The 129,853-nt window shown below is 45.5% G+C and overlaps 1 protein-coding gene across 1 annotated transcript; it reads right to left on the bottom strand.

Moving 5' to 3' along the window:
* Positions 1 to 5,615: 5,615 nt before the first annotated feature.
* On the bottom strand, positions 5,616 to 104,314 carry LOC146185042 (uncharacterized). Its single transcript, XM_084605465.1, has 5 exons — positions 104,206 to 104,314; positions 27,637 to 27,987; positions 22,141 to 22,455; positions 8,954 to 9,205; positions 5,616 to 7,193 (listed from the first exon to the last, which is right to left on the bottom strand). The coding sequence occupies exons 1-5, from the start codon at positions 104,312 to 104,314 to the stop codon at positions 7,090 to 7,092; spliced, it is 1,131 nt and encodes a 376-aa protein (XP_084461591.1). The 3' UTR covers positions 5,616 to 7,089.
* Between the last annotated feature and the right edge of the window lie 25,539 nt (positions 104,315 to 129,853).

A 129,853-nucleotide genomic window follows, 5' to 3' on the forward strand; every position in this document is an offset into this window, starting at 1 on the left:
GCTTCATTTCACAGTGCTCATAATGCTTTAGAATATTTTAAACATATAACGACAATGTAATTACACAGCGGACTTGACTGCAGATGCCGTTCCTACTACACGATGTTGTCGCTCACGTGGGAAACGCATTTCGCTGGACGCCAAAGATCAATTACAAGCGTGGACTGAGGAGGTATTAGGAGAAGTAGCAGGCCATGGGTGGTACAAAAAGAGTTGCGGTTAGAAGGGGCAGGGACGTCCTTTATCGCCACTTCTATTCATGATCTATATCAAAGAGATTGAACGAAAGTTAGAATTGAACGGATTGGGTTTTAAGATGTCATAGCGGAAGAGGGGTGAATTGGAAACTAGCTGTATAGCGGGATTGATATATGCAGATGATATTATTCTTCTAGCAGATAGCCGGAAAAGCCTCCGAGACTTGGCGGACCGTTGTGAAAATGAGGCAGATGTTCTAAGATTAAGATTCGGCGCAGTAAAATCAGGAGTCATGATTTTGAATGATGAGCCCGTCACAATCACGTTACAAAACTTAGAGTTACCTAGAGTTAAAGCGTACAAGTACCTTGGTATTTGGATAGGCGATGGCACAGACTACTTGCGGGATCACAGAGAGGAAATAAGAAAGAAAAAATAAACGCTGCTCTCATGAAAAATCGCGGGCTCTGGGGATATAAGAAATATGAAGTTATATTCGAGGAATCTGGAAAGGCGCAATGGTACCAGGCTTGACATTTGCAAACGTTATGCTGTGCTTGGGATCTGCCACAACTTCGGCGCTTGAAATAAAGCAGAGGACAGTCGGCAAACTTGCTTTGGGGGCACATGGAGCCACTATTAAGACAGTTCAAGGTGGTATCGGATGGTCGGCGTTCGAATCACAGGAGGCGAAAAGTAAGGTGTACTATGAAAAACGCTTGGGGCAAATGAATGAGAGAAGCTGGGCGGCAAATAATTTTAGGTACCTGTACCGGTGCAGTATTGATACGACATGGATGAGGAGAACTAGGTGGCTTGCAAATAAATACAGATGTCATGGCCGGTGAAGAAAACGATAGAAAAGCCACCTTAAAAAAATAAAAAAAAAATCCCCAGAAAGTTCCCATTGGAAAAAGAGAATGCTGCACAAACCGACGATGGAGCTTTATAGGGCGCTAAGACTTAAATTCAAAATGAAAATTTTTTTTTGACAATTCCAAAGGTAGCGGTTTACTTGGTGCTCGAGTAGAGTACGAAATGCTACCGACAAAAATTTGATAGCACAGATGACATTTGCTGCTGCATGCAAAGCAGGTAAACGATTGAACATATTATTATGGATTGTAAGCACTTCAACCACCAGCGCACGACGCCGACGCAGGGATTCGGGACATCCATTGCAGTCTAAGTTATGAAACAGTGGAAGCAATAGGTCAAGGCAGTAGTGTTGGACTGTGTAGGGGAAATAATCAATTAACTTAAAAAATATCGAGCACTCAACGTATTACGAGCTAAATGGCACTTCTCACCATTCCGTTAAAAAGGGGATGCAAATAATTATCTACCTATGCGAGGGCGCGTCGATGGCCAGCTGCAGTGCCATTCAGCCGATGGCAGTGTTGCTAAATTAGCGGTTTTTGTGCTACAGTTGGCGGGTTTTTACGCTGTTTAGCGGACAAAAATGTTGTATTGCGGGTAGCCGAAGCTTTATCGGTTTTTAGGTCCTGATGGATTTTTCTTTACCGGTTTTTGGTGGTTCTACAACTTTTCCTTAAAATAGCCTATACCCTTTAACATTATACTCCTTTCTAGGAGAGAACTTTGCCTTGAAAGCAAGTCGTCACTGAAGTCTCAGGGTGGCGAATATTGTAACACACTCAGTACGCCTTGAAAAAGCATATTTAATGCCTTGAATTAATTTGTGTGGCATTTTTTTGACGCGATTGTCGAGTCTTCCTATGTCGGGCATGCATTATTTAGACTGGAGCTTGTCTAGTATGTGCAGAGGAAAGAGCGACTGGGGTACCTTAACTTCCGAGACTTCAAGCTTCGATGCAAATAAACTCTGTTTGTGCAGTTAAAGAAAGAGCGCCTGTTATGTAATAAGAGCCACGAGAAGAATTGTTTGCATGCCCTTCAACCGCAATGAAAACACTCTTCAGCTAAAACAACATTGGGAGCACATTCCGGGACGAAGCGCACAAAGCACAGGAGTTCGTCTGACAAAAATCCCTTCTTAGAGATCGCCAAGTGTGCTCTAACAACACTGCTGCTACTCTGGTCGAAAGCAGGAGTTGGGACGCATGTTGAATCAGCTGAACATTATTATATATAAACAGGGAACCTAATGTGAACAGAGATGGCGAAGCCCATCAAAATATTCGAGCCGGACTCCTAAAGCAGAGTAAATGTAGCTCAAGGTACGAGCTGCTCGCAAATGCGATCCGAAAATATCGGCACGATATGAAAGTACTACATTGGCAGCAGTGCTGGGATCCAACTAGAACCGGGAAAAGGAGCAGATAATCATCCGCAGAGTGCTCGGTAAACCAAGATGAAGCGGAGGACGTCTTTATGTGAGAAGTGCATGTACTCAGTAGTTTAAGGTCCGCTTAAAAAAGAAGCGCTTCGGCAACTTCCATATTCCTAAGAATAAAATTATTCGTACTCCGAAGTTCGGCGTAAAAAGCGAAAGATGTACTTTCTATTTTCTATTATAATTATAGTACTATTGAGATTGTTCATAAAATGAGTAGCATAATAAGTTGAGTAAAAACTATCTTTTTTTCGATTCAATTTTTCAATGTCAATTTTGATTTTAGCGTTTTTTTTTTTTTTAGCGGGTTTTCAGGCTTCTTGTTGCGGGTTCTCTATTTTTGAGTTGGCACTACTAGTGGGTGGATCTGTGCTTGCGAAATTTTGAGAGAGACGAGATCTTTCTTCCAGGTAAATATACTCGGTCATACCCGGTCGGCTAAGTATACTGGGACATTTAGGCTTCGCATTTAAGGCTATGTCGCGATATCATAGACTACCAGTTCACATTTAAAGACCCGCTTTGGTCAAGCCGTATACGAACGTGCCTGCGTGGCATAGGGGTTAAGTGAATGCGAGGGTCCTGATTGACTCTGTTATAACCCTCCCATGTGAAAGAAGAGGCCCGAGTTGGCAGCTCCTGCCAAACGTAACGTCAGACAGCTTTACGTCCATTCAGTGTGCGGCCATGTCAGCTGCCAGCGCCATGCTCGCGATTTTTCGCTCATAGCGCCAACGCCGACGCCGGAGTTTCGCCGAGGTTTTTTGCTTTAACGCGCTAGCAAAAAAAAAAAAAAAAGTAAGAAGGCGAGGCACGCAGGGTTGACTCGCTAGAAATAAGTACACTTGTACACTAAACCCGACCGGTAAATTGCGCTTCCCCGGCCTTACGCCTAGAAGTTCGACTGCAGGCAGATGAAAGCAAGAAGCCCACCTTTTTGGGCGCGCCCCGACCTGGCGCCATCTCAAGTTCATGCCGAAGTGTGCGCTCTGGAGCAGGCTTGTCTCGAATCACTTGAACGGCCCATTGCAGAGCAAACAAAGCAACATTTTACTGGATGTATTGGGCTTCATGGTTAGGAATCTTGCTGAATTTAAGCAACGTATAAATAAACGAAAGGAAAGAGCGTACTTGCCTTAACACAGCCGTTTCGTGCTATGATTGGTTCCGCAGCGCACAGATCCAGTGGTCTAAAGAAGTCTGCATGCTTACGAATGCGCAGAAATGATATTTTTTCCTCGACTGAAGGGATGGCACACGTAAATTGTGCTACCAGTATAGCAAACAACTTTCGAAAAGAAACCATCAAGAATGAACCATTTTAGCTTTTAGCTTGATGAAAATTTGTTGCTATAAGGAGATGTGCTCATATTTTTGTGACTTTCCTGGCGAGCAGAAAGACCCGGCGCTCGGCTCGGGACATGACAGTGCTGAAAACGCCTTGGAGGCTGGCTGCGATCATGTGTGGTTAGCTTGCATGGCGCATATATTTATAGATGCATGCAGGCCGACGATCTTTTGCTTTTCGTCGGTTCCTTGTTTTTATGCCACTGATACAAATGGTTTATCTAAAACTAGTTGCTTCTTTAATGAAACAACACCATGAGGTCATCCAATAATAATAAAAAAGAATTGTCTCACCCTGGTTGGTCATAGACGAAGTTCTTGCAGTCGCCATGTTGACTCGACTACGCTGCCGTCTTTAGTTATTAAGGTCGCCAACATATATAATTTCAGCTATTTTTTTGTGTTCGTACCTCCTCTCTCTCAATGGCCTGCTGACAAGTGATGAGTTGCGATATTAAAATGAACTGACACAGAGTGCGGGAATTACAATGCAATATAAATTTATCACAAGATTGATAGAAGGCGAAGCGACACGTACGTCTGACTCCTGTCTTATCAGAAACACCTCAACTAACTCTGAATATCCGATCTGGGTGACTGAACAAGATATTTGTCCTGCCCAAATGGGGGAAACAATCTTTACATTTTTTGCAATGCGCAGCAAGGTTGGACGAAACTGCACATATTATTGACCTATATATGGTGTTAAAACAACTGCGCGTTTATATAGCGGTCTGTCTGGCCGATGTACAGTCGCCAGCAAAAGTGGGTATACAACACGAGGCCGGCGGCAGAGCTCGGGAAAACTGCGTTTCAGCGCCATTTAGCAAAGGCTATCTGGGATCGAGACAATCGCAGTGGTGCTCCAGTGTATCGACATCCATGTGTCACTCTCTCTGCCCCTGCCACTGTCGATGGATGGCGTTTAGATGCAGTTTTCTTGAGCTCTACCTCCGGTTGCGTGTTGTATACCACTTTTGCTCACAGCTGTATGTTTTATCACAGGAAAGCAGGATGGAATAAACAACTCTGGTGTCGAAGTTCTTCCACTTCGTCTTATGTGTCACGCTGCTTTAAGATGAATCCTTTTCAATTCGCCTAGTTTTTTGTTATCGTTAACCGCATTTCTAATATCAATTTATCAGTTAAAATAATCAAGTGATATTAAGTAGGAAACCAATGTACCTCTGGAAGCTTTTCGGAATGGCTGGCTGTAAAGAATCAAAAGAAAGTTTGGTAGCGTAACTCAAGGAAAAAAAAAAAAAAAAGATCCTTCGTTGCGATTGCTTTTACATGGTCTGAAGGAAGCACAAAACCCCTGGGAACATGGCGAAGACCACTTGGGCTCGCTGACAGAGACTGCAGCTTCACGAACTGGGCGCGTCATGCCAACGGCACAGGCGCTGGCTCTGTGCAGTCTTCTCGGTAACGTACCAGATATATCGAGCACATTTTTAAATTTTTTTCGAAGCAAGAAATACGAAATTCCCCGAAAATGTTATAATGCTACAAGCAACAAAAATTAAACCATACACTTTTTGTTGTTTTCTGGATGATCTAGAAATTCTTAAATGAGTTCGGACACGAATTTTAACAAATTATTTCAGTAAATTATTTAATGTTATATTCAACTTGTGACAATTTATATTACTGTTAAATTAATTTCTGCGACCTCTTTATCTGCTGGTTCACTTCACCTGGGGAGCTCTATATATATACTGTGAAAGCAGCCATTAGCTGGAAATACGTCGTACGAAGTGGAAGGAGCAGAGACCGTGAATGCAATGGAATAGGAAGCATACTATATTTTCGGTACCACTGACGTCCGGAAGAAGAGAACTGCACAGAAAGGGCTAAAAAAGGACGGGGAAGGAAATGCAGAGGAATAATAAAAAGAAGAAAAATAACGAAAAGAAAGTTATGGAGAGGTTCCTCGGCTGCCTTGGCCCTGTCCAGGGCGAGCGTGTTCACAACATTTCCACGGATTCGTCGTATCCTGGTCCCGAGGTCTCTGGAGGGTCACGAGTGGCAGATATCTTGACTTGAAACAATCACTATATGTATAAGAAGTTTGCGAGTAGTCTTTGTCGTGCTTTTTCACTTTTTGTCCTTGGTTCACATTCTTTTCTCACACAACTAGGCCCCTACAGAGCTCTCACGACGGCACATTTTTGTGCGAGCACGTGGTTAAACTTGGCGATACTATGACTGCACAAGCTTCTGCCAGGGCATCAGTGCAGCTGTATGCTTGAGCTCCTGTATGCGAGAAACAAAACGAACCTTGCGGTCTTGCTACACGAGAATAATTTGCTCCAACTGCAACATTCACTATATCTAAATGAGAAATTTTGTGAACGATGCCCCAGTATAATATAAACGTCTCACACGGGCTGCCAGATGGCGTACAGGCCGTGGTTTAGACGAGCAAAGCACCCTAATTGTCTTTGTTTTCAGGCTTGATTTGTTTACGGGGTTTAAGGCTATGAGAGGCCTCCGGGTGATTTCGGCCAGTTTAGATTTCTTAACATGAAGCGACAACGTACAGGACACGGGCGTCTAGGTTTTTAGTCCTCGTTTTATATCCACGACATGGGTCTCGAAAAGAAAGCAGAGCTGCTCGTTCAGCTAGTTCTTCAACCGAGCGCCGTACGAATCATAGAAGCGTACTCACTATTTACTACCGCTTAGAAAGTCCGAATGATAAAGTTTTAGCACTGCCATCTACTACAAAATACAGACAACTATAAACTTCATGAAAAAAAAAAAAAAGTTCAGTTAAAGGAGAGTATGCGAGCCTCCCGAACGTTTCTTGATTTTTCTCCTCCTCATTATCTATGCATGCATAGCTTTTGCCTGGTTTCTGACTGTGCGGCTGCACTTTGTATGACTCCACAAGAGTGATGGACAGCGTATTGTAAACGGACAACTCATCTCTCTTTCATCTACTCGCATACAGGAGCCCCACGCTGATGCGGAGACAGCTGGCAGAAGTTCGCAGACGAGGACGATATCTTTTTTCAGCTACATTCCACTACGGCAGACTGTACCACCTGGGCGCACAATCTCGCACACGCCGTGGACTCGTCGAACGGCGGCGATATTGATTGGGAGACTTTCTTCGAACCCAGTGAGAGACAGAAGAAAACTGCTGAGCTCAAATGCCGTGCCTTCTTGCAGGTGCACTGGGGTTGGTGTCTTCGGACTGACGCCACAAAGAGCCGCAGCAGCTACGTCGAGGACGACGCCAGGTAAATGGACAGCAACGCAGGCAGTGTTGTCATGGTGGCAGTGAGAAAACTGTTCCATTCCACTTCAGCTTGGCCGTTTATTTCTAGAAGAGAGAATGCAGACCTTGTCTCAGAACGCTTGTCAACGCTTTTGAGAAAATTTTGCAATATGAGTGAAGTCATAGTAATGAAGTTGGCACATGTGAGAAAAAAAAAAAAGCGAAAAAAAAAAAAAAACTAGCTGGCCAGCTCTCCTGTAGGTGTATGTCCCGGCTGAGGGTTTAATGTTTTGCTTGTAATAGATAATCTCGATGTTGAAGCTGCGACGACGTGAACTGCAAATAGATCCGTGCGGTACAAAGCATGTATGAATGGGCGAAAGAGAAAGCAGCTATTTTCTAACATAAATCAAATTTAACAAAAAAAGAAAAAGAAAAAAGAGCTGGCGCTCTTGAAGCCTTGAAGTATTCGACCCCGTTCAACATTAGGTCTAACACCTCTTTTAACATAAGCTGATAGATAGATAGCTGGATTTGTTGAAAGCAAAGGAAAGGTTGGCCGAAACAATTCAAATCTGGCCTGCTACTCTGCACTGGGGAAGGGGAAGGGGAGAAGAAAGAAGATCATGATGGGTGACAATCTGGCTGAAATCAACATAGCATTGATTTACCTTTTTTTTTTTTTTTTTTTTTTTGCACAAAGAAGCAGGCTGTCTCGACATTTTGGCACTGTACCGGGCTGGTGACGCGAAAATCTGCCTTTGCGCCTTTTTGAATCTCCAAGGCTGACAGATTTAAACCACAAATGGATGATCAAGGAATAAGGTGGGTCATATAGCTAGATAACGCTGTTTGAAGGATGAGCTTACAGGCGGCCATAACTGGAAGAAGTTATCTTGATTGGCTAGCTGAGCTAAATGGCCTGTTCTCGTCATACGGTGCGGTTTATTACAAGAACATACTTGAACTGCTCATTGGAACGGCGAACTCACCACCAACATGACCACAGAAATCGCCCCACCAAAAAAGGACTTGGTAGATAAATAACGTACGCTGTCTCTTTGCTGTCGATGAGTGTCGATCATATGGTTTCAGGAAGTTCCCTCTGCAGTTTATATGCATAACGCCATTCGTGGCAAATGCAAGAGAGAAGCGTCGATACACGCAGGAACTTGAACGATAATTTTCACAGCACACGCATCCGCTGAACACGATGCCTTCTCATATGAATTATTTCATCGGAGCTATGCGTAGAATACCATTTTCACATGCACACAAAGAACGCCGTAAATCAGTCGCGGCAATGCGATGTCGATGTGGGCTGTCTCCTGTCTTTCATAGAACTGCATGTCAGAAGTGAAACAGGAAATTCAGAAGCATTCGCAATGAATGCAGTCGGTGCTCGGGAAAACGAGGTTCGAACGCGTCCTGATATGTTTGAGTTCTACTTCGCATCGATTCAGTTATGTGGGTGTTTAGTGGTGCAGGAATAAGTGGTGCTACACTCTAGAGCGTCGTTCAATTTCGTTTTATACGATCTCTTTGCTTTGCACATATTTCTAGACTGTTCGCGAGAGGGAATTCTAATGGTTTGCTCATTATTTTCACCGCGCGCCTTCACGTGTATGCTCCTCGCTTGATTTCACCGGATTTTCAAACCCTGCATACCAGATGTACTTTGCACAACATTCAATCAGGCTGAATGACGTCCGGAAAATATTATTTACGTGATTGTAATAATAAAATGAATATGCTAAAATGCGACTGCAGTGACCTGAGAGTAATTTAGGTGTGTAAGCAAGCCTTTGTTTTTTCCTTTCACCAATGTCATCGTCGTCGTTACCCAAGCGGAAAGAGGGACGTACCGCAAATGATGCTCTTGAAGGGTCTCGCTGTCGCGGGCGTCTGTGGCAGTCCGGCAGTGGTCATCAGCTGGTTCGGCGTCACCCAGGAGCCGTTGCGGCACACCAGCTCCCGGGGGCCCCTCATCTCGTACCCTTCGAGGCAGTAGTATCGCGTCACAGACCCCTCGGCCGGCGTGCGCCAGCAGGTCTCCTCGCCGCTGACGTTGTAGTAGCCGTTCACAATCTCCGGAGGCACAGGAGAGCAGCCAGCATCTACGTTCACAAGGAAAGCTTTTTTGTTGTTGTTCAGTGTGCTGAGAACTACACTCATAGAATCATCCAAGACGATCATCGGACTATCACAAGCATTATTGCGTTTTCATTGCGCTCACAGGCGAACTTAATGAGCTCCGTACACATGTATTCATTACTGCAATTCACGCAGAAACCCCCAATGCTCCCACTGGTATTGGAAGCATGGCCATATTGAAAAACTGTAAATTTTCATCCCTGCAGGGCACTTCCCATAAGTATCTGAGCATCCAACGATGCAGTAAGTCACGCGAAACATCACGAAACCCATACGACTACTAGCGCGCTGCTCTATGCCGCCATCTGATAGCATGTCACAAGCCTCCGGTAGGTATCACAACGCAGCGCCGCTGTCTTGCTGCATGCTTCTTATGCTTGCGCCGTGGTCCTGATGCTTTGAAACCATGACAACAGTTGTATTGGTTGTGCTTTCTTTTTTTGTGGAAGTTAGGGTTTATTCTACCATAAGCCAGCTATGGTCAATGTGTCCCTTTGCGTACATACCGCCTTCCAAGTAGTACGTAAAAGAAAAAAGAAAATTCGTTATGAATTAAAGGGGTGCCTTCAGTAAAACAAGGTGGTGTACAGGAAAATTACTGTGTCCAATATATACTGGTTGTGCAATGTAATGCAGATGAATAATAAATGAATAGCGGGCCGTGTGAGATGAAGAATGGTCAAGGTTGCAGTGCAGGATATGTTTATAAGTTTATGAACCGTTGCTAGCGTGCTGGTAATGTTAGCCCGCCTGATTAACTCGCTGATTCATGTCCTTAGCGAAGTTTTGCACGTCAGCGTTCTGACGGAACTTACGAAGGTGATGCCATGGTTAATTATCGCTGTAAGTCGCATGCATTCCAATGCCGTATAATAAGCAGCACACTATATAACGGATCTTGAAATAGTCTAGATCAAAACGTCGCTCTTGAAACGCGCTATTTGCTCCACTCAGGCGTGAGATTCCAATCACGGCCACAGAACCAGCGCACGTATGCCCATCAGCATTTCAAGTGCACGAGTGCGGATGAGCTCCACAAAACATGGGGCCGGATATGCACCCAAAAAGGCGACGCCGAACGACGCATACCTAAGGAGCACGAGGCGCGGCGTCATGACTACGACTGATTTATTCCGGCCTGCATGCGAAAGAAAATTACGTTGGGCCATATTCGCAAGGCGCTACCAGAAATATAAAACTTTCTTGTTATTTGAGTCAGCTTCGTGTTGAAAAGACGCCTACGTTTCAACAATGAGACATAAGAAGTTTGCTGCTCACCGAGCGCTGTAATTTTACGTTTTAAATTATTTCAAGGGCGGCGCAGAAGGACGGTGACAAAAGGAAATAAATGCGAATAGAAAAATAAAAGCCCTCAGTGCGGAGCTTTCATTAGCGACAATCAATGTGATCTTCACTCACATCACGATTATCAATTCAGCCCATCTTGACGAGAGTTAGCTCGGACTGCTGCTAACAAACTGGATGGCAGTCAGTGCTAGTGTCTTCCACGTTTAGTTGAGCCAACTCCCCCGAAGATCATGTTTTTAGCGATGAGCTTGCTGGCTACTGCAGCCTACCTGCTCTTCAGTGACGAGGCTGACGTTTAGTCGTCCTTTTCTTTTATATATATATATATTAAGTAAGTTGTCTGCCCACGTTGCGTCTGCATGAGGGTTCATAAAATATATTTTAAGAGACTCCCGGGAGACCACATGATTCTTTACTGGTCCCTGAAACCACGGGTCCAGTCTCCTCGCTGGAAGGATTTATTGCTATTTTTATTTTGAGAACGACCTGGTATACCAACCCACCAAGGCAAGGGGAGAAAACGATGCAATATGAGCACTGGTACACGCCGCCTGCGTGACGACGAAGCGGATGAGAGGGTTCAATGATCGCCGCTCGGCGACCAGCGCTGCTGGCCTTGACGTTTTGCGAACTGCCTAACCGCGTCTTGGCAATATCCAGCGTCGTGGAGGTCACGTTCATTGGATGGTCGGCGTTCCGATCGGCACAGAATAGGGGACGTACTTTGTAACGCACTCTTTTTTTAAGGCGAAAGCTTTTATTGGCTCATGCTGTTGTGGACAAAGTGTGTCCCGCTTTTGCGGCGTTTTGATTGGCCGAGGCGGGATGCGTCCCTGCCATCTGCAATGCCACACTTGAACGCGCGCCAAGGAACGCCAAGCGACAGGAGCTATGGTGTACCGTCCAAACTCACACTTGCCGGAGAATGTATGATAGATACTGCGCCTTTCCTTTCGTGTAAAACAATTATAATTATATGTTGCACTGCAACGAATGCCGACAAGAGGCTAACGATGGGAGCAAATTATAGGATAGGAAGGGTAAGCTTTCGCCATTTTTTTCTTAAGAGACATTTAAGAGACCCTCTAATTTTTTTTATTGTGAAAGCAATACTTTTTAGCCCTTCGCGTAGCGAGGCGGTAGCTACCATTGACCTTTAGCGTGACCTTTGGCGCGCCACCAAGCACAGCTGCGCAAAAACAGGGGCCCCAACTCGCGCCGTCAATTCGCGAGGCAGTAGCTACCAGCCGCGGCCTAACTCCCGCTCCCTCCATGAGGGAGCGCTACAGCTTCCTCCATGTACTCCATGGTAGCTACTGGCCGCGGCCTAACTCCCTCTCCTTCCACGAGGGGTGCTACAGCCGGAGTGACGTCATCCCATCTGCGGCAAAAACAGGGGCCCCAACTCGCGCTGTCGGCTCGCGAAGCGGCAGCTACCAACCGCGGAGCTGCAATTGTGCCACATGCTCCTAAAGCTACGAAGAATTATGGGGCTGCAGCCGCAGCTACCGCCGGGGGTGCAACGTTGGATACTATAGGAGGTGGCCTAGCGGCAGGTGGAACCAACGCAGTCTCCAGGGATGCTTTCATTTCTGCTGGCGTAAAGAATGCCGTTGCAGCCGGTGCCGGAGCGGCAGTTGTACATTCTGCCTTAACCTCACCCACAACCAAGTATATCGTTGCAGCCACAGCACTCCTTGCCTTGATACTACTTATACATAGAATAACCAGGTAGCACCCCGCAATAAACAATAGTTGAACCATATGCCGTGGCCAGAGTGAATCACTGCATAACCGTAAGCATAACCACAAGCACCACAATCAGCTGAACCTAGGCGTAGCCATTGCTATTGCTTTCGCAATCATCAGGCTTAACCAAGATAAGCCACTGCCAATTTTTTATTTATCGTTTAGCACTTTTACCATTGCCCGGCCGTGCATTTGATGATGAAACTAGAAAACGGTATATGTAGTTTCTGTCAGCACTGACGCCCCAAGTGACGTCACGTATAAAGCGGGACTGGTGACAGAGCCGAAAAGAACGCAAGAAAGAAAAATCGCTACAAAATGGCGCTGAATCCCGGTCGTGACTTGATTAATGGCGGTTAGAGTAAGCAAACCAAGGTGTTACGAATCCGCTCTTAGGAGGAGGACGTTGAATTCTTGCGTGGAGGCAATATCTCTAACGAGCCAAAATAAATGCACCAAGCGAGAGCCGCCTAATGCCTCCTTCGTGCCAAGTTGCGTGACCCACTCCGTCACGTATATTCTTGCGTGCTCATACGCAAGCACCGAAATGTTGACCTGCTCGCACGACATGCCGACGTAATGCGTCCATTCTTTACCGCCCCTAGCTTGACTTGAATGCGGAGATAAAAGCAGAGGCCTGTGTACTCAAAACGAAGAGAAATAACACACACGTCGTGACTGCATGCGGGAGGAGACACCCAGTGTTCAGGCTTCTTCGCTTATCAGTACACTTGTGCGGGTGGCGTCTGATAGTATTTCGCGCGCTTCATCTGTGTACAGAGGGCTCGACGCAGTGTGCGGGTCACGACAAAGCGGACACCTGATAACAGTTGAAAATGCTGCTCAAGCAGGGCTTTCTGGAAAGGATAAAAGCCGTGACCGCAGCACGCCACTGTCCTGATACGTACAAACCATGCAGACCAACACGCGATATATCAGAGAGGTGCTCCTTATCGGTTTCTTCCACGACCCATGACCTTTCTATAAGGACACTTCATGGTCCTGTTAGTAGGGAAGTTTAAGTGCGAATCGTGAAGCCGCTGACGAATTGGTGAATTGATTACTAAATTGATGCTGACAATAGTGATGAAAAAAATTATGGCGGGGAGGGGGGGGGCACTTAAGATCCGGAGCCTTTAAGGGTACGATGCGATAGCATAGGATATACGACCTGTCACATAAAGCCTCGCTTTAATAACTAAGCTGTATGAACGTGCCTGCGGAGCCCAGGGGTAACGTGAATGCAAGGGTCATGGCAGACTGATTCTGACATTACAGTCCCACATGAAAGGAGAGGCCCGAGTTGGCAGCTCCTGTTAAACCTTACGTCCATTCAGTACGCGGTCACGTCAGCTGCCAGCTACCACCTGTCCGTGCCATGCTCGTGATTGTTCGCTCACAACGCCGTCAACGCCGACTCCTAATTTTCTGATGAACGGGGCCTCTAAGGCTATCGCGTTAAAAAGCCGACATCCTGATTAGCGCAGCGGGAGTGGGTAGTCAGCGGTAACGAATTTATTTTTTATTTGAACGTCTTTTTTACCCGATTAACTATAGGCTTATCAAAGTTCATCTGGTAACCTGCTCTCGAGCATTGAAATCAGGAGAATTCATGGGACCCAGAATTTCTAAGTCTCTGAAGAGGGATGAGGAGTCTTATTTTTGCCCTTACGGACCCTTTCAGTTGGGCAGGTATCGCTAATGCCCGACTGTGCTGCTGAAAAGCTAAAGTAAGCCATGTAGCTTAGAGGCTTTTGACGAGGTTTATACACCGTTCTCGTAGGAGTCCGTTTTTCGGGCCTGAGTTTCCAAGACGATCTGCGTACATATGAAATGGCAGTGCCGAGCTTGAAGCGATATGTCTGATAAATACGGTACGTCGAGAAACGAAGGCACGTACGCCAAATTATGTTCGTAAGCTTACTGAACGGAAATTGATAAAGCTTATAGACGCATTTCGTACTTGGGCTTAAAAAGAGAGCATTTTATGAAGTTAAAATCACTGGAACTGTTAAGGTTAAGGTGCATCGAAACACCCTAGTATATAGGTACCACTGAAAGCTCTCTAGCGGCTCTTGCTGGCGACATGTTCCGGTCGCGATTTCAGGCTCAACTAACGTCACGCATGCGATTACCGATCGTGCAGGTGCTCACTGGCTATTTCTGCGGTGGCAGCGGTCGAAATGGAATTAAGATGCGTATGGAGACCATAGATATGCGCCTGAAGTCGCAGCTATGTGGGCCTGTCTATTCTGCGTGCGTGCGGTATTATTGCCGCGGGATAATGTTATAAAGCCTGGCTAAGATATGAAGGCGATCGCGATTACATACACTTTTCTTGTCTGAAATCAGTGCCTTCGCCCACGCGCAGTGTTCTAAAATAAATCCGACTGGTTCGATTGTTTTATCGGAGTGCTTACGACAATTGGATCGCATGACCGACCAAGCGGACGACGTGAAAAGCTCATCCAAAAAGCCTTTCGACGAAGGCATTCTTTGGAGAATTATCGATCTTTCGTAGCATGGTGATTGCTTCTCCGCCGTTCTGGGTCCAATTTCGTTTCGGCTACTCACTTTGTGGTCACAGCATAATTTGAAGCGAACATTTTACAGAATAAAAGGTAGCAAGGCATAACGACCCATCATATATAAATTAAATCTGAAGTCATTGAGACGGACTTGCCTGTCGCAAATGTCTTGGCCTTTCAGGATATTTCCCAGCGCTCGCGTTAACGTCAAAAGCGGCCTGCTCACCTTGCTTTAGCGCGGAGTATCAATGCATGTAGAAAGTAGTTCGAGCCAAACTTGGCTCAAGAATTAAAGAAACGCTTAATTCCATTCAGTTAGCACTGCATACCTCTTGAATCTGCATAAAAACGCGTTTGTTTTGTTCAGTATAAACTCAAGGTTGCGTGTCAGATTGAACGTGTATGGGTCTAATTAAAATTTACTGGCACGTGTCTGAGGCCACCCGATGGGATGCAATGCCGATGAGGGAGGCCGCAGCTAAAATATACCAGCTTCTGTTGCAGTACGTAAATTGCGCATAAAAAGATCCTTGCACAAGTGACCCACATAGTTGCGAACGTCTTGGTATTTACAAGGAAGTCTGCTTGAATACATTCCTTCGACAATCAGCGGAGCGAATTGTTTCGTTACGGTCAGCTGCTCTACGAGCTCAGGCAGTGGCAGTTACTCTACTGTTTCCTTTCGTAGGGACATCCGGGAAATCTGTATAAATGCTTTCCTAGGCGTCTTCATGTCTGTTTGAATAGTATATACACCACAAATCAGTATTTTTTTTTTTTAATTGTTCAGAGTTCAGACATTACGTGATCTTCACTATTGCTGCCCACACATCAACTGCGCATACACGTGCGGAGAGTGGGCGTCGGCAGCTGCGACACCGCATCGCGTCGCGGACTACAGGAGGCGCAGCTTCGGCTCTGAAAAGACCTATTTGCGCGTTTCCAAAACTGTTTACAGATACCACCATTTGATGGCCAACGTATCCTAGCGGCGCCCGGCTACCCGAATGGGTATCATATTGTTAACTACCGAGTGTTGCGCATGGATCACTAAAAGCCTTGTGCAAGAATCGAATCTACGACCTGTCGTTCACGTACATTTCCATTGCGATGAGTAGAAAAAAATTCTGAAGTGAAGCAAACACTCAAATGGAGCGCAGCGAACGAAGCGCACACCGGCTCGAATTCGAAGCGGAAGGGTGGGAGACGCTATCCGACAGGAGGAAACGAATGAGTGATGACGGTCGTTCGCAGATGGACGGCGGCGCCACCTTGCGGTCGCAATGAGCGTGCCTCTGTCGATGCCCGCCACCTTCCTTCCTTCGCGCTCCGCAACGAAGGTCCCGCTTGCTACTACGGAGATTGCATATTTGCTGAGTTTGCTTGCGCGGTTGCCGTCGCGTTCGCCAACGTTTCTCGAAACCCCTTTCCCTGCTCTCTTTCTCTCGCTATTTCTCACCGTTCGATATGGGCTGTCATTTCACAAACCACACCCTGTCGAACAACTTCACTCGCCGTGATCTTCTTTTTTTTTTTAATTTTTTTTTCTAACTTGCGACAATCACCTCCAGTTTGGCCACGGCGACAGGTCGTTCTTTGCATTCGGCGACTGGCAGCCGTACAATACTCAGACAAACTGAAAACGAAGGAAGAGTGTGAGAGGTATATAAAAAGAGAGCACAAGTTGTAGTCGATGTCTGAAATTTTATTTTTCATTTTGCCGTACTTCTGCCTGCCAGCAGACTATATAGAGAAAAACTGCATCGCGAACGGAACGTGCGCTGTGCTCGCCTGTTCGGGAGGTTCGAAGTCTACGTTTCGGTGCTTTTTTCATTTTTGCATCAGCTGAGCTTGCCAATTATCACAGGTGTTTGTGCCTTCATGGTTAGTTCAGCATCGCCGTGAAGCGAACTAAATAAGAACAGCATGTTTAGTACATGAACGGTGCTCTGGTTTTGAAAGAGGTCGACGAACGGTCCATTGACTTCTGTCGTTGAAGTAAAAATGGTGTACATTCCTTGGCAGAAACTTCATTTTTCTACGGAGAAAACATTTTTCTTCACTGCTGCCTGTGAGAGATGAAAAGAGGTTATTCTTAGTTTAAAAAATCCTAACCCCGTACTATCAATCTCATAAAACGTCCATATGCTTTCTTGTTAGGAAGAAAAAAAAATATTACTGGAAGGAACATATAGGACAGCTCGTACCGATTCTTTTGTGCGCAGTTCTCCGCGTATTTTGTGAAGCATACATTGACGGGTTATTATTGTGTACTTTGTTATGAGCACTAGTGAGCAAAATAATAGGACAAACAAACAAACAAACAAACAAACAAACAAACAAACAAACAAACAAACAAACAAACAAACAAACAAACAAACAAACAAACAAACAAACAAACAAACAAACAAACAAACAAACAAACAAAAAACAAACAAACAAGCAATTATTATAGTATTAAATAAATAACGTATTCGTGTTCTAGTAACAAACAGACCGCACCCACACCAATGACTGGTCCTATATAAGCTAGGAAAGATTAAAAAAAACAAAAAAACAAGATACATGCAAAAGTCGGCATCACCGTCCGATTTCACAAGAGAACGGGTGTGTCGACAAATAAATCTGTAAATCTCAGAGGCGATTCTCAATCGCCATTCGGATCGAAACGGTGGTCACAGAGTCCTTTCTGATGAACGGTCGCAGTTTTAGTTTTATTTCGAGGCGGGAATATTCTCATATTCAATGTTTTCGGCAACGAATTCGCCATTTACTGCCGGAATAACGTAAATATATATATATATATATATATATATATATATATATATATATATATAAATAACCTAAAACTGGTTGTTATTAAAACCAAAAACATGCGTGAAATTCTCTTCCAGTGCCCCTTTTGCGAAGCGTCTAAGTGACCAACAAGCAAATGCAAATCTCTGCCGCTTGCTTTCTGCTGTCCATGAATCTAATTGAGAAGAGCTTATCCCCACGCCAAACCATCCCGGTTTCCTCTCTGTGCCTTTGCTCCTACAGCATTTTGTTTTCCAAGCTTGGCTACCCGGCTGCTTCGAGAGCTTCCTTCCTTCATTTCCTCCGGTTGATTTCAGTTGAGGCCACAACGTCGCGGTAGAGCGGCGCAGTTCCACTTTGCGGTCGGCTTCATTGCTCGCATCGATCCACCCTTAGTTCGCATCGACCACATCGCCCTCAATCGATGTGGGAAAGCGGCCCCGTCACTGTTTCGCGCTTCGCCCAGCGTTATTGGCAGCCGCGAGAGGGGGAGACATGGGGCTTTCTTCCGCTACACAACCGTTTTGCAGCGGAAGCAACTTCTCCCACGAACTTGTCCACGGTGGCTGACTTAGCTGATCAAATCGTTACGGGTTTGGAACGGAAGAGAGGGTCTAAGAAGAACAGGAATTTGATCATGTTGCTTATACGGGTAAGCTATATATGTATAGCAGCAGCTTGCTGCAACTAAGCCGACATGATAGCATGGCACTTTGACGTAAGCAGTATTTTGTGAGAGCGAGGACTGATGTGTACGTTCAGCGGAATCATCGACACCCCTGTTTCACGTGAGGCGCTGGTCACAGGGGACAATGTAACTCCTTTGCAATCAACAAACGAAGAAAATAAAGACCTTCCAAGTTACAACTCCTTTTCGGTATCGGGAGAGCGCACAGACAATTCTGCTGTCTGCCGAAAGATGTGTTTATGTCAATTGGTAATTTGGCCGGATTAAACAGCTGCAGGAGTGAGCGCTTTAGCAGATGCAGTGTTACAGTGTACAAGTTATTAGAGTGTATATAAGTTTTTGTTAGCGCGGTTCGTTTGACTTCGTGACTTCGTGACTGCCTGTTAGCTTTTCTTGATAGAGTGTCGGCGGAGTAAGACTGTACTTAACAGTACTGGCTCTAGTCCTGTACACGTTAGGGAAAACGAACAACCGATTGCAATTAGAATGTAAACAATATCAGTTGTACAACTGAAAAGTAACCGAGAAATCACAGAGAAGCAAACAGTTACTATTTTACGTTATTTGTCAACCCTCTTTCATTAGCATATAGCGGCAGGCATATACGCAGCTGCAAACAAGCTGGGGCGACTTGCTTGATCTTTAGTATGCTATAGTAAACACGGTGAAAGTTTTTCCCTGCAATTGTTTTCCGAAGTTTGCTTCGGCACTTCAGCACGTTTCGTCGTGAGCCCACCAGCAGGGGCACTGAAGTGTATCTCGATGTACACGCCGGATGGAAGCTTGTTGTCTTGACAGACGAATCAATCTTCCAGCCCGCATTGCGATCCCCTTCAGGGTGCCCAGATACGCGCGTGCATTACTGCATTTGCCACATTATTATTTACAATATAAGATTTGAAATGGAGCGGCCTTACACACGACATTATCTCATTCATTTACCCACCCCCATTTTCGAATTACATAGCCTCCATTTTTAGAACACATATGCATTTTAGATACTTTACTCGTGTACATAATTTATTCTAAAATATGTTACCCACCCCTTATGTAATACTTCCAATCCTAGTGACTTTTAAGGTAACGCAGGTAACGTTTATATGTGGTCTACACTTTGTCGGGACAAAGTCCAAGCTCATCAAACACGATATTGCGCTGTGCCGTCGGGGTGAAATGAAAAATGCTAAGCGCGGTACACGGGGATAGTCGAATGTAGGCCGCTCAGGCTTCCATGGGCGGATATTGTCGCGCGCGCATTGCAAAGCGAGGGACCAGTTCGGGTTCTCGGCAATATAAAAACTGGCTTCAGCTTGCTTTCTGAAAGAAAAATAAAGCCTCACTGGTATCAATTACTGCAAAATAACTGAATTACCAAAACATTATACCTTACGATAAGGAATTGCTGGATTACAAAATCTGAAGAAAACCGATTATTAGAAGTAATGGATTTCTTCTAACGCGCTGCGTACAATGCTGGATGCAAGTGTTGTGTATTCTGCTCACAGTTACATTCAAGTGCTTTCATTACACGCAGCCTGAACAATATGCATAAGTGATTTTTTTCACGGAAGGGCACTGTCCGAAATAAAACTTCGCCGCTGGGGAAACAGTCTTCTGTTGTGCCTCTTCGCGCATGGAATCTTGGGAGGCTCAGCCTTATTTGTTCACTCTCCCGTTTAAACGTCTCTGCGCCTTCTCTATTTGCCCAATGGGAATTCAGCTAAAACAATTTGCTCAAACATAAACAGCTACTTTTCATACCATTTACAGGTGCTCGTATTAAAAGCACAAGGAGCTGGTTTTGCTGTTATTGCTGGACGACACATGCGCGATAACGCATGCACTAGGTTCCTTTACGTTTTGAATTTTGTAATGAATGATTTACTGTAACTTCTTCGTTCGTTCCAACGTTTCTTATTTCCAACCTTTCGCGCTCTTTTTACCGTGATCCCATTCATGATTGTCTTTCCTTCAGAGGGGAGGAGAGCTAATTCTCCCTTGGAGCCAGGGTCACAAGAGAAGGGGATCCATATTTGGGATGAAATGTAGTAACACACACAGATTTTTTTATTTCTGTCGTCAGCTGCACTTAAAGAGTGATCACTGTTAAACCCATGTGTCTTCGTTAAAGCGTTCGCAACAAAACAACCCTCAAATAAGGGCATCAAAGATCGGCCTAGATATTACACAGAGCAGAAATACCCCCCCCCCCCCCCCCCTCAAATGATAGTTACTTAAGCAGCTTTTTTAAATCACCCAAATCACCGAAGTAGGACGAGTCACATAGCAGTGGAGGAGGTGCGGCGAAGGAGAAGTTGACGATGCGGGAAATGATGCCGTTTAATAGAAAATAATCTAGCGTGCAAATTTATCACCAAGGCGCTACTACGTTGTACGTAATGCGAGTGAATAAATTGCAGCGTAAATAGGAAGAGAAAATAAAGCAGACAAAATAAAGCATTACGACATAGATATTCAATTTATTATCATATAGTTGTTTGCGCTTTGTTTTAGTGAGAAGCCGAAACAAACAGTACCTACTTACTTTTTTTTTTTTTTGCTGATTGCGCGCTCAGTACCTCCGGCATTTCTCTGAAAAAGCCGTACTTAGGCCACGCTCAGTACGTTTATAAAACCCCTCTCCTGCCTCTGTTTTCCTTGCTTGCAGCTGAAAAGCTGTAAACTGACGTAAGCAAAAAAATAAAATAAAAGAAGAGAGGACAAAAAATACAGAATGCACAAGTGCGGATAGCCGGACTCTATATGTGGCACACTTTCCGTGCTAACGACGTGAGCAAAAAAAGAAAAAAGATAAATTGCTTCGTCGCTTTTCTCTCCATGAATCGTCAGCCAGCGCGCAGAGTTTTCAATGGAACCTATCCGCAATCGGGCGTTGTTTCTGGTATTTCTTTATGAACACGAAATAAGGCGCTGGAATTGAGTTTGCACGCTTGGATGTTTCAGACCTCGGTCGTGTAGGCGCCTATAAGGCCCGAAATTCACTTCGAGCCGCGGCAGTTTAATGCCTCCAAGCGTTGCTCACGCATAAGGCTTCCGTGGGTAAAAAAAAAAAAAAAAAAAAAAAAAAAAAATGAAGTAACGAAAAAAGATAAATATGCGAAATATTTGAATTATAATTTTTTTTTACACAATCTTTAAACATGAGAAATGGGACAAAGGAAACAAGCTAAGCGCAATGGAGGGGCTCTAAGTAATAATTTTTGTTGCCGTTAAAGAAAAAAAGGAAGCATTACTCTACGCCGTTCTAGCTGTCTAAAAACTTTCTTGCAAAAACAGGTTTATTTATTAGCCACTTTTTATCACACTTATTTCGTGTCAGTTTTCAATCTCACACTGTAACGAAGGGCTACAATGCTTTGCTAATGGACAGTTTTAACACTTTCGCTTGCTACGGACCTATGTCTTGTTTAAAATCTTGATGTTTACTTCCGTATTTCTCATAAATTTTGTTATTTCGTTCAGTTCGCTTCTACTATGAAATTTATTGATTCTCTAGGCGCTTTAAAAAAGCCCTGGTGACTAACGACTTACAGAAAAAAAATATTTCGATTTTGAAATCTGAAACATCCTAATTGGTTTCGAATAAGCGTAGGCCAGTAAGAGGTTGGCCGCAAGTAAAGTGAAAGGCGCTGATGGTTATCAGTAATATGTCGCTGAATTGTTAACTATTGTGATCATACAGTACGCATGGAGGCCAGTGAGTTGCAATTCAAAAAGTAGAATGTCAGAAAGCATTTATAGGTAACTATACTGGATACAGAGCGTCTTTGTATTGCTCAGCACCATGAGGAACAGAGTATTGGCTCACCTCCGAACAGCTTGTGGGAGATGCCGGAGCGCCAGTCGGTGCCCAGGACGATGATGTGGCAGCGGAAGGTTAGATTGCGAAAGCTGAGCCAATCGCGCACCTGGAACACGCGGTGGAGCCGCACCTCGTAGGTGGAGTTAGCCGCAGGCTCGACCCGGTCGAACGGCACCGTGTTCAGGTACACGCCCGTCTGGTCGTTGTACACGCCGCAGGCGGGTGATGGCTTGGGGAACATTCCTCCGCAGTCCAGCTCCACGGTCTCGGTGCATGACACGCGGTCGGAAAAGGTCGTCCAGCTGTCCTCCTTGCACGAGTCTGCGGCATTCAATGAAAAACGAATGTGGCAAAGTCTCTTATTCGATGCCGTATACAACGACAATCGCTGTTTCCGAATTATTGTTTTCCTTTCTGAGCGCAAGTTATGCTACTCCAGGGGCACTCAGGAATCGACTGCTTATCCTGTTTTGATCGTTAACCCCCGTAGAGGTCAAGTTGACATTGTGCATTTCATTTCCCTAAAACCAACTTGTATATTGTTAAATTGGTTTATATGAAAAGAAAAGCGTAGTATCTGTCACATTCTGGGTGGGCACCTGCATCGCGCTGTAAGGGAAGGGAGTAAGGCGGGAATAAAAGAAATGCGAAAGAGGTGCCGTAGTGGAGGGCTGCGGAATAATTTCGAGCACCCGGGGATCTTTAACGTGAATTAACATCGCACAGCATACTAACGCTATTGTGTGTCTCCTCCATCGAAACGCGATCTCCGCGTTCGGGTTCGGAACTGGGTACTCCGTTAAGCAGCCAAGCAGATAAAGATATTTAGTGTAGTTTAATGAATAGCTGCTGGCGAGAGCAAGTGCAATCTGATAGTTTGGTTGTTTAATTTGCAATATAATTATTACAAATAATTTACATTCAAACATGGTACATTGTGAAGTATGTCGTTGGATAGCTACTGATGAGCACGCTGTAGCTCCACCATTACTTAGTCATTGCCAAACTATGCAAAACTGAGCTTTCGCTTGGTAAACTAGGCTTGACGCGTTGAAACTCACCAGTTTGTTTACCATCGGCCAAGTCTTGTGTTTAGACCAGAGCCAACGAACCGAATTGCATTTTTGCTGTCAACCATTAAGTCATAAATGGCAGCTGTCAATGCTTCAGGCTGCTTGCTATTCAGTTTTTCACTTGTATCCTTTAATGGTTACACCAACTGACATGTTGCGTTGTGATTTGTATGATGCACTGAGCACATTGCTAGTGCTGTGCTTTGTCATTTTCTGTAAGCTCTGGCGTAAAGTTTTCCTCCTGAAAACTGTAGAAACCGGCACCAATGTCAGGAGTTTCCTTCCTATATGTTAATTTATGTCAAATAAAGAAAATGAAAAAGAGTGGAGCCATGAAATGAATTATTATGAAATATGAGCGCTGTCACCAGGAAGAATCATGGAGCATTTTCATTCGTTGTACGGTCGCTAAACTCTGGAACCCATCACCCGATGACGTACGAGCATCATGTTATATCTTTGTTTTCATTATGCCCCCTACAAAAACATGTTTCGTAACAACGGCAGGAAACGTTAATGTTTAGATTTTTTATTCAAACCTCTGAATAAGCTTTTATTCGGCGCTAAACTTTGTTTTCATAATATTATGTTATTGTATTAATATTTTGCTTGTAGAATGTGCATATCGCGTATCGAAGATTTTAATGTACAGTTTCATAACACCAAGCCGTTTTGTCTAAATTTCTTGAAGCTGTTTATTGTCTGTTCTCCTTTTATGTCTTTTTATCGCTTTGCTGTTGTATTCATTATATGAACTCAGTACGCAACAGTTGGATTAGTTTTGAGCTATTAATGTATGAATAAATCTTGCTACACACCCACGGCAGCTAACTTTGCTTGATTATATGTGTGAGTAGGGTACTTTTTTTGTTGTTCAGATTTAAGGCTTCGTCAAAAGCACAAGCATTATGCGTGAAACGGTTCCGATAAACTGTGATCCCAGAGAACTACTTCGGGACCCGTTCTCAAATGACACCTTATGTGACTACAGGCTTTTGTAGTAAACGCAACACTCCGTTAGGTTTTCAAGCCGTCGGCGTGGCATCGTGTGCCGTATGCCCTGCTGCCTAGCAACTGTCACATGTTATAGACCGAGAGCTGGACCCGGAATTGGAGGAGGAAAGCAGAAGCAGAAGCAGAAGCAGAAGCAGAAGAAGAAGAAGAAGAAGAAGAAGAAGAAGAAGAAGAAGAAGAAGAAGAAGAAGAAGAAGAAGAAGAAGAAGAAGAAGAAGAAGAAGAAGAAGAAGAAGGAAAAAAAGAAGACGAAGACGAAGGAAAAGAAAAAGAAGAAGAAGAAAAATAAAAAGAAGAAGAAGAAGAAGAAGAAGAAGAAACAGAAGAAGAAAAATAAAAAGAAGAAGAAGAAGAAGAAGAAGAAGAAGAAGAAGAAGAAGAAGAAGAAGACAGATAACTAGGTAGTTGGTAGAGGCGAACGACAGCAGCGATTTGCTAGGAAAGTAGGTTTGTTCGAACGTTGTGGCGGCGGCACATGAAATGCATGTGTCCGCAAAAAAATTCACTGCAACACTCACAGCTTTCGCTCTCTCACTAGCTTCAAGCTATGCTTAAACCCCCCTAATTTTTTGTCTTCACATGTTTGGTCCCATAGCCAGGCAGGCTATGGAACCAAACAAGTTCTGTTAAGTCTTTTGTAATGTTTACATTGAAGTGCTAATAAAAAGAAAAGGTGTACATCCACTCGAGACCCCATGTACGTAGGCGCAGACATACAAATCAAAGTTCTCTGAAAAAAAAAAAAAAAACCACCTTATTACTTCAATTACAAAAGAAAATAAAAACTACATAATTTTCTTCACGATGCATCCTAGTTCACCAAATAAACGCTATTGTGTTGTTTCCCAAATGTAATGGTAGAAGGAGCGACGGCAAACAGCTATGTTTCATTTGTATAGAAGTACAGTGTACTCATGTTTAGGATAACATTTATTTTTGTGCAGAATATGAAGGTTACTTAAGGACTTTACTGATGATTCGCAGCATGCACGTCATGAAATGTTAAGTCAATGTTGACGAGAATTCACATTTCTCGAAAGTATATAATGGCCGACGACGTGGCACAACCTCTGCAGGTTCTTACTGCGGTACGCTGCTGCTGTTAACACCCCTGAAAAGTAGAAAGGAGGGTTCACTACTCATCTCATAAGTCCTGGCGCTCTTTAAAGGTCTCAAATAGGCCTGTTTCGTGTTCGTTGAGTTTGTACGATTGTTGGCGCTCAGGCCGCACAAAATTAGCAATGTTATTCGAGTAAATAAAAGCTGTTTTTACGTCGTATTATGGATCTCTTTGTACCCAGGTCTCATGCATTATGTTCTTGTGCCCATAATCACTATGAGCACAATCGCCGCATCGCTATGCCCACTCATATGGCAAGTTTACGACGACTCTCGCTTCTACTCGAATTGTAACTACTTATATATTGGGAATTTGCTGGGAGGAATGCTTTCTGTTAATCACTTTAAAAATCGTTTTAGACATACTTTCTCGTAGGCTAGCCGCTGCGTATTTTAACATTGAAGTACTGCTGGAAGAATACAGGTGTTGCACTAAATGGTATATTTTTGTGTGCAGTGGAGCAGAATCTATAGAGTGGAAACGCGCCTTTCTTCGTAAGCAGAATAATATAGTCCTTGCCTGCAATTTTCAGGTCTCTCTTAAGCTGTAAGACATTATCAATATTCGCTATTCAAAACATGTTTCTCTGCCGCCAACTTTAAACACCGAAAGTCCAGGAAAAACAGCTTTCTTGATGATAGAAACTTGCTAGCCACGTCTAGTGGCAACGAGCTTCAACAGATGGCGCCAGCTGCTCCATTGAGACAGAGCCGATTCATATCGGCTCTGGCGCCAGACAGCCTGGATCACCGTCCTGCGGCCGAACAACTAGTTGGTGGAATGACACAGTTAGGAATACTCCGACCCTGTAGCCACCTTTTCACTGCAAAAAAAGAAAAAAGAAAACTGTCGCCAGCTAATACCGGAGAAATAATATTTATTTCTTGCAGTCGTTCCTCATCTAATAGCATAGCATATTACATACAATACTTGAAGACTTATAATTTATGATTATCAGTGGTAATGAGATATCAGCATTATATCATAGGTGCTGTATGTTTGGCTGCAATAAAATACTAGGAAGAAAATATTGACTGGTCGATTATTACTGCAATTTGCATGCGCCAAGTGTCGATGCCAGTCGAAGGGCTTAAAACGCAGGGTGCTGCACCCATAGGGTTACATGCACTCGTTTATATCCACCATTACGTGCGGAGCGCAATGAAGTTATCAGGAAGTTTAGTCTGGACCAATCATTAATTGATATTCTGGGTAATGAGCATGGTGCGCTGTCATGATGACGTCATGTATGATATAATTTCGGAATGACCAGTCAGCGTTACCAGCTTCAATTGGAACGTTACGCCGATACCGACGCCTCAAAAACGAGAGATGTTACTTTAACAGCTACCGCTGCACAAATAATTAAATTAAACACAGAAGTCTACATTAAACTCCTCATAACATGCAATAATGCTTATTTGGTTCCTGCAGCAACCACATCTTTGAATGTAAGCTTCTAACAAGAATTCATATTCGGCGTCCGCTAAAGACACTGAATGATGACTTCATTTCCTACCGGTATCTTCTGCGGAAGCAGGGACGAGGGGAAATTCGCAGCCAGGTAAACCTATTACTGCACTTTACTACAACAGGGGACTGCCGGGATCGAAATACGTACACTGTGAGGCTCCACCTTTTCTTTGAACATTTACACGGTGTGCAGTGCTGAAATAACACTACAGGTTTCGAACACATGAAATGAAAACTTACCGGTCTTTTCATTTAAGCTGACGAGTAAGCCAACTCAGTGCACAGAAATAGATGGACGGAGAGTTATTTCCAGAGATGACTTTGGTACACAAGACGCAAGCATGCAGTTAGCAGGATGGAAATGTGGTGGTTAACGGGACGACATTTAAGATAATTAGCTGGAGGGTAAGTGTTTACTGGAGGGCAATGCTGTCAGCAGGAGAGTAAGATGGCTGATATGGTGGTCGAAATCAAGACGAAGAAATAGGTATAGACCGAGTACGTGCGGCAACTGAAAGATTACTGGTGGTTCGTTATGGTAACGGAATGGATCCCAAAAGAAGAGAAGCGGGACCAGGGCGGGGTAAGGTCGGTGGATAAAATTAAGCACTTCAAGGTGGTAAGATGGCCGCATATGACAGAAAACAGGCTAAAGTGGAGGGCATGCTAACGGGCCTTTTGTTCGGCAGTGAAGCTAGTTAGGCTGGTTATGATGGCGCTGAACAAGGTTGGCTGGAAATAAATATGATTACTTGACTGCGGAAAAGTCAGCTGAGTCGAAACTGGTGTTTAAGCGGCAATGTGCGGATGTTTGAGACTTACCGACTATGACGGTGAGGAAGAAGTCGTTCTGAGATGTGCCCGAGTCCGTCTCCACCTTGCAGGTGTAGTTTCCCTGCATGGACATGTGGGCGCTGAGGATGGTGATGAAGGATGGAGACCGGTTGCTCAGGTCCACGCGCTTGTCGAACAGGTTTCGCGCCAGCGGCCGGCGCCCCTTGCGCCACACGTACACTTCGGCGCCGTCCTTGAACCATAGCACGCGGCGCAGTTCTTCTCTGGGCGACAGCACGAAGAAACAGAGCAGCGTGGCCCCTTCCCCCTGCAGCACGTACTGCGTCTTGTTGCTGTCCGATAGCAGGCGGACTTCGGTGACCACAACACCCAGCACGCCTGCAGAGATGGGAGCGTGGGAGCAGTATGAGCGGATGGCTTGGGCTTGAGTGATTACAAAGCACGGTGTCACTCGTAAGCCCATCGTAATTTGTGCGATGACAGGCTGAGACGGGGACAAAGTCTATGTTAGACTACGCTTGATTTCGCGCCCATGCCCCAGTGCACCGGTGCCTTCGCATTGGTCGTTTCTAGGCGCTGGTGAAGTTAGAACCATGCACTGAACTTTTAGGCACCAGCTGAACTATATTGATGAAGTATATTAAGCTCACAGGCCAGGCATTAGTTCCACATATTGAGATTTCAGGAATGCCACGACTGCCTGATTTACACCTGAACAACAGGAGAAAGGCAAGTATCCTAACCAGACGCACCAGAACTTGGTTCATAATGACCGCAACGTCTTTTTTTTTTTTTTTTGCTTAGCGTGATAACGTCAAAGGTAGACCAGAAAATCGAGCGTGGCGCTGGGAGTGAAAACTCACGACAATGTTTGTGGCAGGCGCTAGCTGGCAGCTGACTTGGCGGGCACTGTCCGTCGTAGGGTTTTGCGACGGTAGGCGACCATATAGCATGGTCGATTTGGCAGGAGCTACGAACTCAGGCTTCACCTTTCAGATGGAAGAGTAATATAGAAATGCAGCCTTTTAGAACCTTTTCATTCCGAGTAAGACATGCTGTCCCCTATAGGACACGCTTTAGTTAATGCGGGGATTCATATTTGTATCGGGTGGTATTTCATGTAATGCGGTAGCTTACGAATGCACGGTAAAGAATATGTGTGAGATAATAGAGGGAAAATAATTAAGATATTATCGACTAAGCTAGTTGCAAAAAGGATGTGCACTAAAGAGGAACCGCAAGTGGACCCCCAGGAGGGCGCCATTAACACTTTCGCGTCGCAAACTTAAAGGCAAAGCTTGAGTGTCTGTCCCCAAATCTTCACCCAAGTTTGTCACAACGAACGTTTGGACATGAGTGAATGAATGAATGAATGAATGAATGAATGAATGAATGAATGAATGAATGAATGCCCAGTAACATAATGATCAGACCACGCACGGAGCAAATCCCATGACGTGGTAAGCACGAATAGGAAATAAGGAATGACGTGCCATGAGCAGGGTGGTTAAAGCGCTCTAGAGGTCCTCCGTGGAGCGAACGAATGAAAAAATATAAAGCAGACAGTGGATTTAAGGGACAGTACTTGCGCTCAAATGCAGCGGTGTGTATACATAAACACGAGAAAGGGGTGCCTATAGCGTGCCCGCACCGCCACAGCTTGGCTCAAATTCCAGGTTATTTGAGCCGGACTGCACTGCTTTGCGATCTGGACCAGTTCTACCGCGTATGTTCATAAGAAACTAAATCGCTAAATCGTACACCCTGGTATACTCCACGGACAGCTTCACAAGACTTTTTCTGTTGAAGTGACTACGGCTAAGCACAAAGATAGAGTGACAACGGCTTCATAGTGTTGGCTGCATGAAGGATAGCGTTGAGGAGCACTATTATATAATCGCAAAGGCAAGGATGGTGTAAACAAGTCGTGATTTGGTTTCTGAACGTCGATATCGTTGGGAAACATGAATTTCACGGAACTGTCAACGCTGATTGCCAAACGTTCTGCTAAATGTTTCAACGTCCTTTTGAATTTAGTGAAGCATTAAAAACAGCAATAACAGTAAAAACGCACTCACACATCGGCTTTTTAATTTTTCTCGTAAAATCGCAGCCCGCATTACACCTTTATTTAGCAGCGGGAAATGCTTCTCGGACGGCATCCTCCATGCTCTTTAAATAATCCGCAGCTTTAAAAAACCGAGCAGTACACTGTGAGACAATACACTGTGAAGTTTTTATTCACCATATCATGTTTTATTCATTAAGGTTGCGAGGAAGTTCAAGAACAATCTTCTTGTGCCGAGATCTGATAGAATATTTTATATCTCTAAACTTTTGATTTCTAAGTGTTTGATTTGAAACTTGAAATTGATGCAATATTTAATAAAAAAAAAAGTCCTGAAGCAGCCGTTCTAAAACTAATATTCGCATCTGATGAGACAGACAAGGATGCGCTTTAGTTTTCGCAAAGAAGGTTAACTTCCAAGCAGGCACCGAAAAAAAAAAAAAGAGAAATGCTTTCATCATATATCTTCTTTCATCCCGCCAGAGTTATTGGCGGCTGCTTTTAAGACCTGGAGCTTCTTCAGGTAATAAGATGCAGCCGGTGCCGAAGCAAGTGCCAACAAAGCTCTTCGGCATTTTTTTCAACGTGGACCGACAGTGAGAGTAGGGGGGGGGGGGGGGGGGTCTTTGTTCGGCTGAAGAAAATTGTTTAAAGGGCGACGATCGATGCTTACATGGCTGGGGAGCTTGAATAGCTACATTTTCGCATTTTTTAAAACACTTTACCCAAGAGATATGGTTGCACCGTGCGAAGAAAGCGTCTTCTCCAGGACAAAGAGTTGTCTATGCGAGGCTTTGACACAAAAGCACCAGGTTCGGCACTTTCGGGCGTTAATTCTACATGTTGTTTGCGTTGTTTCTATATGTTTACTCACAATAGTTTCAGCACTCTGTTGGAAGCATACAACGGGAAAAGAAGACAGGGGGATAGTTCAACGCACGGAATACGAAGATGCTCTATAATATAAACAACCTAACCAGCCGTACGAGACGCAAAAGAAAGACAGCCAAAAGAGGCGAATCATATACAAGGAAGCACCAGATTTATAAAATAAATAAATGTGGACGAAGTAATAAACATGCAATAACATTAAAAAATTGCATGTGCAAAACAAGAATGGCGAAAAAGAACGGCTAAATATATAATGACCAATAGGGTGAACATAGAAAACAGTACTGAAGCGTGGCCCTAATGCAGTTAGTCAAAAACAAATATAGAAAAAAAAATCGGCAAAAGTGACATTGTACAAGACGGACCAATAGAAGCGTCTCTGGGAATTTATCTATTTGGGTAGAAGTGCTTGATGTCGTTAGCGGCGGAATGAACGACTTCGAGTAACAGGATACGTGACACGAGGTTTTTGACTATGAAGCAGTGGTCGCGCTGTGGGAAGATGGTTGGGGCGGGTTGCAAAAATACACATTGAAGTGACAGCTAGGTGGGTATAAAAAACAAACAGGGGTTGGTCCGTTTCATTCTTTACTTTATGAAAATTCGGTTGATTTTTTAGGGGCATTTATTTCAAAACGCAGTTATTCGTTAGTTTTGCGGCGAATGTTATTTCCTACATATGCATTGCCATTTTTTTTTGCTGTTACAATGTGATATCCCAGTGTGAGAAAAAGTGACGTAGGGTTTATCTTTGTCTTTTTGTCGACATGAGTGGCCAATTTAACAGCAATTAAAGTACATATAGTCGTACATAGAGCTGTACTCGCCGAATGAAGCTGTGTCATTAATGCGAAGAAAAGTTACTTAAAATAATCGTCAGATGATCAATAATGTTGATATTTACTTATGAGAACTGCTATGTTATCGCTGTGTTATTGCTCTGGGTTGGGTGAGAGGCTGCATTATCATCTCATAAGCGAGCTGACAGCAGCGACAAATCCGTCACTTAATTACATGTTTTCTAGTACTGCACATTTTATTACGAAAGCCATACGTTGTTACCTTTCACCCCAACTTCCTTCTAAAGACAGCGATTGGGTCGGCGCACATCTGCGCGCGCTGCCTGGCTAGGAATTCAGTCGGAGCGGAGGAGTACCCTCTGTATTGTGAAGTGGGAAAGACGGATTGTTTCAGCTTTCCCTGCAGTGTCCTAGCTAAGCAGACAGGCTGATTTTTAACGGCCGTTTGCGAAGCTCACAGGTTGATTCATGAGCCCAGTTTCTTTCTCTTTTCTGCTCTTTTGTAAGGGTCCGTCATGCAGCCACTACCCAATGTCGTTCTTATATGCGTTTTGTTTGGAACAGACGTAGTGTTTTTAAAAAAAAGAAATAACGATATTTAGCCGACTGCACAGGGGCAAGATCGTGGAAGGTCGCGTTCTTAAGGCGGAATAGAGCCAACAAAGGAGCCTTTGGGGTCAGGAGGAGAGTGTAAAATGTGACATCTCTTCGGCGTACCACCTAGAGCCAGATGTCGAAAAGATGAACGATGAAGGAAAGAGCGCGATAGGCTTGGCGTTCCTGTTGTGCATTCGTCTTCATTTTTTCCTCATTGCACTTTTATGTGCGTTTACTTCAGATGTGTGCCTGAATGCCTTTTATGAATGCACATGAAGCTCGGAAGTGAGCAACTTGCGCGGGCTCAGGCGTGTCCTGTGCTGTTAAATAAAAGTTTTCTGTTGGCTCTGAAATGATGGTGTGTTGGGGGCTACAAAGTCTGTGACAGGCAAAGTGGCACAAGTGCCAATCATTTACATTTTATCGCGGCAGCGTTAAGGTCCCACTCTCCAGCAAATCTGTCGTTGTCGGCGCTGTGAGCGAAAAGTAGCGGGCATGCCTCTGACAGTTCGTACTTGGCAGGCGACGTCACGAGACCACATGACTGGCCGAGTTCGCAGCTAGCTCCTTTGGGATGAAAGGATGACAAGGAATCAAACTCTCCGAGACCCTGGGATCCTGATTCAGAAACACTATCCTTAAGCCAACCAAGCACATTCGTACGACCCTAGTTAAACAGTGTTTCTATATCTTTGTCGGGCGGTCTCTCACAAAAAGCGGTTACCTACCACTGTATGCTAATTAGTATGGGTGCAATAATGAACGTACAAATTAAGGAAGGACTAGTCGTTAAGCGAATAGCACCCTTCAAGTACGGAAACGAGGACCCACAAGGGGAGCTGCAGATAGGAGCCATTAATGCCCTAGCGTCTTGATCCTCTAATTGTGGAGCTTAAGTGTCCCTCCAAAGGTTTTTTGACTCATGAAGAGTGAACAGAGTCTGCGTGATGTACGAAGGCGTAGTTTGTAGCAGGATAAAACTAAAGAAAAAACAACTACAGTTGGTTGTAAGGGACTATTGTCAGCAGCCGTAGTATTTTGTATTACTGTACTGACCCGTTACACAGCACACGAGGTTTGTTTTTCTATATTTTACTATTTTGAACAAATCAGATTCATCGAAATTGCTCAGCATATTTTCACGTAGTGGTGACAAGGTCGTAGGCACCAAAAGAGGAGACAGGCGTAATAGCACTGGAATCAACTCTTTATTGGGCTGACTTGCACCCGCAAACGAATTAAGCAATAGGCGGCGGGGATAGCAACAATCGAACTGAGAATGCCAGTTTCACTTGTCAGCACTGAATTTAAAGTCGGAGAGAAAAGATCTAGATAAAGCCGCAAACGGTGACTAGCATGACCTGGAACATCGTAGAAACACACGCGAGCTACTGAAATTTTCACGATACGTCTCGACGCATCTCGTGGGGCAAACAAATGTATGAAGCTTCGTCTCGCTGTACCGAGCATAAAATTACTCCGTAGCCCTCCACTACGGCTCCTCTTTCACCCTTTCTGTTTTCATTTCCACCTTTATCTCTTTCCTTACGGCGTAGTTGAGGTATCCACAAAAGTACGCGTGACAAATACTGCACATTTCCCTTCCTGTGAACCAATTATTATTATTATAAAACACAGAGTACAGAATCGATCCGCGCGCTAGAATCACAATGATAACACCGCATGCCAGCGGCTGTCGAAAAAGAACAAATAACGATTTAAATAGTTCGCGACAATATATTTGATCCTATATTTAGCCCCTTTTTTAGGTAACGAGAAATGCTTAACCAAGGAATTAATTCTTCTTCAGGGAGAAATTTCGTACGGATATTCTGAATAAATGCGGAGCACCCGTGAAGACTGAAGTTATATCCAAATATTTTCTTCTTAATCACAGAACTACCTGGACAGTGGCGTAACCACCATGATGGACACCAATAATCGACGTTCCATTATTGGCAAAGATTTCTCGAAAGGTAGATTAATATTTTTGTTTGTAGCTAAATGTAAACCATGAAAATGAATCTTCATCAGTTTCTTCAAATTCCGCGCGAAAAAGAACGTCACGCAAGCCAGAACGCAACTCTTCCTTGTGAAGGTTATGGATGGATTCGCACCAGGACCTTCCCACGTAGTGGAGAGACTGAAATGCACTAAGCCGGGGTTGAGAGCGATAAAAAAAAAAAAAAAAAAAAACCGCTACGCTAGCAGATGGCATTTGGCGGGTATGTGGAACATCCCATACTGCAGAGGCGTTTAAGATAGAAAATTACCTCACAATGCGCAGTCGTGTTACTGAATATAACAGTACCATAGACTCACTACAGCCCTGTCCTATAGACTTTCTTGTTTTCTTCTATGATACTGTGATTCCTACTCACTAGCTATCTACCTGTGGTGTGCACGTCAAGGATATTAATATCGTTTGGTTAAAACTACATCTTGCGTGATTTTATTATTTTTGGTTATTCAGATCGAAACACCCAGGTAATGCTCGACGCAACAAGTTTAACGCGTTTTTAAAGTGATTCACCACCTGTGAAACGTGGATTTTCTGAGTCGATAAAAAGAACGGTACGGCTCTGCAAAGATTCACTGCTGCTGAAATAAGAGTGGTCAATTCCAGATGAAATACTGGAGATGCTATTAACCGTTACGAGAAGTAATGACTGAAACTCGGAACAATGCTTGTAATAAATAAAAATATTAGTTATGCCGCGATCCCTGGACGACTTTGAATACAACAGAAACTTTCCGAAGCGTGACTTAACGTCTTCAAACTATTGGCGAGTGGTTTGAAGAACGAAACGACCAGGCGAAGTAGCGTCCTTAAGTCACCTGTAACCGAAACCAACTCTCGCCTCGAATCCCCCTTTCGTCACTAGCAACAAATCTTCGGCCGCTGTTGCGAAATCTGCGCTTCTTTTCTGTTCACTGTTTCTTTTACTCAGGCAAGAAAATGCACCGCCAAGCAAAGTTTACTGAAGGGCTAATTTTCGTTCTTTTCGCTGACCCTTGCCGAACGTCAGAGTGGTGCACTTTCCTCCTTCTAGAAAACACGAATTACGGCCGGGCTCGACCGAGTGCCTGCATGGATCTTCATTTGCAGCTGGAATAAAACGGCGCAGACTCGAAGGTGGAGCCGGGAAGCCTGGATACGACGGCGGAGTACGATGCGTTCACTTTTACGTTGGCTGAACCAACTTCCTTCCTTTCTTTACACATGCCTTTTTTACTTCTATGCATACGGGCTTCTCCATTGGACGACCCCGCTCTTTGTTCTTCTTGTTCTTCGTTCATGCGTCTAGTTGTTCGCTTGCGTTTGCTTCCCAGAATTTGTGAATATAAATGGCGAATTACGACGAGGACCCACCAGAGCGTAAAAACGCGGGTCTTCTGGCAAACAGCGTTATGATTTTGGGCGGCACGTTTTCTCTTTTGTCGCGTAGCTTTGCTCATTTTTTGTGGCCTTTTAGGCCGGGCGAACGTACTGAACTCGAGGCTGCACTGCACCCGGCCACCTTGCCTTGCAAGTGTAATGAGGTAGTTACTTTGCGGATAATAATTCTTGCAGATAGACGCCCTTTCTTTGCTCGTGAACAGGCCTTCCCATATTTCTCGTTTCTTTTGTAAATGTTTACAAGCGCGATGCGGCTGTAACACGAGATGAGTTGTAAGGCTCCAGGGTGCCTTTTATAAGCGAATGAATGCGAAGAGAAAACATAACACTCTCGCACTAAACGGTATGAAAAAAATAAATGAGTGGGGCCCGGAAAGAAGGTAAAAAGAAGGAAGCAGAGCCATGCACAGCATTTATTTAAGCACTGGCTCGTATACCGAAGGTTTCGATTTCGTTTATATGCACTGTGAGCAAACTTGCAAGCAGAAATATATATTTTTTTCTGATGCTCGAGAATATTGTTTTACTAATTACAAAACTAATACGTCTCGAGCAGCAAATAATTCTTACGAAAACTTCAGCACAGATCTCAGAGCATGCCTCTACCTTAATCTCCAAATTTGAGCTCTTCAGCACTGCTGCAGGAGTCTCCAAGAGCCAGGAAAGAGAAGACGCGGCACACACCGAGGCATGTGCAGCGGTCTTGTACGACACTGCGTACTACATCCGGGAGGCTCTATGCTAGTGATTGAAGAACTTCGGCAGCAGGGTGGTGGCGAACAATTGGGGGATCTCCCCTTCTTGTCCTGCCGTTTCTTTGAGCTTCCCCATTTCTGTGAACTGTAGGGAACGTCGGCTGCCAGCGACGCGAGCTTCTCGTTATATCTCTTCAGGGTTCCTTCTATTCCCGCCAACCGCGCCGGCTTTCCTTCCGGAGTCTACGATTCGGCGCGGGGTCGGCATTGCACGAGAGCTCCCCTCTTTCCACGCATCGCTGAAGAAGATGCCTCCCCTCCGGGGCGAAGAAACGTGGTCGCGGCCGGAACTTGACGAGTCGAGAGGGTGCCTGAATGAAGTGCGCGCACGAAAGCTAGCTCACAAACGGACGACACGAATTGTCTGGTTGCTGCACTTGTCAGCTGCCTGCCGAATGTAGATGACTCGCCAAAATGTTTCGCGAGCACGTGACCCAGCCCGGTGACTCAGCCGATTGGTAGCTTAGGCGCGATACAACTCAGTAATCAAAGAGCGATTTCTCTTGGCTTTCTGCCATAAAGGACAGATTTCGGCGCCAGAAGGATAACTACTTCAGGCAGAACATGAATTAGCCGTCGCGGAGCATTAGCTAGAAAGAAGGCATAACTGCATTTGCCTCTCGTGACAGCGCGAAAAGCTATTTACCAGTCCTTCTATAACATAGTGGTCACCGTAGAAGTTACCCTCTCCAGAAATGAGAATATGTGCTGTGTACGCAATTTTATGATTGCAAAAATAACGTTAAAAAATTAAAGTTCTCCTGTGCACAAGCAACTACTCAAGAAAAATAATGCAGATGACAAAACTAAACACATAATAAAAGCTTTTGTGCAATTTCACACGTAGCACGAGGTGCTCTGGATATAGGGGAAGCTTGAAAAACAGAAATAACAAATTACATATTGAGGACTGACAAGGACCTCTAATTTTCCAGTCGTTATAAGTAAGACACGAGATGGACAAGAAATAAAATTAATAATACCTAAAAACTTGTTTTTTAAAAGCTGTCGGTGTTTGTTGATCTCATTCGTGGTACGAAAACCTCGCCGTCGTGAAGCCAGCGGGCGAAAAGGGAGAGATGCGGCCCATCGAAGCATGCGTGTGAAGGAAGTAGTCCTAAGGTAAATTGAAGCGCAAACGAAAGACGATCCACAAGGATCGTCTTTCGTTTGCGCTTCAATTTACCTTAGGAATAATGCACTAACTACCCCCACCGGAATTTTATTGAAGGAAGTAGTGGCACGCGCCAAGGGAAACCTCTACGTGCGTGATTCTGAATTTTTACTCGCATTCACGCGTGATTACACACGTGTAAACCGGACAGTCTACATTGACTGAATCTGTGAGCGTGCGTTCCCGCTAGTACGCACACAAAGACGAGGCGCGCCGTGCAAAAAGAGCTTCGCATGTTGTGGTGAAAAATGCCTAAGTTTCACCGTCCAAGAGCGAGGTTTATCATGCGAGTCTTCACTGTGGCCGTCGACACGCTGGCGAAGAGCTTCGTATGCGAGGTACCAAGGCGATGCGATAAAAAAAAATTGCAGAACCTCCACTGGAGAAGCCCAAAAGCATGAACACTGTTGCTGCGATTGTTACGCCACTATACGCATCGTCATTTTTATCTGAGTTTTCTATTTTTAGTTTTTAAACTTTTTATAATTTATTCTTGAATTTATATTTCATCACTTATTATTTTTATTTCCAATGTTTTATTATTTCCCTCAACGCCTTCCAGCATCCTTGCACTAGACAAGCAAAACGTTCTCAGGAACAGGGAGTAGGGTAGTGGTTACCGTGCTCGGATGGGAAATGGAAGCATGGTGGTTTTATTCCTGGGGTGGAAACAGTTTTGTTAAGTGCCAATTCATGATGACATGCTCTGGTGACACACCGTGATAACGCCACTCGTGAGCCAAGAAATGCCTTCGCATTAAAATCACCAGCAAGGTGCAGACATGCGGCATCGAGGGGCCTATACTGCCTGTTCAAAGGCGGGCACGTTCGAAGACAAACCTCGGCTGCGGTGCCGTAATTTATTCACATTGCAACACCTAAGCAGCTTTAACTGTCTCTATCGTTTTTTTTTTTCTTTGACTTCTCCGGACGTTTTGACTCTTCTGGCCAGAAGTTAAAGACGAAGCGATGAATGCACGCTTCAGCGTCTTAGATATATATGCCCATGAACGTCTTGTGAATCCACGTTATTGTATGCTGCACCTAACATACCACACATTCTGCTAATATTTCCTGCCCTGAAAAGAGTCAATTATGAAAACATGAAGCCACTGTAATTTGCAGAGAAAGTAACCTATAAATAAATCACCTTTAATAAACGCGCAATTGTTGAAGTCCTTTTGTAAAGCAAGCTTCACTGCCTAGGGACTCTGATAGTGGTGAAGCGAAACAGCTGTCGGCAATGCTGCAGTGCGCGGAGCTGAAACTTTTTGGAAACTTGTTTCATTTTTGTCCAGAATGACTAACTGTGCGTGGCTACCGGTAAAAAAAAAAAATCCCAAAAATAACTCAGCCCAAGGAAGAAGAGTAGTGTTCGTTTCCTTCCTTCTTGTTCCTGTGTCACATCATGGGCTGCAGTCTTCAAAAGTCCACGCCGTTCGCCTGAGACGTCACTACAATATTGTCGTCAGCATGTGTTACTGAGTCACTGGACCCAATTTGGCACTCTTGAAATTAATCTCAAGCCCTCCGTGGTAGTGGCGTACCTCGTAGCTCATGCGCATCATTGGATTGCTCACCTACTCATATAGTACACTTACACTGCCCATGACGAGCATCGGAGGTTCTTTTACGGCTTGGAAAGGCGTCATTTTCTAACACGTGCTTTTATTGGCGTCTTTGCTGGCATGCTATTGTATTACGCTACGTCTTGCGTAGACAGGACATTCTCCATTTTGGTTACGGATGCGAACTGTCTTCAAAACCTTATGTACGCGTGAGCAAGACTAATATTTCAAGGAACCCGTTACATCCTTTCAAGTGAAATATAACTTTTATAAGCAAGATATATGTGAGGACGTCGTGGCGTCTTTCTTGAAGTTTGACTCTTGAATGTAAACTTTGGCTCACATGGCTTTTTGTGCCCTTACAGTAGCTTCCACACCTGTTGCGTGTCTAGCTGTGCTTCCTTTCAGTTATGTGTTTCTGAATACGTGCGTCAGGTGTAGTGTCGTGGCCGTCTCTCATGCGGTAGTCATAAGTCCATAATTTACTTGGAATGCTGTTCAATATGCTTTTTGCGGCATAGCGTTCAGTGCTTGTGTCTTTGCTCAATAACTTTCTTCTCGTCCTAGATTCCCGATTGCTTGCTATTCGTTATGCTTTCTAAAATAATGTATTAGTGATTGTCATATTTATTTTGTAAGAACAATCTTTTATTCAAGCCGTATATAATGCGCGTTTAAATGCGTGCCGTGACATAAAGAACATTTTTCTATTTCTTAATTCAGCACTTCTTGTTTACATAAATTGAGGAAGCTAGTTTTGGCTTGCTATGCTCTGTTCTCATCATCATCATCATCATCATCATCATCGTCATCATCATCATCATCATCATCATCATCATCATCATCAGCCTGATTATACCCACTGCAGGGCGAAGGCCTCTCCCATATTTCTCCACTTAACCCGGTTCTGTGCTAGCTGCATCCACTTGACCCCTGCGAACTTCTTAATCTCATCCGCCCACCTAACTTTCTGCCGCCCCCTGCTACGCTTTCCTTCCCTTGGAATCCAGTTTGTTACCCTCAGCGACCATCGGTTATCTTCTCTTTGCACTACATGTCCTGCCCATGTCCATTTCTTCTTCTTAATTTCTACTAAAATGTCGGTAACTTGAGTTATTTCTCTGACCCACTCTGCACGCTTTCTATCTCTTAATGTTACCCCTACCATTTTTTGTTCCATAGCCCTCTGGGTTGTCCTCAACTTAAGTAGAACTCTCTTGGTTAGCCTCCACGTTTCAGCCCCATAGGTGAGTACAGGCAAGATGCAACTGTTGTATACTTTCCTCTTGAGCGATACCGGTAAGCTGCTAGTCATAATCTGCGAGTGCTTGCCAAATGCGCTCCATCCCAATCGTAACATTCTATTGCGTAATAAACGAATGGTGGCTACTAGTCTGCACAAGCAGTCGTTTGCCAGTAAAATCATTACGCGATTACTTGAATATGCTTTGTGTGAAATAAAATGTTTCCAGTACAGTCACCGCATAGACATAAATTTCGTTAGGATTACCAAATGGCGAAAATGAATCGTGGGAATTTCACTGACACTTTTTTTCCACACGAACCAAACGTTTCTGCCTTTCGGCCGGCTAATAACGCACTACAAAACTTGGCACAAAGTCTGTACATTTGTAGGCACATTGCGTACCTCCAATATTTTCGCCACATCTCGCATGCTTCAACCGCTCGCAGAGAGCGGAGCTGTTTGTTTACCTTCATGAAAGAGGCTGTCCTCACTAAAAGTGGAGGCAACTGCTGACGACAGAGTTGTAGGATTTCATGACAGGAACAAAATCACAATGAAAAAGAAAAGCGAGGTTCACATGGACAGATAAGAATGAAGAAATTTTGAAGCATGCCCCTCTATATGGCTTTTTTTTTTTTCGAAAGATGCTGGAACCACGCGCATACCCGAATGCCGCATTCCACTGCGCCGGAAGGCATGCTAGGGAGTGAGCCGTGCCCGTGAAAGCGTATTAGCCGTCTTTTCTCTCTGCTTGCGTGAGCGTGGTAGAGTGGGGAATGTTTTCAGTTTTCTTTTTTATCTCGTGTCGTGGTGCCTTTCTCAGAAAGACATCCCTGCTTCGTGCGCGCGAAGCTCGTTTTGCTTAATGGCGCCACAGACCAGAAGCTAAACAGAACTCCATAAACAAATATCATGCGGCTGGCATGAGCAGCCCTAATTTCTGCGTTAATTTTAAATTGAAAGAATATAAAACGAAAGGGGAGGGGGTGCTGTTAAGAAAGATGGGCATCAATAGCAAACCTATATACTAGAATAGGTAATGATAACATAAGGCGGTTTTGAGAACTATTTGAAAAATTGAGGTTTCACAGGTGCCTTGAAAACAGTGCACAAACACAAGTAGACCCTCGAAAGGTATGATGCTGTGGACCCGCTCGGCGATAAAAGGAAAACGCCATAGTAAACTAGTCTAACTGCACGAAGCCGACGACGAGATACTATACAGGCAAATCACTACTCATAAGGACATTGAGGCGTCAAAGAACATAAAGCCTCAAGACACGTGAATAAGCACCAGTTTCTTTTGTTTACAGTGGGGGATTAATGATGCGGAAGAATACTTAGTGCTGTTGGTTTTTTGAAGATTCATAGACGTTCTTGTCAAGTCTGTAGATGCATGGTCTGAAAAATCTAATTATTGAACTTAAACCGAGATTTATAAATAACATTTGCACCTCTTGATAAATCTCAGAAAAAGTCACAAGCATAAACGATATGTCTGAAATATACGAATAAGCCAACCATCAAGAAGACTGCAAGGAAAGTTTTGTGCAAAAAGTTATGCGAAACTTATTATACACCTAAGTGTTTCTAGAAAATCAGTGTAACTTTATGTTTCCATATGAAATATGCGATACACGCCGACCGAAACTTTATTAAGTGAAGCAGGGTTTTGTAGTCATGAGTATGTCCCCATGATTTTCAGAGTGAAACAGATCTTTGTCCTACCCAGTTATTCTTCTCCTGGCTAGTATTTCAGACTGCATCTGAAGCACTACTGTATAAACAAATGCGTTTCAACAGGGACAGGTCAGCTCTACTTAATGGCGGTAATGAAGTTCTGTTGCTAATCGTCTAGCTATCGTTATTACCAATGTGTTCGCTTCATGTCACTAGTGAATGCTGTTCTTTATTCCTTCGTTCTTGCGAAGTGGCCGGTGGGTTTAAACTTTCCGAAGCGAGGCATGAACTGGCTATGAAGGATGCAATAGTGGAGGGCTCTGGGTTAATTTCAACCCGCTTAGAGGTCCTTGAGTGCGCTGGCACCTCACAGAGCAGAGATGAATTTGCATGTCGCCCCCGCCTAAATGATTCTACTGCGGCAGGGATTCCATCCCACAGCTAGGGAATCAGCATTCTCACGCAAAACGGAACGGCACTGGGTTAAAGCAACAGATGCTTTCACATACGTGTGACATAATTAAGGTCAGTATATCTCAGCCCTCCCCTTCATGGATCACTGCCTTGTCGTGGCGGAGGGGCTTGCGAAACTCGATGAAGTCGTGAGCTCTGCTGTGTAGGGCCACCCAAGATAGACAGGTCACGGCAGAGAGTTCTGACAAAATGTGATTCACTGGAGAAGGTAATGGCAACCCACTCCAGTATTTCCTGCCAAGAAAACCCTATGGCCAGTCACAATACCATTATCGATATGGCGCCGGAAGATGAGCCCCCCAGGTTGGAAGGCGTCCCACATGTTACTGGGGATGAACAAAGGGCGATTCCTAGTAGCTCCAGGACGAATGAAGCGGCTGGGCTAAAGCCAAAAGGACACTCAGTTGTGGATGTGTCGGGAAGCGACCGGAAAGTCCGATGTTGCAAGGAGATATATCACATAGCAACATGGAATGTAAGATCTATGACGCAAGGTAAACTGGATATCGTCAAGCGAGAAATGGACAGATTGAACATTGATATCTTGGGTATCAGCGAGCTCAAGTGGACCGGAATGGGAGAATTTAACTCCGGCGACCATTATGTCTTTTATTGTGGGCACGAATCCAAGAGAAGGAATGGGGTCGCTCTCATAGTAAACAGAAGAATGGGCAAAGCAGTGCTAGGGTACAACCCCAAAAACGACCGAATGATTTCACTTCGGATCCAAGGTCACCCTTTCAACATAACAGTTATCCAAGTCTATGCACCGACTACTGCTGCTGAAGAAGCTGACGTTGAGAGATTTTATGCGGACCTACAATGCCTTTTAGACCGCACCCCATCATCAGACGTCGTTTTTCTCATAGGAGACTGGAATGCTAAGGTCGGGAGTGAAGAAATATCCGGAATTACAGGCAAGTTCGGTCTTGGTGAGCCAAATGAAGCTGGGCAGAGGCTAGTAGAGTTCTGTCAAGAAAACAACCTGACCATAGCGAATACTCATTTTCAACAGCACAAGAGGCGCTTGTACACATGGATTTCACCGGACGGTCTGTACAGGAATCAGATCGATTATATTATTTGCCGGCAGAGATGGAGAAGCGCTATACAAGCAGTAAAAACAAGGCCTGGGGCCGATTGTGGCACCGATCATCAGCTTCTTGTTGCCAAAATTAAGCTTCGATTGAGGAAAACGCAGAAAACTAGAAGGCCTTTCAGGTATGATTTGGATCAGATTCCATTAGAATATGCTGTGGAAGTGAGGAATCGATTTCAAGAATTAGATCTAGAAGACAAAGAGCCCGAAGAGACGTGGACTGATGTTCGTGATATAATACAAGAAGTTGCTACTAAGGTAGTTCCACAGCAAAAGAAATGCAAAAAAGCAAACTGGTTATCTGAAGAGGCTTTGCAAATAGCTGAGGAAAGGAGGATGGCAAAAGGTATGGGGGAAAGAGAAAGATACAAGGTTCTCAATGCGGATTTTCAGAAAATAGCAAGGAGAGATAAGAATGCCTTCCTGAACATACAGTGTCAAGCAGTTGAGGACAACAGCCAATTAAGGAACACAAGGGCTCTGTATAAGACAATCAAAGATATCAAAGGAAGATTCTGTGCTAAGCTGGGCGTGATAAAGGACAAACGAGGCAAGGACCTCACTGAAGCCTCAGAGATAAAGAAGAGGTGGCAGGAATACACAGAAGAACTGTACAAGAAGGACCCGGATGTGCAAACCCAACATAGGACGGTTGTGATTACTGATCTCGAGCCGGGCATCCTGAAGAGTGAAGTAGAATGGGCCTTAGCCAGCCTTGCTAAGAACAAAGCTAGCGGAATTGATGGTATTCCAGCTGAGTTGCTTCAAAACCTCAACCACGACGCTGTTAACACACTGCATACATTATGTCAAAAGATTTGGACAACCCTGCAGTGGCCACAGGATTGGAGGAGGTTAGTTTACATCCCCATTCCAAAGAAAGGCAGTGCCAAAGATTGTTCCAACTACCGCACGATCGCGCTTATTTCGCATGCTAGCAAGGTGATGTTAAAAATCCTGCAAGGTAGGCTGCAGCAGTATGTGGATCGGGAGCTTCCGGACGTGCAAGCTGGGTTTCGCAAGGGCAGAGGAACTAGAGACCAAATTGCCAACCTTCGCTGGATCATGGAAAAAGCAAGAGAGTTCCAGAAACCCATTTACTTCTGCTTTATTGATTATGCGAAAGCGTTTGACTGCGTAGATCACAGCAGATTGTGGCAAGCTCTCCAAGAGATGGGAGTTCCAATTCACCTCATCTGTCTCCTCAGGAACCTTTATGAAGGGCAAGAGGCCACAGTCGGAACTGGGCATGGTCTTACTGATTGGTTTCCGATTGAGAAAGGGGTGAGGCAAGGCTGCATACTGTCGCCCTGCCTATTTAACCTATATGCAGAGTGCATCATGAGGAAGGCCGGTCTGGACGAGTCTTCAGCTGGAGTGAAGATTGCTGGAAAACGTATCAACAACCTTAGATATGCGGATGATACCACTTTAATGGCAGAAAGTGAAGTGGAACTCAAGAGACTTCTGATGCGCGTACAAGAAGAGAGTGAGAAGTTTGGGCTTAAACTGAACATTAAAAAGACGAAGATCATGGCGTCTTGCCCTATCAAGTCCTGGAGCATCAATGGACAAGAAGTGGAAGCTGTGACAGATTTTCTGTTCTTGGGCGCCAAGATTACCTCGGAAGGAGACTGCAGCCATGAAATTAGGAGACGCCTGCTTCTGGGAAAGAGAGCAATGGTTAGCCTTGACCGCCTAGTAAAGAGCAGAGACATTAGTCTGCCAACCAAGATCCGTATAACCCGTGCTATGGTCTTTCCAGTTGTGATGTATGGATGCGAGAGTTGGACTGTGAAAAAGGCTGACCGCCGAAGAATTGACGCGTTTGAATTGTGGTGCTGGCGAAGACTCTTAAAAGTTCCTTGGACTGCCAGAAGATCAAATCAGTCGATATTGTCGACCATAAACCCTGACTGCTCATTGGAGGGTCAAATTCTAAAGTTAAAGCTCAGCTACTTTGGTCATCTGATGAGAAGAGAGGAGTCGCTGGAGAAAGATTTGATGTTGGGAAAGGTTGAGGGTCGCCGGAGAAGGGGTAGGCAGCGAACGCGATGGTTAGATGGCATTCTCGAGGCATTGCAGGTGAAGCTATGTGATGTTAAGAAGATAGTGAGAGACCGGAAAGCGTGGCGTGACATGGTCCATAGGGTCACGAAGAGTCGGACACGACTGAACGCCTGAACTGAACTGAATATCTCAGCCCTATATTGCCACCTAGCGTTGCCAGGTGGCGCATGACTGAGTGAAGAACGACGAAGTGTCGCTTGCGGGTTTTGCGTCTGTGCTGCTCACCGCTGTTGTATCGGAGCTAACCCCTTTGCTATTCTTTATATCCTCAATCACCTTGTACGTGACATTCTGGTGGAGGTGCTGGGTGAGATCACCTATGCAAGAGTCTCCATCTGAAAGACGTCGCGCCAGCCCTGTGCCATTGGACACCCCCGTGCATCGCTGCAGTCGACGGCTCCAGGGACTGTCTCCGGAGTTTCAGCCATCACCCTCCGCCATGACATCTAGTGCTTCTGCTCAGCAGGTAACGGGCGTCGCACCGGCCTGTAACTACATCTTGCAGGCCCCTCGAGTACCGAAGCCTTTTCATGGTGACCTCTTTGAGGATGTGGAGGACTGGTTCCTTCAGTTTGAGCGTGTCGCTGCTTTGAACCAGTGGGACGATACTGCCAAACTAAGGAACGTCTACTTCAGCCTTGAGGATGGCGCCCGGATCTGGTTCGAGAACCGAGAGCAAATGCTAACATCGTGGCAGGAATTCCATCGTCAACTGCTCGAGGCCTACACTAGCGCGGATCGTCGCGAACATGCAGAACGTGCCATTCACTCCCGCATCCAGATGCCGAATGAGAGTGTCCAAGCATACGTCGAGGACATGACGCGCCTCTTCAGGCGAGCCGATCCCGCCATGTCCGAGGACAAAAAGGTCAGGCACTTAATGCATGGTTTGAAAGAGCAACTGTTCGCAGGACTTGTGCGCAACCCACCGTCGACTGTAAATGAATTTCTTGCGGAGGCCGCCACAATGGAAAGGGTGCTCCAACAACGTGCCGCGGCTTATAACCGACCTCTCCATACTGGCACAACTGCGGAGTCATTTGCATCTTCCGAGCGGCATCCTGATGCTCTGCGCGAACTAATTCGCAGTGTCGTGCGCGAAGAACTGAGAAAATTCTGGAACCCCCTGCAGCAATCGCCAGCTTCCGTTTCTGCTATAGTGCAAGAGGAGGTACGACAGGCGCTCAAGAGCCCTCTTTCGCCTCTAGTTACGAGCCCGCCATTGCTGTCGGGGACCGAAAACCGTCCCACATATGCGGAAGTTCTGCAGAGTCAGGCTCCTCCTTCACCGCCACCCATTCCCGCGCCGCCTACAAATCCGCTGCCCTCGGTGCAACCAGTGCAGTACTTCAACGAACGTCCCCTGCCCCGACGCAAAGCCGACATTTGGCGCACGCCTGACCGCCGTCCACTCTGCTTCCACTGCGGTGAACCAGGCCATCTCTACCGGGATTGTCCTTATCGACGCCTCGGTCTTCAAGGCTTCCGCATCGACTCGCCTCCTCCCCGGTTTGGTCAACGACCCCGCGTTATTGAAGAGTACCTGGCGGAACAGCATTCATCTCGTTCGCAGCGTCAGTCCCGCTCCCCTTCACCAAGGCGCTCATCGACGTCCACCCAAGGCTCCTCGCGAGAGGGGCAAGGCCGCTCGTCTAGCCTTGGTCGGGAAAACTGAAAACAGCGACCTTCGGGGGCGAGGCCGCTGGTAGTCGCTGCGTTGAAGACCTCCCGTCGTCGCCGCTTCGATCCGACCGCGAGCTGCTGGTACCGTCCCCTAGGGAAGCCAAAAGCGTTTCTCTGGACATTCCTGTTATTTTAGACGGTCGCACTCCAGTCAATGCATTAGTGGACACCGGTGCGGATTATTCGATTTTGAGTGGTCGCATGGCGACTGTTTTGAGGAAGGTGCTCACTGCTTGGCCAGGTGTGTGCCTTCGAACCGCCGGCGGTCATATAGTTACCCCAAAGGGGATGTGCACGGCTCGTATTCAGATTAACAGATATACGTTCATCGTTAGTTGCGTCGTTTTGAGTGACTGTTCCCGTGACCTTATCCTCGGCATTGACTTTCTGCGAGAATACGGAGCAGTTATCGACCTGCGAAATAGACGTGTCACATTTTCGATGGGACAATCTGCCGAACGAGATAGTAACAGTCCTTGCAGTGCCGCACTTCGCGTTTCCGCCGAGAGCGTATCGCTGCCGCCGCGAAGCAGTGTTCTTGTGGAAGTCACCTGTGACGATTTCCGTGCCGGCGATGCTGTAGCGGAAGCGAACCATTCACTCCTGCTTGCTCAAGGCATCTGCGCTGCTCGAAGTTTATTGTCGCTTCACAATGGCCGGGCTGCACTCCTTGTCACAAATTTTTCTAATGAGCACCGGCACTTGTTTCCGGGAACTGCTATCGCTTTCGCTGACCCTGTTACGCACGATCCGGTCTGTTTTACATCCACGGCAGTCGAAACTAATGAGCCATCTCTTGACAACCTCGACATTAACTGCCTTTTGTCGAAGGAGAAACGGCGGGCCTTAGAGCTACTGTTGCTGGACTTCAAGCACTGTTTTGCTTCTTCCTCGAAGGTTCGTCAAACGCCCATCACGCAACATCGCATCATTACTTACGAAGACGCTCGCCCTATACGACAGCAGCCTTATCGTGTGTCTGCCAAAGAACGAGAAGTGATCCAGACGCAGGTTCAGGAGATGCTGGATGATGGTGTTGTGCAGCCTTCACAAAGCCCGTGGTCCTCACCAGTAGTCCTGGTCAAGAAGAAAGACGGCACTCTTCGATTTTGCGTCGACTATCGGAAATTGAATAATGTGACAAAGAAAGATGTATACCCGTTGCCGCGCATCGATGACTCACTCGACAGATTGCGACGTGCGAAGTATTTTTCATCTATTGATTTGAAAAGCGGCTATTGGCAAATCGAAGTAGACGAAAGAGACCGAGAAAAAACCGCATTTGTAACTCCAGATGGCCTATATGAATTCAAAGTACTCCCATTTGGATTGTGCTCTGCCCCCGCTACATTCCAAAGGATGATGGACACCGTCCTCACTGGCCTCAAGTGGCAGATCTGTCTTGTGTACTTGGACGACGTAGTTGTTTTTTCCGAAACATTTGACCAACACCTCGAACGCCTTCGAGCTGTACTGGAAGCGCTCCGTTCTGCTGATCTCACGCTGAAGCCCGAGAAATGCCACTTCGGGTATACACAACTCAAGTTCCTTGGCCATGTTGTGAGCGCCGATGGGGTGCGCCCGGATCCCGAAAAGACTGCTGCCGTCGCACGGTTTCCCGTTCCAGCTAACAAGAGGGCTGTTCAGCGCTTTCTCGGCCTGTGCGCATATTATCGGCGGTTCATTGCGGACTTCTCTCAAATAGCGGAACCTCTAACGCGCCTCACAAGGAAGGACACCGCCTTTGTGTGGAACTCTGAGCAGCAGACGGCCTTTTCTTTGCTTCGCGAGCGCCTTCAAACATCCCCTGTTCTGGCGCACTTCGATGAAGCGGCTGACACAGAGGTGCACACTGACGCCAGTAGTATCGGTCTTGGCGCGGTCCTTGTTCAGCATCAAGACGGGATTGAGCGAGTAATAGCCTATGCTAGCCGCACACTCTCTCGCGCCGAAACCAACTACTCCACCTCGGAAAAGGAATGCCTGGCGGTCGTGTGGGCCACTATGAAGTTTCGCCCCTATCTTTACGGCCGACCATTTAAAGTCGTCACGGATCATCATTGTTTATGCTGGTTGGCAAATCTGCGAGATCCATCGGGACGACTTGCACGCTGGAGTTTACGACTTCAGGAATTTGACATAACTATTGTTTATAAGTCAGGCCGCAAACACGAAGACGCTGACGCGCTGTCACGAGCCCCCGTTGACACTGACGATGCTGCAACCGATGGCGACAACGGCTTTCTAGGAGCTCTCAGTGCATCTGAGCTCAGGGATCGACAAAGAGCTGATCCAGACATCCTTCCATTCATCGATTATCTGGAAGGGCGTGATACGACGCTCCCTCGACGCCTATCTCGGCACATTGGTTCATTCTGTATGCAGCAAGGCGTCTTGTATAAAAGAAACTCCCAAGGCCAAGAAAGAGCTTTCCTCCTGGTAGTACCATGCGAGCTCCGTGCGGATATTCTACTTGCTTGCCACGACGAACCGACGTCTGGTCATTTGGGTTACTCACGGACGCTTGCTCGAGTCCGCAACATGTATTACTGGCCAGGACTCTCCGCAACTGTGAAACGCTATGTAAGAAGCTGTCGCGAATGCCAGCGCCGTAAAACACCGCCCCTGAAGCCTGCCGGATTTCTCAAGCCCGTTAGAGCACCACGTATTCCGTTCGACCAAATCGGCATGGACCTCCTTGGTCCTTTCCCTTTGTCGCAGGCGGGAAACAAATGGATAGTAGTCGCTACTGACTACCTGACCCGATACGCTGAGACAAAGGCAATCCCTCATGCCACAGCTTCCGAAGTAGCCGAGTTTTTCATGCATAACATAGTCTTGCGGCATGGCGCCCCTTCGTATGTCATTACCGACAGAGGGACAGCTTTCACTTCGCAGCTCATCGACCACATATTTGAGTTGAGTTACACGACGCGTCGCAAGACCACAGCGTACCATCCGCAGAGCAATGGTCTTACCGAAAGGTTAAATAAGACGATTGCGGACATGTTATCAATGTACGTCGATGTGCAGCACAAGACCTGGGACGAGGTGCTGCCGTACGTCACATTTGCGTATAATACAGCCCAACAGGAAACAACGCGCTTCACACCATTTCGACTTGTGTACGGGCGTGAAGTTCAGAGCATGCTCGATTCCATGCTCCCATGCCCAGATGATGACCAGCTTCCGCCAGATGCCCAGCAGTACGCCATCCGCGCTGAGGAAGCCCGCCAGCTTGCCCGTATGCACATCGGGCGGCAGCAGACCTCTGACGCGGACCGCTACAACCTCCGGCACCGCCAGGTTCACTACAAACCTGGGGATCAAGTCTGGGTGTGGACACCAGTTCGCCGTCCAGGCTTGTCAGAGAAACTCCTTTCCCGCTACTTCGGGCCGTACAAAGTATTGCGTCGTGTGAGTGATGTCAGTTATGAAGTTATTCCAGACGGCGCCGCACTTTCAAAACATCGAAAGCCCAGCTCGGACATTGTGCACATTGTGCGGCTGAAGCCGTACTACCAACGATAACGCACGGCGACCTCCTGTGACGACTCTCTTACTTTGCACACCGTTCTCACCGCCCGTGTTCACTTTTTTTTTTTTTCGGAAGGGGGAGTAATGCCACCTAGCGTTGCCAGGTGGCGCATGACTGAGTGAAGAACGACGAAGTGTCGCTTGCGGGTTTTGCGTCTGTGCTGCTCACCGCTGTTGTATCGGAGCTAACCCCTTTGCTATTCTTTATATCCTCAATCACCTTGTACGTGACAATATATATATATTTTCTCCACAGTACGAATTCACAACGGTTCTGCGAAGAAGGCGCAGTGCAAGCCCCGGGATAGGTTCGGTGAATCAAACCAGAGTTGATTTCCGTGCAAAACTTAACTCCGATTTATCGCTAAAATTAACTTTCGTGTAGTTCAGCACGCTGTATTGTAGAAGAAGGTATCGCTTCATTGAACAACTATTTGTCTAAAACACGCCGAATGCATAACAACTCGAAGAAAATTAAAAATAAACTATGTGTAGACGATTTCGAGCATTGCTCAGATGAACAAAGAATACTGCGAATATCACGAAGTCTGGCATTAAATATTTAATTTATTTCTTCATGTCGCGAGAGCTTTGGCTTTTTTATCTTCCAGTGCAGCAAAAAGAGAAACATCTCGGTTGCGTTGTCTATAGAGTCGAAAGCAGACGCCATTTCCATAGACCAATAAGCGAAAGAAGAAGCGAAATGACAAAGAAAGTGGACAAACACGCCGAATGATGCAGCATGGTACAACATCTGAGCGTGATGTCCACTATTCTAACATTATTTCTTTTCATCTGCTGCTTCCTTTAAGAATATTAAGTTCAAGAGCTCCACTATCTTATTTTTGCCGTGAATATGTTCTAGAGGAGGGGAAAATTGTTTCCACTTTTCAGAAAAAAAATACTTGGCTTCCTGTTTATACGAATTACTGGCTTTTTTCTCCAACAAAAGAACTCGTAAATTACTTCACAGGGTCAATAAAAAGGCGGACATGGAAAGCTTCTTCATATCCCGCCAACCATTTCCAGTGAAAGAAAGAAAGAAAAGAAAGAAAAAAGGAATATTGGAAAAAGGAAATAATCAAAATATACACGGCAGTCGTTGACGGAGCTCATCCCACCCGGGAAAAACGGATGTGTTTGCCATACTTCTATACTGTCGCTTTCCACGTATGTTTATCAGCTTTTATTCTCGCTTGTCCGTCAACCATGTCGTGGTCGCACTAGGAACGTTTTTTAACGGCCTTGTATTTACTTTTTTTTGGTGGGGGGGAGATGGACATGACCACGCGGCATTTTAGCTGGCGGCTTCGGCTCAGCAACGATCGCGTGAGAATTGAATTAGGAAAAGCACGCAACGTGGAAGGCTCTGTAGGCGACGAGTCCTTGCTCTGGCTTCCCATCGAGCTGAGTTTGCCTTGAGGGGGAGTTTTTCGGGAGGGAAATTCTCGCTCTCGAAAGAGGGATACGTAGGAAGCCGGGAAGAAGGGAGCCAATGGAGAGCGGTTCCCAATTGTGGAAAGACAGAAGGAAGAGAGCCGCTCGCCACCATCGAACATGCGCTCTCATGCAGTGTCGTAGGAAAGTCTGGAGGGGTGAATCGGCGTTGAGTCACGCGGGGCCGCGGGCCGCTCCCTTTTAGGGAAAATGGATAGACCGTCCTTCTCTCAACAATTCTGCGCGCGGCTGGCTGCGCTTTTCTGGGTGCTCTTCGCTCGCTGGCTTTCACAATGGCACGCTCGGTGTATTTACCGGACGTTATTTCTTTTTAGACTGTATATAGACATAGCGTTTAAGTGCGATTTATGCTTTGAGTGCGTGAAGCTGGTGCGCATACGCCGTCGTGGTCAATGCTTCTCTTTGCCGCTTTAGTAAGCCTTAGGCTTGAATTAACGTAGCGTGACAGAATTAGGCCGCTTCTAACGCAAAGGCGGTAAAAGACTCCCATTCTACCGCAAATCCAGCGTGTTGGTTTGGTCTGGTTTGCGGGGTTTAACATCCCAAAGCAACTCAGGCTATGAGAGACGCCGTAGTGGAGGACTCCCGAAATTTCGACCACCTGGGGTTCTTTAACGTGCGCTAGTATCGCACAGCACATGGGCGCCTTGCTTCCTCCTCCACCGAAAGGCTGCCGCCGAGGCCGGGATTCGATCCCGCGTCCTTGGGAACAGTAGTCGAGCGCCGTAACCACTGCGCCACCCCGGCGGGGTTGCTGGCTTTGTGAGAGAAAAATCATTGGCCTGGCATGACCGCTTACTGATTGGTCGGCGGATTGTGCAATGCCAAGGAGTAAGTATACGACATACCAGAGGGGTCAACTCGGGCTTCATATTTCAGATGGGCGGGTTAGCTGAAAATTGAACCTTCGAGGACCTTTGGGCGATGGGTAAGACCCCACTCCTCAGCTACGCAGACATGACCTCACGTATTGGTTAGAGAGGAGCTTCATAGACATCTATCTCGGGTGACCGTTTACATGACTGGGTAACATACGACTTTACGCTGATTAATATATGCGATGTAATAAATTAAAGAATTAGATATCAAGCCAGCTGCAAAGTGGATACAAGCGAAGCAGAATCCGCAAGAGGAGCCGCAAGTGAAAGCCATTAACGACATCACGTCATGCTCTTAAAAGCGCAGCTTAAGGCCACCCCCCTTGCAGTTTTGATTTGAAGACACTGTTCAGTGTGATCAGACACCCTTTACAAAACTACAGTATATGGATGTCTAATTAAGGTAGCAGCTACACAAGCAGCGCAAGAATGCATTATTAATTAATTATTAATTAATTGGGGCTAGGTGAACTAAAGCCGCTCTGTCTGACGTGCTATTGCAGTGCGGGTGAATATTGAAAATGACTAATAAAAATAAATAAACATTTATTTATCTGAGAAAGAGCAGCACCATCGCAGCGAGCCAAAAGTCAGTCTTCAAATGTGATCCAAATCCTAACACTTATTGTAAGCGACGTGAACAAACTGTACAACGCAGTAAACACGGTGCTAGTGTATTTAGGCTCACTAATAAAATAAACCTTCCAAATATTCACCAGGAAAATGGGTAAAACGTACAGTCGTAAAAAAATTTGTTAGGATGCAGATTTACGTAAAACAGTTTCCTCCCACGCAGCTAGGCAGGTAAGCTTGCTGAAAAAGCTAGAAGCATGATGCGAAACTCATGCTCGATAAAACTGAACCAGCTAGCTGAGTAGAGGATCAAAAGATGTTGAGTTGTGTGTTGTGTTTTATGGCACATGCACAAAACTCGGCAATCAAGTCGAAAGAGAAATAAATGTTTTGTCTTGATGTCGTAAACTTTTGTCCAAGACTATAGGAAAATGTTCCTTAGCAACCATAGGCACTGATTTGTTTCCTCTGAAAAAATATAAGCGAAATTTTCAAACAATACGTATATATTAAGATGACGTGTGCGTAAAATACAGTTTGTATTGGGCTCTATGAAACGTAGAAAAAAAAAATGCTGTATATTTAAAAGGTTCCCGCAAGCTAGCCAAACGGTGAGCGTGCTGCTAATTTCGCGGCCTGGTTGCTGAGTCCCATCGTCGTATGAATAAGTCAGTACGAACCGTCTTGCTTTACTTCAAAGGGAGCCAAGGTCGCGTACCCTCTTGGAAAACTTTGTAAAGAGAGAGCGGTTTACACACATTTACAGCCGTCTGGAAGAGATGATTACCTAGGGCCTCATTCCACTCATATTCTGACGACTCCGCGTTCCTTTTAATTTCATGCACGCCATTGCTTGTGCAAGAATAGCGCCTTCAATTTCCTCAAGGCGCTCGCTCTCAGCCCATTCTATAATTGACGCGGAGTTCTCACATTCTGTTCCGCGTGAATTTTAGAGAACAGAAAAACAGGCATTCTGTAGAAACACACACATAAGAGTGTCGTAAAATTTCTGTCTCTTTGTTAGTGGTCTACTATACCCAATTTGTTTTATGCGCTTGTTGTAACTACAATAACTTCGCCATACACCAGTCTGTTTTCGTCATCTTTGTAGTAATTTAGCCCATGTACGTGGCATGCCGTTAGTGGACACTAAGTTATTAGCAAAAGCTTAAGTATACGCGAAAAATTGTTGGAACATGCTGATGACAAATCTATTAAAGACAAAAAAGCAAAGGAACTAGAACTAATGATTAAAAGTAAATCATAAAATAGCTGACATCTTCACGCAACCACAACAGAAGGCTTTAGCATACTCATTTAGCATCACACAACACAGCCTTCTCCATCCGCGCATCTGTGAGCAACAATGACCACTTCTGTCGCTTAGGCAGAAAGACTGGCTTTTCTACATAAGGATACGAGAAATTCAAGTAAAATCAAGTAATTCCGAAAAGCGACGCAGGTGAACACTGGTTTTAATTCTAACCTGAAGCGAGAACAGACAGTTGCTCGCTACTAGCCCTGTGACTGTCATCAGTCCTTGATACACTGAACGAAAAGAGTTTTGGTGAAGTGCATACTTAGCGTATACATTACGATTAAGTGTTCAGTCGCCTAGGAAAGCAAGCAAAAGCTGTCACTGCCTCGCGCTGCTCTGTAGGTATAATTATTTGCATTCGCTGGAGAATTTCAGGCCTTGACTTTTTTTATAGAACTTTTGTAGAACCACTTGATCGGTATGTGGCGTCTCTTAAGAATGTTTATGAATTATTTTGAGAAAGCAGAAGTGCACATCCGCGTTTTTAATAAAATTCGTAACATTCGCCTAGACATTTCTTTAGCTTAACGTTTTCTATTTCCTGATATAAAATGGCAAAAACAAAAAGCTTCGAGTTGTACGGAACAAGTTCATAACTCCAGTAACGGCTCCCAATCTCGCAGTTATTCTTTTTTTGAGAAAATGGACGTTATGTTTCATGAAAGGACTTCATCAGTTTCGCAACCGTGATCAGCCGCATTTTTGCAAGAAAATGTCAAAACAATTCTATATTTCTATTATTTGCTCCAAGACCGACTTATTCTTCAGCATTCTTGGCTCCTATTGCGAGGATTTCAAGCGACTCGCGATTGATTTTCAAGCATGCTAATCGTACCAACGCTGATCGGTTGCTACAAAGGCCACCAGAACAATACGACGCAAACTACCCCACGTACGTGCAACGTTAACTGTGCTAGAACTGGCTTCGACGAAGCGTGCGTCCAGATAACGATCCGTTTTGCGACGGCCTTCTTTTTCTGAAGGCTGGCATTGTGGTGTGCCCTTCCGTGGCCATTAGGTGCCCGGCGAACAAAGGAAGGCCCCAGAAACAGAGCGTTCTTTTTTCGTCTTGCAGAACCAGTGAAGCGAGTATTTGGGCAGCGGAGAAAAAATGCATGTCCTGCAGTCACATGGCTGCGAAGGAGAAAGAAAAAATAGGAATAAATAAAAATGAATTCTTGTACATCAGGATGCAACGCCTTTCATGCGTGGTAACTAAAGAAATAAAATGGTCCCGTAACGTAGTGACTTCAGCAAAGACACGCCCAGGGTCGGCAAACAGATAAGAAGCCGCCATTAGCAGTACAAAGAGGAGGGCGCCTTTTGGCTTTCTGCGATCAAAGCAATGTCCATTGTAAGTGAAAAAATGTCCCCCCCCCTTTTTTTTTTTTTTTCGCGGAATATAATAACCAAACAATGTCTTGTGGCTGCTGTGATCTGCCGGAGGCCAGAATTTATATTTGCTCCTTTCAAACTCATGTCCAGTTTTCAGCGAGTATTGAATACTCGCACAGATCGGACGAAGAAATTCCGACACTAGACAACGCTGGAAAGGCATATGAGTGAACATGCTACGGAGCCAATAATATTCGCCAAGAATCGAGTGGTGGTACTTGTTCGATCTTGTTCTTTGGATGATTCGCTTTTGCGGTTCTACCATTTGATATTTTTCAGTTTTACTGTATGCGAATTTCTTAAGGATCTTTTAAGCCTACGCTGCTAAGGGTGGAAAAATGCACTGTGATTGGTTAGAGCAAGGGCGCCAAGTTAAAAAAAAAAAAAAAAAAAAGACGGTAGAAGACTGGTAACCTCTTTCCTTCTCAAAACGTGTTTTTTCTCTCGAAAAATGAATTGACCCGCATTTTGTAAAGTTCAAGCATATAGAGCGCGTATGCTGCATGCTTTGGCTCTGTGGCTTCAATTTCAGCTCAATTTTTATTCGACATTTTCTATGTACTCTCAATTTCTGTTCTACAGTGTAGGGTAACAAGCAGCTTTCTTCTTTCGTCTAATCTGTCCGCCTTTGCTTGTCGTCGTTGTACCATAACCTGCATCTTTACAACACGAATACCTCGGCGTGTTCGAATACGAATACACTCGAATACACTCGAATAGAGATGCTTTTTTTTTTTTTTTTTTTTTGCGCGCTGTGATAGCCACCGTCATAAAGTTTGGGAAGCCACTGAATGAACACAAGTCTGTCAGCAGTTTACAAAGACTTTCCACAACAGCAAGTTGTGCGGCTTTCTTTTAACGCTTCGTGCTTGCTGGACGCGCAAGCGCTGCCCAGTAGTGTGACGCGGCCAGTGGGAGCCGCAGACTGAAAGACGGCTTGTCGCTATCTCACACATGGCCGAGTGCTGGCGAAAATATCAGTCATTCTCAACTCTGCCGAATGCAATCAAGATCATCATGTCATATGGGGATCATCTGGATCATCACACAGTCGATGCCATTGACTGGCGCCTCATCCAAACTAATATGTATCATAACTTACATTTGAGGAGTAAGCTATACGCCACCCGCTACATCTCTATTTGCATCTGGTGTGATGCCTGCCCCGCTCTATTTCACATACCCTGGGGCTGTACAGCAGAACTAAAGAATTGTCTCATACAGAACACATATATCAGCAGTGGGAAGCGGCGCTGTTCATATAGGCCTAGGACCAATGATCATCCGCCTGGTCCGTGGAGCAGCAAAATTCAGCAGAGCCCTTGATTAAGGGAGCCGAGATACTTGCTAGTTACTTCGTCATTTCCCATTTCCTATCTCCCTTTTCCCTCATAAAGTTTTACCTCACCTCACCTCATGTCACCCGTTAATAATTAGGGGGATATTATTAACGATGCGCCCTCAACGGTGCGCACACTCCCAGACACCCTTAGAGTGAATGGGGATAGCTGTTCCGGTCGCTAAGGAGATGCCCTCGACCTGCGTGGCAAGCTCAGCCGGAATTCAGCTACCTAGTAGTGACAGAAGGGGGTGGCCGTTTGGTGCCCAGCTGTCGCCGGTTCAAACCAGAGTAAGGATCGGAGTCAGAAGTAACAAACAAAACACAATTTATGCACAGCAAGAGACGATACAAAGGAATACACAAGATCACTTGAAATGCACAGACGAGAGGTTCACAGAATACAAACGCTAAGCATGCAACTACAGTATGATTCAATAACTCAGAGGCTTTACAATAGATCAAACACGAGAGAGTTACATAAACCAACACCAAATTGTTCACCGGGCACTGTTGCAGTCCGACGCCTCAAGAGTCACGATGTGGCCGCCATACGAGACGAGCGCCGCTCCCTTGAAAGTCCGTGGGCTTGCCAGCAGCGGGTGATCCCCGGGAGTCCAGCCGAAGCACAGGCGAGCACGTCGCAAAACACTGACGAACTGACTGACTGACTGACTGACTGACTGACTGACTGACTGACTGACTGACTCACAGGCGGCGCGGTCTCTTTAAATAGGGCGCGCCGCGTCTGTTTGTTAGCACGCACCAAAACTAGCGCGCACACACACTTAGCTTCGCTGGTTATAGCTCTCTCTTCTCCTCCCGTCGAGCCGCGCGTCGTCATTGGCTAGGTCCCATAGAAGATGCTGGAATTTTCTGGCGCATTCCAGTCCGATGAACCACCGTCTTCCCCGGGCAAGGAGAAAGAGGGTGACAACAATGCGTACAAAGCTACGCGCTCTCCCGCGCGGGGAAGGGGGCTTTTCTCTACATGCTTTCCACGCGACGCCGCGCGGGCCTCGCGCCGTGCCGGCTTGATAAAAATGGGCGCCGATTTCGTGACACCTCACCAAATTGAAACTATTAAAATGACCCTGTGTTCTGACTACCTCAGCAAGACTTGACTGAGCGAAAAACCAGCATCAGTCTTGCCTTCATCTAACTAGCACATTGATTGCTTTACGAAAACTAGACCTGGTCATTCAAGGATATTGTACAAATGCCTCATCACGTAAAAATCAAAAACGGGCAAATGCAAGCACCTCCCTCGGCTCCGCCTTCCCTACCACTTCATTGTCTTTACCAGCTATGTTACGTGAGCAGAAATGCTGTCGCTAAATTTATGATTTTCAGAAAAGGGGATGCAAATATGAGGTGGAGGAACCGAGGGAGAGCGAATACGAGGTCAGCAACGATGACTAAGAGGACACGATTTCATCCAACGGTGCTCGTAGATGAATCGCTGTAAAAACCATATCATTCAGAATACACGCATGTTACCTGGTGCTGAAGGAAATGCTGCACACATCAGTTGGAGTGCGAAAACGTAGCCTAGCGTTAAGCTCGTTTTGAATGATGACAGCGAAGACTAGACAGCCGGACGAAGTTGTGCTTAACGAATAAGCACGTAGCGTCCATTCCGCTACTCAACAGACGTAGTTCATCAGAAGAGAGGAAAGAGATGTTGCGGTTTTAGCGGATCTGTCGAGCTTTTGTACGCAGAAGGCCCGAACGAGGCTTATTTAGCTTACTTGAAAGGAACATGGCATGCCGCTTCGTCCGTGATGGGTGTTCACAGCTGCTATCGCGAGGTTTGCTAGGCTTGTAGCCGTTTTTCTGCTAAGCTGACAAGCTGACTTCTCGCTCGGTGCTTGCGCTTCGCGAGGATTAAACCGTCTAGCGCAATTTGAGGAGCTCATGCTCAAATCAGAGGCACAAACCGTATTATTTCAATGTAATCCGGATCAGCCTCTCACATCCGCATTCTTTTTATAGCCCGACTTTTTTTTTTTTTTTTTTTACTCTGGCCTTTTAAACACTGCAACTTTTTCAATGCTACGATGAAGGCTTTATGCCGCTAAAAATACAGCTGCGCTGAAAGGTTATATGTTTTTTTTTATTTCAAAAACCATTTTACAAATATTAGTGCACGCTTTGTTGTGCGAAAATTCTGGTAGAAGCTTAGCTCTCGAAACTGCGATATTGAGACCGGTGGAAGCATTTCCGTGTTTTCATGTTTGGTCTGTTATGGGAGACGTCAACAATCGAAAGCAGCTTCTATAATGAAGTCTGATGTTTTTGTTTTCATGGCTCAGAGACCCAGTGTTATAAATAAAACAACAACAACAACAACGTAGAAGCCGAACACGTCGTCCTGCTCGCTCTCGAAGACGTAGACTGCCCTACTACAACGGCGATAATGACAGCACTCTTGCAGTGCCTATTGTTTCTAGAGCTAATAAAACCTCAGGTGAGCGCGCATGAGGTGGATGACATCTGTCACCGCGCAGCCTTTTTCACGTTTAGTGCGACAAAACAAGAACGTATAAGCAAGCGCACACTCACTAGTGCTACTATGTGTACTCTTTAATCTTATATGTCTGACTTTTCGTCATAGATATTCACGACCACTCCAACTTACGCAATTCCGCATTTTGTCCGCGCTCCTTATCAAGTAATTAATAAGAAAATAAATAAAATAGATAAATAACGAATAAAATGAAACTTTATCTGTTGCGAATAGATCGCTTGCACATGAGTTTAATGTACACGGTCGAAAAAAATCTATTTGTTTGCAGGGTATGCTTTAGAGCAGTATAGCCCTTGTCGTGACGCTGGGGCTATGGCGACCCGGCCTTCACTTGGTAGCGTGCAGAGACTCCGGGTTGAAGAAGGACTGAATCTTCGAAGTTGGTAAAATATGTACAAGCAGGTTTACTGGCACTTTGAGAAAACGTATTTACAAGAATATTTACATGAAGAAGAAGGGTACATCAGCAAAATGACAAGCGTTAAGAGTTCATAGCGAGAAGCGACTGGATGAGCCGTTTACCCAGGGCCCAGAGCGACATTTCGTGCTCTGCAGCGTCCTTAAAAACCCCCTATGTCCAGCCCCTCTCTGAAGATGCTGACCAACCAAATCCAGGGCACGCCCCTCAGGTATCGGCATCCAATCGAACACATCACTGCACTGATGGTCTGAAGCACTGACTGGTCCGGCATTCATTCGTTGGGCGTGATCACTTGTTGGCGGGAAAAGCTTGGGAACGGCGAGGAGAGGAGGTACATTTCTATTCTTCAGCAAAGAAACCACAGGCTGGTTCTGGGGGTTTTACCTCTCAGAAACCCGAGTGCACGTGGCGCCGCATAGGGCTCCCAACATGGTCCCTTTTCGACAATTGCAAATCTTTCCTGCATTCCCGGGAAATCACTTAATGGCCGTATGAGTCATGCTCTTCTCTTGTCCTGCACGTCAGCGGACATGTCACTCTGTCGTCTCCTTTGGATAGGAGGCATTCATCACTGGAGGATAGCACTTCTCGACTGGAAGGGTGAACAAAAGAAAGCACTTCCTGCTATTTCCCGCAGGGGGACGTTTCTTTGTGTTTTTCCAGACGTTCTCTTGACAGGGCCAATTTGGCATTTGCAGGTTGTCCACAAAGCAAAACATGCTTACAAAACAGGATTCCTGGAAACAGGCTCACTTAGAGCCAATGGACCATCACCACATATTCACAAAACTTTTCCATGCCCACAGGCGAACAATAGAGCGCGCAAATGCGGATGCTTGGTCGTAACAGCCTCCTCCCCCGCCAGAAGAGACTCGGAGGGCAGCAGCCGCAGCTGCTGCATGAAGAGACGACTTAATGGCCTGCACGTGAACGCTTGAAGCTCGCTGTTGCTTGTCGCGTTGTCTTGATTGTTGTAGGCCAAATTGCTTGAGCTATCTGAAACTCAACCACATGTCGAAGCAAGCACTCGGCTCCCGTCTGAAGAGACCAGGTCAAAAGAAAACTGCCATTGTTGTTCGAGAAAAGCCCACTCTCAAGACGTTCAGGACCCACGTATGCCTCGAAAACCAAACGTGCTGCTTTACATAGTCATCTATATTCAAGCGCACGAAAAAAAAAAAAAAACCTGATTATCAATTTGGATACATGGTGAGGAACATCTCGGACCGCTTAGAAAGAGCGGCTAAGCGCGTCCGCATTCCCATTTAACTTCCCCTTTTTGTATCTTATTTCAAAATTGTACTGCGGTAAAATCAAGCTCCACCTAAGAAGGCGACTGTTCTTCGATGTCGCAGTTTGCAGCCAAGCCAGGGGACAATGGTCCGTCTCTACGGTGAATTTGGCCCCTCCAAGATAGCACTGCAATTTTTGAATGGCCCATACAATGCAAGCGCATTCCTTCTCTGACGCGCAATAAGCCCTCTCTCTAGAACTCAGTTTTCTGCTCAAGTAGAGCACGGGGTGCTCATTACCGTCGTCATCTCTCTGGCAGAGAACAGCACCTAACCCTCGATCACTGGCATCACACTGGACCGTGAATTCTCGGCCATAGTCTGGAGCTCGCAATACCGGACGGCTAATCAGCACAGCCTTCAGGTTTACGAAGGAGGCTTCCTTTTGTTCGTCCCAGACTACATTTGTCGGTTCTGTCTTGCGGAGAGCGTCGGTCAGAGGGCTAGCCAAAGCTGAATAGTTAGGGATGTAGTGATTGTAGTACCCAGTCAGACCCAGGAATGCTCGAATTTCAGTCTTCGTGCTCGGCCGCGGGTAGTCTGCTACCGCAGAAATCTTAATCTCGCTGGGTTTCCTGAAACCTTGACCTACATTGTGACCCAAGTAGTCCACGGTCGCCCTTGCCAGGCAACATTTCTCGGCCTTTACGGTTAGTCCAGCTTGACGCAAAAGGCTCAGTACAGCTCTTAGATGTACCATATGGTCCGCCCATGAGTCGGAAAAAACCGCAATGTCGTCTAAATAAGGCACCGCGAATGTTTCACACCCCTTTAAAACCCTATCCATGAGTCGGGAAAAACAAAATGGAGCATTTTTGAGCCCGAAACTCATCATTGTTGGCTGGTAGCTGCCCGTCGGAGTGACGAAAGCCGCGTATCTGCTGGCGCGTTCAGTGAGCGGTACTTGCCAGTATCCTCGAGTAAGGTCCAGCGTAGTCACATATGCCGCTCTACTGACCTGTTCTACTCTCTCCTCAATATTCGGAATAGGATACACTTGATCCCTGGTGAGAGAATTTAGCTTTCGGTAGTCTACCACAGGCCTAGGGTCTTTACCTGGAGCTTCTACTAAGATCATAGGCGAAGCATAATCGCTTTCCGAGGGTTTTATTACTCCCAATTCCAGCATGCGAGTTACTTCCCTATCCAGAATTTCTCTTTGCCTTGGAGAAAATCGGTAGCACCTTGATCGCACTGGCACGTCTGAAGTCAGCTCAATATCGTGCTCAGTCAAATCAGTTCTGCCTGGCCTGTCCACGAAGCAGGCCTCAAACTCAGTTATTATCTCGCCCAGATCGGACAGCTGGGATTTCTTTAGTTCTCCTCTCTGCTCTGTCTTTCTGAGAAGCTCCTGAACGTTGCTTCCTTTTCCGCTGAGGCAAATCAAGTTATCCCCCATCTCCTCGGGAAGGTTTAACGTTAGATTTACCACGGTTTGCTCCATAGCTAAGTCCTCTCGGTTTTCACTTAAAAGTCTCGTTAGATTACTAGACGCTGGCGGCAAGAGGTTACTCCCAAGGACGTCCTCACTCCGCGTCTCATCAAGCTCACTTTCAAGTTGACTTATTTGAGATGCCTTGCTCTCAAAGTTTTCTGACCCACTGTCTTCCGCATCGACCACTGTTTTAGCTGTCGTTTCCTCCGCGGTGGATTTTTCTGGAATTAGCAGTGTAGCTAGTTCTCGTGCCTTTGAACGTGTTAAGGCTTGCACAACTCGGTCTCCGAAAAGGATGCCCCTCTTTCGCAGTAGCATGTCCGATTTGTTGGAAAACAAATACGGATAGCACTTAGGAAGCTTTCCTGAAACGGCAGCCTCGGTTGTTAATTCGCCGAAAGGGCCCTCGACGACCACGTTCGCGATTGGCAAGCACACACTCTGTTCCTCCACTACCTGGCGAATCCATGCACACTGCCCGGTATAGTCGGAAGGCGACACATACGCCGGATGGACAACATCCATCGTTGCGGCCGAATCGCGCAGTACCTTGCAAGGCTTCCCGTTGACTACTAGGTCATGCAGGTAGGGTTCTAAAAGCTGCATATTTTCATCGCAGTCACTGACATACGAGAAAGCAATCTTTTCTTTCCGGCAGTTGACGGCAATGTGACCTTGCTCATTACACCTAAAGCATGTGAGCGGCTTCCTAGCCTCAAACTTATTCTTTGTGTTCTGCGCGTTGGTCACTTCCTCACTTTTCTCACTGCCGTCCTTTCTAGGGCGTTTGCCTGAAGAAGCCTTCCTTTCTTCGTTTGCAAATCTAGCAAAGTGCCTTTTCTGACGGTTATTCACACTGAACTTGGGATTGCGGGGCCTATCCACTGCTGGGTTGCTGAATTGTCGGCGCGAAGCATACTCCTCAATGAGTTCGGCAGCTTCTGTTGCCGACTTAATGTCGCCTCGGTCCTGTAACCAATTTCTTTCTTTTTCTGGGAGGCAGCTATAAAACTGCTCCAAAAGAATTCGCTCGACTACAGCGTCCCTATCACTGTAGGAATCAGTGCTCTTTAGCCACTCGCCCAAATTAACTCTTAAATTGTACAGGAATTCAGGGTAACTCTCGTCCCTGGACTTAGTAGCTTTCCGAAAACGTTGTCTGAACGCCTCGGCGCTAAGCCTATACTTTCTCAGAAGGCAAGCTTTGACCTTCTCGTAGTTGTCCGCGTCCTCCTTGCTTAGCCGCGCGACAACCTCCGCTGCCTCGCAGGGCAGAACCGTCAATAATCTCTGAGACCAAGTGTCTCGCTGGAAGGACAGTTTTTCGCAGGTTCGCTCAAAGTTAGCCAGATACAGACCGATATCCCCTGATATCACATATGGCTGCATGTACTTTGACATCTTGAAATCTGCCTCCTTGTTGAGAAGAGGTACCGCTAGCTGGGGACAATTGCCCGACCTCTTGCTCAACTCTAGTTCTAATTTCCGGAGCTCAATTTCTTGGTCCAGCTTTTTTGCTTCTCTTTCACGCTTCTTTTCCTCTTTTTCCCACTCACGTTCGCGCTCCCTTTCCTCTTTTTCCCTCTCAAGTTCACGCTCACGCCTCTTTTCCTCTTTTTCCCGCTCTTTCTGCTCTTTTTCCCGCTCCTTCTGCTGTCTGAGCTGTTCCTTTTTTTGACCGATGAGGTTCCATGCTTCACTGAGCTCCTCATCATCGGCTCCCAAATCTGTGATTGCCTTTATAATCAAAGGTTTTCGTGCCAAACCACTTGTATCAATTCCCAATTCCTCACACAATTGCAACAGTTCCGGTTTCTGCAGCTTTTGTAGGTCCATGATCGCTCCGAGTGTCGGCTACTTCCAAAACAACAGTGCAAACTACCAAACCTAAAGGCGTTTCCACACTCTCTTTACCAGTTCTAAAATCTAACCCTGTTCTAGAACCTGGTCCACATCAGAAGAAAAGCCAAGCACTCACCCACACATGCGATCGATGTTCCGAGCTGCCCTCTTGTTGGCCGATTGTTGCTCCTGCTTGTTGCTTGAGATGCCACCTCCGATCACAAGGTGTTGTGGCTTGTAGCTTCAGATCCACCTCCAATCACCAGATGTTGTGGCTTGTAGATTCAGATCCCACCGCTGGTCACCAGTTGTTGTGCTTGCAGATTCAGATCCCACCGCTGCCACCAGTTGTCGTGACGCTGGGGCTATGGCGACCCGGCCTTCACTTGGTAGCGTGCAGAGACTCCGGGTTGAAGAAGGACTGAATCTTCGAAGTTGGTAAAATATGTACAAGCAGGTTTACTGGCACTTTGAGAAAACGTATTTACAAGAATATTTACATGAAGAAGAAGGGTACATCAGCAAAATGACAAGCGTTAAGAGTTCATAGCGAGAAGCGACTGGATGAGCCGTTTACCCAGGGCCCAGAGCGACATTTCGTGCTCTGCAGCGTCCTTAAAAACCCCCTATGTCCAGCCCCTCTCTGAAGATGCTGACCAACCAAATCCAGGGCACGCCCCTCAGGTATCGGCATCCAATCGAACACATCACTGCACTGATGGTCTGAAGCACTGACTGGTCCGGCATTCATTCGTTGGGCGTGATCACTTGTTGGCGGGAAAAGCTTGGGAACGGCGAGGAGAGGAGGTACATTTCTATTCTTCAGCAAAGAAACCACAGGCTGGTTCTGGGGGTTTTACCTCTCAGAAACCCGAGTGCACGTGGCGCCGCATAGGGCTCCCAACATGGTCCCTTTTCGACAATTGCAAATCTTTCCTGCATTCCCGGGAAATCACTTAATGGCCGTATGAGTCATGCTCTTCTCTTGTCCTGCACGTCAGCGGACATGTCACTCTGTCGTCTCCTTTGGATAGGAGGCATTCATCACTGGAGGATAGCACTTCTCGACTGGAAGGGTGAACAAAAGAAAGCACTTCCTGCTATTTCCCGCAGGGGGACGTTTCTTTGTGTTTTTCCAGACGTTCTCTTGACAGGGCCAATTTGGCATTTGCAGGTTGTCCACAAAGCAAAACATGCTTACAAAACAGGATTCCTGGAAACAGGCTCACTTAGAGCCAATGGACCATCACCACATATTCACAAAACTTTTCCATGCCCACAGGCGAACAATAGAGCGCGCAAATGCGGATGCTTGGTCGTAACACCCTGCACATATGATGCCTAGAGATCCCCCGCAGGAGGATGAAACCCCAGACATTCAGGGGTGCCGTAAATCTACCCCCTCCCCTATCCTTTCTCTTCCCCTGGATGGGTTACAAAGAGAGGCATTGGGACTCCCGACCAACCATGTGAGTAACGATGCGCCGCTGGAAAGTTGCACTAAGTGCAGGTATAGTTTATTTGCTGATTTGCTATGTTGTGAGATTTTTAGAGAAAAAGAAATATCAAATACTGTGAAAGGGAAGTAAAATAAGATTTTATTTACTCGATGCCTCACTAAATTAAAAAAAAAAGATCAAAATTTCAAACTTGTCTCATCTGCGCTTTCGTCATTGTTACGTGATGTGATGCTCACGCGCCATGTATATGTGCTCTCAGTATGTGCAGTGCGTAGCACATCCTGCGCCTATTTCCAGGGCATCCCCGGTGCTTGATATTGTGTAGAAATAAAGTCCTTGCTTTTTCAGCATTCACATACTTTTGTTTTAGTTGAAGGTACTCTTCCACGGGCTCTGTCCTACTGTCGTTTCTCATAAACTGTCGCATGCCAAAGAAAAAAAAAAAAAAAAAAGATTACAGATTCTAGCGTGGTGCTCGTGCGGAAGCATTTGTTACCCGGCACAGAAAAAAAAAGGCAATGCGGACAACAGTGGTTCACATACAGCCGGAGCGTTCTGAAGCAGCAACGTTGTGGTATGCACGAGTCCACTAGAGGTCGGCGTTCTAGCAAAGCTCTCATAAAAACAGCTACAGCCATCACGAACAACGGCCGCGAACCAGAGGAGGTTAAATACCATCAGAACAAAAATAGCCGTCCTCGGTGGTTGTCTGCTGCTGACCCGGCGTGCACGTGTGCTTGACATTGTGGTCTGATCTTTGTGAATTCCTTTGGGAGATTTTAGAGCGAACTTCAGTTCTCTCTTCATATGGACGACAAGTTATATGCGATGCAAGAATATTTTTGCTTTTTTCTCACCTTTATTCTTTATGTTTTGAGGACGGGAATGCAATGAACAAAACAAAAACAAAACTTAAAAAGGAATGGCAATGCATGAGCGATGCCATTCACTCGGCAGAGGGCGCTTTCGTTGCCCGCGTGAGATCTGTTTTGTGAGGAGATCTACTTTGAAGAGCGCTCCTGCAGAAAGGCGGAAGAGGAGATTCTCCCACGGGTGCATTTATTCGTCGTTTAAGCTGCCTTGTGCAGTACCACCCGGTACCCTTCCACGACAGATGTAAAATTATTGGATACGGTTACCAGCGCCACCTATCGTATTTAGACGCAGACATACCCGTGAAAGAACGGAAGAATGAAAAAAGAAGTGCTGAGCTAGTTTTTGTTCGAGTTAAAAGAGGGAAGATCACTGCCTAAAATATAAAAACGAAGAAAGTCCTTTTACGAGCAGTCGGTGTTAGGAACAGTGTTTGGCGCAAGTCCTCTTTTCTTGCTGTGAAGTATAAACGAAGCTTACAAAACAAAGCACGCAATGAAATCACCTTGCAGACTGATGATGAAATGATACCCAGAAAGACGAACTTCTTTTTTGCGTCACCTTCGCCATGAACTGTGTGCTTTGCTCCTTCGTTTGAATTTGTCATTATTTATTGCATGATTCCGCTAACCATTCCTTAATGCAGTCTGCGTGTTGTCTATCTCGTCCGAAACTCACTCGGTGCTTGCAAGCAACTTTTGATATGTAACATCAGTTATATTTCGAAAAACTTCGTGCTTTAGTTACGAACACCTGCGTTGTGCCCAGCCACATCCTTCAGAGACAAACCTCAGCGCTTGAAAATACTTCTTATCGATCACATAAATTTACGTAATGTGAGTTGAATTAAATGCCCTTACTTGGGAAGATATTCGACTAAAAAGCATGATTTCCGGTCCTCCTCAGTAGCCTGTAATTTATAAGGCGCCTCATGGGGCACAAATCAACCGACTGGACTCCGGCGTTTTCGGAATACAAAGACTCCGCATCGAGCCAAGGCGGTTTCGGTTGCCGTCACTATTTCTCATGTGCAAGACATTGTAACGTCTCCGACCCTCGACCGAGATTACAACTGACAGAGCATTGTAAAAAGAATGATCGCAATAATTACGCATGGCGAACAAATGTCGTAATTTTGCGGGTTTACTAAATTCCGTCAGTTGCCTTTGGATGACGACTAACGGATAGTACAGAGCAGAAGAGGGGAACGAGATTAATATTCGAGAAATTTCAGAGCCAAGGCGTTCAACAAAGGCGCCCGTGTGCTGTGCGATGTCAGCGCACGTTAAAGAACCCCAGGTGGTCGAAAGTTCCGGAGTCTTCCCCTACGACGTCTCTTATAGCCTGAGTCGCTTTGGGACGTTAAACCCCACAAAACTAAACCAATTCCTATTATTAACACCAAGCCAGGGTGCCACGAATCGTCGACGAAACCGCGAGCCACCATTGAGAAAGGCTATGTTCTTGATGTTCCGCGGAACGACCCGTCATAGGGCAGACCAGCATACACGTTCGTTGACCAAGCCTTGCAGCCGAAGTTGAAGTCGTGAGTGACGCTTTGAAGATGCCAACTAGACTCAAGCAGCAGTCAATAAACAGATCTACCCAAAGCCTCGCTGTTACTACATACCATATTTTCTCGACCGCAGTAAGATTTTAAGGGCACCACATCTGGGATAAATGTGAGTACGAATAAATTACCCGCGGACTGTCGCTCAATAAATACGCGTTCACTGGCTCTCAGTAAATGACGGAACACGCAACAGCTCGCCCTAAAAAGCATGTGCATGTCGTTGAGACCCGTTGAGTGTATTCAGGAAGAAACGCCTTGATCTATTTTCTCTTATTTATATTAGAGATGTTAGTCTCAGTTATCGGACAGGCACTTTTATTTCGTAAGTAACATCACTAGCGATAACGTGGTGATATTAATGATAGAATTAATGAGCATCCTTGAAAACAGTGAAAGTTTTTTTCATGAGATTCGCTATTTAAAAACTGGGCCATTTGTACACTTTCTATGACATGTTTGCCTTGTTGGTGAGACTATGAACTACCATCTCTGGCGGGGAGGGATCTAAAACTTGCGTACCGGCAAATTAATTGACTCCTCTAGCTAGATACCTTATACGAAAGACCACGCGCTATTAATGCTTGCAGAGGCACCGTACACGATGGATGCACGCAAACCTGAGCCTAATTAGGTCTGCAGCCGGTCGAGATTGGGACGTTTTGGAAAGACAGCCGTAGCCTCAATCTTGACCACCGATATAGAAACGTAGAGGCAATCGTTCACGCAGACTGCGTTTATCTTGGTTCTCTGAAGAGTAGGCAACGCTGACCAAAGATATGACAACACACTGTTGTTGTATTGCCACCATGAAGCCCATTTGTCAATTCCTAGCTGGCATTAGTATGGACGTCTGCTTTCCATATCTTGCATAGGGAAAAGCAATCACACCGCCGACATGTTATTTATTTATTTTGCTTTTGATGAATGAGTCTTTTATTACTGTTGAACAAAAATTTGCCTCGCGTACCTTCCTGCATATTAAGAGGGCACGCTTCGAAATGAAGAATGGTTCAATAACGCCACCTCGTGTGGAGGTTTTTAGCTCATTTATCATATATTCTGAAAGTAGTTCAGACAGCGAATTGCGCCTGTAAGTTGAAGCCGGCGTGTACTTTTTGATGTTCAGCCCCAGAGCAGCGGCGACAGTTAAGCGTATCAGGTAAAGTTCACGAAGAAAAGGTGATTGCGGGTGGAGAGGGCTCGAGGCGGAATTGTGCGATGAAATGCAGCGTAGCGCTGAAAAGGTTACTGCCGAGGAAGCTGAAGCTCTCTTTGCTTAAAATTTATTTGCATTGGCTCGTAGCCAGCATCCCAGCCTCCAAGGATAACCGGCGATTTTGTTCCGCCAATTAACTGACACATTCTAGATTTGTTTTTCTGACATCAAAGAAACCTTGAACATATTATTGAAAACCGCCTTTTCGAGATAAAGCAAACCTGAAGGAGTGGTCGCGTTGATATATGCGTCACAAATGTCATCATAATTTATCTCAAACGAGCAGTTGAGGAGTGCTACAAACTTCGTTTCAAAGTGTTAAAATTCCTTGCATCCATGCTTTCCCATCTACACGCACTTTGTTCCGAAGTTGTGCAAAGAGTTCAAACATCGAATTTCACACCCCGTAAGCTACACCAATTTATTTTTAAATGTCATCGCTTAAGACTAACAAACATATCGTATAAGGACTGACTGACTAATACCAATGAATAAATAGCCAAATATGGAGTCAGTGGACGTGAAATGCTTCAACGAAACTCCGAATAATATGAAGCCATCGAAAATGTGACACAGTATAGTGTATAAAACGGTATACGGGCTAAAACACGTATACCAAGTATTCAATGGCTACGAGAGGCGCCGTAGCTAGGGGCTCTAGATTAATTTCCTGCACTGACATCGCACACTACACGGGCTCCTTGCGTTACGCCTCCACAGAAACGTCGGGTCAGCAGCCGAATGCCCTAAACGCTGGGAAAATGCTGCATGCGTGGCGACAAAAAGCAACTGTACTTTAGCTGAACGCACAAAGTCGAGCCAACGCACCGACATCAGCCAGTATGAAATACTTTCGAAGTGATGCACTGAGAAACTATTAAATAACATTTTAGAATTTGCGACTATTTTCGTGCCAGCGATACTATAGCATGACAGAAGTCAACCCCAATTGCCTCCTGCATGTGGACCTGCAATTGGATTCACTACGGCATCCGAGAACAGGAAATGCTTCTAGTGGCCGGAACTGTAGCCGTCAACAGCCTTTTATGCCCGGGCTGGCTGCTTACAAGGACCAGCCTTGAAAAGTGAGAACACTCCCACAAAAAGAAAAAACAAACACAAAAAGCGAAATCAATTCCGACTTAGTATGTTAACTATATACGCTGTACGTTAGCAGTCTCAGCTTCCAAGCCCTTCTGGAGTGTTGCCGCACTAGCGACCAGCTGCGAGGGCGGGGTCATGCTGCACTGATGGAGACCAATACGCTGGTTGCTCCTTGAAGGCGGCTTACTATAAGCAATAATAATGACGCGCGAAAGGCGGGCAGTTTGCTTGGAGTTTTCTTAATAACAACGACATTTTGAGGGGTTTGGTTTAGTCTATAGAGTTTATCATTCCACAGTGACGTTGGGAATGATTGGTGACGTGGGGCGTTTAAACCATTAGAGAAGAATATCAACAAGCTTTCTCAGCCAAGAGTATTGATCGTTTAAATGCAAAAAAAAAAAAGAAAAGAGAAAGAGAGCATTGCCGACACGTGCATGTTATCATGAATTTCGCATCCTGTAATTTTTCGATATCCGGAGAGCTATTCGAGAAAATGACTGGCAACTTACAGGCGAAAAAAATATTGCAGTTGGTATCATAAAGATGTATAAATATTTATGACCGAAAAAAAAAAAAAAGCGCTGCGTGTTGTTTGATCCTTTTTTTTTTTTTATATGAGACGAAAATAGACGGTTTTGTTAACTTCCCTGCCTAATCAAATTGTTTACTTTGAAAGATGGCACGAAATGCCCCATTTTAAGCAATCAGGGCCGCTTTTATGTCTTCCTTGGCATGAGAATATTTTTTTGCAGAATTATCCGTTGTAACCCAGTTTGTGTTTGCTGTTAAACCATTCTAAAAAGAAAACTCAGCCCGTCGTCGGTGCTTGGCACTATCCTACACGTCATCATTGCTGCTATCGATATTCAAATGATCCCTTTCTGAAGCACACAGAGAGCTTGGGTCATAATTGTAACGGTTTCCTGCGCAGCAGCTCCCGGTAGAAGAAAGTAAGGATGAAAATTCTAGAAGCACTAATCCGAAAAGAGTGAGGGCGATTGGAAGCTTTTCGCGCTGGCCAAGGGTTCGAGGAAATGATGCATTTGCCATATAAGATGGGAAAATTTTTGTTGAGGGTTCTAAAGCACCTTCATGCGATGGAGAAATACTGGAGGGGATGAAAGAAAGGGGAGGGTGTGGAGAGAAAAGTATGCGAGGACATGGAGTACTCTGTTCTCGAAAAAAAAAAACAAAACAAAAAAACAAAACAAACTTTCTAGATGAATTGGAGAGTACTGGTCGCCGACTGGAGTTTCCCCACCACTTCCGCCAAATTTGTTCACATTATAGCGGTATTTCCCGACAATGAACTCGCAGCAAGTTTACTGGAATAATTGTCTAGCGGTAAATAAAAACAGACACACGAAGACGACATGCAGGAATACCCTCTAGGGTTTGTGTGTGTGCTTTTATTTACCGCTAAAAAAATATATTCAAGTAAGCAGTTATCAACTTGAAATTTTAACATCGGATTAAGTTGGGCTGTGCTGCAGAAGCGATAAACCAACAACAATGAACCGGCGATGGCGTCAACCTTCCATTTTTTCGTTTCTTCTTTTTCTTGCCCCTTTGACTCATGATCCGATAATAAAGCCGACATTCTTTGTCCTGGCTACGCTCTTTGATGCACCAATTGGGAGCGGCGTGCACACCTGCATCGCCTTCACAGCAGGCTGCATGTTACCGCCTCGAAGTAAATAAATCACTCAATCTACAGCGGAGCGTTTCAGTACATTTGCCTTTTCCCGTAAAATGTGCCCTAATTGCCTGTTGCTACGAAATGGCCACATATTATTAAGCAAAGTAGATAAAAGCGCCGATTTCGTAGATGAGAAGCCATCAACTTTTATATATCGGAGATAAATTGGAGGTGGTGGGGAGGAGGCATCTGATAGCTGGCTCTAGGGTATTGCACTGAAGCTGGGAAAACGCGGCCACCGCGTTGCCGCTGCGACGATTATACCCCGTGTCAGTTAACTTTGCTATGATTGACGGCGTTTCAACACTGCTCTAGCAGCGCCTCAAAATTGCTTCTTTCGGTCGCTAGGCTATAGTTATGGCGTTACCTAGCTTCTTAGCCGGTGAGCGCTGAAGTTTCTCTGCTAGTCAAAGAGTTGCTCTGTGGGGGTGAAACTCGCGTCAGTTCCACGGAAGAACGGTGTCGTTCTAAGCTCGGGAGAAGGTAATGGAGCGGCCATGGTTCACAACACAAGCAGGGAGCTCAGGCGCAAGCCCAGTAAGACTTCGCGCCTGACGGGACCAAACATAATACGAGTGCGATTTACAAGATGGAGCTGTGTGCACTAAGCCGCCCTTAAAAAAAAAAAAAAAAAAAAAAAAAAAAAAAAAGGTAGGTTAGTCTCGTCCAGTAGAACGTACCTACGCGCTTTGTATACCGCAAGGGAGAACGTTCGTATTTTGTAAGATTCGGATTATTTTTTTAATTGAAGAAATAAGGGGCTTACATCAAAACGAAGGCAATTAAACAATTTCTAATTTTATAAGTTCCGTTAAAATGTTTTGATCTCTTATTAAATTTTATTTCAGAAATTAAGGTTTTCAAGATAAAAGTCGAAGAACTTGCAAAGACATGCTGATAAAGAAATGCCATAAAGAAATATCGGAATACGCAAACTCTTGATCTATATTTGCGAAAAATTCTTGCCCTAGTTACAATAGTGTTTACGCTAAAAGAAAATCGCCTTAGGTGCTACTGTAGGGTGCCTTATCGGTTGAAACTGTTGTGCGAATCATTCTCAGTATGGTAGAACCCTTAAGCTCAGCCTTCGGTGATGGTGCGTCCATCAAAATATCATCAGATGAACTAGGACTATTTAAATACTAAATCTCAAGAGTACAAACCACGAAATAATTATTTGGAAAAGCATGACGGAAAAGCTAATAGCGCTCATATCCCGCCCTATGCCTAATGAGCAGCCGCCACATATTTTTTTTTTTATTTGCGTCGGTTTCATAGTGGCGACCATGCCAGTATTTCTTTTCTTTTCTTTCTTTTTTTTTTTTTTACTGAGTCATTTTTGTTTTACGCATTCTCTTGTTTTGTATCCCTCCTGTTTCAGCGATAGCACTAAAAAATCACCACAGCCATTCGCTGTCCTCTCCAAGGCTAGCAACCTTTAAGATCATTTGCTACGAGATGCTTTTTATGAGCTGTTCTTGCCGAGCAGAATGCCAGGTACTCGGCACATGTACCGGAGGCGTCGCTTTGGTTCTGCTGGTTCAGCCGTCCCGAGCTTTCGCTACCGAGAAGGCCGTCATGCTGCGTACACAAGTGGGCCGTAAAAAAGCGCTGCTTCCACTCTGCGCTGCTTTTATGGGGAAGTGAGGTGCCATTCTAGGACTCCGCACCTCTCATCGACCACCCACCCTCGCGTCCCTGCTTGATGGCCATCGGAAAGCAGGGACGCGGCGAGCGAGGGAGCGCCTGACGTGCGTGTCACCTGCTTTAGGGCCGTCATCACGTACTATAAAGGACAGGCACTTGATATAAATTCTACCGACGTTTTCTTGTATGCCTAGGTTTGTGACCGTGCTTTCTCAGCAATGACTCGGCGAGCAGATTTGTGAAATGCCGTCATAAACGCGCCATGTCAGCGTCGTTCCAATAGGTGCTGTTTCCATGAATTTGCAGAAAAAGAAAAAGAAAACGTCAGTGATGATAGGTTATTCGACCCCCCACCGTTGTCGTCTTTTCTCACGTGGAGATTTCCCGTGCACTCGGTCCAGAATGAAAGGGCAGAAAATTTGTGGCCAGGAAGTATTTCCAATTTATATATAACGACTTATAGCAGAAGTACTCCCTGGCCACTCCGCAAAACATTTCCGCGGCTCCAGCTCCAGAACGAGTTTACCTAACGATGGCGCGATGGCGTTACATTAAATGTATACATTAAATGTAACTTCACTCTGGCGTCGCTCAGATATTACACCCTTTTCTGTTCGTCAGAAGCGACGCTATTGCTTTCAGCTTTCGTTGATCTTTTACCACACGGTTTCGAAACACCTCGTATAACGCGTGCAACCACAGATAGAAGAGATGTATTAATGCTCTAAGCAGGCCGGATCTGTGCTACCAATCTGGAATCATATAGCACGTTTCCCGCGTTCAGCGGTCTAGTCGGCAGCGCGGCTCCCGAGGTGCTTGGAGGGGTTAAAGCAAACTGACTTTGAAAAATGGCGCACATTGATAACAACAAAATGAGCTGAATGTGTCCCAGTCCAACTGACGGACGCAATGTCGCGCACACCCACATATGAATATACACGAACAGTAACGCGGTGCACTTTACAATGCGTGGGTGGAACGGTACAGGCTTGAGAGCTCGTGGAGTTTAGAAGCGAGGTGAGAAAATTGGGGGGACACTTCAGCTCCGTCTTTAATGTCGTTAACTACTCCCGTCTTTATTCAGCTACAGGTCCAGCTATCCAGTTATTCACCAATAACCCGACACAGATATATAAGCCCTGCTTTAACGAAGCCATGCAAGCGTACCTGTGTGGCCTGACTCTGGAAGTCTGGTTGCTATCTCACCCTTCTACCTGAAATGGGCAACCCAAGTTGTCAGCTCGTTTAAACTGCAATTTCGTGTAGTCTCGTTACGTCACAAGCCAGCTATGACCTCCAGAGCAATGCTAGTGATGTTTGCTCAAAACTCTGACAACGTGTTATTTTCGCAGAACAAGACCTTTATCGCCATGGCATTAAAATGCACAAGATCACATGGTTCGTCAATTTTGTTTCTCGTCACACTTTACGCAGTTGGTACGACCCGCACTATAGTCTGTCTGTAGTAATGTATGTTGCTAGTCAATGCTTATAGGCTAAACGTTTCTAGAACCGACTAACTACTCGTGAGCATGCGATAATTGTTCATTGCAGAGGAAGAGAGTATAGTTTATGCAATCTTCGTGTAGGCGGCATTGCTGTCTCCACGAAATGGCATGTATAATATATCGTGCTGCACAGTTCACATAGACCGTAAGGAATGGACGTTAAGATTTCTTGTGAGGAGCCTTAGTGAATATGCAACTCGGCAAACTGGTACTTTTTACCCGCATGGAAGCGCTGGGTCGAGCTATTTTGGCCAGCAAGCTGGAGAACAGGGCCCCACTTTTGAAATATGCACAATGAAGCCGGAAACTATGGCCGTTTATTATCGCGTGGCGACTTAGGCTTTCTGTAAAATTTTCAGAGACCATCTTCACGTGATTACACTTCGGCGTCGTGCGTTAGAGGTGCTTTAAAGCAGGGTAGTTTTCGTGCGTTGCTCTCGGGCAATTTAAGGGAGCATCGTCGCTCGGGGAGCCATTGAAGCCAAAACGAACTCAGGGTTGTGGTTAAACATTCAGCGAAGAAATTGTGCCCTTGCGAACTTCTACTCAAGGCGGAGTGTGTTACGGTCACAAGCCAGATGGTCTACTCTCGACATTATCCAACCTGAATGCACTTTGGCACTGTGTTCTTGATGCGAGCAAAGTAAGTTTTCGCTTTAGGTTAGGCTGCGACAATGACAACTACAGCGTCAGATAATGTAGCCCACAGATACCTCTCTGGGACAAACACAAATAAAACGTACGTCCAGGGTGGCCGCCAGCAACGCGGTTGACAAAAAATGGCATGATAAAATTTAACAAACATTAAAAATTCAGGGGGCACTTTGACGATCAGAAGTGCTCAGAGGCGCCCATTGCGCAGTTGTGACGTCATTGCGCGTGCGCAGTTGTGTTAGCTCATAGGTGTCGGTTGAGGTTTGCGCAGTGGGCGAGTTTAAGATGTCCCAGATCTAACTAATTAACTTATCACCATGGACTAATTAACTAATCAGCACTGGTAAGTAATTAATTACCAATAATATTTAGTCTTAAAATTAATAATTAGCATTGCCTAATTAATTATCGTTAAATAAAATTCATAAACCTACTACTACATCATTATTTGATAACCATCAGTACTGAAATCAACCTCCTGAAGAAGATTGGCAGCTGCCGCGCACGCACGGAAGCACGCAAGGACACGCCGGCGAGTTGTGAGCCATAAAAGGCCTTCGCCTTAAGATTAGATGTGATCACCCCTCAAGGGTTGTGTGGTTACCCAATTTTGTTAGTAGAAGAGCACGAAGGATATACTTCGCGAAAAACGATTTTTCGAAAGTAGTAAATTGAAGCGCTTTTTCTTTCTTGTTCTTTAAAACTTTTTTCTAAAATGTCAAGATTTGAATTCTCTGCGGTGACTCCCCACCATGGGCATGAGCCATTTTATGAGGAACACATAACAACAGCAAATATTTGAACGAAGAGAGAGAACGCGGTCTCAGTTCATTATCCAAGGCATTTTCCTAGAGATGTAACCTCCAGGACAATGCCTTGGGTAATGAACTGAGACCAGGAATACGGATAAACTTTTAGCGGAACGAGGCTTCCTCTCTTGTTGCTGCTCAAGTTTAAGGTGTATTTTTTTTCCCGAAGACTTTCAGTGTAGGCCGAGCGAGGGCCAAAAAGAGCTTAAAGGTCGAATTCAGCAACCTATATACGTTATAATGAGCCCTTCATTTTTTAACATATGAACGCACACAACAGAACATTTCGGCATTAACACCGGATGAACTCCTTCATGCAGCTGTCGTTGAACGATTTACAAAATGCTCATATGTCATGATAAAATGCATAACTTTTGAGGCTTATTGGATTACCTGCTGTATTCAGTCAAAAATTAGTTCTCCTCTATCAGCACAAATTGGAGTTCACCTAAGATTTGGTCGAGCCTAGCAGTTTACATTGACAGGTGAAGGCGTCGAGCCTGTGCTGTTGCTTGCGAGAATTTAAAGTTCACAGTTTCCGCACTTACATTTTTCTGTAGTTTTCGTACTTACTTGTATTTTGTATTTCCTACCCCAAAGTACACATAACCGACCAGATTTTCTCATTTACCCTTTTCATCTTTCTTGATTCCCCGTTCCCTTCACTCCCTAATAAGGCATCTGATGATGCTACGTGAGAACACAGAGCTACGACAGTACAAACATACCGCTGCGGAAACGCGCTGTCGGTCAGGAGAAGCGGTGAAGCAAGGGAGATGGATGGCATGAAAGAGGGGGCATCGCAGTAGAGGTGAAGGGGAAAGAGGCAGAGGAGAGGAATGCTATAGCCGAGAAAGCGGCCCCCGTTATGATGGGGGAGTAGTTGGGGAGGGGGCGTGCGACCTGCGGCCGCTAGCGAGGTCAACTACGGTGCGCCTCCCGGAGAATCCCCGGTGGAGCCGGATCAATGGCGATATCTCAACCGCGCGGGACGAGGAACGCTGGCGGCGATGCTCGAGCATCGGTGACGGAGACGCGAATGTGCCCGGATACAGCGTATAGCAAGGGGGCGCCGGTGTGTGCGTGCAGAAAAGGGCTCTGCTGGAGGTAGGAGGGAGTGGGTCGGTGACACCTTCGGCAATTTCTCGAGCAACATTAGTCCGAAGAAGGCGTTAACGGTGCGTACTGCGGGAAGAAGACGTGCCCATGCGCTTGTCGTCTAAATTGGTCTCCTGGTGATGAAGGAGCAATGGAGTGTGTGGAGCGGCGTGCTACGGCGCCCAGCGTGCGGAATGGCCGAGTACGTTGTTACTGCGCACAATTTTTTAGGTTTTCGGAACAAATTGGGCGGAAAGAAATAAAACTTCCGCTGCTTATTATGAAGTGCGGGATTTCTAATTTGACGTTTTGTATTAACATAAATACAGGTTTTCCGGCATCATTCACTGCCTATGTTTTGATTATTCTGGCTTCAAAAGTTTAGAATTCAAGCGTTATTTACGTTACCTTGAACATCCAGGTGTCGAATGTCTCGTGGGCTTATCACCTGGATATAAGTTAACGCAGGCGTACACCACTATGTGAGTGTGCATGGAGTGTTGAATTTAAAGGGAGTAAGTGGTCTAATTCGTGTTCTATCGCTTCAGAAATTAATGATCTGCTTGCACTAGGAAGCGTAAATCTATTTATCTTTGTTACATTTACATACATAGAACAGCCGTCTAAATTCTCTTATGATTTCTAGGTTGCCTAGTTTCAAGTCACCATAATCATCCGGACAATATTGGGTGTCCTTCTTGAGGTGAAAAATGGGAAAAAGGTAACTGACTTTAGGATACTTCTAGCCCTGGGGCTATATTGGCGGCTATGGCTGACACCAGGTAAGATTCAGAACACTTCTATTATTTAGCTAATGAAATAATGAAGTTACTTATATTTTCCATTTCAAGGGGACGGTGCATTTGCGTAATTAGAGCTCGTCCTCAAAATAGTATATCGGCAAAAGATAATTCTTAAAGAATTGTAGCGCGTGTTACATGGCCCACGAATGGCACACTGACAGGCGGTTTCATCCATTAACACGCTCGGTTAGTAAGCGCTTTGAGGCCGTTATTGCCAGCGCAATGACTGCGCGTATTGGGTATCAACGAGCTGTCAACGAGGTCGCGGTCGAAAGGAAATTGACAGCGAATAGCCCGCCTGGATCTCAGCTGATGCTAGCATGGCAATGAAATCTCTGGGTGGCGCCATCTACGTCACACGCACTGTGTTACTGTATGAAGCCGATTATCAGGGTGACATTTTTGGGCTTTATAACGCATGCTACAATTTTTTCAAAGATTTTTTTTTTTCTCGCGGCTTTACTGTCTGTAGGACGAGCTCCAATTCTGCAAATACAACGCACCCCATAAAATAAAAATCTTTAAGTTAATCAAGTAACGTATTTAGGGTATTAGCGAACTATTCCCCGCCGGGGTGGCGGGGGGGGGGGGGGGGTGACATGGCGGGTTAAAACTTTTTCAGTTTTACCAAACTGTCAAGCACATGAATCCATTGTGGCTGCTTGGGGAGTGTCATATGCACTTCCCTGAAGCGCACAACCCCCCCCCCCCCCCCCCCCCCTTCCCCCCCGTGTCACGCGAAAGTGTGCTGGCACGTTTTATTGTTCATCGTCTTGTTTTGAATGCCCAAGTCGGCAATAAAGAAAAAGAAAAAAGCCGGGGTGGCGCAGTGGTTACGGCGCTCGACTACTGTTCCCAAGGACGCGGGATCGAATCCCGGCCTCGGCGGCCGCTTTTTGGCGGAGGTGAAAAGCAAGGCGCCCGTGTGCTGTGCGATGTCAGTGCACGTTAAAGAACCCTAGGTGGTCGAAATTTCCGGAGTCCTCCACTACGACGTCTCTCACAGCCTGAGTTGCTTTGGGACGTTAAACCCCACAAACCAATCATTAGCGAACTATTTGCGGCCTCCTACCTTTTACCTGGTTTCTGCACTAGCCCCTAATATAGACGAAGGGCTAAAATAAACCTAAAACCAGTTTGCCTTTGTCTTCAAAATTTGGACCTTCTAAAAAAAAAACAAAAACAGAAAAACGCACAGGGTACACAGGCGCTGAAGGGTTAAGTCCTCTTCCATGCCCCTCCAGTTAACACGGTCCTGTGCCAGATGCGGTCGCTTTGCACCCGAAAAACTGCGAATATCATCCGCCCACCTAACCACCTTCGGTTTAAACACTAATCCCGATGTCTTGAAAGCACGGCGTGAGCTGTCTCATGGGGGCTGTTTTGTTGGCACTTCAATAAAGGACAAGCCAGTTTATGGGCACGGACATTACAGCGACGGGTTACTTTTGAGATCTAACTCAATGGCTGGGCATCGTTGCATCATTTGTGAAGTTTGCAAGAGAGAAAATGCAGCTTTTGGAAGTAGATCCAATCATGGCACCAGTGCGCGTACGGAGACAGTGCAGAAGATGGAAATGGGCCTCATTCTGCCCCCAGCTTCGTTTCCGAGGACTCTGTGATCGTAGTAATCATCACTGCTGCGCAGCCGTCGCGCACAGCAAACCATCACTGCAATGGCGGCTCATTGACGCCGTAATGACGGCGTCTCGAGGAGGAACACCCGTTAGGAACCGTTGGTCTCCTCTCTGATTATTGTCGCGTTTAGGGCTGCCTCGATCTCGTGCGAGACACGCGCTGCGGTACGCTTCCGAGTCACGTTCCGTAATCGACATGTAGACTGCCTCATGGATCGTTAGTCGTCGCTCACCGGTGTAGAGCTCATATCGAAAGTGCACCGCGCTGTTGTCGTAATGCCCTGTTTGAAGTGTTACTATAAGCGACACTCGTATCGCTCTACTCTGAGGCTCTTCGACGTCACTGCGTACGCCAAATTTAGGATGAGCACTCCTTATAAAATGAGTATGAACAAAGCTCTTCATAAATATTTGATTAGTTAATAGATACGATTAGTAGCATATTTTTTACTTTTCTGTCCCAAAAAAGAAGAACGGAAGAGATACCGGTAAGAAATCTCACCCGAGTGTTTCCATAAAATTTGTGACTTTCTACTCGTAACCAACTTGAAGTGATAAAGAAGAAAAGAAGGAATATAATCCTTCTTGCGCATGTATTAAACAGAAAGCGATTCACGTTTGACGTTCATTAAAAAAAAAAAGTCGCTAACTGATTTCACCACGTACATGGCAGAAATTACCATCTGGATACTGAAGTGTGGTTTCAAAACATATTGATGCCATTTATGAAAAACTGGAGGAATGCAACGCGCCTCACGGATACAACTCGAGTGCAGAAAAGCAGGATACCGAGGTGCTTCCATCCTGAGAAAAGAACTGTTTCGTCAGCTCTGTCTTCTTAAAGGCATCGTGCTACCCCCGGTGAGAAGAGCAGAGTATGAGAGGGAAGTAACTCTGCCAAGGCTCGAGCCCGGTGCCCGGGCCTGCACAAGGTGAAATTCAATTTTCTCCAGCCAAGGTAATTGAATGATCGATGACGCGAGGGCCTTTCCGGCGGCCAATTAGGGCGTTGGCGGTTATCCGCGGCGCCTTTTTTTTTTACGTCTTAGTGGGGCTTTTTTTCTCATTTAGTGGCCACGCCGGTTCTGAACTCTTTCTGAGTGTACGTATGAGCTCCACACGTCTTCTGTATAGCTGAATCTTTCCAACTTCTTTCTCCTTAAGGCCAGAACCGGGGTGCACACGCGGTTTGTGACTTCTTTCCTTTTGCATCTCTTCTTTCCTCTTGTCCCAGCTCAGGGTAGCCAACTGGAACACCTTTCTGGTTAACGCTATTGCCTTGCCTCCTCCTCCTCCTCCTCCTCCTCCTCCTCCTCCTCCTCCTCCTCCTCCTCCTCCTCCTCCTCCTCCTCCTCCTCCTCCTCCTCCTCCTCCTCCTCCTCCTCCTCCTCCTCCTCCTCCTCCTCCTCCTCCTCCTCCTCCTCCTCCTCCTCCTCCTCCTCCTCCTCCTCCATTTCCTCCTCCTCCTCCTCCCCTCCTCCTCCTCCTCATCCTCCTCCTCCTCCTCCTTAACTATCTATCTTTCGTTTGTAGTGGCAATGCCATTCTGTGGGAGAAGTACGTAAATGGCTGTGGGAGAAGACGTAAATGGCTTAATAAATAAAAAAACCTGGCCAACGCACAGTTCCGCAGCAAGCCTGAAAGAAAGGTTCATTCTGCTGTAGCTAGATTTCACCTGGACCAACATGTATGTCAAAAAACACTCTGCACAAAGATTTCTGTGATGAGTGCTTGGCTTCAGTGCCTTCAAGACGTTTGTTGAAGCTGTCGCACAGTCCTCGCGAAGTATAGCGCCAGCTTTCCAATTCGCTCCATGCTGTCCTCGAGCTCTGCCAGGCAGCCAGCAATTGCATGACGGGAGAGGGAATGCCTGATACAGAACAAATTTAACTTCTTGGAAAGATGTTGCGAAAAACTTTTAACGATTCCAGAGTTTGCATTTTTTGACAAGCTTTGTTATCTTTCTTGAGTTTAGTAGCGGGCTAATCCGTATACATGTTGACGCTCTTATTTAACATGCATAACATGCTCACGCTTTTCACCATTTCCCTCTTAGCATTCATGGTTTTCGAACGTACATTATAAATAAATTAAACCCTTAACTCATACTTGCGATTAGTAGCACAGTCGTACGTGTGTTCTACGGTATGCCGGTCCTAATTCCGAAGCATAAGCTGAAAAGCGAGGAAAATTGTATCGTCGAGGTAATCTTTCCCGGTCTATATATGTGGCAGTTGTAACCGGCAGTCGTAACTGGCTGAGTGAGAGAGCTTAGTACGTTTAGAAAAATATACGCAGGGTTGAAGCACGTTTTATGTAAGAAAATAGTTGTCGCCAGAGGACAGCCAGTGTCACACGGAGTGTCTACAGAACAGCAAGCAAAATGTACAAGGGTTGGAAGGAAGCCCCAGTGTGCTAGCTAAAGCTTCGACAAGGGGAACTGTCTTCAGTGAAGACAGTTCTGTTTGTTGAAGTGATGACTAGCTTACTATTGTTTCCCCCATCTCTTGATGGTTTTGGTTTGTGTTCAAGAAGAATTCTAGCTTCCTTCCCCTCTCTCTAACGTGCAGTATTTACAGAGGTTCTTGAAATCTTTGCTGTACAAAAAGACTATTTTGACTAAGGTGTTTAAACGTCATCTTTGCCTCGCTTGAGATAGTAGCTTTTCGTTAAAGCTGATCGGGCAGCCGAGGAAGCCAAATTACCAGTTATAATTATTTTGGTCAATATTCCGGCAGCGCGAAGAGGAAGCGGTTGCGTACACTGAATCTTTTCTTGCGATATAAAAATTAATTTTGTTGTATTGCATACCCTCCTCCCCCCCCCCCCCAAAAAAAAAAAAAAAAAAAGCGGAAATCATAAGAGAATTTTAGACGTGCCACGTCTTATAAATTGCCCGAAATCCGCCAAAATTGCGCGTGAGAGACTGGCTGCTTTGGAAGAGGGTCGAGCGAGAGCTGCCAGTGAGTGGAACGCTTTTCACAAGTGTGCTTTCCTCACGAGCTCGAGAGCCAGATGTGTGAAACCTGTCGCCTCCTGTTCGTCGCTGTCATTCCATTAATGAGAAATTGGCAAAGATGAAGGATAGGTCTTCCAATACCGATGTGTACTTATATTGCAAATTAAAATGCTCCTGCGTCAGATACACAAACGATTTGAGCCGAAGCAGAGTTCTTCTGAAAGTAGGTTTAAAAATTTTAAGGATGATTGACATAACACGAAATTTCAGCGCAGCTTCTTAAGCATTTTTGCGATATATTGAGGCCAAGGATTTGAGATGCTTGTATGTATGTATGTATGTATGTATGTATGTATGTATGTATGTATGTATGTATGTATGTATGTATGTATGTATGTATGTATGTATGTATGTATGTATGTATGTATGTATGTATGTATGTATGTATGTATGTATGTATGTATGTATGTATGTATGTATGTATGTATGTATGTATGTATGTATGTATGTATGTATGTATGTATGTATGTATGTATGTATGTATGTATGTATGTATGTATGTATGTATGTATGTATGTATGTATGTATGTATGTATGTATGTATGTATGTATGTATGTTGTATGTATGTATGTATGTATGTATGTATGTATGTATGTATGTGTGTGTGTGTGTATGTATGTATGTATGTATGTATGTATGTATGTATGTATGTATGTATGTATGTATGTATGTATGTATGTATGTATGTATGTATGTATGTATGTATGTATGTATGTATGTATGTATGTATGTATGTATGTATGTATGTATGTATGTATGTATGTATGTATGTATGTATGTATGTATGTATGTATGTATGTATGTATGTATGTATGTATGTATGTATGTATAGATTGAATTGAACGGCGGCGCAACACGGAAACGGACAGAGACAAGAAGGGGACACCACATGCGCACACTACCAACTATTTATTAAACGGAAAGGTGGCATATTTATACATCCATCTCCATCTTATTTTTACTGCTTTTGCTTCATTTGTTTTGACTCTGCTTTTGCTACGATCGTCTTTTGTTGTTGGCTTAGGGTTCTGACTGCTTTTGCTTAACTGTTTTGACTCTGCTTTTGCTACGATTGTTTTATCGTTTTATTTTTTATTTGTTAGGGTTCGGGCTGGTCGCTTCTCATGTCTTACTCTGCAGTTTTCGGTCCACACTACATTTGCTATGAGATATGGCCTGCCTTCCGTTTTTAAAAAAAGAGAGAAAAAAAAATGTTTTTTTTTTCTCCCGGTTTTGATAGTTTATCTACTGAGGTTAGAAATATCTTGTCTGATTTCCTGTTGGTGCTGCTCGGCGTTCACGTGTTGGGTTTGAAGCGGACTGTGGCGATGAGTGTGATGCTTGAGATGGACGTATAAATATGCCACCTTTCCTTTTAATGAATAGTTGGTAGTGCGTGCATGTGGTGTCCCCTTCTTGTTTGTGTCCGTTTCCGTGTTGAACCGCCGTTCAATTCCATCATGCACCAACTCGCCCCCCAGGCCGTTATTCCGGTATGTATGTATGTATGTATGTATGTATGTATGTATGTATGTATGTATGTATGTATGTATGTATGTATGTATGTATGTATGTATGTATGTATGTATGTATGTATGTATGTATGTATGTATGTATGTATGTATGTATGTATGTATGTATGTATGTATGTATGTATGTATGTATGTATGTATGTATGTATGTATGTATGTATGTATGTATGTATGTATGTATGTATGTATGTATGTATGTATGTATGTATGTATGTATGTATGTATGTATGTATGTATGTATGTATGTATGTATGTATGTATGTATGTATGTTTGGTTTGGTTTGGTTTGTGGGGTTTAACGTCCCAAAGCGACTCAGGCTATGAGACGCCGTAGTGGAGGACTCCGGAAATTTCGACCACCTATGTATGTATGTATGTATGTATGTATGTATGTATGTATGTATGTATGTATGTATGTATGTATGTATGTATGTATGTATGTATGTATGTATGTATGTATGTATGTATGTATGTATGTATGTATGTATGTATGTATGTATGTATGTATGTATGTATGTATGTATGTATGTATGTATGTATGTATGTATGTATGTATGTATGTATGTATGTATGTATGTATGTATGTATGTATGTATGTATGTATGAATTGTATGTGCGCGCGCGTGTGTGTATGTGTGCAGTTACGAATAACTATTTTACTCAAGAGTTAGAATTTCTCAGAAGAGAAAGAGCCACGAGCGAGCTGCGCCGAGTTCGTAGCTCTTCTTTCTATTCTTTTGAGAAAATTTATTTGGCGCGTGACTCTCTTTTATTCGGTTACACCGGAAACGGCACCAAAGGCAACGCGTCTAAACCGCCGAACGAGAGCATAAGAGCTGCGTTCTAAAATGAATTCTGTGGAAAAATCGTATTTTCAATGAAATATCTGCGGTAAAAAAAAAAATAAAGAAAAAGACTACAGCGCGGCGACGAGTAACGAAGCAGTGGATAAGCGGCTACTGTGCCAGATTCCTTCATTCGGCGGTAACAGCAAAGATAAGCGCGCGGAGAGCGGCGAGGCGCTCACTTTTCCCATTAGAGAAGAAGCTCGGAGTATAGGCTGTGATACCTTTCCTTGTATTCGCTGGGCGGGCTCTTCGCCCATCCGCTAATTAGTTTCCCCGACGAGAGAAATATCAAAGCCGCCTTATAGAGCTTAAAAATTAAAAGCAAAAGATACAATCGAGAGATGAAAGTGGACGCTGTGTCGGGCCACCTATCTCCGTCGCTTCGCCCTCCAGACGTTTTCGTTTTTACTTAAAAATGACAGAACCACGCAGTAGCTAATGAGAGTTCGCTGTCCGAGTAACGGTCGCGGAGGGTTTTATTCTTTTCCAGGCAAGCGTCATCAATGTAATGGTCAATCTTTCTGTATTTTTCGCTTCAGAAAAAGTAGAAGTGTTTTTTTTTTATTTTTTTTTTTACTTTTCATACCCACGCTACTGTAGTTAAACAAACTCATCTCAGAAAATGCTCGTTCTTGAAACCGCATGCATATAGGGGAAAATGCGGTTACCTCTCTAAAGATACAGGTTAGAATAAGCTCAAGGATTCGGCAAGAGGCCTGGTCGCCTGACTCGGGACGTTCTTTACACTACGGCAGATAGCGTTGTTTAATTTCTTTTCCGGCTCAATTGGTTATAAAACTGACGTACCAGAAACGGCTCTTAAAAAGGTTAGGGTTTGTGTTCCCGTCTGTAAAAGTGACCTACAGTTGTGCAGAAACAGGACAACAAAGGCTTCTGTTTGCGTTTCTGGCGGGTACTTTCGCACATATTCGCATTGGGAAAGGAAATGACGGAGAGCCACGCTCATTAATCCCTGCTTGGGGATCCATCCCGAAAGGCCTTTTAGGATGACGCGAGGGTCTTCAAGAGAACTGCGCTCGACCAATACAGATCCCAATACAGATAGAGGTGCCTCTTTTTATCCACATGCATGTGTCGCTGTCGCTGTCCCTGTTGCCTTTGCTAGATGGCATTTTGATGCAGGTTTCGTCAGCTCCGTCACCGACTGAGTTTTGTATGTAATTTTTTTCTCACGACTGTACCTGTGAAGCACTATGATGAATACGCCAAACCTGAATATTTTTACGGTGCCAACCGTTTTTTAAAATTTCAATTCCATGTGCTAGGAGTACTCCGGGGCACGTCGAAAAAATAGAAGAAGGCGGTGAGAAGATTACCTGGCTTAATTTTGTCAATAACTTTGTGCGTGGTTCTTCTGGACGCAGTTTTAAAGTCACACAATTGAATTTCAACAAAGCTAGAGATAAAACGGCAACAAGAATGATCTACGTAGCGCCGTTTATAAGATGCACTCTGAAATCATTTGCTCAGAATACTGTTTCTTGGCATGATTCAATGTCTGACTCCACCGCAGGGTGGTGTGTGCTTAGGAAAGTCGGCTTTTGAGCCCAAGAATACCGGTCTGAGGTCTGCCGTGGCAGCCACGTTTCGATGGAGGCGAAATGCAAGGCGCCTGCGTATGCTGCGATATCACTTCAGAAATAAGAATCCCAGATGGAAGAAGTTGATTTAGAGCCCCCACTATGGCCACCCTCGCAGCCTGTGTCGTTTTGAGATGTTAGACCGCACAAAACAAAACAAAACAAAACAAAACAAAACAAGCCAACCAATGTTTTACTATTTTCCACGTAGCCATTGGATATGCCACAGACAGACACCGAGACCATCTCTGTAACTAAGAAGAGTGCTTCTTAATCGCACCTCTTAGCACATATACAATAAGCTTTTCGTGAGCCAAGCAGGTATCAATAAGCGATGCATAGACCTTAACGCTTTGCCGAGGCACATAAGGCTTTGTTTTCTGCCTTGATTAATTTTCAACAAAGATGTAAAGGTAATTACGTCGCAGTTCTCCAACAAACCATGACCAGTAAGGGTAAGCAGGTGTGTCTGTAGTGAAAATAGCGACCGTTATGGCAATAACAGCTGCCATCTTTCTTCTCTGCAATATAGCAAGCACATTTTAAGAAATGGAAACCCGAAAATAGTGATAGCCATTTTCGAAGCAAGTATTGATGTTATGAACCCGCAGCATGTATGCTTTTAATCCCTGTGTTGTTGTTAACTATTAGTATTGTCTCATACTTCCACTTTAAGGAATACGTCGATACTAGGAACAACCGATTTCTCAATTCTCAGAAAGAACTAGCAAGGGCGCAGCCCGTTCGCAATAATCGAAGTGGGAATTCGGAGTAGCCTGGAGCGTCTCGAATAGCCTAACGAGCGCATTAATGACCTCCGAGTGATGCTGCGCAGGGCCTCATTAAGCGCTCGAGATTAAGCGACTACAGTGCCGAAAAAGGCTAGCCGCCATGGGTGAAAAAAAAAAAAAAAAAAAATCAACGATGCTGTGATTTAACCAGAAATAGCTGCTAGAATCAGACAGATCTTTCATCACAAAACGCTAGAGTGGCGTAAATAGGTGAGAATAAAATCCGTATCCCCCATTCTATTTAAATGACTGCTTGTATTTTTTCAGGTAGCCTTAATAATGGTTTGCGTATGTTCAACCTTAGAAAATTGGCTAGCTATTTGAGGCGTTAACGCAACAGGGGGGATGAAATATTTGGATGTGAGAAAGAGCCGACAAACGCGTTGCGAAATCGGAGCGCATATTTTGTAGGGCAGATGCATACAAACAGGGGTAAAAACGACTGACTCCAAGGAAAGCATAGGTTTTTATTTTTGTCTTATTATTGTAAAATAGTAATGCGATCATGGAGATAATCCCTATTAAAAAAAAGAGACTGCATGCCGCCGGTTGTGACCCGAACCTGCAAATTACGCTTCCGGTGCTGTGCTGACTGAGCTTCGTTGACTTTTTTATTTATTGCAAGGCCTTGACAGACATCAGCTGTTCAAGCTTCTTATTTGTTAGGTACTAACGTTGAATGCACTCCATCTATGGAGTGCTGACCAGTGTCACTTTCCTCCATAGCGGTGGAAGTGAAACGACCTGTGTTACCTCGAGTGTCACGTAAGATGTAGTCTAACAAAGAAAGTGGGAGACGCGTGATAAGCCTCTTAAGCTGCCTGTGACATCAAGGCTACTAGATTGGTATTTCTCGTTTGACGATTCAGCAAATAAATGCAATGAAAATGGTGGGCTCACTATCACCTACATACAGTAGGAGCTAACAGTAATTGACACCAAGGAAATCATAGACGATATTTTTTAATTTTGTGCTGATCAATGTGAAATAATGATGTAATCATGGATACAATCAATTAGAAAGTAGAAGAAAAAACAACAACGACATGCCGGTTACGTGAACAGTTTAGTTGGAAGCACCATATTGTTCTTTTTTATTCATATTATGGGAAAACATGTGTGCGTGTTCACATAGGCAATACAAGAAAAGGGACTGAACTTGTCAATAAAAACATTGTTAAAGCAGCGTCCCTCTCCGAAAAAAAAAAAAAAAAAGATAATCTTGATTTATTAGAGTCCACTGTTGACCAATACTTACGACAAACCTGAAGATGCGTGGAACATAGAGGAACTGCACCATGCCAGGGCAGAGATAGTAGGGCGGGATTGTTTTCTTGTAGAACTTTTGTATTTTATCTTAATTAGAAGGAACAGTTAAACAGTTATACAGATACATAGACGGAGATATATGTCTCATAGCTTCTTGGCAACCTAATAGTTTGCTATCTAGAACGGGAGCAAGTATAGTATATTTGGCATTGAAAAGCGAACGCCCACAGAAGAGCATAAAGACTGCATCATTGAGAATGTTTTTGCCATGGCTGTCAAGTGCCGCTGCTTTGCAGGCCGTCTTGTGGGTGGAAGCTTCTCGAAGGCGGAGGTGGGTGGCAACTAATAGGTGGGAGATGCATATCTTCTCGGAAAATACCCTGATCAGCTAGAAACATGACCTTATTGAGGCTTCACGCTTGCACCGACACGTACCCACGAGCACCATCGCGGGCTGTACCGCGAAAAATTACGATCTAAACGAAGTAGCAGAGCCGGATGTGATAAATCTCTAATGCCCTGCCGCGCCAAGCTTCTTGTTCTCCGTACTTCTCATTCCACAAGAACGGGGTAGAGGCTCTCTTTTGATACTCTGTCCGTGGGAGCTGTTATATAAGCCCATGAGACTCCTTTACTTGAATAAGGGGTAAAATTGGGCCACCTACTATTTTTGCTCTAAATTCTTCCTACCGACAACGCTGCGCTCGAGTTGTTGCCAATGGGCAATTTCTTCCCCGTTGAAAATGTTTTCCACCTTGGGGCATTCTTCAAAGCAATGAGCGAAGACTGGACTAATATCTATAGGAATAGCAAAAGCTTACATTCTTTTCTTTCGGAAAGCCCACCTGTTCTACACCATCATGTAACTCTAGAAAGTTCCACAGTTGCCGAGAATAGAATCTCATTACAGCGAGGCACAAATGGCGAGCGAGCGAAATAAGATAAAACTAACAGGTTCTGATGGCGAACGAATCGGCTAAGCTGGCAGCGGCGGCTAGACATCTTGTCGACGCCTCCTGAACCGTCACACTCTTTCGCCCTTTTTAAGTTGCCGGCTTTCCTTTCCACGAGGTTATTTAATTGAACACCCACATTCTGGAACCTCCATGTCAGCAGCTGTGGCTACAAAATTTGAAAATGTGGGGCACACGATGGAAAGGACTGCTCCTGGAACACCGTCGCCGGCTATTTATTTCCTTTTTCTTTCGAATCTGTCGCCGTTAAAGAAAGCGACAGGAAGCAGAGAGCGACGTAAAGACGAGCAGGAAATTGCGGAGACCAAAAGGTGGCGAAAGTGCATTAGAAAGTGTCAAAGTAAAGAAGAAACAGAGAGGTGATGGAGGGAAGAGAAGCGGTGGCAAGAATACGCACATCCACAAAAGGCACCGTACTTGAGCAGAGGGCTGGTATTAGCGCTGACACTTCCCTCCTAATGATGCTCGCGCCTAAGACCAGGAATAAAATATGAGTGCCCTCAGTCTCTGGTTATTTTTTTTTAATTTTGACGGCCTACGATCGTTTGCAGATTCGCGGAGCACGTAATAACGCAACGCGAGTAGTGGTGGACCGGGAGACCGCACCAGAGGAGCATACAGGAAAACGGATTGAGGGCAAGCGAAGGAAGTAGGCATCGAGCAGGCAGAGTGAGTTAGGCGGCCGACGAAAGTTTCAACGGGAAGCGGGAAGAACGGGTATCCCGAGAATGGCACGAAAAAGGGGATCTGCCGGAGAGTGTGACTAATGCAGAAAAAAGAGGAAATAAGAAGGAAGGCTCGGAGTGCAGCTTCGCCCAATGCCAGCAATGCGGGAAGGGCAAAGAGAAAGATGTGCGAGAGGATTGCTCTCGATGGCAGTGGGGCCGAGCAGGGCTGCCGGTGATGGTCGCGGAGGAGGGGAATTACGGATGATGATTGGAGACAGCCGGTCGGCTCAGTGTGGCGCTCTCGCATCTGGAGATGCCGGCGAATAACAGTTCCCGGCGTAATGCCGTCGAGGCCTGGAGCTGGCAGTGGTTGTTTGTGTGTGCGTGCTTGGAAGGGGGTAACAGAGAAAGGGGCAAGCTTTGAGCAGCAGAAGGAGGATTGAACGAGTAGAAAAAACAGAGCAATGAGCGCCTAGCAGTGCCCCTTCCTTTCTTTTTCTATCCAGGTGGCTTTATTTCGCGTCCTAAGAGATGCGATCCCGAACGCGAGCGCAAGGAAACGCCGTGAAAAGCACTGGTGTACTTGTCTATAATTTTACTCAGCTATTTTGCCTTTCTCTGCATGTCGAGCATTCTTGATTTTGTCTTGCTTTGGACTTGAAGCCGCGGGAAGCATCCAGAGATCGATTGAGAAAGCAATCGACGCGATCGCGAGGAACCAATATGCAGGTTTTCCGAGCCGTGTGATTCCGGTCTGCTCAAGGAGCTTCGGCATCAAGATTTTTGTGCTGCGTTTAGGCTTATTATGATTTTTTAGTTTATTTTACTGCCGTTTGCCGATTTCTTACTTAGTCTGTTTCTAAGCGCGAGCACCCGTCGTGTCAGTTTCTAACTTGCTGCGCTGGGGTGTTGCTGTGCCTATGGATTATCGGAGTTTGTTGCGAACGGGAAATAAACAAATCTCATTGCCGTGACGTGTCTCCTTAGGCAGTTCAATGAAGAATTCATTCAGTGAGGTTTCCCTTTGAAACAGAGGGACAAGCGAAATTGTGATGTTCGCTTTTACTGCTCTCGCATGAACGCTGGCTCGATTAACTGATTGTCGGGGCTGACTGCATGTGGTATCCTAAAATTTATTCAATATATATATATATATATATATATATATATATATATATATATATATATATATATATATATATATATATATATATATATATATATATATATGAAAAAGGTATCTATCGCAGAGCAAGCAGATGGACGCAAGTGACCGTCCGGCTTTTTCCATTCTTGGAGGTCAGCTTTACCTTTCCAAGAAATTGAACCGGCGCGCGGTGCGGTGCTTGGTGGCAAACAGACGGCACCTGCTCACGCGTTCGCAGCGTGCTGGTTGCAAGGATAAATCACACTGCTGCACCTGTCAGATGCTGTTCAATTCCATTCTAGACACCCCTGAACTCATGCCTGTCCTCGTTGCATATATCCTAGGAGCAGTCGTAGCAGGGTTGCAGGGTCATCGTCTTGCTCCAGCACGACTTCGTAATGGATGCTAAAGCCGAAGCCGTCTCAATCTGCTTCATTTTTTTTCCAACCGTGACTGCTGATTTGGTAGCGTTCAAATGCTTCTAAAGATTCCTTGCCGCTTGCTGTGAGATAGCCAAGGCTGGAGTGTGACCGTCATTCTGGGGAAGCTTTTCGCGACGATTCCCGATTTCGTGGTTCTCTTCGTTTCCGCTTTCTCAACAGACACGTGATAGTTTAGAGAAAGGACGAATTTGTAGACCTCGGCACATTTAAAGCGGTAGCGTTAAATGCCTCGTTCACCGACAATCCGGAATTCTGACCGGCGTTAACGTTTTGAGAAAACAATCACGGTCATGCCATTGGCAGGCGGTAGTTGGCAGCTGACATGACCTAGCACTAACTGGACGTTGGGTTGTCAGACATTACATCTGGCAGGAGCTACCAGCTCGAGCCTCCCACAAGGAAGAGTGATATCAGAATCAGTCTGCAAGAATCCTTCCATTCACGTTACCCCTAGGTCACGCAGGCACGTTCATACGGCTTGGTTAAAGAGGGGCTTTATATGTGGGCTGGTAGCCTACGCTATCACGTCATACCCTTAAAGGCGGAGTTTAAGTGTCCACCACAATATTTGTCCATGTGCGCCGAAAATGGCGGCGTAGCTTTCTTGGCCCCGCAGCTCTGGTATGCGAATTGCCTGTCGCGTAGAGAAGCTAGCGAGCTGCCGTTTCTTCTCTGCGGTGTTCTGAGCGATCAATATCCCGACGAAAATTCCTTCTCGTAACTCCACATCCTGGGGTTTGGAGCGTTAGTCTTGAAGAATAATCACTTTAAATGTGCCTGCGGGCTACATCTCGTCTTGCAGCCGTTCCTTGACCGCTGAAGAGTCCTTGATATCTCACTCTGTCGTAGACTTGTTTTCTGCAACAGTCTTGAAACTCCTGCGTGGAAGTACGCCAGAAGGCTCATCTATAGAGGCGTTTGAGCGTGCCTGAGAGGACTGCTCTTTATTTATTTATTTTCAAACTTGCTTTAAAAATATCTTTTAAATGAGCACTCAAGCTTGATGTTAATAAAAAACTAGCACAGGGATTTTGTGTGTGAGCTAATGAAGAGCAGGACGAAAGAAGAGATGGCGGCGCCTGTATTGTGGCCGCGCGGCTTAATGAATGAAAACGAAGGCCGGAAGGCCAGAAGGAAGAAAATCGAGAGGCGTGATGCGCTGGTGCCGCTTTAGAATAAAACTTGGAGGTGGAAGATTAACCCTATGTGTGGGTCGTCTACACAGTCCTTCGCGATTTTCCGACATTCTGACGAACTAACCGGTCTTCACGCTCACTTACATTTATTTGTTTTTGCCCCCTGTCACATTATATAACGCGCTTGTGAGAACAAAAGCAAAGGCCGCCAATTTTTGGAAGTGTGGAGATAACCACATTTAGCTTATTTATGTGGAGGAAGGATACGTGCATGCTGCTTTATTAGGAACACTAGCTTGCAGTGACTCTTTCGTAACTTGTAATTTGTCATACTTGCCGGTGCACTTATAGAGTTACGGTGAAGCAACTCCCCCCCCCCCCCCCCCTCCCCTTTCCCAACATAAAAGAAATGTTCTTGTCGAGCGGCTGCCGCTAGAATTTTGATCATAATTTTTCATATACTCTTTTATCAAGCGTATTATGTAAACTTTGGACTTCAGAAACTGTGGATATGAAGGCTTTTCTGACAGGATAGTGCAACATAAAATACTTTTTCCGGTCTTGTTATAACAGCCTAAAAATTGGCATTTCTTTTTTTAGCATTACTGCCTGTCTTAATTGCTGCAATGGTTTCGCTGCTGCACATTTCGGTCCACACAATTATAATGTAAAGACTTACCATTATTTCTCAAAAATCTAAACAGCTCCTTTTTCGCAAAAAGAATGCTTCTCCAAGCTGCCAAGTGCGCTTTCTTATTCTGTCGTCGAGCCGCAGCTGTCAGAGTGCCTAATCGACACGGTGCCAGCGACGTGATTAAATTCATTTTAGGCGAGATTTGCGGCTTCATATGTTCCTTGTTCCGACAGTACATGAGAAACAGCGTTGCACAGAATGCCAAGAATTGGCCGAAAGCAGACTCCGATAACTCTGTCAGCAGGCTGTTACGAGCTCCTCGGCGGCGCAGGCTAGGTTGAAGGCGCACCGCGGGCTCGCGTTGCTTGTTTTGGGGTCAGTTGTTTGCGAGTCGCAGTGGAGGATGCAACGAGTTTTAGAGGACTGCCTACAGCTTGAACCTTAAGGGGGGACACCCCTCTTAAAACTTTTTTCCTTATTTATGGGTGGATCTGACTGAAACTTGCACCATTAATGTACTTTTGCATGCTGATTTCAAATATCTGATTAGTTTTCTTGTAGATGAAATAGCTTTCAAAATAATCCCTAATTCATGTTCTTCGTTTGGAGGTGAGTTAATTACTAAACACTTTATGGCATGAGGAGAATAGCCCTGCCAGAGTGATCTAGAAGGATCATAGAGTGCCGCTAGTCATGAATTAACGTGGTAGAAGAATTTGAACCAAAGTTACAATAAGTCAAACTTTTATGAATAAAAGCCCAGGTTGGCACCTAAGATTGATAATTAATTCGGTAAATGTTGCCGCATAATAACTGTACATATTTTTGTCCTACGGCACTGTCGAAGGTTTTCTCTTTCTAACAAGACAAGAATGAGAGCTATAGCACAAATAGACTAAGAGATATCTCTCCTCCAAAATTGCAGCACCCTCAAAATTGCAGTTTTGAGAAAACGAGGAAAAACACTTCACAGCATGTAGGTGTAAATTATGTCAATGATTGATATGTCAACAAGATCAGAAACAGGTGGAAAGTGATCTGAAGCGAAAATTAATGGCCTATGCCAATTTGAGCCAAAGTTACGCAATAGGAAACGCTTGAAAGGAAAATTCCATTTGGGTACCGAAGACAACATAACCTTCTCAGCAAATTTTCTTTTGTCGTCACTGCATTTACCTTGGTTTCATGAGACTCGCAGGATTCCCTTTCTAGAAAAAAAATTTTTAAAGCAATAGCAAGAACAGGACCAGAGATATTGATCTTTAAAAAATGCAACACTACCAAAATTGGGGGATTGTCGGAAGCACTCAAGCCTCACGGCATTTAATCAGGAAGGGCAACCCCAAAGACCTCATGCTATTAAAATGCACCAGGAGCATAGTCGGGGTGCATGCTGTCGCGGTGTTTTCTTTTTTCTGTTTTAGCAACGCCAAGCGAAGCCGCCCGCTTCTTTGCAGAACGTACGCTACGGTGCAAGTCCTTTTCTTCAGCTCTCCTGGACCCAGTTGCTGTCACATTTGTACTGCATTCTTGCAGAATTGCTGCTGCTGTATGCTTGCAGCCGGCATTGAAGCGCAGCACAGCTTCTGCTGTGGCTGCTTCCACAGCAAACAGTGATGAGTGCCGCTCTTTGTGGATCAAGGTCCAGATGACCGAGTGGAAGCTTTCGTTCGAGTTCTGGGTCTTCCCCCGAATGCACCTCTGCAGCAGGCTCTTCTCTGATAAACGACTATAAACAGGCAAAAGAGCATCAGCCACATCTCTTGGCAGACTGTAATTGTGCTTTGGTGCAGGCTCCTCTTTTGCCTTTGCAGCGTTGTGGCGGCACCATGACTTCTCACCGGTAGGACACAAACTGTGTTTGGGGCAGTCATCAGTAGATGTGATGTGGTAATATGTCGCCATCACAGCTCGCTGCATGGCATCCACATCACCTACATTTGATCGAAGCGCTCGGCCATAATATATTCCCAGCTTGTCAACTAGATCAGCTGTCAGCCTTCCTCTGCCGCCAAGACTTTGCTTCCCTGCACCCTTGTGTCTCTGCAAGAGGTTGCGCAAAGCTGCTCCCATACGCTTGTGCACGTGATTTATGCAGTCCTCTTTGACTATTTCAATGTAGCCATAGATTGCAGCATCTTTAAGAGCACTGAACGTGCGACTGTCCCCATCGCATAGCATGGTTGTGTAGCGCATGTTGTGGCGCTGCAGAGATCTTTCAAACAGAATTTTGCCAGCCTCTACTTCCATTTGACCAGCCTTGGAGTTGGTGTTTTTTTGGCACTGGTGGCGTGATTTCCAAAGTTCGTAGCCGTCAGTGTTTGGCTTGGGACCAATTTCGCAGCCCAGACAAAAGTTTGACAACACCACATAATCAAGCACGTAACCAGTGAAGAGTTCCACCACGGCACCGACGCCTATATGTGATGAGTGTCCGCGCGTCATCCATGTGCCGTCGTAGCACACGGCAATGTTCCCCCTATGCCCAAAACACAAGTCATCGTAGACCTTCGCCACTGCCTGCGCGGCTTGTGTCATAGCGGTCGTGGCGGCTCGGGTAGCAGCGGGTTGCAGTGTGTTCTTCAGATGCCGTTGAAACGTCTTGTTGTGCATCCCGCGCCGCGACAACCCCATCGCCGAAAAGATATCGTTCATTGCTGTCTGGCCGTTACCGGTCGACAGCATTGCTCGACTAGCCAGAATATTCAGCTCAAAAGGATTGCACCTTTTCTCGCCGTCAACCCTCCGCGAGTTCCACTCGGCCGCAATCTCACCGCAGTTGTCGCACAGCACGATCAGTTTTACGGCGAGGCCATAGCTCCGGTCGCTGGTAATTAAACGCACGCATCCACGACACGTTTTGCACCGCACGGCATCCAGAAGGATATTCACAATGCTGAGGTCAATTACCGCATAGGAGGCTGTTCCGTCCGCATCTGACTCTGCGGACGCACCACTTGCATCGGCGAACAGCGCGGTCTTTCGTGCCGTCGCCGGCGTCGATACCAGTCTATCAAGCGTAGCCTGCTCACGGGCACTCACTTGAGTTATGTCACTGTTAGTGACAGGCGCGGTATCAATACGTACACGACTGCAGTCGGCACGAAGAACGGCGCCGTTGTCCAGCAGAATCGGAGAAGCGTCGCCGCCCGCAACGTGATCGTCACACAATCCCGCAGCACTGGCACTTGCTTCTTGCACAGTATGCAACGAAGTCGCATTCTTAACGCGTTTCTTTGGTTGCTTTCGCCCGAACTTGTGCAAAGAGCGGTACTTCTTCGCGCCTGGCATGACTCTCGCGTTGCACTAGCGTGGTCGGCAGAAAGACAAAATGGCGTCACTGGGAGTCCGCATTTCAGGGCTAGCTTGCCGGAACCAACCAAACGACGCCATTTTGATCACGTGCCTTAACCGGCCAATAGTAGCGCGCGCTGCATGCTATCTTTTTGTTTGTTTTTTATGGGGAAGGCGGAGCGCACAGGGTTGCTTTCCGAAAGAAAAAATAAGCCGAAAACGCGCGCTTTCGAACGAGACCAAAATCGCCGCGGTGGAGCGCGTAGTTCTCATGCGCCGGGCGATCGAAATTGGGTGTCGTTTGTCCACAATTTAAAGGGCAGTGGGTGTGGTACTGCATTTTTTAATCGCTATAACTTCATAAATACGCGGGGTATAAGGATGAAAATTTGCGTGCAGATGCGGAATAGTGCGAGGAATACGAAAATGAAAAAATTGAAACTCCGATTTTCAGGCCGATTTTCGGTGCCAAAGAGCCGTGTCCCCCCTTAAGCGAACTGTGATTGTGTTTGCCAAAGAAATGTTTTTGTTCTTGCGCGCGGTCTAGTCAATATATCGCCGCGAAGAGGAAGAGGGAGGAGGTTATTTCTAAATTTTTCAAATCTAGGTCTCCCCTCCCTCCTCATTTTATTAAAAAAAAACATACCTTTCCACGTCACCGGCGTCAAAAAAGGGGCGCTTAAGATTGAGTAAATACTGTAATGCAAACGACGACGTTTGTGTTTCCTGTTACGGCAAACTAGATACCCTAACTAAGGAACTAAATGCACCGAAATTCTTTGATACAGCTTTGCTGTCCCATATTGTTCAACTACTTGTTATGTGAAGATATCTGCAAGCAAACCAAAAAAACATAATATTGTAGCTTTAGTATGCTTTCCCGCACAAACGATTTTTTTGCAGAGAAGCACGCTTGGAAGGCTACCAATGTGATGGAGGCGTGCGCTGACGGTTCTGGTGTGACCATAATGTTAGTCAGGAAACAATGACGGCAAACCAGGCGCCTAATCTAAGGAAATAATTGTAAAAATATTATTTTAAAGATTTTTGCTGCGCCATATTATTTAACTATTTATGTTTTGTCTAAGCATCCGACAGGAAACAAAGAAAACAATATAGAAGCTTCAGTATGCTTTACCGCACAAACTATCTTTTTGCAGAGAAGCACGCTTGCAAGGCTACAAGAGTTACGAGGCGTGCGCCGATGGTTCTGGTATGAAATGATATTAGCCTGTAAACAACTGTAGTACGTCGTAACGACAAAATAGGATTGAAAGAAGCGGTAGCGCAGAAAATTTCGATCCTTTTTTTGTTATTTTCACTAGCAGTGTAAGACAAGACTCGATAACATGGTTTATTTTCAACCAACTCATAAGCATCTTAACCTTTGACAAATCTACGAACTCTTGCATGGAGGTGAGTACCCCGTTCATTAGACAGGTTGGCATATTATCCACGTATTTACTACTTGTGACATGCAATCGAATAGAATAAATGCTTTAACAGGCTGAGATTGTAACTCTTAAAATAGAATTAGGGCTTGTTCCTGGTAGCAAGTGAAAAAAGGGAGGCTTCTATGCACATAAATCAAAGCATTCACCGTGAAGTGGAAGGTTTCCTATCTTTGTGTGGTCAATAAGCTCACAGGTTTATTATCTAATTAGCTCAGATATATGCATTACGTAAATGTATTACTACCTCTACTGACGTTTTTTTTTTTTAAAACAGCCTTTGTGAAGAAATAAAATTGTAAGTTTAGCTTTCTAGGCGGGTGAACGATCGGACAAGCAAAATGGAACTAAAATGCGATATGTGGTATACCTATGTCATTACGGAAGAAAAATAGGGTAGTTCAATGTAGCCATGAGACTTACGTGATCATATTTGGCAGTTGTGACGGTAAATAAACAGTCGTAAATGTTAGGCATAGATGCCGGATAACTGCTATAAATGCACAATTTAGGCGCGTTACATAGGAGAGCTAATAGCATGTTGACATGTTTGGTAGTAAACAACAGAAACTACGAGATAGAGATCATATTGCATTTTAAACAAGAACTCGCGCATGATGGCATGAAAATTTGCTCTTGCATTGACATGATCCTCGAGGTGGTTAGGGTTCTCGACAGCTGATCACGCGGAAGCGGCCTCAATCCCGCGGCGGCCGCTTTTCGACTGAGGGGGAACGCAAAGTGCTCTTCTGCTGCGCGATATCAGTTCATGTCAAAGGGTTCCATGTGATTGAAATTTCCAGTGCTGTCCAAAGCGGTGTTCATTATAATCGATGTCGCTTTGGGAAGTTAAAGCCTACAAGGCTGACCAAATCAATATACCCATGCATAAATTTACAGCGATATTTAACATTTTTGAGCGGTAATTATAGACCATTAATGTTTTACTGCAATTTGTTACCAACTGACTGCTCATGTTATCAGCGTTGTGATGCAATTCTATAAAAACTGGCATCTTACGAAGAAGCGCCACCGCAAGACCGCCGAAAGGGTGAACAAGCTGCAGAATAACACTGATTCTGAAAATAATACAAACTTATATTTACATGTGGGAAGTATGTATACAAGATAATTAAACAGGTTCAAAATGAACTTTGAATCAGCATTAAAGCAGAGAATACTCATGAAGTGCTAGCTTTAAATGCATATATTTTTTATTTGAGCAGTAACTTTCGAAGCACTTATTTCTTAGATGGGTTTTAGAGTGGAGTGCACGAAAAAAAAATAAAGTTTTCCAAAAAACAGCGCGAACAAACGGGGACGAAAGAAAGAATACACATGAAGAAGCGCTGATTCCCGTTTGTTCGCCCTGTTTTTTTGGAAAATGTATCACCAACTCGCCCGCTTAGCTATCCTGTTGAAAAATAAGGTGCTCCTTAAGCATGAACTAGATTCCCCTTTTAGCTTTAAGTCCACCGTTATGCCGAAGTAATAACCCTTTTGAGGAGCCATTGTTTGCGTAAAATGACCATATTTTCTACAAGAGAGAGCTGGAAGTGTGGAAGAGGTTTGGAACGCAACATTTTTACCCATGCTAAGCTTGCTGTTTCCTGGCAACAAACTCTTTTCCTGGAACAAGAACGCAAGCCGCAGGAAAGAAAATTAAGGATGTTAGGGGAAATTCGCCATGAGATCTAAGACAGTTCTCATCGCACGTGAGTTACTGACAACGGCTTAAATTTCAGGATATCGTGCTGATTGTTTGATAGGGCAGAGTATGGCAGCGTTTGAGGACTTCGAGGCACTTGAAACTAAACTAGCTTGTATCTGGAGGATTCCGCGATATTGGTCGCGGCGCTGCACGTTTCGGCCGAACTTTCCACTGTAACAACGCGGGATGTCTGTTGAACCATAGAATGTGTTTGTGAATGTGCGTTTGTGTGTGTGGGTGTGTGTTAGCATGTGCGTGTCTGTTAGTGCGTGCGCGTGTTCGTCTTTCGTTCTAGCCTTTTTTTTTTCGCGCTTTCTAATCATATATCGAAACTGCTTTGCAGACTTCATTATACTATATTTGGGATACAATGCGCCTCAGATAAAAGCGCACCAGTTTTTGTGAGTCTCGCTGAGAGAATGGAATGTTACATAATCATAGCACTCTCAAAGACTGAGACAATAGATTTGATGATTCGGCTTTGCAATCATGACAATAGAAAAAAAATAAAAAAGAAAGCATTCGAAAGGATTCACGCATCACGCATTCACTAGGTGGCAAAGGAACAACCACGAGAGCTAAACTGCAGCCTCCATCTCCTTTTAGTGGAGCGACCATGTTCGAGCAGACTTAAAGGAAAACTTTGACGGGCAACTCTGAAAATGACCCATTGCACAATAAACCTGGTTCATATGTCACCCAGAAAAAGTACTATACACAAGTTTTGATTTAGAAATCTCTGAAAACCAAGTCAACTTTTGCTAGACTTATATATATATTATTGCGACAGCTAATATGAAGTTACGGAAGTATTTTATGAATGTCATGCAAGTAAAAAGTTGCTTTCATCGATATCGCCGGAGAACGTGTAGTAAATACCGTTGCAACCAACAACCGGTTTGTTTAGAGCGTCGTTGGTTTGAAAATGAGGTAAAACAATTGATAAATACATGGTATCATGTTTCTCCGAAAGTTCAGTGAAAGAACAGCGAAATGTAGCATAGTTTTCATGTTAGCTTGCTACCCCGCCTGTGCAAACAGTGAAATAGAAGACGAGCTCAGTATCTTTCGTTACATTCATTTGGCTGATGATTCAGCGTAAAAAAAAAAAAAACACAAAAAGGTGTAATCATGTCCCTTTCGAATCACTAAACCTTTTGCTACAAACATGCGCTAACAAACCTGTTTCTTGTGGTGATTTATCATGTACTTCGCACCGTTCTTTTCTCTGCTGCTGCTGTTTGTGTATCTTTTTCAGGTCCGGCGGCTTCAGGTCCCGAGCTCAGATAAAGCCATCTTCAAGGCAGCATTCTTCTATTTCACCATTCCTAACCTCTACTCGCCCCATCTTCCTCCCCCTTCCTATTTGCGTTAAGCAGATATGAACCTCAATTGTGAGGGACGACCACTCGGCTCAGGCGAAGACAAGTTGACTTGTCGGAACTTTAGACAGCGGTCTGGTGATCCCCTTCAGCCTTTTTGTTCGGTTTCCTTTTGCATCACTGGTTACGACATGTGTGGAGTGTGGAGGTAGGTGAAAAACGGATTTATTATTATTTCAACTCAAAGCGTGTTTTTACAGGATAAATACTCGTGTCATTGTACTCTGCGGCATTGCTTCCTTTCGGCAGTTGAAACTCTTTCGATATCCTCAGATGAAATTTTAAGAGAACTGGATGCATATCCTGGGAAGGTGACTTTTTTGAGCATCAAAGAAAGAGGTAGAGCGGCGTTATATTTGATAATTGCAATTCAGGTATCCTTTCTTCCTTTGTATGTATAAACAACCGCGGAAGAGTGCTTAGCGTACTCCGGACTGTACAGCGGCAAAACGAAACAATGTGCAAATCAATTTGGAAACGAGCACTCACATTCGCCGAGTCGCATACATTTTCATGCGATCGAAGAACCAAAAGGAGTTCAGCTGCCGAGCGCATATCTACGCACCGATTCGATACGACTGTGCTAAGAATATCCCCAAAACGAAAAGCTTGAAACTAACAGAACAGGTTTTGCAAGACATACCAGTCAGAATGTCGCGTACAGGGATGATAGCAAATAAATACTCTGCGATTGTATCAACATCCACGTCAAGATCTTTGACGTGTCAAGAGACAGTTTGTGTGCACTGTAGGCTAGTAGGCGTATATATTAACGATTTCATTCGCCAAACCTCTGTTCGGAGCAGAATGAAAGAGAGCACTCTACAAGACGAAGCCAGTATCGCAATACTTTTGGACTCGATCTCACTGGTCGACCATGAGCGCCGCCCTTCAACAAGAATTACACATCGCTTAGGGGTCACGCGACGTGCAGGTCGCAAGGCGAAAGACCCATGGTGGCGTTGCACAACCCGCCTCACGCAAGCGCATTTCTTAACACATGCGCCGCATCTCACCCTGCGGCGTGACCCGAAGGCGAAGCGAGCCGCGCGTGACCGCGACACCGAGTCGCGCGTTAGGCTCCCCACCTGACACGGCTGCGACCAGGAGCAGGAGCAGGGTGACCCAGCCACGTCGTCGTCCGCGTTGGCTCCTTCCACCCGTGGCACAGACGGGCTGCGAGACACACAACTCCATGACCGGGACGATGTTGCCTCCATGGACGCGGCGGCAGCCGGTCCGCTCTACTACTCTGACGGCAGTGGTGGCCCAGTATTCCTTCGACTCCTGCGTGGGTGTCGACCGGGCCCGAGCCCAAAGAAGCGCCGTGGGACGCCTTCGATCTGCGGTCCTTCGTCGCGTGCCCACTACGCGGGCAGCGTCCGGGGCCCGAGTGCAGGATCGCGCCCGAAGGGGCGCTGCAGGCGGCGCCACCGCCCTAAGCGCCCTCTTTCCAAGCGCCGAGTGAGGAGCACCACGGTACGGCGGGAGAAAGTGAGGCCGCGCGTGCTTTTAAGGCGCCGGCACGCTCCGCGCCTTTCTCCGCGTGCCCGTTGCGCTTTACACGCCTGCGAGCACGGGTTTTGTCCCATTCGTTCTCTGCATTGTCTTGCTTCCGTTTTGAATCCCACTTTCACCATCACTTGGTTTGTTTTTGCTATTCCTCTACTAGATCGCGGAGGAGCGTGAGCCGCGATACGGTTCTGGAATGGCCCCCGGAGCGCCAAGAGGGGATGCTCGCTCGCGTTCCTCTTTGCGCTCGCACTTCGCTGGAAGCAACGAGAGACACGCCACTCGCTCGCGCGTTTCGTTTCCAGTCGAAAGGGAGCACCGTTGGGTGGTTCGTGTCTTTGTAGCGTACGCTTGTTTTTCTCAAACTGGAATCCAAAGGGGAGCACAACTGGCATTTCTGTTGCAATGATTGCGGTTGGTTGACAGCCATTTTGAAGGGTTCTCTAGTTCAGGGCACAAAGCCTGCATTCGGGTCAAAAGTGTAACATACTGTGGGATTGAGAAAAGGCTTGGCTACAAGCTGAAAAGCAACGAAATACGTATTATAAAATTCGACACCCTGTACATTGGAAGAAGAAACACGCGCTTTTTGGAGGATTTCCTGGGGACTTTGATCCCCACTCACCCTTTCTCCTAAATGAATTGCCATTCGTGGTGCATATCGTGATTGTACTGCCAAATAAAGGGGGTTTAAAAGCTTCGAAGCTGTGGATTACTGCTCTCCTGTTTGTCAATTGCGACCTCAATTTGTTTTAGAGAAGCTAATACGAGGAGAAGCGAAATGCATTTATCGTAGTTTATCCCAAAGCAAGCTTGCATGCATTCGCTTCTCTATTTCACTCTTTTTACTCTCCCCTCCCTCCTCATTTACTCCGCTGATTTCAATACTTCTAGCAATCTTAGGTTTCACAGCAATGTTCCTGTAACAGTTGGATAGATTCTATGTATTTGACTTCTCCTTTTGTTTTTGTTTTTTCTCTATGAGTATGAGGGAGACTGGGTTGCTCCTTACGACCCATATTTTCTCCTTGCGACACTTTAAATGTAAGAGGATGAAATGGACGAAATGGCATTTCGCGATACCATTCAACGACAGTCCAAAATGTGTAACCAGCGTTTCTCTTATGCAGTTTAACAGGTACCCAGCTGTGGTAAAGGTATGGGTTAACGAAATAAGAGGTAACAATGTTTTCAGGACGTTCGTGCCTATGCGTATTAAGTGTTTTGTTATACTTATTGCCCACAAACCTTGAAAACCTCTATGACTTTTGTCACTCACATTTAGGGCGGCAAATGAGTATGACATGTTTTCAGTTTAGTGGTGTCGTTGTCACCGTTGTTCGCCTACGCCTCACCCATTTTGATGACTTCTTCCGATGACCGATTCCTCAACCGGTCACAGTTGCAGGAAGACAGCGAGCTAAAAACGGTCGAAGGCAGCAGGGAACACATATATACCACACTCTTGCAGACATTCACTTGACAACTTACCTAAAATCTACATTTGGTACAATTTCACTTGACCTTGAAATGTCTACTGTCCTGAAAGTAAACGTATACAGACGTTTTTCTTCATTGTTTCGAGAGGTCACTTTTGCGGGAGAAGAGAAGAGTCTGAGGCATGTTATTTTCAAAATACGCTGAAAGGGCACGTCCCGCAAGCTTTAGATGAGTGCCAACTACAAACACTCTTAGTGTGCTGCTGATTATATAAACACTGAAAAACAGCTTAAAGCTCTAATCAACTGGCCGACATTAGTTCATACAAACGCGGAGGTGTGGCCTCTCTGCAGGTGAGTGGAGTTCTTCCTCGAGGCGGTCTAAGTATGGTTTCTGCATAAAATAACTCTATCATTTATATTCTTGCTGCTATGACAGAATGGCATATATTCAAGAAAACATCTTCAGGGAAATTTTAGAATGACTTTCTCTTTTAAGCATCTTAACAAAGGTGGTATTATAACGAATATTACAAGCCGGCAAAACAGGGAATCAACAACTACTACATCTGTACATGCCCAGACGAAGACAAGTCCACTTGTCGAAACGTTGGCTCATCTGCGAACTGAGGCGTACCCCATTTACCCTTGTTCAGTTTTTTTCATACATCTGTCTTAGTTATAGAAAGAAGGGAGACGGCCAGATTTTGCTGCCTGTTCTCGTAAAATGTACGATAGTGTAAATAACTATACAACTGTGAAAAAAAAAAAGGAAGGTCTTCACTTCAAACAGTAAAGCAGGGAGATATTTTTGCCCGTTTATTTATGATAAACTTACAGAAATGGGTAGAAACTGAACCGTCACCAGCCAAGGTAAAAGTAAACCAAGAGCATGTACAAAAACTAACATTCACCAATGGCTTGAATGGTGATTTATGTGTCGACAGCTTGAGGAGCGAACGGCGTACATGTATGCTCCGGCCTGATCGCCAAAAGAGAAATTTCTGCGCAGACGCAGTTTATCGAACAGAGGAACAAAAAATCCAGGATAAATAATTGGTTCGGTAAAACGAAGCACTTAAAAGCTGAGACGGCTTTAATAAAGCGAAAACTATTATATTTAGAGGGGTGTATTGGGCGTCGCAGATATTTATAGGTATTTGCGTATTCAGCCTCAAATAAAAAAAAGTGGGGCTTGGGTACAGCATTCTACGGTCAGAACAAAAAATAAATGTGCACAAAATTACTACTGGAGTGGTTACCGAGGAACTATAGCAGGTACATAAAACGTTAAGAATTAGTCGGAGGGATACGACCGAAGTATCTCGAGAGAATACAGTGGAGAGCCCAATATGTTTAAATAAATTAAACAAAGAAATGTTTGACCCTTTCCAGCATTCAAATACTGTTATTAAGAAATTTTTTCTGAACAAGTTTGTGTCATGACGCTGCATGTATTTTTGCGTTGGTACGTTTTGCTTCTTTTTCAAGGCGTGTTATCTTCTTTTGTGCTATAATGTATAGCGCAGAATTTATTGCCGCTTGTCTGATGCAATGCCAATGTAAAAAAAAGGGGGCAGGGTGTGTTATCTTCTTTTGTGCTATAATGTATAGCGCAGAATTTATTGCCGCTTGTCTGACGCAATTCCAATGTAAAAAAGGGGGCAGGACTTCTGTCAAGCTTCCGAGCTTTTAGTCCTGTCTCCTTCTCTAATATAGAAAAAATAAAAGGCTGATTGAAAATATTGACAGGCAGTAGTTAGAAAAAAAAAAAATTGGTAGGGCTTTTTTATAGCGTTCAGGGTTACAAATTCACAGCTGTTTTTAATGTTGAGCAAAATATCGATCTTGTTGTCTGAATTGCGTAGTTTTTCCTGGTCTGGAAAATGTTTGCGTTTGCTTTAGTTGACGTGGATGCTTTACAATTAAATGGATATTGTTAACCGATGAACTGCTGATATTTTCAGTAAAGTACTGTGGATATAAGACAGCCGTCGATCCGTCCTGACCAAAGTCCACGTCTTTTTTTGTTTTTTTCTTCGTGCACTCCCTATGCTTGAATTTGTATACCTGAATATCAAGTAGCTGTTTTTCAGAATGCCGAGAGAACAAACGCGCAAAAACAAATTTAGAAGCCGTGCTACTATTATGTCTTACATATTTCAATATTTGAGCCTCATTCCTTCGATACTCAGAACTGTTAAGAGTAGGCATCGAATGTTTACGTAGTTACACATATTAACCTGTTTTAAATGATGAAAATTGTGCCTATTCCTTACTCACAATTATTAGAATGATTCTGAAAAAAAAAAAAAAAAACTTATGTAAAAAATGTGACGTTTTGACGCACTAAGGTCACCAAGTAGAGCTTCTTTCAATTTTCGCTTTTGGTGATAGTCATTTCTGTGATTTTTGTTTTTTGCATTTTGTTGCTTGTCCGGCTTGAAAGAGCAAATCAATAGCCGAAAATTTGGTTCGAATGCATTCAGGCTACTGAAGTCAAAGTGGCGACATCTGTGCCACAAATTACCACGTGATTACTGCTTTGAACTGAATGGCGTGTGCAGCCTAGTCTCAGGGATCCGCGGCTAGTGATGGAGAGGTACAGCATAGTGCCATCTGCGATTTGCTAGGAGGATCCGCTAACGCGCCTTAAGTGCGTTCGCCTTAAGTGCGTTCACACGCGCGCTGATTGGTCTCGAAGTGGCAGGCGTGCGTGCCACCGACCGGCATGTGACACCATGTGACGTCCTCATGGCGATCTGCGCATGCGCTGTGAAGCCAGTGGCAGCGGATCACGGTGGCAGATCGCTGGTTACGCTAAGCTATATCTTTTTATTGCGGCACCACATCAGAATATATTCCCGAACTAAGCCGGTGATGACGACACCAGTATAAAACAAATATGCCTTTTCTTTTATTATAAAAGCACCTTCTTGAGTAACAGCAACGACCTTATCCTTCGAGTGCGTTAATCTATCGATAAAGGCCCAGACCCGCTTAAATTTACCTCATATGACCGCTTAAGATCTACTAAACGTTCGTTTTGCATAACTTTCCTTATGACCCTTTCTTTAATAAAGCAGCATAGTTATTGGTAAAAATTGAAGAATTCTGAAATACAGTGGTATTCTGAATAGATATATGGAGAATGATGCAGGATTTATGAGAAAAGGAAAATTGATGAGTCATTTGAGCTTTGCCTTTAACTGTTTGATGGGAAAGCGTTATGGCTACCGTTTGCCGGTGCCCCTTGCGGATCCTCGTCCACGTATATGTACTTCGACACTCGTTTAATGAATAATCTTTTAGTTTGTACCTCTGTTATTCTACATGTGCTCGTTAGCATACAGCCACAGTTACCGCGTTATAATAAAGACCATCCGACGTTAACAAAACTGCACGAACGTGCCTGCGTGGCGTAGGGACTGGGTGTTTGGCTCGGGATCCAAAGGCCCTTGATTGCTTGATTTTATTGCGATAGCAATACTACGCCAGGTTACAGCCCGTCACGTAGTCCGTGGCCGCAGTCGCGAATGACCTTGAACAGCCGCGAAGAAGACGAAGAACAAGAAGAATACGAAGAAGACGAAGACGACAAAGAAGACGAAGAAGAACAAGTACGCTCGGTCACCCGCAGCTAATGCTTTTACTCCACATTCGGTTTAGCGGCATTGAACTCTTCACACTTATATGTTAGCTGGTAGCTTACGCTCTCGCGTCATACCCTTAAAAGGATGAGCTTAAGTGTCCCCAATAATGTAGCACCTTACACTGATAGGGCGTGACAGGGGAATAATGTAGCAGGCAAAAAAAAAAAAAAGAAAGCTTCCACCGCTGCTTTCGCAATTCAAATAGGGTTAACCAGAACTAAACCAGAACTAATGTTTCTCACCCTCCCATCTCAAAGGCGGAGCTCGAGTTGGCAGCGCCTGCCAACTCGGCCATGTCAAATGTTCTTTAGACTTCATGCAACCCAAAGACGATTTTGTGCTTGGCCTTATCAGCTGCAGATTACAACCTGCGAGATCCACGCCCATAATTTTTCACTCATGACGCCGACACCGGCAGCTGCTCAAATGGTTTCCGCCGAATAAGCTTTCATATCGAAACACGTGTCTGAAACAGCACAGTCACCCAGTCCCGTAGCTTTGAACACATTTACTTAAGGTGAAATGTTTCATTGCTGACATATTAGAGCGAAATCTCTATCGTCCGCTCTGCGCAGAGTATCAGCTCACGCGACGGAAGGGAATGCAGCGCTTGCATTTGTGACACCGCTTATTGATGCATGCGGGCCATACGGACTTTTGCTTGCAAACAAGTATCTGACGTTTTCAGAGCGGACGTCACTCTCAAAAGCTCCTCTCTCAAAGATGAAAGAAGTCTTCGAATCACGTTTGTGCATACCGAGACCTTTCGCTTCAGAGTAGCGTGCTCTGACATATTCCCATTTTACACCACAAACAATGTTGAGAAGCGCACCTAGGTATTCCTTGTCATAGCTTTAGCTTTGTCTTAAGTGCCAGCAGGAGTTATGATTTATCAAACAACTCGACACTCTAATACAGCACAAATTTGGGTGAGTTACGTGGTCACTCGAGTTATAACTGCAGAAAATGTTCCCTAGTGTACAGGCTACATTTCTCTACTCACTTCGTTATGCGAGTTAAGGGGGGACACGGCTCTTTGGCACCGAAAATCGGCCTGAAAATCGGATTTTCAATTTTTTCATTTTCGTATTCCTCGCACCATTCCGCATCTGCACGCAAATTTTCATCCTTATACCCCGCGTATTTATGAAGTTATAGCGATTAAAAAATGCAGTACCACACCCACTTCCCTTTAAATTGTGGACAAACGACACCCAATTTCGATCGCCCGGCGCATGAGAACTACGCGCTCCACCGCGGCGATTTTGGTCTCGTTCGAAAGTGCGCGCTTTCGGCTTATTTTTTCTTTCGGAAAGCAACCCTGTGCGCTCCGCCTTCTCCATAAAAAACAAACAAAAAGATAGCATGCAGCGCGCGCTACTATTGGCCGGTTAAGGCACGTGATCAAAATGGCGTCGTTTGGTTGGTTCCGGCAAGCTAGCCCTGAAATGCGGACTCCCAGTGACGCCATTTTGTCTTTCTGCCGACCACGCTAGTGCAACGCGAGAGTCATGCCAGGCGCGAAGAAGTACCGCTCTTTGCACAAGTACGGGCGAAAGCAACCAAAGAAACGCGTTAAGAATGCGACTTCGTTGCATACTGTGCAAGAAGCAAGTGCCAGTGCTGCGGGATTGTGTGACGATCACGTTGCGGGCGGCGACGCTTCTCCGATTCCGCTGGACAACGGCGCCGTTCTTCGTGCCGACTGCAGTCGTGTACGTATTGATACCGCGCCTGTCACTAACAGTGACATAACTCAAGTGAGTGCCCGTGAGCAGGCTACGCTTGATAGACTGGTATCGACGCCGGCGACGGCACGAAAGACCGCGCTGTTCGCCGATGCAAGTGGTGCGTCCGCAGAGTCAGATGCGGACGGAACGGCCTCCTATGCGGTAATTGACCTCAGCATTGTGAATATCCTTCTGGATGCCGTGCGGTGCAAAACGTGTCGTGGATGCGTGCGTTTAATTACCAGCGACCGGAGCTATGGCCTCGCCGTAAAACTGATCGTGCTGTGCGACAACTGCGGTGAGATTGCGGCCGAGTGGAACTCGCGGAGGATTGACGGCGAGAAAAGGTGCAATCCTTTTGAGCTGAATATTCTGGCTAGTCGAGCAATGCTGTCGACCGGTAACGGCCAGACAGCAATGAACGATATCTTTTCGGCGATGGGGTTGTCGCGGCGTGGGATGCACAACAAGACGTTTCAACGGCATCTGAAGAACACACTGCAACCCGCTGCTACCCGAGCCGCCACGACCGCTATGGCACAAGCCGCGCAGGCAGTGGCGAAGGTCTACGATGACTTGTGTTTTGCGCATAGGGGGAACATTGCCGTGTGCTGCGACGGCACATGGATGACGCGCGGACACTCATCACATATAGGCGTCGGTGCCGTGGTGGAACTCTTCACTGGTTACGTGCTTGATTATGTGGTGTTGTCAAACTTTTGTCTGGGCTGCGAAATTGGTCCTAAGCCAAACACTGACGGCTACGAACTTTGGAAATCACGCCACCAGTTCCAAAAAAACACCAACTCCAAGGCTGGTCAAATGGAGGTAGAGGCTGGCAAAATTCTGTTTGAAAGATCTCTGCAGCGCCACAACATGCGCTACACAACCATGCTATGCGATGGGGACAGTCGCACGTTCAGTGCTCTTAAAGATGCTGCAATCTATGGCTACATTGAAATAGTCAAAGAGGACTGCATAAATCACGTGCACAAGCGTATGGGAGCAGCTTTGCGCAACCTCTTGCAGAGACACAAGGGTGCAGGGAAGCAAAGTCTTGGCGGCAGAGGAAGGCTGACAGCTGATCTAGTTGACAAGCTGGCAATATATTATGGCCGAGCGCTTCGATCAAATGTAGGTGATGTGGATGCCATGCAGCGAGCTGTGATGGCGACATATTACCACATCACATCTACTGATGACTGCCCCAAACACAGTTTGTGTCCTACCGGTGAGAAGTCATGGTGCCGCCACAACGCTGCAAAGGCAAAAGAGGAGCCTGCACCAAAGCACAATTACAGTCTGCCAAGAGATGTGGCTGATGCTCTTTTGCCTGTTTATAGTCGTTTATCAGAGAAGAGCCTGCTGCAGAGGTGCATTCGGGGGAAGACCCAGAACTCGAACGAAAGCTTCCACTCGGTCATCTGGACCTTGATCCACAAAGAGCGGCACTCATCACTGTTTGCTGTGGAAGCAGCCACAGCAGAAGCTGTGCTGCGCTTCAATGCCGGCTGCAAGCATACAGCAGCAGCAATTCTGCAAGAATGCAGTACAAATCTAACAGCAACTGGGTCCAGGAGAGCTGAAGAAAAGGACTTGCGCCGTAGCGCACGTTCTGCAAAGAAGCGGGCGGCTTCGCTTGGCGTTGCTAAAACAGAAAAAAGAAAACACCGCGACAGCATGCACCCCGACTATGCTCCTGGTGCATTTTAATAGCATGAGGTCTTTGGGGTTGCCCTTCCTGATTAAATGCCGTGAGGCTTGAGTGCTTCCGACAATCCCCCAATTTTGGTAGTGTTGCATTTTTTAAAGATCAATATCTCTGGTCCTGTTCTTGCTATTGCTTTGAAAATTTTTTTTCTAGAAAGGGAATCCTGCGAGTCTCATGAAACAAAGGTAAATGCAGTGACCACAAAAGAAAATTTGCTGAGAAGGTTATGTTGTCTTCGGTACCCAAATGGAATTTTCCTTTCAAACGTTTCCTATTGCGTAACTTTGGCTCAAATTGGCATAGGCCATTAATTTTTGCTTCAGATCACTTTCCACCTGTTTCTGATCTTGTTGACATATCAATCATTGACATAATTTACACCTACATGCTGTGAAGTGTTTTTCCTCGTTTTCTCAAAACTGCAATTTTGAGGGTGCTGCAATTTTGGAGGAGAGATATCTCTTAGTCTATTTGTGCTATAGCTCTCATTCTTGTCTTGTTAGAAACAGAAAACCTTCGACAGTGCCATAGGACAAAAATATGTACAGTTATTATGCGGCAACATTTACAGAATTAATTATCAATCTTAGGTGCCAACCTGGGCTTTTATTCATAAAAGTTTGACTTATTGTAACTTTGGTTCAAATTCTTCTACCACGTTAATTCATGACTAGCGGCACTCTATGATCCTTCTAGATCACTCTGGTAGGGCTATTCTCATCATGCCATAAAGTGTTTAGTAATTAACTCACCTCCAAACGAAGGACATGAATTAGGTAATATTTTGAAAGCTATTTCATCTACAAGAAAACTAATCAGATATTTGAAATCAGCATGCAAAAGTACATTAATGGTGCAAGTTTCAGTCAGATCCACCCATAAATAAGGAAAAAAGTTTTAAGAGGGGTGTCCCCCCTTAAAGACGGAAAGCGAAAAAGGTACTTTATGTTTTATTAAAGGGCACGCCTGCAGCTTCTAAACATACGCAGTCGCGGGCATAGCAATACAAAGCAAGCTTCTATCAGACTTCTCTCACGCCTTGCTTCACCTAGTTATAATTATTTGAGGGCGTATACAGGTCTTTTTGGTAGAGAATGCGTTAACGTCGCTGTCACCGTTGACTTCGCCGCGGCAGTAACCTAGGATTGAGAAAAATGTGTCAGAAAAAATAAGCATCTGAATCCGTATGAAAACTGTGATGGGTCTTTCCGCAGTGTTCAGTGTGGTGTTGTGCACCATTCCGCTTCCCATTTAGCGTCCATCTCCTTGTCAAACTAGAGGTTACTTTGCGATAGGCATTTAACTTACCACATATGAACCTCCAATTGTATGCCTTTCATTGTAAGTGTAGGTGTCCGTCGAAAAGTGAGACAGATACTCCGCATACGCATTCCTTTCCCAGTATTAAAGCTAGCCAAAGACGTTCCTTTGCTAAGCTTTGTTCCAGTCTCTCAATGCCAAACATTCGAGGAATGAAAAGGTGGCGTTACCGTGTCTACTCTTAAGGAGAAGCATAAGATATTTTAACGATGATAAACAAAGTTATGCCAACTAGATATCCTTTTGAAGGAATTAAAAAAAAACAACCTTTAAGAGCACCGCAGAACTTGCACTGGAGAAAAGCGGACGCCTGCCTGTTGCTGCTGAACTAGCTGCACTGGACGCGGTATAATCATTGTGTAGTTTTATTGTAGCGAAACTTACACTAGGCTAGTAGAAGCAAATTTTACGGTGCCCATTCGGAGCCACAATTGCTCATGCGCTGTTGCCATGACAACTGGTTGCGCAGAGCTGCGCCGGTCTCCTCGCGGCGCCCGCGCTTGCCGTCACGTTCCACTATGCTCATCACCGTCTTCATCGAAATCATCACGCGTGATCACCGGGATCTTTTTTTTTATTGGAAAGCTTGCCATATGGCATAGAATGAAGCAGTCTTTTAACTTAAAGGAAGTCATGCAGTCTATTTTCTTCAAGAAACCGGACCAAGCTCTGGCTCTTATTATTGTTCATTAGCCACAATGTAAATGTTCCTCCTTGGCAGCTGACAGTCCAACTTCTTGCAGTCGTCTCATTCTTGACGGCTGCATTCCTGGGCATGTCCATAAAAGGTGCCGAAGATCCACCTCGGCAGCTGGCCTCGTACACCTAGGGCATGTGCTCTGCACTGCATCCTCTTCATGATGATCACGCTGCCTACCGCGCAGCTAAGCATATAAGCCGCGCTGCGTGCGCTAGCTAGAAAGACGCGCAGTGGATGAAGAGGCGGGCGTCAAGCGCATGTACTGTGAAAGACATCACTCTAGTCCTTGAACATATATATTTACAATCTACAATGCACCCTGGCCAATCCTCCGCCGTGGGTATGTGCCATTTTGTCTGAGGTCATCATCATCATCATCATTATCATCAGCGGAGGCCATGCGAAGAAGCGTCGACGGATCCGGGAGTCATTGCATGGCACGAGGACGCCCGAAAACGTGTGAATGAAGCAAGAAAGGTTAAGTAAGCTAGCGTCGGAGACACCTGAGGAGCGAGAAGAACGTGTCGTTAAGCGGTGGTGTCAAGTCTCAAATCGGCAAAGACGCCGAGTCACAGCCGAAATACGAGAAGAAGACCGTCTAATGGTACAGCAAGAAGAAGTCAAATCTCGGCGAGTGTATGAAGGTAAAATTCGACTTTAAATTGGCATCGGATCCTCACGTTCAGCCCAATCGGGAACCGCCATTGATCTTGGGTGCGAAAGAGAGACCATCATGTCCAAATACTATGTAGGTATCCAAAATTGAAACGACGGCAAAATACTTTACACACGACCAATCGGTTTTTGTGTCTATAAAACCTAACATTTGATAAACATGTGCTTTACACACATCGAAAGCCGCTAAAGTGTCTCACTTGCTTAACCGGTGCAGCCTAACATATCGGATAACAAAGTCCAACCAAGCTTCGCTACGTATATCCTGGTCTAGCTGAGCTAAGCCAGTGCAATTTTTTTATTTCTATATCTCTGTCCTTGTTAATATTGTTCGATTTTTATGTTATTTTTATTGCTTTTGTTCATTTCGTTATGAGACTGCTATATAAAATGATGACGCAATCAATGGCTTGTTATGACGTACAACACACCTCACTCCATCTTTTTCCACAAACCAAAAAGAGAAAGAATTAGTTCGCGAGTGTATTTACCATACCTGTGTGAAGCTGCGTAGAATGCTTGTTGGCGTGTCTTCTCTGTGATGAAGTATTGAGAAACATAGCCACACAAGGAAAAGTGGAGCACAAGCGGATATCATAGAATTGGCGAATAACTGTAATCTCGGCTGTGGCTACGTCTGTAGGCTCCTTTTCTGAGGCTAAAACTTCTGTCCAGGAATGGATCCAGATTCCGCACAATTCGACGCGCGCCTTTCTCTTCGTTGCCGCTATTCATTCATCAAAGAAAACTCGGAGCCCCAAAGGCGAGCGAGCAATCAATTCAGAAAGCAACTGGAAAGAAAACGCACAATCAAAAGAACCCACACAATCGTGAACGAACAGAGTCGAGCGTTAACAGGGCCGTCGCTAACGAGGCTGGACCTCACAAACATACACTCGATCCGAACCATGCTTCGCGTCTCGTGTGTGCTTCATCGGCGCAGATCCCAGGCGAACGTCAAGAACCAAATGCCGAGGAACGTTGCAAGAAACTCCCCTCCGTTCATCTCTTCTCCTCGAGGGAAGAAAATATACAAGATAAACCAATGAGATGAAAATATTCGGAGAGCATCCCACCAAGACGTGAAAGAGCATGCGGCCTGAAGAAAAAAAAAAAAAAAAGAATCGGCGCCAAATGAACTAAAGGCAAGGTGCAGGAACAAAAGCGGTCGTCCACGGGAAACCTTGCGATCAATTGCAGGCCGAATGGACAGCACTCGGCTCTATTACACTCTGTGTATACATCATTTTTGCTGCGGTATTTTTTCTTGCCGCGGCTCGTTTCCTTCATTTCCTTTATATTGCTTTCTATGTATCTTTCAAAAACATTTAGTTGGATGTAATGCCACTTTATCATTTTTTTTTCGTGTAGTCAGTGAAGCTCTACATTTCTCTTGTTTTTTTTTTTCCTTTTGTATTATTTTCTCGCCACTCAAAGGGAGTCGCGGCGGCTGAGGCGGAAAGCGTTCTGAAATATTCACGATCCATTGGCGCCGTTTCTTCGTGTCTCAGCTGCCATGTCCAGGCGCATCCAGGTGTTTCCACAAGTTCCCAGACAATGGGGCTTTGGCGCCAGCTTTTGTTTTATTGGATTTTAATATCTCGAACTGATGCTTCTTGTCGTTAGCAGGGATTTATTTTATGAAGTGCTGAAATCGGAATGAAGCAAACTAAGAGCTGGACTCACTGTGAAACTTAACGGCGTGTCGTTTCGGCCGACCGTTTATCCTGGGAAAAAGAAGAAACGGCGACGGGCGGACAAGTTTACGCACTTAAGCCATGAAGGCTCATTTTATTTCAGACAATTCACAGGGTAATATGAATTGTTTCGAGGAGAAGTTATCCTCGTCGCTGGCTTAAAATATCACCTGGTGCTTATTTGAGATTTGCTGGGCTCCTAAAGCAAAACATACTGAGAGTGGTCAAGAACGCCAAACGAAATGTCCTTGCTCGAGCCTCTGAGATTGCAGTAATAGGGGAACAGCGAGTCATTGCTATCGCGAACAGCTGCAGCTATGCTCTGTAATGTCTTCGATGCGGCAGTTCTGTGGCGCCGCTGGCGAAAGGAGAATAGCGCGTTCAACCTCAGCAAAAGAGCGAAGTTAAGCTATTGAGGCAGCTTAGATTGCTGCGATATCAAGCGTGGAGTCAAAAAACAAATCTTGTGTTTATTCGTAGCATTCTGCTGCAATCAGGTTCGCCTCACGATCTGTGTAAGTGAAAGGGTCTGCCATAGGGCGGATAAATAATCCTGCGACACTATGCCGCATTAACTTTCGCAAGCTACGTGTCGACAAAAAAAAAAAAAAAAAAAAAAAAAAAAGAGAAACTCTTGGGGGTACTTAAGCTCCTCTTTTTCAGTGTTACACAGTAAAGGTGGAGCTTAACTATGCCACATTTTTTTCGTTATGTAGCTATTATCTCACATACTGTTTAGAAAACACTCGTAAGATATCAAGTTGCGTGAAAGCAGATATAAAGCACCGCTTAACCAAACCGTATGAACGTCGGGCTTGGAATGCAAGAGTTCTGGAGAGTTCGATAACCCTCGCCCTTGCATCCAAATTGAGAAGACCGAGTTGTCAGCGCCGGCGTAATCGGCCATGTCACGTGGTTGCGTGACGTCACAGAACGCTACGAACCAATCAGTGCTAAGCCATGTCAACTGCCAGTTACCACCTGTCAGAGCCATCGCCGTGATTTTTCGATCACATTTTTGAAACAATGAGGCCTTTAATGCTATCGCAATAAAATTTCATTTCCCATGCTCAGAAACTAAAATATTACAAAGTCAAAGCCTTCAATCAATCTCTTGCTGAACGCTCTTACCTTCGGCAAGACATCGTTGCGGCACGTATTGTATCACAACATGCGCATTGTAGGAGTAGCCTGCGGTGAATATGTTGCTATTAAATGACGCTCGTTCAATAAGATCACTGAAACTAAGTATATTGTTACATTCTTGACATGTGACGAGAAGGTGCTTGTCAGCTTAAACAACTTTGCTGCCATAAGGTTGAGGGTGTTGCAGTCTACAGGTGGAATTAGCCTTGCAAATTTTGCCGAACATTTCTTCATCGTAGCAACTCATAAATTTTGAGAAAATTCCACAAATCATACACTGACCTGGCTAATCTTCATCGCTATATGCATGGTCAAACACAATAGTCAAGTCTCAAATCTGGTGTTGCCACCTGCAGCTCAGATCCGGATCCTAGATCAACTTTAGGAGAAAAAATGAAGCCTCCTTTCAACATTATAGTTTCCGCGCGGGCAGACAATGCCCAGAGTTGGACTGCGAGGGGCTGTTGCCTTTTAAAGAGAAGCGAAATACTTTTCCGCATTCTACACTGGGCAGCACGTACGATAATGCTTTATATCACCGCAAATATCGCATCGCATGTTTAATATAGCGGAAACAATGTTAGGCCCGTCTCATGGATCCACGTCGGAGTACGAGCACAGCCCGAGCGAATGCGAAGTAGTAACATAGGTCTGAATTTTTAACCCCTTGGTCGTAAAAAACTTGAGGAAACTGAAATAACTGAGCCCCGTTTCTCTGAAGAGTTTTTTGGCATTTTGAGAGACTTTTCTTGATGGATTACCTGACAGTGCTTTATGGGTGAGGCTGTCCACCCCTTCGTGGCTACTGACACTTATGCGTGAGGATACCAATTGGAAGCGTACAGAGAAGCCTCTGCTGCGCAAATTATGCACCAAGCGTAGAGAGCCAAGAGACAAGGTATCAGTTGGGAAGCTGTACACAAGTTTTTGAAGGGCCGTCACGACCTCATCATGTTGAGCTGGACATGACCTATAGCTTCCATAACCGGCCTCGATGGCAACGACTCTTTCGGCCGTTGTGGAAGACAAGACTTTAGTAAAGCGTACACAGAACAGTCTGTATTCAAAAAAGGAATGAGAAAAGCTGCTGAGTTTGCTCCTCTGACTCTGTGCACAGACTTACCAGTTAAATTTGAAGATGACTGGCAGACTCAATTTTAACTGTTGAAGTACCAGTGAGCGCGTCGTCACCAAAGGAGAACTGAGCTTAGCGATCATCCGAGCAATATTGATGGTACAGCCGAGGTTCTCAAATGATTTGGATACATGGTTTCAACCGCTCGCTTTGCCTTCGAACTTCAGTGCATAGGGAACTAAGAGTATTAAGTCCCAAGTAGGCTGGGAACTTCTGTCTTTCCGCAGTCGAATGTCGGAGCCGCTTCAGAAGGGCTCTCCCAACTGTCTTTCCGAGATATCCAAATTGCATTACTAACTTTTGCGAAGTGACAACGCTAAGAGGATTCGACAGTGACTTAGTAAGTATTGCTCATTAAGTTCGCTGCTTCCTGCGGAACACCAAGGACTCTTCTCTTATTCTTCTTTATGCCTGCCCTAGTCCGGGTTCCTGGTCTCGCAGTTACCATCAGAAAAAAACTGCGCTACTTTGAAACGCAGCGAAAGCACCGAACACTGTTTTTTCTTCTTCCTTTGATCGAGCACAGCCAGTGGCCTCTCTAACATCGCTCCCACTTCCAGTGACCATAGCGAAGCGCCTGCTGCCAATGGCCCCCCTTTGACGACCACGTGAAAGGAGGCGGGTCTTCTCGGTCGTTTCAGTCTGTTTTCTGCACTGTTGGTAAACGTGTGTGGTCATTTTGCTGAAGCAAAGGAGGTCGTTCTTCTAATAAACGCCACCGTCACCTCGGCCGATTGTAGCATGACAGCCGGGGGCTGCGAACGGTGTCCGTACAACGGTGACCGCCGCAATCAGAATTGGGTCAGTTCGGCGTGGCCCGGGACTTGCCTGCGTTATAGATGATGGGCCTTCAAGGGAAAAGCAAAAAGGGCCATTGCTAGCCATGGTCCAGGCTGGTCTCGATCGCAGAGAGACTCAGAAAAGGAAAAGTGCAGCGTCTGCTATGAGCCCGTTGACAGACATATAAAGGAGTTCGCAAGAAATCGTCTCGGGAAACTGGGACCGTCTATCCATTGATCAAAGGGAGGGTGCGTGACACAAAATAGCAAAGACGCCAAAAGTAAAGGATAGTAGGAAGTAGAAAAGCAGGTGAAGAAAATGAAGGAATAGGATGGACAAAAAAATAAACGTATGAACTCGTCCTTGTGATCATTATCCTATGTGTGTCCACAAGCATTGCTTGAAAAAAAAAAAAAAAACGAAAATTATTATAAAAGTGCTAAATGATAAAATATTTCATTATTTCCAAATCTCAAGCAAAACCTATGAATTGGGAACATGGAAGAAAGTATCTTTCTTATGGCGAAAGAAAACCTATAAACCAGGACTTCCTTCGCCACCATCATCAACCCATTTCCGACGTCCACGCAATACAGCTGCTCGCAGTACACCGGTTTCATGGCCGGCTGCAGAGTAAACTTCCCAAACAATGCCATCGGTACTCCTATGTCAAGCTCAACGTTTTGTGCTCCGCTTGCGTGACTTCCTAAACACGCGGCTGGAGCACACATCGGCGTAGCTGTTCTGAACGCCATCTGTCGTGTAAACTCGAGGGATCGCGTGACAGCCACCTAGTAGTTTTGCGTCTGTTGCTATATTCTGAAGAAACAGGGCCATTGTTTAGCGACAAATAACACCTACCGTTCTTTTGTACATCCTTCGTGAATTTTTGATAACGTCGAGCAAAGTTCGATTTTTCGATGGACTGCGGCTGAAGTGAAGGAGAGCGGAAATCAAGAGAGGAAACAAGCACATTCATCGGTTATGCTCCTGAAGAGAGAGTCGTATGCTTAGCTATCTGCTACGTGTGAACCAATTCCCGTGAAGCAAGTGTTATTGTTGAGTTTGATATCGTTACTTTTGTGTTTCATCTGCTGTGTGTTCAGGAAGGCCTCGGTAGCGTTCGCAGATGGCGGTCCCACACCGTTTGTTTTAATCACTAAGGAAATTCTTCCTTATTAGATGCCTGCTTTACCCTACTAAAATATCTCAAACTTGGTCATAACATCCTTCCCAGTTCGAATTCTTGGTCAGTCCACTCTCATAATACCAATTGATATGCCAGCCTTCCGAATTAGCCCATGTATGATAGAGTGACTTCCCCGAAAAGGCGGTGGTCGGGAGTTGGAACTTCGCATCCGGGCGATTTTATTGCGAAAGCCTTGTATGTCCCATTACGGCAAAACCTTTATAGTTGTAATCGATGTTGTACAAAAACCTCCCTTCCACTTTTTGCTAGCTCTACGTTTCTCCGAAGTGGTGAGAGAGGCAACCACATCAAAATAATCACCACCATCATCACATTTATCAGCCGGACTCAACGTTCTCAGATAGAGACAGTTGGAAAATTGCGTGGTGCGACGTGGGCCAAAACAATCGCCGGTCCGGCGTGAGTTGATCGCAAAGTGACCACAGTGCCGTTGTCCCCTGCTGCGGGAGATGGGTGAGGCTATTGAGCTAGTACACAGGCGGAAATTTTAAAACACTACTAACCCACTTCTTTCAGCAATGCAAAAAATAAAATAAAAAAAATAAACAAATTTGAGTTCGCGTTTTTTAAACGCATATTTGTACGCATGAAACGCCACGGCGTTTGCAGACATATCTCAAGCAGGCAGGTAGCAGAGTACACGCTTGAGCTGCGTTTGCAAACTCTTTGCTTCAGACTCGTCAGTAGACGTGGTGGGTTTCCTATGCGTACAAAAGTGTGTAAAAACCCACGTGTCAATAATGGGGCTACAACTACGATGAGCTCAAAGGCCGGTTGCTTTGGGATGGTTGACACACACTTTTGAACCTCTTAACGGACATCACCCAACTCACTCAGAAAGGAAGGGAGTCTCTCGAGACACAACCCCGGATCTCGCCTTTACGCGAGACCGAGGGTCGAAGCTAATACCCAGGAATCATTCTGTAGCGACAACTACGTTCTGGAGATTACCATGCAGGAGCCTACTAGACAACGTAAGCGAATGGCCAAAGTGGTCAACTGGGACCGTTTCCGAGCCAATCGCAAAGAGCAAGGCTCTTCCCAAGCTATCACAAATATCGCCGTGTGGTCAGCTGATATCGTCGAACAAGTTCAAAAAAAGCACTGCTGAAGCAGCTGTAGAGGACTCCGTAACAAACTGAAACCGATATTATACCGAAATTCGGGATCGCAAACGCAAGCTGGAGGCCCGGCTCGCCCGAGTTCATATCAGCATCGAGAACTATGCCACAGAGCTGACCCACCAGAACTGACACATTATATGCAACCAGATGGTTAAGGCGCCTAATACAGAAGCACTTGGAAACTACTCCGTCACCTGCTCGACCCGGAAGGGGGCAATTTCCAAGCTCGCCAGCAGCTCCAGCGAATTTTTCACCAATTCCTCGGCACAAAAGACGCCTTAAAACAAGAGCTTGTAGACACCTACATCAGCCCAGAACACCAGTGGTATCTAAATGTGCGTTCAGATGCTCCCCTCACCTTACCAGAAGCACGAGTTGAGTTGAAACGCCTCAAGAAAAACTCAGCTGCAGGGCCCGACCGGGTATCCAACCGTAAGTTTTGGAACCTTTACGACGCCTCAGTTCATGCTCTTACAGACTTTGTGCAAGAATGCTGGGATCAGGGAACCTCGTTCTCATTCCCAAGCCAGGAAAACCTCCCACTCTCGCCAACCTCTGCCTCATGTCTCTAGCGTCTTGGGCGAGATAACAATTGGAGCATGAATTCACACCCGTGTTCTTCGTCACATAGAAAAACATCACCTGCTCCAAGACATGATGATGGGGTGTCGACCGCACTTTGTGGCCCCAGAAATCATGCTCTTACTAAAGCATCAGGTGCTGACACACAGCTCTCGATACCAAAGTCATAGTAGGTCTAGGTGTCACCAAGGTCTTTGACAATGTGCAGTCGTGAGCAAAAGTGGTATACAACACTGAGCTGGTGGCGCAGCTCGGGAAAACTGCATCCCAACTTTGTCTACCAACAGCTATCTAAGATCGAGACAATAATGGCGGTGCCCCATTCTATCCACATGCACGTGTCACTGCCGCTGTCCCTGTAGCTATCGCTATATGGCATTTCTATGCAGTTTTTCCGAGCTCGGTCAGCGGCTGAGTGTTGTATACCATTTTTGCTCACGACAGTACAGTACGAACCCATACTACAGAACCTAGGAGCGGGACAACGAACGTATGCATATACATATGCGACTTTCTCACGAACCGCAGAATGCAACTGGACAATGGCTCCGGAGATCATTGCACTATCCCTCCTGGAAGCCAGGGTACACCACAAGGCTCGGTGCTTTCACAACTCCTGTTCAATATAATGCTACTTGGCTTACCCAAGCTCTTGGCAGACTTGTACCACAGTCTCTACGCCGATGACCTCATTCTGTGGATTACACATGGCAGTGACGGCAAGACTGAGGAGGCTTACAGACAGCCATCGATCGTGTTGGTGCCCACCTGGCCACGGTCGGCATATCCTGCTGAGCCACCAAGTCCGAATACATTATTCAAACCCCGTGTAGACGCCCCGCTTCACCTCATCCTTCAATCATCAAGTGCAGGGCAACTCTATACCCCTTATCGACCGAATCTGCATCCTGGGCCTTCATCTACAAATAATGAAGGGAGCACCACTACTCTCCAACGAATAGAGCAGTCTGTAATCCGGATAAGTAGCAAACTCAAAAGAATTGCCAACAAGCATAAGGGTATGCGGGAATCCAACCTTTTGCGCCTCGTGCAAGCCTTCGTTTGCACACGCATTGCCCATGTCGCTCCTTACCTTCGCCTTACGTGAACAGATACTTAGCGACTTGATGCCTCACTAGGCAAGGCATACATTACGGCATTGGGTCTGCCCATGTCCACTTCCACCACCAAATCTATGGCCCTCGGGATCTCCAACACAGTCGACGAGCTCAGTGAAACGACGCTAACTTCCTAACATGAACGCCTCTCACTGGCACATGTGGGCCGCACAGCGTTGCACAAGATAGGATTCACCCTTCCACGGGCGACTCCTACGTATATACACCTCACACCAGTACAGAGGCTCAGTCTTCGTATAGCTCCACTTTCAAGCGTATGCATCCAGAGCATCATGCAGAGCGAAAAGCCGACCGAGCCCTCCAACTCCAGAAACGTTTTGCCGGTCGGCCCTACGTTACATACACAGATGCCTCCAACCACTTCCTTCGCCCCGCTGCGGTTGCGATTGCATTGACACCGCACCAGAACTGGCACAATGCCTGCAGCGTCCTCAATGCTGCAACTGTTACCATCGCGGAAGAGGTCGTTATCGCGCTATCTCTGACCGACCCCTCCACTAAAGTAGCCGTTAGTGACACACAAAAAGCCATTCGTCACTTCGATGCAGGTCGTACCTCCGGACAGGCTCATGCTATCCTCAGGTCTCTCCTTTTACCGTCTACACCTCGTCTTCTCATATAGGCCTCAGCCCACGAGGCGCTCAGCGGGAACGCACAGGCACATGGTCTGGCCCCAGAACTTAACTACCGGACTTCATCACGTTTCCTAACGCAGAGCCGGAGAGATATAAATGCATACTCTCGCATTTAGACACAAGCCACAAATCGGAGTTGTGCAAAATAACAGGCGTTTCGAGTGCATAGTAATGACGAAGAAAGCGCAATAAACATAAGCAGTTTTTTTTTCGGCGCCAAATTTCCTCCAATCTACCGCGATGATTCCTACCCAACAGCACTATACGAATAGTCAGGGTTTAGCGAGCAGTTGTACAGGCGCGTCTTCATTTCTTTCGAAAGGCTTGTGGATGTTGTTGGTACAAACGCTTAATAAATAAGCTGACACTAACCCTTGCGGTTAAGGTTCCCGAGTTTTAGCCGTGAATTCGCCCAGTATGCTGTCGAGTTGAGGGCGCAAGAAAAGTAATATAGACAGCGGGCTGAAAAAATTGGGGGATATTTAAGCGCCGCCTTTAAGAGTACCGCATGGCAGCATTAGTGGCTCAGGTTTGCTGCATCCCTTTATGTATCCTCGTACATTACAGCTCACTTTGATAACCGATTAATCAAAATCCTTCTATTTACTCCTCATATATACCCTACATACCCATTAGTATGCAGTCGTAAAATGCCCTATTATTACTATTAATATTATTGTGAATGGCCACCCAACACTGATACAAAGTCCCCTTCTAAACAAGCCCTATGAACGTGCTTGCGTGGCTTAGGAGCGTAGAGCGTGTCTAAATCGGGAGCCAAGTGTGCTGGAAGACTTGATTTCGATATTCCCATCTGATCCCAACTGCGAAACCAGAGTTGGCACTTTGCAACTTTGCAAACTCTGGTATGTCATGTGCTCTTGTGTTGTCGCACATCCTGACGACCAGTTAGTGCACAGCCATGTCGCCGGCCAATTACCACCTTCCACAGTAATGCCCGCGCCTTTTCGCGCACAAAGCCGGCGATGACAAAACCGACAAGTCCGACGCCGGATTTTTGAAGAACTCGGTCTTCAACGCTGTTTTGCGTTAAAAATGTACCCCATGCATCGAGTTTTATTTTTTACACTGTTTTCTTTCTGATTCACATCCCTTATTTCGGCTATCTTGGAAAATATACGCGACTCCTTCCCCGTGCCAAGCACATGCACCTGCTGATGTCTTTCTGGAAATCGAGAAACTTGCAAACTATTCTTAGGAAACCGTGAGCAGGGTGTCCAGCAGCGGTAAACAGTTATTATATTGCCAGTCCTGCTTAACATACGCACATTGGACAGTAAGGAATGGCAACCAGGAAACAGGAGTCCTACCGATGCGTCGTGGCTTGCGAGGCTAACGAGACATTTACACAATTTGCACATTGCGGAGTGCCCTTCTCATCGCTCAGACTTGCTGTCGCTGGAGCATGCGAAGCCATGAGAAGATAACACATTTTCGTAGGAGCTCACATCCCGCGCTGCGAATAGTAATCACAATGGAGAGTGAGCTTAGTTTAGAGAGAAGAGGGTCTCTACCTGCACTATAGTGCCATATATCAAGGGAAGAAATATACATCTACCTTAAATACCACTCATAGCCCAAAATAATTCTGAAAGAAAACAAGTACATGAGAAGATGTAGAAGGCTAAAAGTCAGAATAATAGTCTTGTAAATAAATTATTAGAGAAATTTACAAGGAATTAAGGCAATGAAAATGAAAAGGGGGCTCGGACATAAGCGGTAAAAAATGGCGTTTAAGTGTATCACGTTATTTATTAATAAATTTTGCGCGAGTAAGCATGCTTGTAGTCATTTCACATTTTGGTTTACGTTCACGTATGATAAGCTCTGAAACTTTATTAACTGGTTTACTTCAGAGCTGCCTCGCTATTGAAGGTAATGTAACATTTTTGGTGAAATTCGTAGGACATAACGGTTCGCGTACTAAATTTGTGAATTTCGTGGAATGCACTGTGGCAGCACATACAGCCTTCTTAAAAAATACGCAGTGGTGAAATTTCAAGACTCATTACATCCTTTTAGTCTAGAGAAGTGACAATGAGAGGTGTACCAAACTTTTATTCACCAGAAAATCGCAATTTTTCGTTTAGGGTGCACGTTTTCTGGAACAGCTAATCTCTAAGGAAGCTTCTCACGATGCTATTTGGTAGAAACTCTGATGGAGCACGTTTGCGCAGTAATTCTATGCACTGCTGCCTTCTGCCAAGCAGTTCCTGTTGCATTTGTGAAGTTGCAGCAGGGTACGGCTATGCTTTACTCTCGGGAGGTTTTGTAACCCAGTGTGGCACACGTCACGCCAAGCAAACGATGCCACGAGGTTCAATCGACATCTCCGGGCCGTGGATAATTTCGGTCGACACGCTAGGATAGCTGGTGGCAGGCTGGCTTCACAGAGTAAGGCTGCGAGAGGAAGGGAGTGCGGTGTTAAGGGAACGGGGTCGTCTTCAGACGCTGGAAAATCCAGCATCACAGCGCCCCTCAGTGATAGGCAATGCCTGGGATTGCGGATGGCCGCACACGTTGCGAAGCCGAACGAGAAGAGCCGCGTCTTCCCGGCGTGAGGCCACCCCCGCCGCGATGACCGGCGCCCTTGCGGGCTGATTATGCAGCCTCGCCACTCTGAACCTAACCAGCGAACCAGCAGCCCATCATCCCCCCTCTCCTCCTTTTGCTGCTTCGACCCAGCGCACTCTTTCCTGGCTGCCAAAGCGAAAACGCAAGGACGCCATCCAACTGCGTGGCAGCTTTCCTTTACTTGCATTTGCTTTCCCAGCTTGTTGCTGCTCCAGAAGTCTAGTCATGCCTATAAATTTTATTTTGCTTTTGTGTTTTTCCGCAAACTGCCGCAACGTGTTAAACTCCGCTCGCCCAGCGCTTAAGTCTAAGGGCACCCTCAGATCCTTATAGTAGCGAGGGACTCATTCCGAGCCGGAAGCGCCGCCGAACAACTGGAACTCTCTTTGCTGGGAGGAGAGGGAAGGGAAAGTGAGGATATGCGCTTTCTTTGTGTGAGCAGTCATCCATCAAATCAACGCCGCCGTCTTTCGGAAACAAGTACTCTGATGTCGGAAAAATTTCCAGTCCGCGTTTACAACTGAGCGGACCCGACGACCCGACACAAGGGACTCGGAAGAGTGTGGCTTAATTCGTCCTTCATCTAAAATATCCGTTTAACTGTATGCTTTTTTAAGTGTGGCCTATGTCCCAGGTGCAACTGAAAAGCAAGATGGGGAAATGTTGCCTCAAAAATCATGGTGAGGGGGGGGGGGGGGGGGGAAGAGGACGATCCTAGTACGCTTTGCTTTTAAGGGTACGGCCGCGACATCGTTAATGGCTCGCGTATGCCGGCTCTTCCCGCGGATTTTTGTTCGCTTCCATTGTCCATGCTACTTGGTTTGTCAGTAATATTTGAACGCGGTGGAATTAAAAGCCACGTTCTGCAGAAAATTCAGTGTCGGCATTGAGAACAAAAGAATCATGAGCTTGGCTCTGGCAGGTGGCAGTTTGCAGGTGACATAGCCACGCTCTAACTTGTCGATGGTTTATGTGACGTAACGATACCAGATGAGGTCACAAAGTTGGGAGAAGCAACGTACTCGGGTTGCTCTTCTGAGAAGAGAGGGTGGAAAAGCAACCAGCTTTTCAGGGCTCTTCGATGCTGAGTAAGGCGCGCCCATATAGGCCACACCGGCGTGTTCATATGGCTTGGTTAAAGAGGGGCTTTATGTCTCTGTCTGGGGGTCGCTTACTACCCACAGGTGGATAATGTGGTAGCTTGGGACTGCATGCTAATAAAAGAATGTGAGGTATTAGAGGCCCAGATTAAAGGATTGTAACTAATCGAGTCAAAACAACTTGCACAAGCCCCGCCGTGGTGGTGCAGTGGTTAGGGCATTCGAATACAGTGCCCAAGGATGGAATCCTGGCCGCGGCGGCCACTTTGCGATGGAGGCAAAAAACAAGGCGCTGCGTGCTGTGCGATGTCAGTGGACGTTAAAGGACCCCAGGTGGTTGGAATTTCCGAAGCCCTCCCCTACGGCGTCTCGCATAGCATGAGTCGTGTTGGGACGTTAAACCCCACAAACCGAACCAAGCTACACGCATGCGAATAAGGATTCCCAAGATGACCCCCAGACGGGATTGGTTGGGTTGTGGGGTTTAACGTCCCAAAGCAACTCAGGCTATGAGAGACGCCGTAGTGGAGGACTCCGGAAGTTTCGACTACCTGGAGTTCTTTAACGTGCACTGACATCGCACAGCACACAGGCGCCTTGCTTTTCGCCTCCACCAAAAAGCTGCCGCCGAGGCCGGGATTCGATTTCGCGCCCTTGGGAACAGTAGTCGAGCGCCGTAGCCACTGCGCCACCCCGGTGGGGTCCCCTAGACGGGAGTCATCAACGCTATCGCGTCATACCGTTACAGACCGAGCTTAAGGGTTCTCCATAATTTTATTTGTACCTCTGTTATCTCACACATACGAATTAGCATATGGTTTTAGGATGCACCGTTATGTGAATGACCAGCCGA

Source organism: Amblyomma maculatum, chromosome 6 (genome assembly GCF_055883805.1).
Source record: "Amblyomma maculatum isolate TAMU_Amacu chromosome 6, ASM5588380v1, whole genome shotgun sequence".
In the NCBI taxonomy this organism is placed as follows: Eukaryota; Metazoa; Arthropoda; class Arachnida; order Ixodida; family Ixodidae; genus Amblyomma; species Amblyomma maculatum.

Coding starts and splice junctions, on each gene's coding strand:
- LOC146185042 (XM_084605465.1), bottom strand. CDS start 104,314: ATGGAGTTGTGTGTCTCGCAGCCCGTCTGTGCCACGGGTGGAAGGAGC. Junction 9,206..22,140: donor CTCCCACAAGCTGTTCGGAG/GTGAGCCAATAC, acceptor TTGTGAACGTAG/ATGCTGGCTGCTCTCCTGTG. Junction 7,194..8,953: donor CTTCAAGAGCATCATTTGCG/GTACGTCCCTCT, acceptor TCTCTCTTCTAG/AAATAAACGGCCAAGCTGAA.